This window comes from Ochlerotatus camptorhynchus, unplaced genomic scaffold (genome assembly GCF_037179485.1).
Source record: "Ochlerotatus camptorhynchus isolate MF236.1 unplaced genomic scaffold, CSIRO-AGI_Acam_v1.1 ptg000135l, whole genome shotgun sequence".
Taxonomy (NCBI): Eukaryota; Metazoa; Arthropoda; class Insecta; order Diptera; family Culicidae; genus Ochlerotatus; species Ochlerotatus camptorhynchus.
In genome coordinates, this window is record NW_027040625.1 from 1,521,123 (window position 1) to 1,665,301 (window position 144,179).

The 144,179-nt window shown below is 39.6% G+C and overlaps 1 protein-coding gene across 1 annotated transcript; it reads left to right on the top strand.

Moving 5' to 3' along the window:
* The first annotated feature begins 30,290 nt into the window (after positions 1 to 30,290).
* Positions 30,291 to 120,727, top strand: LOC135700381 (clavesin-2-like). Its single transcript, XM_065220872.1, has 4 exons — positions 30,291 to 31,057; positions 92,342 to 93,393; positions 93,471 to 94,201; positions 119,873 to 120,727. The coding sequence occupies exons 2-3, from the start codon at positions 92,713 to 92,715 to the stop codon at positions 93,924 to 93,926; spliced, it is 1,137 nt and encodes a 378-aa protein (XP_065076944.1). The 5' UTR covers positions 30,291 to 31,057; positions 92,342 to 92,712; the 3' UTR covers positions 93,927 to 94,201; positions 119,873 to 120,727.
* The last annotated feature ends 23,452 nt before the right edge of the window (positions 120,728 to 144,179 follow it).

Consider the following 144,179-nt stretch of genomic DNA (forward strand, 5'->3'; position numbering starts at 1 on the left):
CATGACAACACCACTACTACTAGCTTAGAGATGAACTAGCCTAAGGCTAAAAATCTCTTAAATAAAGCATTTAAAAAAAAAACCACTACTACTGGATTGTACCACATGGCTACACTGGATTGTACTAGCAATATCACCAAATGTATTAGAATGTTTTGGTTCTATCTCTTTCACTCTACTCAAAACTGAAATGCATAAAAAAATGACAAAACGATACACTCTTTGCACACTGTCAAAGAATCATTGTACACAAAATCAACTTTGTTCAAATCAAAACAAAAAAACTAACCCATCTGGTGGATGATGGCACAAGCTTCCAAGAAAATTCTATTACAGTTAACCACATTATTTTAATGGATTTCTTCGCCAGTTAGTCGTCTGTCACTTCGTTTGTGGTTGTGAGCATAAATTTTTGCCTTGAGACATAGGAAGCGGAACACTTTTTTACTTTTCCTGATAAATTGATTCATCTGAGATGCTGCAAAACTTAATCTACAGTTGAAAAATTTAAATCTGTAACGTTTTTGAAAAGATCCTGCTGGTGTTCAGCAATATTTTTGTTGAGAAAAATGGGTAATTAGAAAAATGCCTTACACACTAATCCAGGCTTCCGTCGTTCGGTAAATTTTGAACTACAGAACTGATCGGTAAAAGTTTAAAAATCAGTGAAAAATCCAATCATTAAAAAAATTATCCCGAACTTTTACAGAAGTTGTTCAGTTTACCGCATTTATTGATGAAAAATAAAATTTATAAATTTTCTTGATTTCTCACGTGTAACGGTCATTTGAAAATTTTACCGAGTTGTTCTGCTGTTCAAAAACCCGGTAAATTTCTACCGACTTCGGTGATCTGAATTAAGTGTGTAGTGGTTATGATCTTCCGGATTTCTTGTGTGTGAATAGTTAAGGTGCAAATCAGTTCAGACAAAAGACAATTACCGATGGAAATTGGCAAGATTTTGAATGAAAAATGCTGTTATTTGCGTTGTGGAAAATACTTATTCTGATGTAAACAAACGGTTTGGTTGACGTTTCTTCTCGAACTCGCGTGGCACACTCTACGTTGGTGGTGCATTAAAAAAGAGTATGAACACCGGGTCCATTTTTTTGCCTTCGGAATCCACCAATCCAAACACCATAACGCTACCCAACTAACAATTTTCACAACGTAAACGCTTTACTCATTTCATTTATACAGCCTCAAGCTGTATTCAAACGTTATACGATATGAAGAAACCTTTACTCAACCTCTATACAAGCAAATCTGGCGAACTTACTCGGCTACTTATGGCTGTTGGAACGGTCGGGAGAAGCTCTTATTGCATATCCATTAACGCTTCTATACAGCTGTTATCCTGCTGTTTACGTGAACTTGAAAGGCGCTTTTTCAACCTTTTCTCGGTTATCCAATAATCACTACACAGCTTTCTCTTGAAACCGGGTTAAATACTGTTTACGCTTTTTATGAAGAAATTTATTGAGTTTATTTTGCTGTGAATCAAATTAATCGAAATTAGTTACAAATCATCACCAAATTATTTACCCTGCACCGGAGGAACCTGGAATCGAACTCGAGATGACCTCGTTGGCAAACCTTGACACTACCAACTGTGCTACGCCAACACTTTGAACTTATGTAAACAAATCAACATTCCCTTCTACAACAAAATTACTGAGTAGAGGCTTTATAATAGTGCACATGAATCACTTTTCTCGACTAGTTATAAAAGAGCAGAGTAAAAGCTGTAAAACTGCACACGTCTAAAAATAAACCTAGTTGACTGTGAAAATGCTTCCGAAGTTGCTCTAACACAGTTTATAAGCTGAGTACAGGTTGTGTAGTTGTTGAAAAAGCACTTTTGATGTTTATGTTATTCAGTAAGAGTGGTTGGTTGTGTAGAAGCCATCAAATGAGTAACATATTCACTTTGTTAGCTTTGTTTTGCGCTACAAGTTGAAAGTTGATTAGTGTGTGTATAGAAGTGACACTAGCGTTTATTGGCTGATGTTATTCAGTGCGACTGACAAATTGAATAATGGTTGTGAGAAAGTTGAGTAAACGCTCTCCAAAACTATTTTGCTAGCTTTTGCTTGTAGCTGTATCTGCAGCTTCTTTTCAGCTACTTTACAGCACAATGCTGGAAAAGTTGGCTTACAAAGCTGAAAATGTTAGTTGGGTAGCAGGATGCTTGGTTCTTGTGCTCGTCGGCCACGTATTTAACCGGAAGAGAACTAATATACTGGTTGGTTCAGGAATTTGATACGGGATCGACGGTAAACATGCTCTCGTCGGTGAACAGGATTACCGGATTTTTTCGCTTAAGGAAGTTCAAGATTTTCTTGCATCGTTCGACTCGTAGCTCCCGGATGCGGTTAGTAATCATGTGAGTTTTTTCCGTGCCCTCGACTCTCGCCTCGACTATGCCCCGCAATCTTCCTTTACGATCTTCCGTGCCGTAAAGTCACTGATCCCGTGTTCCTTTGCCATTTTCCTTATTGAACGCACTGGATTCACCCGAATCTTCCTTTTGATAGCAGCGATAACCATCGGAACCCGAGCTGACCTCGGACGACCTGTGGCCACCTTCGAGGATAGTTGTCCTTTCTTTTCTTGGTCTAAAACTCTTTTGACGGTCTACCGGGACACTCCCACGGCGATTGAAATGTCTTTTTGCGACATTTGCGCGTGGGACAAATCACGAATACGCTACCACTTCGTCATGGTGCAACTGTCAAACTAAGTAAATCATTTTATTTTATACACAGCCTACTACCATAGAGGTAACTGTAAGACCAGAAGGTCCCGAAGAAACGAGCTCAATTTTTTTGGCTCAGCTCTGGTACTATCTTCGGTCCCAAGCTAATCGATTCATAGGAACATAGGAAAATCCACGAACCCCTCATTTTAACTGTCAAACTTTCATAGCGAATCAATACAAACATAGTGTAGTACTGGAATTTATACTAGAATGGGATACGTTAATCGATTGCTTGGGACCAATAGGCTAGTCAAGTAGTGAGCCAATTTAAAATCGTTAGTTTCGAATTGATTGTTGCTACTACGGTATGAGCTATAGGTTACGTGCATGCAAAGATAACCAAGGCATTGTATGCACAGGTGAAACGGGAACCTTATTTGTACGATGGTGCAAACATTATCACGCATACGGTAAGTTTACTAAAACATGCAAATCCGAAGTTCAAACCAATAGCTTCGATGAGTGGATGGTTTTAATGGTGAATAAATATCAAAAACTGAATCAATCAAACTAAAATGACCTTTTTTGGAACTTAAACGTTCCAATTACAAAGGAAAAAAAAATTGAATTAAACACAAACGGGGAGATGGCAGCATTGCATGTAGCCTGTTATTGGCTTTCCCGCTCAGGGGTGTAAACAAAATGTCATACAGCGTAGTCTGGCAGTGTGAATGTTTTGTCTAGGACATTCTTATGCACGTGCATGTGTGACGTCACATTTGCCGGCGCCGGTGGTGTAGTGGTAAGCGTGACTGCTTTCTAACACCCCAATGGGTCTGGGTTCAATCTCAGCCGAGGTCGGTGGGATTTTTCTGAGGCATAAAAATCTCTGGTCACGTCTTCCTTCGGAAGGGAAGTAAAGCCGTTGGTCCCATGTGTGTTGTGAATGGGTGCGATATCCTACGCAGGTGTGGAAGCTGCCTTCCTGCACATTCGGTTGCCGTCAATGGATGGCAATCGATGTCCGTCGGTGATTGGCACTAGATTGCGAAACAGAGACCGACCTTTTATTTAAAGAAGAAGAAGACGTCACATTTGCTGGTAGATTTTGCTCACCATACCAGTTGATATTTATGATTCATTGACTGTTTTGGCACGGCGACGCACGCTACCAATCAATTTTACCAATACTTCTAAGCTGGGTTTAGACAGGGCAAGTCAATTGATTAACTCAGTTGAATTCAAATGACTTGAACGCGAATTGAACGTGTAAACCATGCCATTCAACTGACTTGATCAACTCATGAGCAAATTTTCATTATGTCGTAAGTAACATTCGCACCGATCCGAGAAAAATAAGGTTTTGTTTTGATGACCGAAAAGTTATTCCTATTTCCAATTAAACACATATAATCTCATAGTGATAGCAATGTTTAATATATTTAGCCGGGTTTTAATCATACAAATGCAAATCGCTAGCTTTCATGCTAAGAAATACTGGTTTTTTGAGTCAAAAGTTATTATACGTCGTTTGGTGGCCCCTATTGTTACTTAAGTCAAAGTGTATTTACCAGGATATTCGGGAGAATTATCAATTACGTCTCCTTAGGTGCAGCCCATTCATCATTTTAGGACCACCGAAATCATCTTAGCAACAAACAGTTCGATTTATTCACTTTAATAATGAGAAAGCGAAACGACGAAAGTACGCTTTTCACGGGTTTCTCAGTGCTGTTACTTAAGGCAAACGGTATCTCCATAGAAATCGGGTGACTTAAGTAACATCGAAAACTATTTTGATCGGAAGGTGATTACGTCAAAAAGCAATTCGACTGGTAAATAAATTTAAAAATGGGATGTGATCCTATATTCGGACAGTATATAGTGTAATAGCAGGAGCATCGATTGACACTGATAGCTCGACTTTGTTTACCTTTGTTACATTCGACGTAATGAAAATTTGCTCACTTGAATTGACAAAAGTTAAACCAGGCTCAACTTTTCAAGCGAATTGAATTCAACTGAGTTGATCATTTGACTTGCCTAGTCTAAACCCAGCTTTAGAAAGTGATGATTTAGGAATACAAGAAGAATAAGGTAAAGCAAATCGAGTGATGGTTAGTTGCATTAAAGATAAATCGTCCAGCTCAAACCTTTGAAGGGGTAAGCGGTGGGACCATCATCATCATCATCATTAATCCACTCATAAAACTATAATTCTGAAAACAATTTAACTCTGGTCTTTCTTCAACTGTCGAATAAATCTTTCGCCTTTTACTAAAGAAAACAATTTATATAGCGAAATATTTCGAAGCAACTTTGCTGCTTACTTCTCAATTCAAAATTTCACTTTTATCCATTTTGCCAGGCATGCTTAATTTGATTGATTGCATTTCTCGTTGTATCACTACTGCCACATGCTAATCATGCCGCCACGATCCAGGCCTTATATCGATGGACATATTTTTTGCAGCGAATCCTTCCACCCTTTGATCACTGACTCCAATTTACATGCTGATTACCGACGACCGCAACGCAACGCGGAAAGCCTTTTTTATGGATATCAAATTGTATGTTTCCACAATCGCTGGTCGCTTCTTCCTTCTTCCATCGATAATTCGCAAATATTTATCATAAAACGACAAATTTACTTGTACAATCTTTCCTATACAGAAGAAGCCTCTTCAGCGAAGCTGAAATTAAAATTTCAAGATCATGGGTCAGTGACTTCAATGACAGGTACACCAAAAAAAAAATGGAACACCGTGCCCCGAAGGATCGCGTTCGGTTTGGTCGAATAGACTCAAATTAAAGAAGACCATCATGCATGTGCGTGTGCGTGTGTGGTTCAACGAAAAAGCGATCATCGAACGAACGAGGAGCGATCTCTCGGACTCAATTTGTGCTGAGAGGTGATATCGCCCTCGAGCGGAGCAGAACGCTCGTTTCAAAGTGCACAAACTTGTTTTATCGCGGCGGTACTCCTCGTGCAGTCCAGATGTTGGTCCACTTTTCATTTTATGCCCAAATTTGATCCTAAAAGTGGTTCGAAAATGGAAAGGCGAAATCATTTTTGCGTAAAATTGTCGAGTTTATGAGAATTTGATGACTGTAAATAATGACTTTCGTAATAAACTTACTGTGGAGGATGCAATTATAAGGTTTAGTTAGCCCATGAATGTATGAACTTTTCGAGAAAAAAAAATCGGGCCGCATTTCCAAAGATCATGAGGCCATTCGAGACCGGACCGGGAAATGAATTCTCACAAGGACAATAGTCAAGACTAGATGGCGGCGACACTTGACATTCCGTAAATGCAAGCAAAGAGATGCACTTGTACCGAGACAAGGCGAATGAACATAAATAAACAAATAGGTATTGGAATAATCTGAAGAACAGAGACAGGTTTGCATTGAGATGCTGGAAAGCGGTCAGCGGTCGATATTTGCTGCCGACTGGGGTGGGATTTGCGGTCGTGATGGATGGATAATGACGACAATAATGGGCTCACAAGCAGACAGTTTACGATCTTGTTTTAAAATATGCAAATACAAAGTAGAAATTTCTCGTGAAGATCTACCCCATTGTTATTGTTTGCAGAGAGACTTTTACGAATTACTGAATAAATAATGGCCAAATGATTATTTGACCAATTGTTTATTAATGCAGAAAACTTGGAGCAAAATTTCTACAAAAATATTGGTCGATGATAGTCAAACAAACTATTATTTCACCTTTTCGCGGTAAACATCATAATCGTAATTCAATTCCAGTATCGTTCGCCCCTGCGAGAGACAAACATCACTCAACCAGAACGGGCAGCAGCCAGCAGCATCCGGAGTGCAATCTGCGGAAAACCTGATAATTAGTCCAACCATCAGCGTAAAAGCAACTGTTCTTAAATCGTTACCCAATTATCGTGATGAAATGGCAGACAGCGGCCGCAGCCAACCAAGTCCAGAGGGGCACATTTATCAGTCTTCGAATCGCGTGTTTGCTTCAATCGCAACTGTAACCAACTACCTACTACGGGTACGGCTAAAGGCTCAAAGTGTCGGGAACGAGCGGCGAGGAGATAAACGATATCATCGTAAAATTAATCGGAAGTGAGCGAGAGAATCGGCACCGCCACCACCGAAAACGGTAGTTTCTTTTTCTGATGAAAACTCACTGACCTAAAATGGTCATGCAATTGTGATAGGTTTCTTCTTGCCACTTGTTGAAGCCAAGCAGCTTGTATGAACTTATGATTTCAGGATCGATAACATTCACGACCCACCCGGTAGCTAAGTACAATTGGAAGGGTTGATTGACAATCGGAAAGTGGCTGTCCGTCGATTTCGAATACAAATCGTTTTGCTGGCCATATTTGGAACAACAGTGTAAATTGCAAACACATGCTTCGGTTTGTCTTCGACGTTCACGGCTGACGGGCACCTCGGATCAATTAAAATTGGTCACGCTGTCATTAGAAATATGTTTGGAAAGATTAACGATTCGTTATTGGATTGTGAACTGCGGCTCAGCCGGTGGCCAAGTGGTGAACAATTTAAGTATCGGTTTTGAAATTGTTGTACAACCGAAAATAAAACATAATATTTCGAGTTAGAAATACAAAACAGATGAATGCGTCTTCATTGGTTATAACGTGGCAACTGGAGCTTTGCAAGTGCGAACAACTAAGGCTCTGAACCATTTGGCGAATTATTTTAACTTTTGGTTAAAATTTGACAGATGGAAAGTTATCGATTAACCCTGCTATCCGAGCGTGGTTACTTCTGACAGACAAGAAGTTAAAATTTGACAATTGTGGCTCGAAAACCTGTCGCTCGACAGCACGGGGATTTTCGAACATAGAAAATAACTTTCGAAATGTCACTTTTAACCACGAGTTAAATTTAACTCGGCAAATGGTTCACAGCCTAAGTGTTCTACAAGCGAATCCCTATTTGTTAATTATGAGCCTTCATGACCGTGTGCAAACATTTAGAAAAAAAAAAAATGTTTTTCGACATTTTTTGTCAATTTTAAAGTTATCAAATGTTCAGAAAAATTAGCTTTTTGATAAGCTTTAAGGTAAATATAAGTTTATAATTATTAAAAATGCGCTTTTTTGCAATTTGGTTTTTTATCCAAAATTCCAATATTAAAAAAAAAACATCTACTTTCTTACAACGTTGTTTCAATCATCATTCCGTTTGGAAGTGGCGTTTACGAGTTATGATTTATTGAAAAATATCCAAAACTAAATTTTGAAGTTTTTTTTCGAGATTCAAAATGGCCGAATTTTAGCAAAAATGTGAATGGTTGACCACAGACAAACAGACATAACTCTCGCAAGTTGTTCATCGAACACGCATTGAATAGTAAATTTAAATGTTTTTTAGCTTATAGTACCATAGAGGTAACTCTAAGACCAGCAGGTCCCGAAGAAACGTGCTCAACTTTTTGGCTCAGCTCTAGTACTATATTCGGTCCCAAGTTAATCGATGCACCGCTCGAAACATAGGAAAATCCACGAACCCCTCATTTTATCTGTCAAAATTTCATAGCGAATCAAAACAAACATAGTGTAGTACTAGACCAATTGGGACCAATAGGCTAGTCAAGTAGTGAGCCAATTTAAAATCGTTAGTTTCGTATTGATTGTTGATAGTACCATATAGTACCGTGACCTGTGGCAATTCCCTTGCGTTTGACGTTTATACACTACCCAACTAATATTTTCAGCTTTATAAGCTAACTGTTCCAGCGTTGTGCTGTAAAGTAGCTGAAACAAAGCTGCAGATACACGTACAATCAGAAGCTAGCAAAATAGTTTTGGAGAGCGTTTACTCAACCTTTTCACAACCATTATTCAATTTGTCAGTCACACTGAATAACAGCAGCCAATAATCGATAATTACACTTCATGCAAATATTAATCAACTTTCAACTTTTAACAGCAAAACAAAGATGATAAAGCGAATATATTACTCATTTGATGGCTTCTACACAACCAACCACTCTTGCTGAATAACATAAACATCAAAAGTGATTTTTCAACAACTAAACAACCTGTACTCAACTAATAAACTGTGTTGGCGCTACTTCGGAAGCTATTTTAGAGTTAACTAGGTTTATTTTTAGACGTGTGCAGTTTTACAGCTTTTACTCTGCATCTTTACAAAGCTGAATTAACTAGTCGAGAAAAGTGATTCACGTGCACTGCTATAAAGCCTCTACTAAGCGATCTTGTTTGCAGAAGGGCATGTATTTATGTTTACGTCAGTTCAAAGTGTTGGCGTAGCGAAGTTGATAGTATCAAGGTTCGGCAATGCGGTCATCTCGAGTTCGATTCCAGGTTCTGGTGCAGGGTAAATAATTTGGTGGTGTGCTTATAACTAATTCCGAATAATTTGATTGGCAGTAAAATAACAACATTTAACCTGGCGTCAAGAGAAAACCGAGGAAAACTGTGTAGTGATTATTGGATAATCGGGTAAAGGTTGAGTAAGACACACACAACCTGCTTTTTAGATAACGGCTGTATATAAGCGTAAATAGATATGTAATAAGAGCTTGTCCCTACCATCACAACAGCCATAAGTAGCTGACTTAGTTCGCCAGATTTGCTCGTATAGAGGTTGAGTAAAGATTTCCTCATATCGTATAACATTTGAAAACAGCTTAAGCTCAGAGAACAGACGTTGAGACTCAAACAACATTTCAGTAAAAACTAGTGTAAAGATTCCTATTCAACTTAAGCTAACTAATGGTGACTTCCCCAATTAAAAACCCTCTTTTACAACCTAATGGCGCTGGCGTTGCAGAACTTAAACTAGACACTTAGTGCCGGTAGCGCCGCGTGGTAATTTTCAACAGAAAATGCATCGATACTAGCGCCAAATTGGTCGAAAATGGAAAATTTATAGAGAAAATCAGGAGAAGCTAGCGCCACGTAACGGCAAATGTTCCCACTTATCTTTACACTAGTTTCTGGTGGAAGTTGGACGTCTGTTCTCTGTGGCTTAAGGCTGTATAAATGAAATCAGTAAAGCGTTTACATTAAGAAAATTGTTAGTTGGGTAGCGTACTACCAACAATCAATACGAAACTAACGATTTTAAATCGGCTCACTACTTGACTAGCCTATTGGTCCCAAGCAAATCGACTAACGTACCCCATTATAGTATAAATTCCAGTACTACACTATGTTTGTTTTGATTCGCTATGAAAGTTTGACAGATAAAATGAGCCACCCACATTAGATCCGATTGCGTTGCGTTGACGTAAATTTGACAGTTGGACAATAAATTTAGCTGTCACTTCAGCGTTGCCAGATATACCGATTTATCGGTATTTATACCGATTTTCAAACTAGATACCGATGTACAGATAAAGTTCCTAGAAAACAGATTTTTAAGACTTTATACCGATTTATACCGTTTTTTTAATAATAAAAATTATTATTGCCTGACCGCGCTCGAATTTCGGAGAAATTTTTTGTGAGGGCCTTGAGTTTTTTTTTTAATACCTCATATTTTTTGAGCCTTCAAAATTCTAAACAAACATCTCTAAAGATGCCTTATGCTTGATACTCTTTCGACTAATGTTTGCATTTCCTCACTGTTTTTGGCTACCCATCAATCGAGAAATAGTCGATGGCTCTTTCCGGTAATTCCTGTGGAATCGAAAAATATTTTTTAAACATTATTTTACTTTCGGAAGTCTTTATTCATTTTTTAACTTCCTGAAGTTTCATCCAACTTTCCCTGGAATTTTATTCTACCTTACCTCAGGGAAATTGCGTAGTCTTCAGGGATGTTTTATGAATATCAGGAAAATTTTCTGGATCATTAGAACATCCCCCAGGAATCTCTTTCTTCCGGAATTATGTCCTTGTTTCTAGCGACTGTTTCCGACTTTCTTCAGGTGTTACTTCCAATCTACCTTAGGAAGTTTCTGCCAGCGTCTCCAGGAAGTTTCTTTTGTCTTCTCCAGGAAGTTCAATTAATTCTCCCAGAAATTTTTTTCATCTTATTTTGGAAGTTGTTCGACTTCTAATGGAAGATTTTTCCGAGATTCTTCTGGCTTTCCCTGGAAATGGCTACTTCTGAAAATTTACTTCCGGTTTCCGAAACTTTTCTGGCGTCCATTAGATGTGACATCCGATTTTTTTTCTCAATTCGTGTCTTGGAAGTTTCCTGGATGTTTTTCCACCTTTTCTTAGAACTTCCTTCGAACTTTATCCAGGAGAGCTTCTTTCGTCATTCTCTGGATGTTTTTTCGGCTTCGTTCAGAAGCTAATTCAAATATTCCCCAGAGTTTTCTTCCGGAATTTTCCGATCATTGTACGAAAGCTAAAATTTTGCTTTGATGATTATCGGCTTTCTCAGTCTTAAAACACTGCAACGACTACGATGTATTCTGCTCGTTATTTCGTCCATGGGTTATGGCAGACCCCCTTCACAGCGCCAATAGGTCCTTGGCGATACAACGTTGAACTGCAGCGTTGGAAGAAAACACGCACACCATTATCTATACATGTACGAACCCACACCACTGAGCGGAAGGTACAGCGCAAATCAAAACACGAAGTGGTGTCATTACTCATCGTCATCACTCAGCTTTAGTTTACGATTTAATTCGCCGTCATTGAAAAATACTTTCTTTATAAAATAGAAAAGTAATCATTATTCCAACGTAATTTTTGAATAACCAATAGCGTGCAGCGTTGGCCAAGGAAGACGGCATATTTTATTACGTTTGTTTAGCAATGATTTCGATACGTTGCGTTTTTTCCATGTATACTTCTATGCAACTTCTATTATGTTGAGCAACAGCTTCATAAATCATCAATTCTCGATTACTTTGTCGAAGGGACGTATCTGCATTTATTATTGTTTTCTCAAGGTCTTCTGATGCGTATAACGTGGTAATGATTGAAAATGGATGCAATCATAACGAAGTGAGAATCTTGCTATCGCAATATAATGATGATGACATCGATCATCCTCTTCCCTCGGCTGATCATCAACGTCCACGCTGGCATATGTCATACTGACACCTGTCATTTATTGAGCCCAGGCTGGGACGGGACTTGACAATCGGGTAGCGATTTCGAGCCAATTTGCTGTCAAATCCGAGCCAGTTGCTGATTGGTCGATTTGACAGTAGCAATCGTGGAATAAAAAGAACATAGGGATCACATCAATCTGTCTGGCAGTGATGCCGGAATCATTGTTGACGTCAATGGCGTTGTTAATTGTTTATATTTGCGAAAGGAAAGTTGGAAAATAGGGTCCAGGGCGTGCTTTAAGAGATGGACATGCTTCTTTGTTTATGGTTGTCTTTATTGTGTTAAATAAAAATGATGTACAAGGTGCTAAGCTGCGGTAGAAACTCCGAATCAAATTAAAATTAAAATAGAAAAATCATTTTTCAATCCTGGTATCATTGATCAACTCCGTCAAACACCATGCACTAATTTTCGACGGGCATTCACTAGGGCATTCATCAAAAACATTAAGAAGAGTGAGAAGCTGGATTGTCAAGTCCCGTCCCGGAGCCCAGGTGGTAAAGTTGGCGGGGGACTCCCAACAGTTTCAATGTGCACTCACGAGATAGCACTGCGATCACATAAGGGTGGTGTATCCATTGCCTTGTTCGAGTAATTGATTTGTGGGATATCTTGTTAATGAAATATCTTTGGTTATGGTCTTTTTCAAGTGAAAATATTGTTTGTCGTTATTGTCAATAGTTTAGTCGTTGTTGTGGCTGGTTTTCCATTTTTTGGTTTCATTTAATAGTATTTAATTGATAAAATTACTTTCTCACAATTTTTATCACCACTTGAGGTTAACGATAATTTTAAAATTAAATTAAAAAAAAATTAAAGACTGTTTTAAGATTGACAGAGCCGTTAAATAAAGCAATTCCCCTCAAGTCCCACTGTTAAAATATTCGCTTTAAAAAACGGCAAAAATATAAAATTAATTTAATAGTAAATACCGATAACTACCGATTTTTTAATACCTTTGATACCGTTAAGCTTTAAAACAATCTGGCAACGCTGTAGTCACTTTGCCGCAACGCGTCCGATCCGGATCTAATGTGCGTGGGCCTTAAGAGCAGAACTGCTAACATTGAAAGCCAAACGCGAACAGCTCCCAAAATTTGAGCTCATCTGGTTGCAAACTCCTTACCCTTACTCTCTTACTCTCTTACCTTTACCCTTACTCCAAACCCCTTTGAATTTTATATGGAAATTACTATGGGAGAAGTTAGCTTTCTGTACTTATCACCTAAAGAAGACTTCTTTTTTTTTAGGAATTTTGAAACTGAAGAAAAATTCCTGAACTTCATTGAATTTCCTAGAGTTTCTACAAGATTCTCGAAATTTCTCCAAAGTTCGCTAAATTTCTATTAAATTTTCTGAAGTTCAAAAAACATTTTTTTTATTTGATTTCCGTCGATTTTGTTTTCCATACTGAGAGTACTGTAGTGACAAGGTACACTCGGTAAAATGGATAATCCCGCTGTTAGGGCTCTCAAAGCCGAACTGAACCTGAGTGTCACATGAGTGGAGCAAGGCATGAGCTATGTATCGATTAGAGAAAATATATTGTCTATTTACTTTGACCGTAAACCAATGAAGTCGTGTTTATTACTCTCTGAAGTAAATGCCTTTTTACCCGTACAACAAGTACCAATGCTACCGACCCCAGGGAGGCAGCTCCCACACCTGGACCCTACCTATCAACCCCTCAACTCGTGGACCGGGGACTTTACTAGGCGTAATCAAAAATGCTTGACAAAATCCCAACGACGCCAACTGTGATTGAACACAGGCCTCTTGGAGTGAGAGGCAGTCTCGCTTACCTTTAACAAACTTCTCTGCACTTCTACAAAGTTCACTGAAGTTGTACGAAGTTCACTGAGCTTTCTAAAAGTTAACTGAACTCATATTTGTAGCACTTCTAAAAAAATACCATAATTTCAACGTAGTTCCCTAAACATCCACGAAGTTGTCTAATGTTCTACGAAGTATCCTGAAAATCTATGAAGTTCCTTGACAGTCCCTGAATTTTTACAGAGTTCCCCGAAGCTCTATAAAGTTCTCTAAAATGAATGGCTCTTGACTTCTAACATCATAGTTCCCTGGTGTGATGATGACTGCCAATTTTCACAATAGTCTATGAAGATTATGATGATTATGGTGGATGGTTTCTCTCACGAATATATTTGTAAAAACTATGTTGCCGTGCTCTAGGATTACATAGATTGGATATTAGACTGATGTAAAATTTTAAACTTTTGCTCCACAATGCTCAAACGGTTCCAAATTGGGCCCTGATTAGCCTCCCAAAATTTTAACTCATTTAGTGAAGTTTATATGGGAATTACTATGGAGAAACCATAATTTCGGTTCATATCTATCTTAAAATTCACCAGTTCACTCTACTTTAGAAAATGATAACTGTGCTAGTTGAAAATTTTGTTGAAGACCACTTTTCGATCAAATGTAAGGAACAAAAATAATTAATGATTCAAGTCACTGATGTCTTATGATTATGCTCAATCAACTGTTAAGGCCCAAACGCAATGTGGACGGAAGCGGAACGGAAACGGAAAGTCTGACAGTTGTCACAAATGACATCAAGATGCCTAACCGAAGTCTATATGGTTTCAACAAGTTTTCAATCCGACAAGTTGGCTTACTCAGATCGGGCTTTTCCGCTGCCGTTGCCGTTCCGCTTCCGCTGTCATTGCGCTTGGGCTTTTAAGCAGGCAACATTAGTGTTTGTGGCGCGTAGAATAGAGGACAAAATCAAGGCTACTATGTCACACTGCAGAATACAGTGTTGCCCACAGTATTGTTGCTTAATCTTGCCATAAGATTATCTATCTCTTAAACAATTAATAACTTTTAAATTTGGCTGAAAAACGATTTTCTGCAAAGTTGTAGCCTGATGAAAATTCCCATAAGAGTAGCAATAGAACTTGTTAACAGTACAATATGGAAAAAAAGGCTAGAAGACCATGAACAAAAAGTTTGGTTTTCCCATAGTAATTTTCATATAAACTTCAAATGGTTTGTGTCAAGTTTGAACACTGTGGAGCGAAAATTTCAAATTTTGCATCAGTCTATTGGATATGCTAATGGGTAAGGGGTATGGGTAGGATGTAATCAAAGACTTCATATCATATCATTGATTTGTTGTCTTCGATATAATAGAGAGGGAGAGCTATGAAAGCCATGATGGAAGTCGACGACAGATAGAAGTTCCTCCAGAAGGAGTAGACATTTTACAAGATTCCGCCAACTTATCCAAGGAAAGACTCTAACAGCTGCAAATGCTAAGTCTTTTCATCACTCGAGACTAGCTTAATAAAGTACTTCTAACCGTCTGAACAATGCATTTCAATGGTTTGTCGATCAATGATGGATATACCATCTAGATACGCGATTCTAAAATTTGATCAAAATGTTCACGGTTTACTTAGGTCGTTTTACTGTTAGGTCGTATATTTCATGAGTGCTTCTGGTAAAGGGTGAGTCGATCATTATTGCGACACTTTAGATTGATTGGTCAATTGGCTATAGTTATCGATATGAAACCAAATTGTTACAGTAGTTCAGTATATGCAATTATTTCAGCTAATATACGTCGGTTAAATTTTAGGATGAGTTTGAGTAATATGTTCGACATTTGCGATTGACGCCCTCCATCAGAGCCTGTACAGTCGTTTCCGGTACGTTTTCCTCATTTTTTTTCCACTTCCTCATCATTTCCTTTTCGTCCTTCGCCTCTCCTTTGGTCTTCCGAAGTTCGCGCTTCATCATGGCCCAATTGGTTTCGATCGGACAGTTTGGTGGGTTCATGTCTTTCGGCACAAAAACTACAGAATTAGCCGCCGCATACCACTCCTGCACGGTTTTGGAGTAGTGGCATGAAGCCAAATCGGGCCAAAACAACGGTTTTTGATAGTGCTGTTTCAAAAACGGAAAAAGCCATTTTTGGAGGCACTCAGTTTTGTAAATCTCATCGTTTATGGTGCCTTTGGTCACGAAAGGTGCACTCCGTTTGTCACAAGTGCATATGGCCAGCCAAATCAGATACTTCGAAGCGAATTTATACAGCTTCTTCCGTTTGAAACAGTCATCCACAGCAAACTCGTCCTTGCCGTGAAATATTCCAGACGGGCAAATGATGTATATTCATCAGTTTTCCCAAAGCGCGATACGACAACCCAGGATTTTGCATGTGGGCAAACAAAATCCTTTTGCGAACGGTTTGCTGATTTTCTTTCATCTCGACCGGAATCTCACTGATAACTGCGCAACTGAGCAGATGTAAACAAAGCACGCTAAAGAGAAACGGGGCAAAATTTGGTTAATTTCGGTCAAGTATGAAAAAAGTTACGCAAGTTGGAAAGTGTCGCAATAATTATCGACTCACCCTTTACAACGATTGTGTTGTCGGGGAAATGGCTCTAATGTTGGCCTATGGATCTAAGATTGGGCCCATCGCTAAAAATCTGCTATTTATCAATTGTACCTAGATGAACGCGTCATTGGGACGGTACTAATGGATATTTTTGGTTGCTATTGAAAATTTAGTCGATTGCTGATTTTATGTATGGGCCCAAATTAGGGACACTTAGGCCGACATTACATGCATTTCCCCTCTATGTGCAATACTTTCATTAAATTATTATAAATGCGAAACGAAGGGAAGAGATTTATTTCATAGGACGTGAAATTTCCGGATTCAAATTCTACTACAGATATTCTAAGAAAAATTTAAAGAAGAAAAATGTCTCAAATTAATAATCCCGGAATTTATAAATTGATATACCCGGGATTCGGGAATCCCAGGAAATGTAAAAATCCCGGGACGACCGACGTAACTGGATATCCTCCCTAACGCAATGGTCACTTCAATATCGAGTAAGTTTATCGAAAAGCACATATAATTGAAAGCCACTATCCAACACTCACAAACACGTAAGAAATCGTATTCCAGTAGTCTTGCCACCCACCCAAGCGGTGCGTGATAAAATGCAAGCAATGTTGACACACATTTTAAGCGATTTGAAATTAAAGCAGCAAAGAATAAGTTGCGTTCGTTACCCTCCAGGTCCCGGTACGATGAGTAAACGGACGTGTCTTGCTCACCGCCTGGCTGACTGCGCAAACAACTGACTTGGCAATGAACAATATCTCACTGTGTAGAACAACGGACAGCAGGAGGCTCTTGAATGGGGAATGATGCTTTGGATAAATATATTAATGATTCACCTTGCGGCATAACTTTGCGTAGCCTTGAAACGGAGCGTATTTATGTCATCACTATACGGAGAAAGTTTCCTCTGGGGTTGCTTAAGCCAATTGAGGAAAGCCTATCTACTGTTGTGGGTATTTATTTCTGCTGATTCTCGATTGTTCAACGTGCAATCAGGAGTGGTGTGCCTTTTGTGGCAATATTTTTCAAAACGGGGTAAACCGTAATATGAATAAGAAGGCTCAAAACAAGAAAACTTCTTCCTCCTTCAGTAAACAACAACCCCATAATGTTCTCTCGTAAGGGAAAGCCACTGGATCAGAACATTCATGAGTGAAATTAAAAAAAATGCATGAATTATTAAAGCACCCATCCGCATCGACGACGCCTGCCAGGCCAGTCAGTCAGTCCACAGCCATCCGGTGCAAACAACCGTGCCTATCGTCCCGCGATCACCAGCAGAGCAGAGCCTTAAAAAACGTGAAACGAGTAACATGTGAGCTACCTGGACGCTGGTTCTGAACTCGATGCCCGTTGATGGTGAACGGTTGTGTGACGGACAGCGTGTGTTGCGTCTGTAAAAGTCCAGCTGGCTGCTTCCTGTAGGGTACGTTCCTTTTCTCAAACGCATGTGGCAAACAGAACTATAATTGAGTACCCCCTCCTTTCCCCCGAAACCAGCCCATTGATTGATGGTCTTCATCTCGTTAGAACGGTCGATAACAACGCGCTCATATCGTACGTAGGTACGAAGCCACTAACAGGCACGGCGTGAGGCGAATCGGTAATTAAGCCTTCGGTAGCGTGCGTAGACAGTCGTTGTTCAAGAGGAATTCTGTTCTTGCAGCGAATAGTTAAGTTCTTCTCCAACAAACCGGAACCAAGCGGCGTGAGAGGAAAAAAAAATAACACCCATATGGTTTTCAGCGGAAAAAGAAAAGCTACTGGTAATGGCGGTCCATACCCAGAGTTGGAATTCTTATGGGCTTGGGACATGACAGTCGGTTATGCAGTGTGATTTCCGATGTTTTTGTTTCTCTACCTTCAACAACGGCTCAGACCGGTTGTTTATATGTTTCTTCTTTTTCAAATAGAAATGGGCAATCCCCGGAAATGAACAGTATTAGGAAAAGAAAAATACTTACTTTGATGAATGGACAACGAGCTGCGATAATTTTGTGTTGTTGAATCGTGTCGCCTTAAGCTTTGCATGGAGACGAAAATATAATGAAGCATCAAACGGTGCTATGCAAAATAAATTGGACTTAACCCTTTGCACCTTGGAGCCACTTTGACAAGCTAGAACTTGATTTATTTGTTTATGAATTGTGTATAGTTCTTTTATGGCTAGTTACTTTAACACATTTTAGGTCATTTGTAATTTGTCCGGAGATGGTATGAACTCATGACCTTTGTGGCATTTAATGAAACTAGTTGGTAAATTGAAATTGAATATTTGAGCATGAGCATGAGCATGATTGACCGCCCGAGGATGCAACTCAGTTATTGCCATGTCAGCTGTAATTACACAGGGAACTAATAGACGTTGCTTGGGACTAGCAACCATCCTCAATGTGTAAATACTGGTGATCTAAATCTAGGCAATATCAGCGCCGGCCACGTCCGAATGCTGGCCAAGAAATGAATTGGTAGGAATATGTTGACGTAATACTCGCTTTAATGAAAGCCGAAAACACCTATGCACTTTCACGAGAAATCACTGGAATTTTGGATATAAGGGTAGGGATTACAGCAGCATTCGTTTTGGTAAACTAAATGCTGAATTGATGTCCTAACAATTCAATATCGCGAAGGAGCTTGGGTTTGAACCCACGGTCTTCTGTTTAGTAAGCAAAATCGGGCACCACTAGGACACCGAGCTTCTTATATCACAAAACAATTACGATCAAGTTACCGTTCAACTGGTTGTTACTAGGTTTCCATCCCGGCGGTGACCTCATCGACGACGGCAACAACTGCTCTTGAGAAGGATTTGACATGGATTTCCGATCAACACTATTTACTTTCCTGACCCGATCGTAATTTTCCTTTGTTTAGGCAAATCTCTCGTTCGAAACTAGGTAACTTTATCGTTTTGCTTGACACGATCGGAGTTTTCCGTCACTTAGGTTTTAAAACCTTTCTTTTGAATGAGTTCCCAACTTTCGTAATAGTTGATGGCTCTTTTATTTTTTTGCTCACTTATCAACTTACTGTCCGGGTTTTCTAATGGTTTACGTCAGATGTAAAGTCTGTTCCATTTAGAATTTGGTCGCACAAAATGGGTTGCACCTACAAAAACGTTAAGGGTATCATTTAGTAGGTTTTTTTTAAATTTACTTTTAATTCCAGAAAGGGAGATCGACGGTGGATGCAATTCAAACAGTGGTCTAGAGAGCTGAGAAGGCGTCCAAACAAAAGCGGAGAGACGATCGATATTGCGCCGCGATAAAGATCGACGTCAAGAATGCGTTCAACAGCGCCAGCTGGGAGGCCATCGCCGAAGCGCTGCATAGAATGAGGCTCCCTGACTACCTGTGCAGGATCCTGAGGAGTTATTTCCAGAACCGGGTTCTGGTCTACGAAACAGACATGGGACAAGGAGCGAAGCTGCAGATAGCCCACCACAAACCGGGAGTGCTATTGGTCAGTAACTGTAAAGCGGTACAGCGGATAGAAATCACCGTCGGGGAGTACGCCATATCCTCGAAGCGTGTGTTGAAATACCTGGGAGTAATGATCGATGACCGGCTAAACTTCAACAGCCACGTCAAATATGCGTGTGAGAAGGCTTCGAAGGCCATCAAACGCGATAGCTAGAATCATGCCGAACAACGCTGGTCCCAGCAGTAGCAAGAGGCGTCTTCTGGCCAGTGCGTCGTCATCGATACTGAGGTATGGAGGTCCAGCCTGGGTTGCAGCACTGAAAATGAAGCAGAACTTTAATTGACATGTTAACAAAACCAAAGGAAACTGAGCAGTACGTTCCGGCTCATGGCCATGCGAGTCGTAAGTGCGTACAGAACCATCTCGTCGGAAGCAGTGTGCGTTATCGCCGGAAGGATCCCTATCGGCATCACCTTGGCGGAGGACACCGAGTGCTACAGACGGAGAGAAGCCGGAAGAGTACGAAAAGTTGTGAGAGTTGAGTCATTGGCATATAGTCTATACATAGACTAATACCGATTCTTGCGACCTGGGTGAAGAGAAAACACGGAGAAGTCAACTTCCACCTAACGCAGTTCCTGTCTGGCCACGGCTGCTTCAGGAAATATCTGCATCGGTTCGGACACGCAGCGTAACCCCTCTGTCCGGAGTGTGGCAACGTCGATGAAACACCGGAGCATATGGTCTTCGACTGTCCAAGGTTCGAGGCAGTGCGAAGGGAGATGCCCGTTCTTAACGTGGAGAATGTCGTCGTTGAAATGTGTCGAGAGGAGGGCACTTGGAATGCCGTCAGAAGGGATCACGCAGATCATGTCGGAGCTGCAGCGTAAATGGAGAGAAGAGCAGCTAGCGCTGAGAGTATGACAACGCCAGCTAGCGCTGAGAGTATGACAAGCATGAGCACAGCCACCCCCCGAAGTAGTCGCTTCACAGTGGTCCCGGGGGGATCCAGGCAGAGGAGAGAGTAAGGAATGGGTTTTAGTGGAGCTGCACTAGGCAACTAGTGGATACCACACCGTACCAACTTCACTACAGGCCAGGCTTCTTGAAGCTTTCCTAAACCTTACTTAAAAAAAAAACTAGACACAGTCAGTGGCACTGTTTGGCAACACTTAACTTTTTCTGCGCCTGCGCAGTGTGCTTGTGTCAAAATATATATATTTTTTCAAAACACAATCGTGAATCTCCCAAGTCTCGTCATTGGCGTTGATGGCGACTCTGTAGCTCTTTACTCCTATGAAAAAATCCATAAGCAAACGTCAGACTGTACGTGAAACTATCCTTTCACTCCACCGAAAATTCCCAAGAAACTGTCTATAAAGGGTGATACGGTCAAAATTTGGTCAAGGGAAAACGCGTGTAAATCGGTGAAATCGTTTATTTAAAAAATCAAATTAAATTTCTTTTTCAAGTTCAATTAGTATAAAATTCAGGAAAAATATTCAGTTAGGCTTCCGCTTTTCCAAATCCGAATTACCGGGCCTTACGCTTGACCCCTGCCATCAGATTTTGTACAGCCACCTTGTCCACCTTCTTCGCCGCAGAAAGCCAGTTTGCCTTGAACTGCTGCTCGCCCTTAGCAGTTTTTTTGGTCTTCTTTAGGTTCCGCTTGACAATAGCCCAGTATTTCTCAATTGGGCGGAGCTCTGGCGTGTTGGGAGGGTTCTTGTCCTTGGGAACCACCTGCACGTTGTTGGCGGCGTACCACTCCATGGCCTTTTTACCGTAATGGCAAGATGCCAAATCCGGCCAAAACAGTACGGAACAACCGTGTTTCTTCAGGAAAGGCAGCAGACGTTTATTCAAACACTCTTTCACGTAAATTTCTTGGTTGACAGTCCCGGAAGCTATGAAAATGCTGCTTTTCAAGCCACAGGTACAGATGGCTTGCCAAACCAGATATTTCTTTGCGAACTTTGACAGTTTCATGTGCTTGAAAACATCTGCTACCTTTCCCCTTCCTTTTGTCGTATAAAACTCCTGTCCCGGAAGCTGCTTGTAGTCGGCTTTGACGTAGGTTTCGTCGTCCATTACCACGCAGTCAAACTTCGTCAGCATCGTCGTGTACAGCCTCCGGGATCGCGCTTTGGCCGTCGTATTTTGTTTATCATCGCGATTTGGAGTCACTACCTTCTTGTAAGTCGATAGTCCGGCTCGTTTTTTGGCTCGATGCACGGTTGTAGACGATACACCCAGCTTATTTGCGGCATCTCGGAGAGAGAGGTTAGGGTTTCGCTTGAAACTACCGGCAACTCTCTTTGTCGTCTCAGCGGCTTCCGGTTTTCGATTTCCCCCCGATCCAGACTTCCTGGCTGTCGACAAACGTTCCCCAAACACTTTAATTACATTTGTAACGGTTGATTTGGCAACTTTTAGCGATTTTGCCAACTTTGCGTGCGAATAGCTCGGATTTTCGCGATGCGCGAGCAAAATTTTGATACGCTGCTCTTCTTGCTTGGACGGCATTTTGACAACTGAAGAGTGAATTCCAAAATCAAAATAGGAGCAACATTCTACACACACACACCTTCAAAATGAGGGGTGTTCAGGTTTTTTAAATGCAAAATTGAAAGAAATACGTCAAGTTGATATTGACCAAATTTTGACCGTATCACCCTTTATTAGCTGGAAGAGCAAATTGTTCGACGGTGCCGTCAACACCAATTGCTTTTGGTTTCCTTCTTCCACCGAACGCTGCTGCCACGGGGGAGGCTGTCGCGGCCGCTGCCAACATTGGGTTGCCAGATGCCGGTGCCATGCCCATGTCCATGTTTTCGATGTTCTCGTTGCTCTACGCACCGTTCATCGTGTTGGACGAGGAGAAGCACAGCTTTATAATAAACGGGAATTTTGTGCCTTTGTGATCGATCGCGCTGTGGTTGCATTTCATGATGGCGTTCACCGCCAGGGCTACGCTCGGGAACTCGACCAATCCGGAGGAGGAACGTTCTGACTTCAGCGGGAACATTCGCACTTGCGACGGGTGGCAGTCCTTGGTGGTGAATGCAGTCAGCAGCAGATCCTCGGACATACCGGGTGGGCTATTGAAGAAGTGGAGAATCTTGCTCCGGAAAGGAAGCGATTGTTCTTGAAGGTACTGTAGTCCTTGAAGCTGATTTAATTGTCCGGTAGGATGTAGGGGTTGGTGGACTCTGACAAGTAGTTCTGCTTGGAAAATGCAATATGAATTTTACTACAATCAATTCCGATTGGAATGTTGCTCAAGTGGACCATGGTGGTACCCACTTTGGTCTTCAGGAACTTTATCCTGACAACATTTCCGATCAGCCAGAACAGATTGAACAGCTTTTCGGTGTTGGCTGTGTTGTTATCGAGCCCGTAGACTATCATAACTGCGCCCTGTTGCTACCATAGAGGTAACTTTAAGACCAGAAGTACCCGAAGAAACGTGCTCAACATTTTGATTCAGCTCTGGTACTATCTTCGGTCCCAAGCTAATCGATGCACCCCTCGAAACATAGGAAAATCCACGAACCCCTCATTTTATCTGTCAAACTTTCCTAGCGAATCAAAACAAACATAGTGTAGTACTAGAATTTTGACTAGAATGGGGTACGCTTATAGATACCAATAGACTAGTCAAGTAGTGAGCCAAATTAAAATTGTAGTTTCCACCGGTTGGAAACTACAATTTTAATTTGGCTCACTACTTGACTAGCCTATTGGTCCCAAGCAAATCGATTAACGTATCCCATTCTAGTTGAAATTCTAGTACACGGCTAGAAAAAAGTACCCAAAATTAAGTTCTTTTCACTCATCTCGGCACTATAGTGCAGGAGCCCAAAAGTAGGTAAAGCGGGTCAAAGTAATTTTCATTTACTTATGTGCAGTTCGTATGGAATTTTCCACTGGCTTTTTAACCAAAAGTATGTTAGTTGTACCCAACAGTAGGTAAATATGATTATACTCAACGTTGGGTTCCCACACTTTACTACCCCGTTGGGTGGTTTTGCTCCTCCGTTTTTGACAACATTAGAAGGAGAAAAGGAAACAAACTAGTCAAAAATAGGTAAAAGGAAACTTTCCGTTGGGTACTTTTTTCTTACCGTGTACTACACTATGTTTGTTTTGATTCGCTATGAAAGCTTGACAGATAAAATGAGGGGTTCGTGGATTTTCCTATGTTTCGAGGGGTGCATCGATTAGTTTGGGAAAAAGTTGAGCACGTTTCTTCGGGACCTTCTTGTCTTAGAGTTACCTCTATGCATAAAGACATACTTGGGACCAATAGGCTAGTCAAGTAGTGAGCCAAATTAAAATCGTTAGTTTCCACCGGTTGGTAGTACTGTCATCCTTATCTGCCATCTTTTTCGACCACTTCTCCAAATCAGATGGTGTTTTGATTGTTTTGCCACATTTCTTCAATTTGCGCTTGATAATTGCTCAAAATTTTTCGACGGTACGACAATCTGGACAATTCTGGACAATTTGGTGGATTGATACTTTTTTCAATAAAATCGACATTAATCTATTTATACCATTCAATGACCTGCTGTAATGGCAGCAGGCTAAGTCGGGCAAGTACTTTACGGGACCTTCGTGTGACTGAATGAATGGCAAAATTAACTTGTCATAGTTCATAGTCACTCTAGTGATGAAAATCTTTCTTTTCTTTCCACAACTGCAGATGCCTTGCCAAATCATCAACTTGCGAACGAATTTATCTGCAAAGACAGATTTAAACCTACCCGGAGCATCACCCTTACGTTTGGTAAGTGTGTGGTATACAGTCATGAGCTTAGGAAAGTGTGAAATGAGCTGTATTAATGATTCGGTAGAAATGTATACGGAACTAAAGTCGACGTACACTCTATGTCGATTTGATCAAAGTAGGCTATGCTTCGTATATTTGAAAACCCAGAACTCGTGGCCTTTCATATTCCCAGGAGCTCCAAGAGGTAAGTAACAATTGAGCTGCAAGCTACAGCGTTGGGGGATTCCTCTTTGAACCAGGTGGAAATTCACAGTAAGGTACATTTTTTGACCCGGAATTTGTCCAAAGTCCATTTCTACGTAAGCTTCATCGTAAATTTGCAACGTGAGTGTGCAGATTTTTTCACGTTTATCGCGTTCCATCTTCGATATCTTTTAAACGTGTTTATGAATCCTGAATAAACAAAACGCTGTCAACAGTTTTTTGCTACGACAACTATAGAGACGCTACAGTAATTAAAAAGAAGGTGCCGAATATTAACTGGAACAGACTTTAGTATTCAATTAAACAAGTTGGTAAATTATAACTGAATATTTATCAATAAACTCGGATCGTTACTTTAGAAACGCTGTTCTGTGCAACTTCCATATACGCAAGGCCTGCTTAGCTGTTGGTTCAGCATTCACCACAACCTTTATCGTTAGAGACATGGATCCTGACCACTAAGCCGGGTTTGCCCTCTATTCGTAATTTGCATTGAAATGGGGTCGATCTTCAAAATGTCATCAATTTTGACGCACTGAAACTATCTTAAACAAGCTTAAATCTGCCTTGCTATATCGTTGAAAAATGTATCCCAGAAAATAAAACATCCCTGCGCAGCAATCTATCCATGGAACTTGATGTGTTAATAGGTACGCTGAAAAGGCATTCAAATCTCTCCACGGGGCAAAAGTTAACCCATCAAATCGAAATCAACAACATCTCCGGTAGCTTACTATTTGTCACGACAAGATCGTATCGACCTGACGATTCCGTGAGTGCACGGTTATTAAAAACAGCCAGAGTCCATATCATCAAAACAGCTGTTTAATGGCTATGTAAAAGCGTCACGCGCGGTCGTCAATCACATTGCAACTCTGCAGTCGGCAGCAGCGCATCAACATCGCTGCCACCGAAGAAAGCGCTTCTCAGAGGAGTTTGTTCAGAAACCAAGCCGATATGGTGGCGTGGGATTGAAAAAACCGGTCGGCTTGTGATGTGTGCTACTAAAACACTATCGTATTGCCTGCTACCCGCTTTATTGCGACTTTCTTCCCTACATCATCGCATCGTTTCAAAGTCCATAAACCCGTCGAAGAAGCATTAGAATACATAGAGTCATATCTACCAGACCACGCTACAGTAACTAAACTGTGGTGGAGGCCTAGCTCAGAGCGCCCACTATTTGTCTGTTTGTCTGTCTGAAGAAAATAGAATCGACGAAAAGGAACCGCTTTGCAAATAAATAAAGCACTGTAAAACGCATTTGACACGGCTCAGATGATACAGCTACACTTTGCGATATCAATCGAAGAAGCAGCAGCGTGGTTGTCCAAAACAAGCTCCCTCGACTACTTAGGCAGTGGCGGCGGGCGGGGTCTTGTTGTAGCACACGTGCTACACACAAGCCCGACATGCGAGCCGAGATTGGTGAGGACGTAATAAAACATGAAAACCTCGTGATTCAGCTAAAATAAAAACATGAAAGGTAGCTTCATTTGAAAAGCTGAACATTGGAGCCAGTATAGAAGACAAACCCGAACATGATAAGTCGGAAAGTTTGCACACAAACTATAAAGCTAGTGGGAAGAGCTGTCGTGTGTTTGTGAATGTTTTATTCGTTGTCTGTATGCCTCACAGAAACATTGAATGAGGATGAGACTTCTGGTTGTTTTTAGGGTGGGTGTTTGTTTTATTCGGATGCTGAATTCATGTCTACTTGCGCTACATACTTCAACGTGACCTGTTACGTTTGATTCATTTGTAATGGCTTGTTTTGCTAGTTTTTTTTTTATTTAGACCTGTCTTTTCATCTTAACAATTATTTATGTACCTCCGGACATATGTTCTCAGTTTATGCATTAGATAATAGGCAAAACCTCCCGTTCGAAAACACACCAACGAGCATTGTCATAACCGTAGAGGACACTATCGGTCTAGTCAGTGTTTGGTAGATAGTCAACTTCGTACGGTGGAAATTTTATGCGACCGTTCCTTCGGAGTTCAATGTAAGCATGATTCCCTGCCACGATTCGTCTTTGAATTTATCTGCTGGTGTCATTATCGGCGGTCACCAGTGAGCACAAATGCACGGACTCGTCGACCATCTCGATTTAATCGCCGTCAATCCGAACTCGTGATTAAAGGCTAACATTCTCCTCCCTTGAGCCTCTCTTCCTCTTAGGTATTTCGCCTACGATGCATTGTTATGTCCAGTTCGCTGGACATCTTAGGACTACAAACGTAAAAACGACAAAACATAGAATGGGAGTAAAACTCACCGTGGGGAGAACACCGTCTACAAGACAAATAGTATCGAAGCCGCTTAAAGCGGGGTGGTTCTGGCATGTGATCTTCATCTTACTTCTGCTGTTCGAGAATTTCCTTTAGCGATCGAATCGAGTCAGTTGCACATACTGAACACATAATAACACTAGACAACGGACAACTCAGAATACGGCGGATAAGACCCAGAAGTAAGGAAATTCTTTTTTATGAAAAGTTTCACCAGTTGGACCGGAAATCAAACCCTTACTTCATGGCACACACAATACGCGTGAACGGCGGTTAAAGCCCCAAGTCAGTTACAAAAATATTATTATAAATCATTGGTTTTATTATCTTATCTTCACCCTAAATTTCCCTATTTTAGCTTTATAAATCTTACTTAAAAGTTATAGGTTCATTAAAGTTATTGAAATTGATATGCTCCAAAATTACAACACATATTCGAGGCTATTCACTCTATGAAGCTGGTGGACTCACTTGCTTAGGTGGGCGCTATGGAAGGCGATATTTACGATCGACAAATCGTCTACGATGAATTTTTCTTCATTTATCGTCAACAGTCACTCGTCAGCTGGCAGAATAAATGGAACGAGGGGAGTTTGGGACGATGGCTATATCCCTAAGGTGTTGAAGAGTCCTTGGTTCAAGGGGTTGGATGCGGGTCGAGACTTCATTCGTATGATGTCTCGTCTCATGTTCAATCACACTACTCGTGAAACGCTCACTTGTTTCGTGTTGCACACTAAGATTTTTTTACAGGAGTCAGTATTTTTTTATTGGGTTTTTGAATTGCTGAAAAAGTCGGTAAAAATTCAAATGACCGTTATCCGTAAGGAATCAATGAAATCAACCAATTGTATTTTCTATCATTAAATGGGGTTAACATAACCAAGTATATACAAGTTCAGAACAAATTTTTTAATTAATAAATTTTCTACAGATTTTTAAACTTTTACCGAACAGTTCCGCAATTCAAAAACTCAGTAAAACCGTACTGACTCGATTAGTGTGTGGGCTGGAGGACAGCAATCTCTGTGCATGTGGACAAGGTTACCAGGACGCAGATCACATTATTTCGTCTTGTGCTGAGCATCGCGGAGTCAGATTTAAGCTGTACGATTCCCTTCGGGCGTAGACAACCTAATGTTCCAGTTTGGGATATTTTGGGCAGAGGCGATCTGGAGTTTATGAAACTTATATATGTTTTCTTTAAGAATATTAACCTTAGATTGTAAGTTTGACTAACCTTGTGTTTAGTTTTTGTTTTATTCGTGTGGGGCTTTAATGTTTGTTTCTGTAATAATTGTATAATTACACTGCGGATACCAAGTGGATACCAGGAATAAGTTCATATTTTAGGAATAATGAAATATTTTTATCGTAAATCATAACTCAAACCTACTTCTCCCGCTCCCCATCCATAAAACTGTAAATCTCTACTAAACTCGAGACGACCGCCAGTAGTCGGTTCAATTCCTTTAACTCTAGATTTAAGACATTAATTATGTATAACGCAAATGATAACTTGGCTCTGTAAAGTTTATTCGATTGAGCCTGTACAAATGAATTAATACAAAAAACAAATACAACACATTTTCTGAGCCCACAAAATTTGGATAAGTTCAAGATCTTGAAAGCTATCGAATGTCATAAAACTTTAGAAATTTTCTGAGTTACAGAATCATGAAAATCATTCGAAGTCCGTTAGGCTGAACGACGCTATTTGGCAAGTGAGCGATTGTACATAGGTTTTATGTTTAATCTTGAAACAAACAAAAGTTAGGCCAGGAGAAGGCTAAAGAGACTAAATAGAAATATTGAAGTTGTTGGTGTTTGCTAAATATTCACGATCCCATATTTGGACATTTTAAATGACCATTCCAAGAAAACCCTTACTAGAATTTCAAAGGAATTCTAACATAAAGTTCAAGTGTGATAAGAGCAGGAACATGCTTGGGAAATGCTGAAGTTTTTTTTTTTTTATAAAATGGTAGAACCAGTGCTGCAAAATCACGACAACACACGGTGATATTGACAATTCTGCTTTGGTCACTCATTTGAGTTAATAGTCATAGTCAAGGCAAACCATGTCAATTGTCAATGATAAAGCTGTAAGTGACGAACATGTGTAGATTTTTATATTAACTAAATTTGTAACGAAATTAAATGACTTGAGCTGAACAATTACATGGAGCCGTTGATATGAACAAGCATCTACGACCTGAACTACTTGGATAACAATAATGTACGAAATTACACTTTTTGTTATCAGGTGAATCTTTGTCATTGACGAAAAAATGAATGAGATTTTGACGAAGGCTTTTTTGAGGATCAAGTCTGTCAGTGACTATGTGACGAACAATTTTGTCAATATCGCGCGAAAGTCTGTCAATGACAATGAAAAATCTCAGCACTGGGTAGAACATAGTAGTTTTATTAGCAAAACACGCAAAACAAATTTCTCTGGCTTCCAATGCAAGACTGGATTTATTACATCCTTTGCAGCATACAAGCAAGTTCCTTCAGATTACATATTTGTGTATAAAACCTTTACGAGATGATTTTCTAAATGCAATGCAATTAGGGAAAAAGCCAGTATTCGATAAATAAGCTAACATAAAAATTACAACATTATTTTAAAAACCTTCCGGTGATCACATTACAGAATCTGTTCATGTAACGAAACTTTGCAAATTCTGCGTACTTTCATGCAATTCTGTAATAGAATCTTATATTTTCCGGTTGGGTGTGACTAAGACGAAATTTCGAGAAAAAATCCATTCAAATTTTGAGCAGAATTCAAAATAATACAGCTCTCTAGCTTAGCCATGAACAGTTCATACAAGAAAGGAGATAGAGAGTTACCCAGGGTTGGCAGTTGTTTGAGCTATTGATAAAGTCTTTGAACTTTTATTAAAAGCAAGCGAAATGCTAGTTTTGTTTATTCATGCTCTAAGAGCAACCCTATCCCCTAAGCAGATGCAATGCAAATCAAACTGCATGGACATCGAGAACTGAGCTGTGGTGAGGTGAGTCGCCGTCGCCGATGTTCGTCGGTTGTTTTGTTGGCCCACTATTCTACTGCGAAACATTACCCGCCAAAGCAACATACCACCACAAGCATCCACCGCCATATCGTGTGTCGTGACTGCTGATGCTGATGCTAATGTTCTTCTGCACACAAAGAAAGCTTTCCACGAGCCGGTTTTCCACACACTACCACCACCAACCGGCACTCGACTCTTGCACGCGCACACATTCACAGGCGGAAAAGAGCACTGCTGCAGCCTGCTGTGCTTTCCACAGTTAGGTGGTGGTAGTGGGTGATGGGCGAGATAGGTATCCAAAAAAGCTTCACCGCCCTGTCGATTAGTCATTCAAGAGCACTCGGTCCGTTCGGTTCGGGTTTTAAACGTGTATTTTTTTTTATCGAGGCGAGCGATTTGTTTCGATATCTAGTTGTGTTGTTGAAGCAGCAGCAGCTTGTTGTCACCGTCCGTCGTAGATAGGCGTGTGTTTGCATTTCATGCTGTTTAGTAGTGCTGCGTTCTGATCATCATTATAGATATCCACGCGAAGGGCGAACCATTTGGATAGAACGTTCTAAGTGCGATGATGACGACGTTCTGAGGAAGTGCTTCTAGCTCGTGGAGCCACATATGGACTTTGTTTGCGTGTTTGGAGTCAGGTGGAAAAAAAGGTGAATACAGTTGAGAGGCTTATTTGTCGTTTGAACGGATCTAATTGTTTGTTGTTGAATCGCGCGCCGCCGGAAGGAGAAGAATCTGTAATGTTTTTCATGTGAAATGAATATTTGTCAATCGTATCAATAACCGAAAGGAAGAAGTGTGATTCGAAAGTTGTAAGTTGCTTCACATGTGGAAGATAATGAATTTTGCCGGAAACCGGTTACGACAGTGCTGCTGATGATAAACCTCCGCGACCAGCCGAAAAGAGTGGATGTGGATGCGATTCAATAGTGTGTACAAGTTGCGACGTTAAGTGCATCGAAAGGTGGAAGAAGTGGACAATAAAAAATACTATTGCTAAAACATCGTTGGTTGGGTGACAAGGGAAAATATTGTTACACAGCTTACTGCCGTTGCGCGAAGTGCAGTGTAGTATTTGCCACAGCACTAAAAGACAACCATAAGGCAGGTGTGACGGAGTGTTTACACAACAAAACAGCGAATGTAAGTTTTGTCACAGTTTTTCTCCGAGAACAATTGCATTATAGTAGTAATGACGGTCTGTGTTTACGCTGCTTTGAACTGATTTCTCCTACATATAGATATCTATATTAAATTGAGGGGTGGAAGGGAACGTGGGGTGGTATAATATTGCGTCGCCTTCAACAGTACGTTCAGTGGTTTGTACGATGTGATGTTACAAGGTGAAACAAATTCAATTGGCAGCACGGAGGGAAATTTCTGAGACCGGTTCAAAATGCCCCATGATTTTGCAAATAATTCACACGAATCATTTCATTTACTCCTTCGGGCTGATTGAAAACTGTTTAATGAAACTGTTATTTAATCGCGGTTATTTTTGGCAGACAAGTTTATTTTTTCTGTTCGGGACATAAAACCACTGCGACCAGTAATTTGATCTATTGTATTACTATTGAGACATTATGAAGTATTTGGTTTTAGAACACCATTCAGCCCCTTAGTCAGTCAAAATCGGATTCCTTATTGTGATATTTACATCTGTGCTGATTTGCTAGCGCTAGTGTACTAGAAATGTAGTAGTAGGTAGCCAGCATAATGTAAATAGAGCGTCAGCATCAACCAGCATGAGATTTCAGGAACAACTGAAATTTGTGCTAGTTAGTTGTGCTGGTTGAGTTTGTGAACTAGCATTTGTGTAAATAGCCCATATGGTATTCACTAGCTCAGCCAGCTCAACTAACTATCACGAATTTCAATCGCTCCTGAAAGCTAATGCTGGTAGATGCTAATTGACATTATGCTGACTACTTTTTAGTACAGTTCTAGTACACTAGCGCTAGCACACCAGCACAGATGTAAACATCCCATTAGCCAAAAAATCAAGAAATGATACCTATATTGACCATGAATCAGCACGCTAGCCTCAACCACTTCAAACTAGAGAACAACGAATAGAAGATTAGGAATCACATAGATGAAGACTAACGTAGGGGAAAACATCCCAAAATACACCTCGTGGCAAAACACCCGATGCAATTTTGCATAGCATTCCTGTTTTTAATTCATAATTTGACATGCCACAGCACATTATTTTATTTGGTGACAACAGTGCCACGTTAGACAAATTTTTATGTATTATACAAATCCTGGATCTTGGATCGTTCTTTTTGTTCAATAGCTCGAAATAAATTATTTGTTGGAATCAGCTTGATACCCTTATCTTTACAGGATTTGTTCAGTATTTTCTGTAGAATTTGCTTGAATCATCTCAGAATCAGAGCGTAAAATTATTGACTGCTTGAGCAGAGTGTGAAGGCACTGCTCTAAGCAATTCATTGCTCTATCCAGACCTTACGTACCAAACTGTAAAGGACTAGGCAGTAAAAGAGCCAACAAAAACATTCAGAGTTGGTTGGAAATGCTATCTAACATGAAGCTTTAGTGTGATAATTTATAAATTTATAATAATTGTTAGCTAGAGGATAGTCTGAAGAGGGTAGGTAGATAGTTCCGCCACAGACAAACAGACATAACACATTGAATATTTCTCAATGTAAAACATCGTCGCTAAAACATTACCGCCATCTGTTGAGTACACTGTGGTGGGTAGTACGCTGAACAGATGGCGGTAGTGTGAAAACGTCAAACGCAAGGGAATTGACTATGCGCGCCACAGGTGGTGGTACTACCAACTATGATACTTTTGAATTGACCGTTAAATGCTTGTTCGATGAACAACTTGCGAGTGTTATGTCTGTTTGTCTGTGGTTCCGCTATAGTACGGCTGTAAGAAAATTTAATAGAAGTTGAAAATGAGCGAAGGGCCATTAATATGACAGTACTACCCAAGTAACAATTTTGGTTTTATGAGGGTTCTGTATGTGGACCTGCACGCACCAACAGAGTCGCACGGAATCACCGGGAAACGAACAAAGGGAACACCAGAGAGCAGACAAAAGAAACCGCGGATACTTTCGGGGAGAAAAACTAGAAACGCGTGTGTGAAAGTAACTGATTTATTATGGAATGATACAAAACGTCAAAAGGATCAAATACAGTGTAGCCAGTAATCAAATTGGTTTTCTCTTATGCCAAGGTGGCTATATATCAAGGTGCTCATCCATTCCCAACACTCCTCCTGGATGAGTACCGCCCTAATCACTTCTTCAGTCCTAGCTTCGTCAAGAACATATCCAGTTTGGCCGGACCGACTGGTTTAGTAAGAGCGTCGGCGGCCATCTCTTCACTTGGGCAATACACTAAATTTACGGTCTTCTGTTCGCACAACTCACGGATAAAATGTCTCTTCGTTCTCTGCTGTATATCCGAGCTCCATTGGTGTCTTCACCGCATGAGAGTTCTCCATCTTGAACTTCCGGAGTACGCTCTCTATATACGGCGTCAGCCGCAAGGAGTAACAACCACCTTCTCTTCCGATCTCATACCCGAGAAAATGACGAAGCTGACCAAGGGATGTCACTTCGAACTTGTCACGAAGATTCCTGTATACCTCATCAATCTCTTTCTCATCAACACTGCCAATAATCAGGTCGTCAACGTACACAACGAGATAGACGACACTCCGACCACGGCGAACGTAGAGGCACGGGTCAGATTCACAAGCCTTGAACTTCAGGTCCAGCAGCACTGCATGTAATGTCTTATTCCAACATCTGGCCGACTGACGCAAGCCATAGATGCTCTTACGCAATCTGCAAACCATTTCCTCCTTCCCTTCGGCGCAGAATCCGGGCGGCTGAGACATATACAATTCCTCATCAACGGTTCCGTTAAGGTACGCTGTCTTGAAATCATATTGCTTCAGCAGTAAGCCTTCCTTACTAGCCACCGCCAGCAGCACACGTAGCGTCGCCTGTCGAGTAACCGGAGCGTATACTTCGGTGAAATCAATCCCAAACAGCTGAGTATATCCCTTAGCGACAATACGGGCCTTATGCTTGACTATGGTCCCCGTTTCATCCCGCTTTAGCTTAAAGACCCACTTCACTCCAATCACTTTCTTCCCATGGGGTAGCTGCACCAACTCCCATGTCTTATTCGCATTGTGTGCCGCAATTTCCGCGTCCATGGCACTTTTCCAAGCAGGCACTAGTACTGCTTCTCTATAATCTTCGGGCTCTTCATCTACAGTCACTTGCCCCACTACAAAGTCATCGTAACGTCCTGGCAAAACTCCCCGATTGCGCCGATTCGCTCTGTTCAACACTGGTTGTTCTTCTGGAACCTCCGGTTCGAAGCCCAGGAAATCACTATCGTTCATTTCACTAGCATCATCGTACTCAGACTGTTCCTGTTCGTCACGCACTTCTGGACGTCGTCCACGATCCTCGATTATCACTTCTTCTTCACAATCACTCACACTATCACCACTCTGCTCAACAGGAATCTCCGAAGGAACTGGCTCCTCCTCCGGCTGTTCTGAGCCATTTCCCAGCTCCAGAAAGCGCGCGTCACGGCTTATAGTGATGCGATTCGTTGTGAGGTCAAGAAAGCGATAGCCTTTGTGCTGACTTGAGTAGCCGACAAATACTAGCTTCTTAGCTTTCGGGTCGAATTTCTTTCGTTTTTGGTCGGGCACGTGCACATAGGCTTCGCACCCAAACACTTTAAGTTCAGCCAAATCCGGTACTTTTCCTGTCCAAAGCTCGTAAGGCGTTTTATCCACAACTCGCGATGGCAACCGATTCTGGACGAAGTTCGCCGTAAGCACGGCCTCACCCCAATAACATTTGGGCAGCCCTGCATCCAACAGCATACAGTTGGCCATCTCCTGCAGTGCGCGGTTCTTCCGTTCCGCTACACCATTCTGCTGTGGTGTATACGGAGTGGTATACTGCGAAACGATGCCCTCGGCTTTGTAAAACTGCTGTAAAGCCTCGCCGATATACTCGCCTCCTCCATCGGACCTAATCACCTTAGGTTTCCGCCCGAACACGTTTTCGGTCCACCGAACGTATTCCCGAATCTTGTGCTCTGCCTCGCTCTTCGACGTAAGGAGAAACACCGCGCAGAAACGACTGTAGTCGTCGATCAGGGTAATAAAATATTTATTCCCACCCGGTGTCGCATTTTCCATTGGTCCGCACAAATCTGTGTGTATCAGATCCAATGGCTGCGTCGACCTGCGCTCACCTAACGAAGGAAAAGGTTTTCGTGCTAACTTACCTTTGATGCAGCACTCACAGACTATACGCTCTCCGCAGTCCTTGACCTCGAATCCGCTGGCCAGTCCTTTCAAGGTGATGACATTCACCACGTTCACTTCGCGGTGACCAAATCGGCGGTGCCACGTATGTTGGCACAGATCCGTATGACAACCTTTCACAGCCATACACTGCTCACCAATCTTCAGCTTGTATTGGCAGCCAACCAGTTCACCCACTGCGACAACCTTATCGTCAGAGTCTTGGATTTCACAACCATTCACATTGAACACAACCGTGAATCCCTTTTCGGCCAATTTCCGCACCGAAACCAGTCCTCCCTCCAAATTGGGGACATAGAGCACTCGCTCCAACGTAATCACAACGCGCTGGCCATTAGCGTTCACACCGATAACGTTTCCACTACCGATACCGCTTGACTTCGTTTTTGTACCGTCAGCCAAAGTAACATCAACAACAACACCGCTCTTGAATTCAACGAAAAACCCGCGATCATTTGTCATATGACAAGTACATCCGCTGTCGATTGTCCATGCTCCCGGAATAGCACCACCCGCAACAAAACACACGGCACCACAGAACGAATCTTCTGCTACCACTGGTTTCGATTGCTGTGCATTTTCCGCTTGCACCTTTTTAGCCTGCTGACCGGAACTCGACTTCTTGCTCGATTCATCCGAACTGTCCTTGTTCTTCAATGCGGCCAACTTGCGACAATTTCTCTTGTAATGGCCAGGTTGTTTACAAAAAAAACACTTCACGTTGTCACTGTTCACCACGTTAGCATCCGCTTTGTGGACTTTTTCTTCCTTAACACTGATTCCACTGGGACCCGCTCTTGGGCTCGTCCGCTTGTTACACTCATCGCGCAATCGAGCCACCACTAAGTCCATTGTTAAATCTTCGTGTGGCCGATTTTCCAGCGACGTAACAAAACTCGAGAAAGACGGAGGCAAACTGCGCAGCACCATTATCACCCGCAACTGCTCACTGATCTCAACACCGCTACTGTCAAGCCGATCAAACAAGTTTTCGATTTCTTCCAGGTGCTTTTCAACTTCGCCACCCTCACCGAGATTAATCGAACACAACTGCTGCAGGAGCATTGCCTGGGTGCCTATCGTTGCTTTCTCATGATAGGTTTTTAGGTTATTCCACATATCACGCGCGGTTTCGGCTTTCTTGATAAAACGCAGCTGGTTGTCATCAATAAACAACGAAATCGTCGCGCGAGCTTTCACATCGTTCTTCTTCCACTGCGCATAATGTTCATCCACTTCCTCCGGTTTCGCTGTACCAATCACGTCCCACAACTCTTCACGTTCAAGTAACGACTTCATCCGGAATTTCCAGGAAACATAATTTCCGCTACTCAGCTTCGCAAACGACACTCGCATGCCGTCCGCCATTTTGACTCTTCTCCGCACTAAAACTTTTCTCGGAAGACCAAACACTGCCTTCCGGTAAACCAGCTCTCGGCAAGAATCGCACAAATACTTCCTTGTTCACTTCCGGCAGCTGGGTCCATAACCTGTGGACCTGGACGCACCAACAGAGTCGCACGGAATCACCGGGAAACGAACAAAGGGAACACCAGAGAGCAGACAAAAGAAACCGCGGATACTTTCGGGGAGAAAAACTAGAAACGCGTGTGTGAAAGTAACTGATTTATTATGGAATGATACAAAACGTCAAAAGGATCAAATACAGTGTAGCCAGTAATCAAATTGGTTTTCTCTTATGCCAAGGTGGCTATATATCAAGGTGCTCATCCATTCCCAACACTGTAGACCATGATTTAGACTTGTAGGATGCTATAAAACCACCATAAAACCTGCAATGTTACTTGGGTAGTCAAACGCACACTTCCTTACCTAACATATACATTAATGTATGAGTATTTCTTCAAATCTACAGGCAAAAAAGTGCGCGTTTAACTTGCTCATATACTGTCTGCGGCTTTGGAATAGTTCTAGCAACGTTTTACCACTACCTAAAGCTAAAGCCCCATGTTGCCAAAAGCATTTCCAGTCGATGGTGTATTATAATGGAACTCTTCTTTACCCAACTATTGTGTTGCTCCTCTCGTCATGACCAGCTTAGTCATCTAAGAGAGAAAGGATTAGGGTGGTTGTTGCGTGCTGTACCATCATCAGCATTGTTGACGGTTACTTCTACCTTGTCAGCCACACACACTGCTTGCCTTCGCTCACTCAGCATGTAATTGAATCATTTTTTTTCCATAGAAAATGTACACTCAGTCATTCAAAACAAAGATTGGGAACCATCACGGAAGAATAAACGTGCTGAATGAGCTACTGACTAAGTGCTCTGCCGTCAGTGACTCGTTTACTTCCCAATCATTCAGGCTCTCACGAGGCAGTGAACGATGAGGCGGATGGCTGTTTATATTCATATTAAAATGACTCATTGAAACTGACTGTTTTGCGCACTGCTCAGAATACTCTCAGAGTTCATCTTAGACCTCTTTGTATTTTCTTATAATTTTTTCCATAATACCATTGAAAATTAATATCAATAATTGATGCAGTATGTATTACCTAGAAATTTCCTGGAAATATCTCCGGTAAATTCATTTGGAGTTCTCCTCAGTATTGTCCAGAAATTCCTATGGATTTTTTTTTATTGAATTCTTTTTTAGTTTTGTTCAGGATTCCTCACAATTCCATTGGAACTCTCTTTTGCATTCTCTAAAAATTATCACCGAAACATGTTTGCAATTCCCCTGAAATATTCCTTGAAATTTAGTTGTAATGATCCTTAGAATTCTATTCCCATGGAATTTTCCTAGGATTACCTTGAAATGCTCATCAGTAACAAATCCCTTGGAATTAATCTCAGAATTTTCAATGAATTAATTTTAGAGTGCCGATTGAATTTTACTCCTTCCCTTGGAATTCTACTCACTTTGAAAATTTCCCAAGAATTCGTCTGCAGTGAAGTAACAAATTCCATGGCCTCCTGGAATCATTTTCCGAGTTCCTTTGCAGTTTTCCTGGAATTACTTTCAGATTTTATTGTAATCCTTCGTTTAGCATACGTAGAAGTATTCTCCAAAAATTCTCATGGAATTATGCTCTGGATTCTTGTTCTCCCTGAAACTGATTGACATTATCCTCAGAATTCCTTTGGAATCCATCTTCTAATTTACTTGGAGTCCTCTTCAGAATTCCTTAGGAATTAACTTCAGAAATTCGTATTCAATTTCATTTAAATTTCTTTCGAATCCCATTCATAGTTTACTTGGGATTCTACTCAGAACTACCTTGGTATTCAGGTTTCACATAGAATCTGGAGTTCTTCAGTACTAGGTACATTGAAAGCAGGTTGTCTCTACCACCAATTTCATGAGCCTCAGAAATTATGCAAGGTCCTTAACCTAGATGTTTTTCAAATCTGTGATCTTGGACAATACATAGAAAATAGGCTCTTAAAAATTTATCCAGTTATCATTATTTTCAAGTACAGAATTAAAAAAAAAATGTTCTGATTTCAAATTTGTAAAAATATCCATATTCCAGAACTGAAAAAAAAAACAATTCGGGCCTCTGATTTTTTTAATTTTTTTTTATTACCGAAGATAAATCTGCTCAGGATCTATTTAGTTTAATGAGGGAAATAAAATAACGAGGAAAACTGAATATTTGCATAATAAAATGTATGATATTTTATAAAAAAAATCCTTCGTAAGAGAATTTGAATTTATGTTACTTCATACGAGAAGTTAGTGATATTCAGAGTTGGTTGGAAATGCTAATATAAGATAGTGTGTGATAGTTTATTAGCTAGAGAATGATCTTTAGAAGAGGGTAGGTGGATGAAAACGATGAAAACGTCGCTAGAACTATTCCACAGCCGCAGTCAGTTTATGAGCAAAAGAAGGATGCACATTTTTCGCCTGTAGACTTGGAGACATACTTCAAGTCTCCGCGTACATCGTAAAGGTTTGGCAAAAGATGTGCGTCTAACTTTAAAAACTGTCGCATTAATGGCCCTTCGCTCATTTTCAACTTCTATTCAATTTTCATACTGCCGTATTCTAACGGAACTATCCAGCTACGTTCTTCTTAAAATCATTCTCTAGCTAATAAATTATCACACTAAAGCTTCATGTTATCATTTCCAACCAAATGGTGTATTTAAAATTTAATTTCATTACTAAATGACCTTGTTATAAGCGTTCAAAACCTGACACTATTTCGTCGCATATTTTATTTTGATTTGAACCCCAATATAGTCCGCAAAGACGTAGTCCTACGGCGTAGTATCCGGCGTTAGCATCCATACTTCTCACGTCAAAGTCACGAGTTTATATCTCACCCCCGGATAAGTCACGAATGACCAAAGTGCGTTAAAACGACTATGATAAAAAAAAAACTAAAATGGCCTAGTTCTTGTAAAAATGTAAATATTGCCAATCGGAAAAGGTCGAGTTTTTCGATTCGTCATTTGGCGTGGAACTGTTCGCATGGTTAGCAAACGACGCGACCCTATCAACTCACTAATGTAAAATAGCTTTTCAAACCGGAACAAGCGTACGTCTTATTTTTATAAATATGCTACTTTCACCATACCTTACAACGCGAGTTCTATCTATTTTCTACATTAGAGGCCTGGTATAGATCGTAACACCTTCTCCCAGCAGGACTCAACTATGTGTTGCACTCGGGTTGAGAATACGTCATATTTTATCGATAATATCGCTTTTTTATTTCTCACCTCTCCAAACGGGTTCTTGCACGGATAAAAGCGATTTTGTTCTATATATAATACAATAACAAAATAATAAACCATCAAAATAAACCTTGATACTCCTAGAACATAGCATAGTGTGGCATAAGACCTGTACTCGAAAAAAATGCACCAGACAAAAGTGTTCGCCAAAAACTTATTTTAAGTCGGATTTTCTTGAAACTTTCAGGGAATGAACTTATACATATGGATTATATTTCGGCATAATTACTTTATTCAAATTCCTTTCCATCACTAAAAGCCCGCACCTTTCCCTTAAGACCCCTCATTACATTTTGTGCAATGGTGGAGCCGACCTTTTTTGTCCATTCTTTCTTCAACTCCAGCTCGTTCTTAAACACCTTGGACGATTTTCGAACATTGGCCTTCATTATGGCCCAAAATCTTTCCACTGGACGAATCTCTGGTGAATTTGGGGGGTTGGCGGTTTTTGGTACAAAAACAACGTTATTGTCTCTGTACCAATCTAACGTCGATCGCGCGTAATGGCATGATGCCAGGTCCGGCCAAAATAATGTCTCACCTCCGTGGGACCGCAGGAAGGGCAACAGACGCTTCTGGAGGCACTCGGTGCGGTAAATTTCGCTGTTGATGGTACCTATTGTGATGTACGGTTTACTCAGTTTACCGCATTGGCATATGGCCTGCCACAGCAAGTATTTTTTGGCGAATTTGTCCACTTTCTTCTTCCTTATGTCTTCCGGAACACCAAAATGTGATTTGGCAACGTATAACTCCAGCCCCGGTATCTGCTTTGCGTCTGCCTTGATGTAGGTTTTGTCATCCATAACCACACACATCGGTTTCGCTAACCACTCTCGATACAGCTTCCTTGCGCGGGATTTGGCCGCCGTGTTTTGTTGATCACGCCGGTTCGGTGCCTTCCGGACCTTGAATACACGAAGCCCAGCTCATTTCATGGTTTGCTGAACGAACCAGGCGGAACACTTTGCCTTCAGAGCCACGTCGCGAAACGAAAGGTTAGGATTACTCCTGAAATAATCCAACATCTTCCGGGTATTGTATGGGTGATTCCCAGTTGTCTTCCGATCCATCTCATGGTCGCAGTCGGATTTCAGAAATAGTGAGCGGCTTTTCCAATTACAACGAAACTAGTCACGTGCTAAGCCCGAATGATCTATTTTTTAAAGAGCATGAACAATTTACATGCACATACTCTGGCGTGGAATATCTCGTTGCAATTGAACAAAATAATGATTTTGTTTTTTTTTTTCAATTGTGTCTCAAGTCTAATGATGTGGATTTAAACACATGATTCGTTGTTTTTGAATCCGCACCATTAGACTATACAAATATTTTCTCTCTTCACACGCTTTCCGTAATTCCGAATTATGTTAAAAAATGAGCAAAAGTAACCATACCACACGCAGAAACCGAACAACAGATCACGCACGATCGAGATTATCTCGCCGGTCAACAAACGGAAAACACGAACAATGATAATAATTGTTTAAGAATGTTTTTCAACTGGAACAATCTCACAAAATTTCTCCATGATCGATGTCCAACGGTGCGGATTCGTACATTATGAATTCAAATTGCACTTGATACAGAAAAGGCAGAAAACGACCCGTCCAATATATATATAAAATGTAAAAATTCTGGATAAGGCAGGCAGGTCCGAATCATTCTCCACGATAACCACACAATAACTAGATATGATTACGTATTCTCGTCAATCTAAGCTGCAACCGCACTTCTATTAGCATTTTCTCAGCGTAATGTCGTGTATACACTTGTATGACCAACTATAAATTATGAGCATATCCATGGTAACACTTGTATAGCTTTTGGTTTTGCTCATATTGTATTATACAAATAATGCTCATGTTCATAGATTGTCATGCAAGTGTATCCGCGGCATAACGTACCGATATGACGTGTTCGCTTGTTTACATTTATCTGCTGCTTGCTTCTCTATCCAGCCCAATCGACAGAATTGTCCGAAACCGTATGCAAACGTTTTTACAACACTCCAAACATGTGAGGTGAGTGTGACTATTGGCAACCTTTCCATTTGAACTGCGTGTTAACCAGCTAAGTACAGTAAGTACAGTTAAATTTACGATTAGATTTTGGTTGCCGAAAACAGTCAATGGGTGCCGAAGCCGACACTACCCTAATTTTCTTCCATATCATTCTCAATTTCGCTTGGTCATTTACTCCGCTCTGACAAAGGCCAAGCACTGCATTTTCAGTTATTTTAATTATATTTCAGCATTTCTCATAACACAAATTAAATTTTAACCTTTCTGATTATAACATCTGCATCCAGAAGAGACGTTTTGTGGCATTTACATCCCTGTAGGGGATTTCTCTTTTTCAATAGATAGGTCTACGAGAAAGCTACAAAAGCTATAAGGCATAACTAATATTGTAATTTTACATAAGCAAAATCATCACTTGGCTCCAATCCGGAAGTCAACTTGCCACAGCCTATGCAATCCTCATTCGATTCGTTTAACATATTAAAACTTTTAACGCCTGTGGCCACATGCTTCCTCCTTCTGACCTATCGGAAGTAGACATCAACCGGCAACCGATCCACCAAGTTGGTGCAAGCCCATACATCAATATGAATCATCAATCGTCGATGATGACTGATGGATGGTGATCGATTCGCACCGATTAGGTAGACAATGTCATCCGGCCTGCCAAATACGATTCCACCGCGCTTAGCACTCGGCTCAGCAATTTCTTGGCTAATTCCGAATTCAAATCCAATCGTATAATTGAGTTCAATTTGGGCTCCCGCGCGGCTTCGCCATTGAACGCAAATTAGTTAGCCACCACCGGGCCACATGTGAGGCCGGCTCGTCGCGACGTCAGTTCGATTCGATGCCCATCTATTTCGGAGGATAAACGAGCGAGTTTCAACCGCACGGCCAATGAGATCAACCAAATTTAAATTAAGGTTACTCATAATCATCAAAAATGCAGAAACTCAGCGATGAGTTAATTTGCCTCATATTTTCCTGTAGATACCCTACAACATCTGCCGGAAAATGAGGAAAATTGACGAAAATTTTACTGAGTCTACGAGCAGTACCCATAGAGTGAGAGAATTCAATCTTTACTTTTCTCACATTCGGGATTTTTTTCTGGAAAACATGAGGTAAATTTACTCATCGCTGAGTTCCAGCACTTTTTGTGATTTATGAGTAAACTAAACTCAAATTTGGGATGATCTCATTGGCCGTGCGTCTAAGAAAGGAAAACAGATCTCCCTTGTACCTACATACACCTCAGCAGCAGCAGCAAAAGTCTGAGTGGTTTTATTATTAGTGTTTATGGTTTGACCCCGAATCTTTCTCACATGTGATTTAGTTAGCCCCACAAATTACAATGGAAAGTCAGCTATGCCTGTACGAAGGCCTATGTACATTCAAATTATAATGGGAAGAATGGGGTACAATTAAATTTTGGTTTCGGTCACACACATCGCACGGCCGGTGGGGGCGCTTCGGGGAGTAATTCAAAGAAACAAAACAAAAGCTAATTGTGAATCGGTTTTTTGGAGACACACAGTATACATAGAGCACATAGAGAGCGTCGGTCGATCGATAGGCATCTAGGTTAGAAAAAATGTGTCAAAGTCCGATGGAATTATCCACTCCCGAGCCGAGAAAATGGGACCCAATTTGAATCCAAAACAAGTTCAAATCGTTTTCCATACTGCCAGACGGGATGAATATTTTACTGAAAATGAACCCGTTGCTTATGTTTGACAGTTTTGTGGAATCGGACAGCTGCTGCTTCCATAGTGGGGATCCCTTTTGTTAGTTAATAACTACTGTCTTGGGCTACCTTTTTTTTAATAAACAACGGTCAACCAGCACCACCGACGCCACATGGTGTCCCACGCGTCGTGCCGAGAATGACGCCTGTGGGTTGTTTTCTGGCGCCCTTCGCTAAACGAAGGGTGGACGTTGAATTTATGAACGGTCTGCACCGGTTTCCTTTCGGATCCAAAGTGTGCTTATGCGCTACCTTGTATGTCGTGGAGACCATTTGGCGCCTACACAACTTTTTCCCCCTCGTGCCCGAAAGCAATTGGCAGTTTTCAACTCTTGCATCGGATGTGATTATACCGGACCGGTTATAACTAGTCCGGTATATGTAAGAACCTACCCCCTACCACCCAACCCTATGCAAGTACATACGTGAGAGGATGAAGCCAGACGAATGAACTTGAGCTAAATGGGTGACCGCAGAGTTGGAATGATTCCAACCATGAATCGAGCAAACTTCCAGCACCATTTGGTGTCGGTACGTGATTTTGACGCAAAACACCGGATAAGTGAGAAACAAATTTTTAAAATTGAATATCCTACTCCTCGAATTGTAGGTGTTATTCCTCAAAATAATGATGCATGCACAGATAAAATCGTATAAAATTGAAAAAAAAAATAGTAAACACACTTATTTTGTTTGCCCAGATATCGACTTATCTTAGTATCGAAAAATGTTTCGCTGAATCTCATCAAGCAAACGATATTTTTTGTTGAGATCTCAGTAAAACTTATTTCCGGACATTGGGCGGTGCAAATCTCGGCAAAAATTTCACGAGATGCTAAACTTAGTGTGTGATTTAGCAAGGGTGTGCAATTTTGTAAATTTCAAGGTTCATGCTAAATTAACGGTAGTAAATTAAGCTTGGTATGCTAATAGAGCAAAACTATTCAATGTATTATGTTGAAGTGAAACAAAATTCGCAAGATACAAATTGGCGAAACGAAGCGGTTTGGTTTTAAATGATTTTATTTACGGTGAAATAAAGCTCTGCAGTGGCGGAACAAAGGCTATCTAATTTGGAGGTGTTTTTTAGCTTTCATAAGGCCTCCCATCACTGATCAGGATTTTATATCTAGAAAAGATATGAACCCCATCAACTTTTTGAAATAATCTATCGATTTTGAACATTTCCAGAATCTGGAGTATTCTCAATATGAAATTTTCACTAATTGAGGGATCTTGAACATTTTTTTAGCGCAGAAATATCGATTTTATTTAAATAAAAATTTTAACAACTAGGGTGGGTGAGCCAGTAGTGGAGGTACTAAGCCAATTCATCAATTAAAAAATAAATATACGATGTACACACAACTGTTATACGTCAATATAATGCACGGGCTTCCTTGAAAAAGTTTTGCAAACTGCGAACTGACGTGTCGAGAAAGAAATACATACGCATTAACAACAAGCAGCTCAACAATCAACTCTACCTAGAACACCAGCGTCAACTACAAAATAAGCTCAACACTAATCCTAAAAGCTTCTGGAATCACGTGAAAGATCAACGAAAGGAATCGAGTTTGCCCTCTACGATGTTCAGCGGGGATCGAGAAATGTCTAATGTGGATGGTATCGCGGATCTATTCAGATCACATTTCTGCAGTGTTTTCGTCAACGAGGTGCTCTCTGACGAACACGTTTCAGATGCAGCAAGTGAGGCTCCCATACGTTCAGTATTGGCCCGGATGGAATTCTATCTGTGGTGATTAAAAACTGTATAGGAGCCTTGAGCGCACCACTAGCATTTATATTCAACCTCTCGTCGAATTCTGGAATCTTCCCTGATGGCTGGAAGAATTCTTTTGTTTTTCCTGTCGTCAAGAAAGGCGATAAACAGTTAGTAATCAACTATCGAGGCATTGCGGCTCGGTGCGCAGTTTCAAAACTTTTTGAGCTGATAGTTTTGGATTATTTTAAACACACTTGCTCCAGTTACGTTGCCTCCGAACAACATGGATTTATGCAGAAGAGATCCACTGCATCAAATCTCGTGCAATACACATCTTTTATAATTCGCGAGCTTGAAAAAGGCGAACAAGTTGATGCTATCTACCCGGATCTCTCTGCTGCGTTTGATAAAATGAACCACAAGATTGCTGTTGCCAAATTAGAGCGATTAGGCTTCCATGATCCCCTTCTTAATTGGCTTCGTTCTTACCTCACCGGTCGTCAAATGTCAGTGAAAATAGGTGACCGTATTTCTCAGTCGTTTCCGGTTTCTTCTGGTGTACCCCAAGGTAGTCATATTGGGCCGTTCGTATTTCTGCTGTATTTCAACGACATTCACTATTCAATCAGGTGTCCGAAGCTATCTTATGCAGATGATTTTAAACTGTATTTTGTCGTAAAGGATCGTAGTGATTCAGTTTTCCTTCAACAACCGCTGGACGTTTTTGCTACTTGGTGTCACAAAAATAGGATGGTATTGAATGCTTCCAAATGTTCCATCATTACTTTCTGCAGAAAAAAATCACCCACCTGCTTTACGTACAGCCTTCATGGTCAGACACTGAATCGGGAGACTACAGTCAAAGACTTAGGAGTCATGTTAGATTGTCACCTAACCTTCAAGGAGCATGTGTCATATGTCGCCAGTAAAGCATCTTCTCAGCTTGGCTTTATTTTTCGCTTTGCTAAAGATTTCAGGGTTCAATCCCAGTCGGCGCCGCCGGGATGTTCTGAGGCATAACATCTCTGATCACGCCTTCCTTCGGATGGGAAGTAAAGCCGTTGGTCCCCGGTTCATGAGTTGATGGGTCGATAGGTAGGATCCAGGTGTGGGAGCTGCCTTCCTGGCACGTCGGTAGCATTGGTGCTCAGCACGGAAAACAAGATCGACGGAAAAAACAAACCAAAGGAAAAAAAAAAAAAAAAAAAGATTTCAGAGACACTTCGTGCTTGAAAACGCTTTATTGTTCACTAGTCCGTTCGACACTGGAATACTGTTCAGTAGTTTGGGCGCCGTTTTACAACAATGCCACGAATCGACTTGAGTCTATTCAGAGGAGATTTGTTCGCTATGATCTTCGTTGGCTACCCTGGAGAGACCCTGTAAACCTCCCTAATTATGAAAGTCGTTGTAACTTGCTGAGCCTACAACTTCTCAGTGCTCGCCGTGACGTCGCTAAGGCTGTCTTCATCGCCGATATCCTGCGTTCGGACATTGACTGTTGTCCACTTTTGCAACAGCTTAACATTAATATAAGACGAGTCAATTTGCGAACCCACTCTTTCTTTACGATCCCGACTTCTCGCACAAACTATGGTGCAAACGAACCAATTACTAGCATGTGTAAAATTTTCAATAAATGTTATAACTTTTTTGACTTCAATGCTTCCCGTGCTAGCCTTAAGTATTTATTTTATAATGTTTTATCATCCTGATTAAGAAAAGATAAATGTTTCCTGATTAAGTTTGAGTATATATGTATCTGTAGGATTTTATGTTATCTGTTGATACGAAAAGAAGAGGTTTTCCGCCCACTTGAGAAGGGGCAAGTTTGGTCCTTCTGAAGTGGGCTTTTCCCTCTCAAATAAATAAATAAATAAACACTACCGCAACTATTTATAGGTGCAAAGGAGTGAAAATCTTAAGGAAAATTAATTATTTTCGTCACTTTTGGGCTAATTTTAAGTTTGAAATATGCAAATATGCGTTATTTTAGGAGAGCTACCGATGAAAAATAATCTTATTCGGATCCTCATCTCTATTCCGGCACAACTTCCATACCGCAACTATAGGTACACCACTATTACTGGAACACCTACGCTAGTTTATTTAAAAAAACACCATTCTACTAGCTACTTACCTTACCAATCAGGCTAAGGCCTTGTTGTCCTCTGCGGTTCGAAGAAGTCGTCTCCACTCTACTCGATCCATGGCCACACGTCCCCAGCCTCGTAGTCTGCGAAGGGTTCACAGGTCGCCTTCAACTTGGCCGATCCACCTTGCCCGCCGGGCGCTTCTTCTTCTTCTTGTTCCTGTTGAGTCCCTTTCTAGAACCATTTTAACTGGGTCGTTGTCCGGCATTCTTACGACGTTCCTAGCCCACCGTAATCACCCAAGTTTTGCAATGTCTACGATGAATGGTTATCCCAGCAGCTGGTGCAATTCGTGGTTCATTCGCCTCATACACGTTCCGTCATGCATCTGCACTCCGCCGTAGATGGTATGCAACACCTTCCGTTTGAAAACTCCTCCACGAGCATATTCCACGTGTCGTGGCCGTAGAGGACCACCGCCCAGACAACCAGAAGTCGTATAACAATGTGCAGACAGTATCGTAAATTGCTACAGTTTAAGTCAAAATCGCATATAAGAATGGCATGCATCGCATTATATTTATGTTAAATCGTATAGAATGCAAATTTCCGACCTATTTGCGATGACTCATTTGTACGGTATCACGAATCAAATCGGATTACATCGTAAGACTTTTCAAAGTGAATTTGTTATTACAGATTAAATCGTATATGATACTTTGACTATACGTTTAGTATTACTTCTACGTGAAGTCAACGATTTACATAGTTGAAGATGCTAATTTCAAATAACAGACTGTAGTGGTAATTTTTATACGATAGATGGAGTTGATAGTTCCGTTAGAGTACGGCAGTGTGAAGATTGTATATAGGTAGATATTAGAATAGCGAGCTAGGACAACTTTTAAGGAAGGTACAAATCGGTTTTTTCATCTCTCTTTACCAAACTCCGGAGATGAATTTCCTGACGATTAAAACGTGATCGATTTGGTTTTCTGTGTGTCTCCAGGTGGCTTTGTGGATATCCTTGTCTGGGAAAAGGACTTCGGACTACCATACCACGGGAGGCTGCAAAGATCACGTATCGTTGGCCGTTGTTGTTCGATACGACATGCGGGCTGTTTGACTCGATTGACGGTCTGTACATTGCCTCCCGTCCTACCTGAGCGTTCATGTCGCTGATAACGATTTTGATGACCCGGTGCGAACTGCCGTCGTACACCTGCTCCAGCTGCGCATAGAACGCTTCTTTCTCGTCGTCGGGTCTTCCTTCGTGTGGGCAGTGCACGTTGATGATGCTGTAGTTGAAGAAACGGCCCTTAATTCTCAGCTTGTACATCCACACGTTGATAAGCTGCCAACCAATCACGCATTGGCGCATCTTACCCAAGTAACTAACAAGCCCTAGCTAATTCGCCTTTTTGCAATATAAGGCTGATACACGGCTAACATAGGGCATGCTAAGGTTTATGTTAGCCGCATATTACCCTTATATTGCAAAAAGGCGAATTAGCGGGCTTGTTGGTTAATTGGGTACCCAACACTACAAAGCCGGTTCCCAGCTCGTTGGTGGTGTCACAGCTCTGGTAGAAAGTAGCCGCGTGATGCCCGCTTTTCCATACCTTTTGTTCCGTCCAGCAAAGTTCCTGCTGTCCAAAGTTGAAGTTCGTCATAGATTAATTTATCGCAGTTCCGAGTTTTTAATCGTAGTCCTTATTTCGTCGCGTAGGTCGGTGCCGATTGTTCCGATCCGTATTTCTTTTTTCGGTATTTGCATCTTAATTTTTTCCAAGGCCGGCTTGTTGGGCCTGCCCCAACCCCATGTGCACAACTCTGTTTAGAGTCCCACGCTGGCACTAGGATCAACAATCAATTCGAAGCTAACGGTTTTTAATTGGCTCACTACTTGACTAGCCTATTGGTCCCAAGCAAATCGATTAACGAACCCCATTGTAGTCAAAATTCTAGTACTGCACTATGTTTGTTTTGATTCACTATGAAAGTTTGACAGATAAAATGAGGGGTTAGTGGATTTTCCTATGTTTCGAGGGGTGAATCGATTAGCTTGGGACCGAAGATAGTACCAGAGCTGAGCCAAAAAGTTAAGCACGTTTATTTGGGACATTCTGGTCTTAGAGTTACCTCTATGCTAGGATGGTGATCATCCGCTCCAAATATGGAGAACAGATGCCGTTTTGAGCCGCACCTCCATGGTGAATAGACGCTCGGGTTTGGTGAAGCATTTCCTCTATCACTGTACGATGGTTACCGCGCCAGTGTTCGTGTCGCACATCTTCAACTTTCTATTGCCAAACTGGCAACATTTCCCACGCTACGCCACCCAACCATTGAGGTAACTCTAAGACCACTGGGAAAATCATTATTATTTTTGGCTCACTCAGTACCAGAACAACGGTTCCAAGCAGTTCCAAGCTATTTCACTCACCCCTGCATGTTCTGCATGAATCCACACACCCCTGATGTTATCTGTCAAACTTTCATGGCGAATCAAAACAAACATAGTGTAGTAATAGAATTTCAACTAGAATAGGGTACGTTAATCGTTTGCTTGGGACCAATAGGCTACTAAAGTGGTGAGCCAATTTAAAATGGTTAGTTTCGTATTGATTGTTGACCCAACTGTGTCCATGATTCAGCTGGTAGACTTTTTTATCATATGACTTGGGGAGGCGTGAGGTAGGAACTTGTGAGGACCAGAGCTAGGTTTTCCGCTCCTTCCAGGTAGTCAACTCACCATTTTGTAGCCCATTCTACTAGTGCCTTATAAAATCTCGATTGGAATTATATAATGGAATTATGGAATTATATATCATCCATGACAGATATTGGTCATTATTCCAAGAGGTTTTATAACACTGCCCGAATTCAACTAGTGCTTGAGTGCCACTAGCCTAAAAATAATAATGTTAGGATATTTTTCCATCTTTAAAACATAAGCAATTCTTTTTGTGTTGTACTGTACTGCGAATGAAGTGTTAATTTGTGATTTAAAAATGAACTTTGGGAAAATGTTTGAGTTCTAGGAATTTAAAGTCAGTCAGTCAGAGCCTAATATTTTAAAGAAGATTCTTCCTTTTTCAGAGCAGTTCTGTTGAGAACTTTTAAATATTTATGAATTCTAGTGTTTGATTGTATAATTAGAAATCTACAAAGTTACTAATACGGGACTCCAAATCAGACTATTTTCAAACCATTCGGGCTAGTGTTACATTCGGGGCTAAATTAAGCAATGCGTGAATTGTGAGTCAAGCAAGTGAATATTTCCTTTCCGTTTCCCATAATATTTCTGTAACTAACTTTTCCATTCTGGTGCAAATCCAAATCGTAACCAAATCCGTTCCAATTTCGCACATTTGTTGGAGAATCGAAAGAGCAGTGGGTTGCATAGTTGATCTACCCTGTTTTTCATGGATTGCTTAATAGCTTTTATCTATTAAACAACTGCTCTTGTCAAAGAAGGAGTCACCTCCAAGGACTTTACAGTATTTAAGAGGGATTGATTTAATTATATATAAGCTTCTGTGTTCATATTCAGTGTTGGCAAAATCACGCGTGCTATTGGAACAAAATATCATGCTTGATATTGATTTTACAAGCTCCTTTGATATTGCGAGACTATTCACAACGTGCAAAAATCAAGCTAATGTCGTTTTCGTTTTTGCGGTGTAGCTACACCGGTGCTACACTGCCGTACACCGAAATATTTTAGGGTGTAGATATAGGATGCACCTTTGTTTACAAACAAATGATGTTGAGCTGTCAAAGACTCGCGCTTATTCCTGCTTACACTACACCGGTGCTACACCGCAAAAACGAAAACGACATAAGAGTTGACTCGACACAAAAATGATTCCATTGCACATATTTTTCTTAGAAAGAGAAAGCATAGTTTGCTATCTCTTTTTTATCTTCACCGATGGCAGGCGCGAAGGGACTGCTGTAAGCCGTTATGGAAGTTTCGGTTGCATTCGGGTGTAAAGCAAAAATCATTAAAGTTAATCTCACCACAGTTTGGTGAGATTTGCAGTTGGTGAGTTTTGTTAGCTTGATATTCCAAGCTGCGATATCACAGCTTGCAAAATCAACCGCAGTTGTTTGCTTGTTGATTTTTGTCTACGAAAATCAAGCGTGATCTTGGGCGTTGGTGAGCTTTGATTTTTTGATATTTTCCCAACACTGTTCATATTAACTAATTTCGGATGTCATCCAATCAGTCGGGTTGGTGGCATTCGAGATTTCGAGCTTATGTCCAGTGAAGGTAAATATCATTAGAAAACAGGTCCTCTCAGTGCAGTGTCACTATCACGAGATTATAGATAGATGACGAGATTCACCATACTGTCATGTTCTGTCATGACAAAAAATCTGGTGAGATTTTGAAGAAAATCTCTATCATGTTTTCTCATCCGATGATAGTGACAGAAGTATTTCTGTAAATATCGCGTTAAATCTTTCATTGAAAACGACATTTGCCAACTCTGTTTATGTCATTCGGATTAATTGATTATTCTGGATAATATCATTAATAATACAGTAAGGTCTTATGTACCGTGTACCAAATCATAAAAAAAAACTTGCCAAGCTTGAGTATTTCCACCACCATCATGACACGTAGTTTTAGCGTGCTATTGTCAATTTACAGATTTTGGCGTAGACTACGTCTTACGGGAAGGTACTGGGGGTAAATCGAAAATCTAAAATTGCGACCGTCACGAAAATGTGTAAAATTTTGAACGCTTATAACTTTGTCATTTATAGATGAAATTAAAACCCAAATACATCAATCGATAAGAAATAACTCTCAATATTTGCCACAATAAATGTTTTTCCAATTTTCCATAGTAAAACAGTTGAAAAATTTACAAATAAAAAGTGATAATTTTATCACTATTTTCATGAAATAAACGTTCTCCCCAAACCCAGTCGTCATAATCGAGTACCACTTGGTTGCACATTGTTCTGATTGAACCTGAAAAGTTATTAAACCACGCTGCTGTCGTAGCTCAACTCATTTTCGCTTCGGACGGCGTGGAAGAAGATAGCAGTAGCAGCAGCTGCAGCAGTAGTATGAAGACAGCGGTTCCTATCAACCGCAGAGTTCACCAGTTTGAACCCTGAACCTTCCGCGACGGGAACGACGAGATCCCTGATTGCTGGCAGCGAGCCCTGTCGCCTCGATGGCGCAAGCACTCCGAAGTGGATCAACCTTGCCTGAGTGATGTGATAATGATCCTGCGTTCTACAAATACTTGGGCTGTGTCCCAGTTGCCGAGTTAAATTTAACTTGTGGTTAAAAGTGACATTTCGAAAGTTATTTTCAATTTTCAAAAAAAAAAAAACCCAGTGATTTCGCTCGATCGGTTTTCAAACAGAATTCAGTCACGGTTGCCAAAATTTAACTTCTAGTCGGTCAGAAATATCCACGCTTGGATAGCAGAGTTATTCGATAACTTTCCAGATGTCACTTTTAACCACAAGTTAACTAACCAATTGAGACACAGACTGGGAAGTAAAATAAGAGACAATTCTTAAATAGCGTAGCATTTTTTAGACCATTCAACCACACCATGATAACAACCTAAAGAAATCATTCATGAACTTTGCCGAATACTTTTTTCCAGGAAGTTAGTGCAACAAGCTAAAATTAAATGCAAAAGAGAGCCACAAAAAATTAAAGTTATGAGAGAAAATTCTATCTCGAGCTCAACCTCTCAACATGGCATGTATTTTGATGACACTCGATTTGTGATTTCCCTCTCACATATTACAAAATAGAGTACTTCACACTACTAAACATGTCTGGTACCGCTATATATGCATTTTAATTACCACCCATATACATATTTTGCACTATAGATACTTTCTGCCCCGCCCCATTCATTAAAACGGTGGGAAATCCTTTTAGGGGCTAGGCTTATAAAGTATTTTTTGAGCAACATATGTTAAAAAGGAGGGACTTCAGACGTTAATCTAAATGCAAATTAAGAGATACCAGACATGTTTTGCATTACACTGCCCACTATGAACAATTAACGGAAAACAGATTATGCGTAGCTTCCTATAGATGTCACCGCAAACAGCAGCAGTGACATCTGATGGAAAATGAATGAGTGAATGAAACAAACCTTATTTCTGATCAATCTCATTATCACATAAAAATTTCAAGAGCACAAATATCAGCTCTCACAAAACATATAATAATGAAACTGGAACTTCACGTTTGCTGTAGTGCAGTACTCAGGGAATTCAAATGTCATGAATGATGTCACAACAGCGTCTAAGATTTGTACTCTAGAAATCTTGAAGTATTAGGGAATATCAGCCATCATGACGGCCATTGTTGGATGCTTCAAGGAATCTCCTGAAGAAAGCCCTGCCTTCATCTTCATATGCTTCATATTTGATTGTAATTTAGGAACCAAAAGGAATTGAATTTGTACAGGAAATCCAAAATATCTAAATACGACCGAAATCATAGGTTACTGCTACTGTACTTAAAATCAATATCTAGATAAATGCACGAGAATTTCACTAAACATCTCAACGTAGTCTACGTCAACCATGCGGTAGTGTCTTGTACACAACCCCACCAATTTTTTTTTTAATTTATGGACTTACACAAAACTTTTGAATTCTTGTGTCGTTTTTGAGAAATTGTTAAAAACGTTCCGTGTAAATTGTGACTTAGCGGTACCAACCGTATGCAAAAGTCATGTAAAAAACCGTGTAAAAAAAAGACCTGAGTGTAATTAAATTCGGGGTAATGTTCCAAAACCATAAATTTTATGCATCATGATATTTTTACTCAAGTAAATCAAATGTATGCATGGAATGTTTTCATCCTCTGAATATGTTTCTCACACTAAATCTAGATCAATTTTTGAATAGGTTCTATGTCAATTGTCGATCAAAAAATAGATCAACTTTATTCGCTTTCTACCGTGCGCTGGTCAGGAGGTATTTGCGAAATAATGATATGTACACTCATTAATTTGATCTTTGAACTTTTGATTTTCTGCATCATGCATCATGCAAATGTAGAAAGTAAATCATGCTATTTTATTTTTTTATCGTCAAAACTACATAGGACCTATTCAAAAATTGATCTAGAAATCTTAAGCGAAAAGTGAGAAATGTTAGAGATTTGAAAAAGAAAATCAAAGGCTCGATAACTAAACTATTTTTACCGATTACCAAAAGTATATATGTATATGTAATTTTGAAATACTCTAATACTGCGAATGATACTTGTGCAAGGTTAAGTGGGTTGTTTCTTTTTTTTATTGAAATGTCCGCCTATTTGCTTCCTTATGCTTCTGCACAGTTTTAATGAGCATCCAAAACTGTGCCTCTTCTTTTTTTATTGTTTCAATCCATCCATTTCCAGGAAGCTTCTGACTTCTGACCAAATCTTCCGCTACCAATGAATGGACGGATGCACTAGACTTATCCGGAGAGTCCATAAATGTTGATTGTTCTCATCATTATTTATTCGGTTCATTTTTTTAGCATATATGCTCGCTTATGAAATCAAAGTTTGCCCGAAGTGTGGCAAATACAATGTTGGCATAAGAAAGAAGACTAGGCAATTAAGTGGTGCTTGTAAAGTTACCTCACCCACTCTCGAGTGGATGAGCATACGGTTATATCTCTTTATAAGTACTTATAGATACAAAGTAAGTTCGGTTAACGAGGTGTTTGGCTCACTTTCGCTTTTCTTGCTCCAATCTACACTTGAGTCCAAATGAGCCGCCCTTTGATATCGGAGCGACTCTTCGTCTTGGTGGCGGATGCAAACAAACTGCACATGTTGGAAGAAAATGAAAACCCCGATAATGGCGAGGGTGTGCACGCTCTTTCGTTCGGCTGTCCGTCGTGAGTTAATCTAATTTCGTTTTCCAGCTCACCATTCATTTTGTTGTGCTTATTGCAGTGTTTTTGTGTGTTAAACTTCTTTGGTTCGGTTTCGATTGTAATTTCAATTTATATGTGGTTTTGATTGGGGAGGTGTGTTGCTAGGAGGTGATGCAGAAGGAATGATGAAAAAACTGATTGAATAAGACAATAGAAGGAAAACAGATCATAATGTTAAGACAATCTACCTACCTGCGGCTTCAGATGAATCGAGCGGACCCATAGCATCAGAGCGGAGCGGTTGTAGCTCATGGCCGTGCACGGTCGTTGTCGATAGCGAGGGTAGCAATGTAGTTCAATATTTAATTGATTTTGAGCTGGCTTGCATAATTTCCGCCGTGGAAGACCTACTTGTGCTTGATTGCACTGAACAACTTCTTATTAGTAAGTTAGTCGCAGCATAAGAGTGCAGAGCGAGCAGTGCATTTGTGTGCGTTTCTGAAAGGGTAAATGATACAAAATACATGAGGCAATATGCCACTTCTAGATATTATGTAAACCACCATCGTTAAGATATTTTTTTTGCGTTCTGATGTTTCAGTGTTTGTTAAATTTAACATGTCCATTTAAAATTCGCATCATTTCCAACGATTCCAACGATTGGAAAAAATATCATTCAACATTAAGAAGGGCCCCCACACTTACACCACAAACAATTATAGTTCATAGGTTCACTGGGACACAGTAGCTTCATCAGGGTCACGAAGACCTACTTTTACCGAATTATACAGACAGGCTGTGGTCCCCACAGAGCTCTTCACCCTCCCATGAAGACATATGGATGCGTGCCAAACGAACAGACATGACTGAGCTTCACCGCAGTCCAGTTGTTTGTGCTCTCACATTTCACCCATCAAATTGTGCTGAACTGGCCACAAAACCTTTTAAATACACCCCAGCCAAGGGCTGAAGAAAAAGCCGGCAAAATATTTACATTTGCCATTATTAGATGGAAAAGTCAGCAAAAAGCATACATCGGCTGCTCTATAAATAAATATTCAACGTATGTTGTTGGTAAGCTTCGTTAGTATAGATAGCATGGAAAAGATATGGTAGTGCCAGGCCCAGCTGCTTTTGTGCGGTCGACGGTTCATCCAACCATGTAGCCAAATCAACAACGAAACATCTCTCAGTGTATCTAGTAACGTTCAGTAGAACCGTAGAACTCGACTATCATCAACAGTGGCCACATACCGGTAAGTTTCCCCCCGACCGGCGTTCAAAAGCGCACCACCGCACCGGCACCAGTCGGGGTTGAAAGAAAGAAGAATGCTCTGAATCGTTGCTGGTTGTTGGTACAGAGCAAAATGAAATTCCTAAAATGCTTTCCGCTTCGAATGTTCTGTTAGCTTTCTGACTCATGCCAGCACTCCTGCAACAAACAATCAGTTCTTTCTAACTCGATATTGAAGGGACCAACACATTATCGAGGGTATTGAGTTGCGAAAATGAATGTAAGAAATCAGTGTTGGGAAAGTAATCCAAGAAGCCTGGATTTCCATCGAGTTAGAGAAAATTGCGAGTAAGAGAGAAAGAGAGTTGACTGTATAGTAGGTATCGAGTTATCTATGCTCAGAACGATAGGAATAAGAAATCAAAGCTTATCTTTTTCAATGTTACTGATTATAAATTTGTGTGGGATTTTCGATTGAAATATAGTGTAGAGAACTACTTCGGCCTAATCGCCCATGTTGGGCCTATCGAGCAGAAAACTTCAAATAGATCCATGATTTCAGAGTTTACAAGTCAATTATGCGTTTGGTACAATACTTTAGTTAATAAGCTACCGAACGAAGTCAATGAGAACGCGTGATATGAAGGTTTGCACCCATTATTCCCAAAAACAAAAGAAGCGCTCCGACCGAATCAATTTGTATCTTCATCCGATAGGCCGAAGTGATTTCATTGCCGTTTCAATGCGTTAGGCCGAGTTTAGAATCCGTAGGCCAAGTTTGGCGTCAAGAAGCAGTGTTAGACTTTTGACAATATCTCAACGATTGGTTTCTCTTTATCAAATCTTACGGTACGTACGGAAAGGTAAATAAGTTTGGAAGCCATCAGTAATAATAATGTTCCGTTTGGTGCAAAACTGCGCTAGATTAAGAAAGACTAAGTGCGTTTTGTGCTTAATAGGCCGGAAATGGGGTAGTTAACCCTACATACATAACCTGCATATAAGGGAAATGACTGGGGGCAAGGCAGCTTTTGATCATGAGTAATATCTGAGTTAATTTTGAGTTGCTCCACACGTGATCCATGGCAACCTTTTTGAGTTTATTCCACAACTGTCAAAGAAAGATGTTCAACGGCGATAAATATTTCTAAATTCTGCTGCTTCCCATTATCAAATGGTGAATCCTGGTCAATGTGGGCGTCTTAGTGGACTACCTGTATAAGTAAAGAGAGAAAAAGGGGGTTACCATCCATAGATCCAATGACCTTCCTACTTCTTCGTGCCAATCCTTTGTAAGCCGTTTTCATCCGAGTCTAGTGCAGCCTGTTATCGGTCGACGTTGACCATAGCATTTGCAGATTCAAAATATGAGCAATATGCTGAAGTACAAATCATGAAATCAAAAAACTTGCCATCTCATGAAATCATAACAAAGATTCATGATTTCGTTATGGAAATTCATGATTTCATAACTCAGCGGAATCATCACCGCTTCAAGCGTTACCTGGAACACCGTGTTCACCGCACTACATAGGTATCTCTTATACGCCTTTTGCCTTCCACTTTATACAAGTACTGATAGTCTACACGGGAAAAAAAGAGTTCCCATATTCGTGAACCACAGCCGTGAACCATAGTTCACGGTGTATATTTGAGATAATTTTGTTCTGGATAGCTGGCCGTGATTTTTAGTTCACGGTCCGTTCCCGTTTTCGGGAACGGATTTTTTTCCGAGTAGTCAAAGTATGGGTTTAATGATCGTAAGGTTCTTGGTTCGTATCCAGTCTGTTGCTTTATTTTATTTATTTTTTATATGTTTTGGTTTAAAAACTAAAAGTTAAACTGATGAATTTAGGTCATGATTTTAACTCGGATGATTCATGATTTCGGGAATCTTGGGTGCGTTACGCCAACATAGCTCATGATCAAGGAATCAAAAATATCTTCAAATGACAAAATGACAAGCGATCAACGAACCGAATGATATCGCTATGTCAGAAGTGGAAAGCAATAATGATATAATCTTCTTCCTTTTTTCATGACAAGCAGCCCGTTAACACAGCTCACTCGGGCGGTAGAAGGAAATGAGCAAATTGTTGGCAAGCTGCTTCACAAAGTAAAGCCGAAGACGATACACGTGGGTTAATGGGAATTTTTTGGTTATTTCTTTTCTCGATTCAGATCAAGCTATGTCCTCAACCATGTATATTGCAACAAAGCAGGCAATCTATATATCACTATTCTTCTACCACTCTGATCGAGCTATGTTACAGAGCGAGTTTGTCATGGTAGTCGTAGCAACCGTTTTGCCTTTATCGTTGGTTGCTTTATGTGTTTGGATTCGCTGCTCATGATATCATTAATAATATTCATGGTATATTTTCATAACATGAAATTATGAGTCATTTTTCTAATTTCGGATTTTTGATTTGTTCCTGTGTACTTTGTAACAGTATTCTTTGACTTTTGTCTGAATGCCCAAGAATTAAACAGAACTTTGAGGCAGCAACCTCATAGTTCTGCACGAATACTTAGAAATTTAGAGAAGTCTAGAGAAATAATCATTGTATTCATTTGATTGCTGGTTGGATTTGCAGAAAAAATAACTATAAGCAATTCTATTTGCCTCTTAGTTCAACCCGAGATTAATAGAAAAGCAATACATTGTCATCATATAGCCATTTTTAAAAATATTTATTTCGATCAGACCCAACCAAGCTCCCATCCATCTTGAATTCTCAACTTATTAATTCTTATTTGAGATTGTTTGTCGATTTTTTTTTCGAAATTATGAAATCTTTAGGCGTTAAAATTATAATAAGTTCTTGTAAGTTACCAAAAGAGGTTGTAAAGTATGGGTTTAACTCATAAAACCAGTCAATATTACTTTCAGAGAGTCACAATTACCAATTTTACGATTCGTGAGCGCTCACTTTAAATGAATGCTCACTTATCAAAAAATCCCTTATTGTGACGCTCTGAAAGCGAAATTGACAGACTTAATGAGTCAAACTAGTACTTTGCAATCCCTTCTTGTAACATACAAGTACAACATATCATTATAACGTCTAATGATTTCATAATTCCGAAAACCAGTTTATTATAGCAAGTGAGTGCCTGCCTGCCCTTAACTTTGAGTACAGCTGGCTTGCCTTAGGGAAATTACGGCTTCGGCACGTCTTTACCAATTATCGTTCGAGGGTAAATGAAGTCTTGGAGTGTTCATTTTTTTTGCAAAACGACGTTCTGGAACATGATGCTCCTTCATGCAAAAATCAGCGCTTAAGGATTTCATTTACCCCCTGACGATAATAGGTAAAGAAGTGCTAAAGCGGTGTTTTCCTCTATACATCTTAATTCAGTTTCTTACAAAATATGATATAGTATGATATGATGTACCAATATAATCACCCGTGCTACCATTAAATTCACCCCACTTGCCACTTATAAAAAATACTCCTCAAATGTCCCAGAAAGCTTACAATATTAGAGAGAAGTCGGCCTGTAATAAGCGTTAATTTATGTCGCTACATGTATTAAATAGTTAAGAGCTGCACGCTATGTTTGAAGGCACTTATTATGCAAGTTGCATGTACCTCCATTTTTTTCACAGGAAGTTAATATGAATGATAACAATCAAATCTGTGAAAGACTTAAACTATTTCATCTTGGGTTTTTTTTGAGATAAAGTGTTTTGAAGTCAGGCATGGAAAATCATTTACATTAATTTCGTACATTCATTTACATTTATTTGCCAATTACTTTTGTCACAAACCGAATTTTGTTAAATAATGTATGAGATAGGTCTTAATATTGGCTACAACTTTTGTGATCATCTCAAGTCTGTATCTCTTACGCACGACGAACTAGAGAGAGCAGTGTTTTTCGTAGAATGTAAATTATTTACTGAAAACAACATTGGGTTCTGCTCGCTCTAGTTCATCATGCATAAGATGTACATACTTGGGATATTGACAAAAGTTTAAGCCACTACCAAGACGTATAAAAACATAATAAATCATTTTACGAAATTCTTTTGATACAAAAAGTTAAGAGCAAATTAATGTTAATAAATGCACGAAATGAATGTAAATTATTTTCTGTGCCTTCAGCCTTCGATGGAGGTGTATAACGAATATTAACGATACAAAACTATTCTCTGACGAAACCAATCAATTTTAAATTGTTTGAAAAGTTGATTAAAGTATTCAAAAGTCTAAGTATTACCGGTAAAATAAGGTTTCATGACTTTCCCATAGTTTTATTATGCATTTATAAGTATTATATTAAAACAGTTATTTTTTTCTCTAAATGTATATTTTTTAATAATTCCCATCACTTCTTATCAGCATCACTTAAAAGCAAATATGATGCAACAAAGAAAACGAAGATTACTTTAAATGAGCACTGTTATACGAAACCATAGATTTCAACAGGTTCTCTTCATATTTCACGTGATTCTCCGATTCATCCGATTGGATGAAATCATGATGCACTGCTTCTGATGCTTATTCCGTAATCCTGATTAAGCCTTTTCTTGTACTCTTACAAAAATCGCTGATGTGATATTTGACAATATGGAATTTAGGGGGTTACTGGAAGGTTTGCGGTAAGCCAACTTTCCCAAAAAAGATCTATGGGTTTTTTACAATCATCGTTGAAGCAATGGCTTAGCATTGCATGCATATTGTCCAAAACCTATAACTGACGATCTAGATTTTCTCATATCAAAACTGTACCTTTATCCAGCAACGATCTACAATGACGCCCAGCGAATCCAAATTGCGCATGCCGAGTTGCATTTGTGGCAGGCGCCCAGTTTGAAGCGTAATTGGGCTCATCTTCGGCCACGTTGTTGTACACTTGTGTTCATGAGGCCTAAAAAGAGGTGTGGAGTAGGTGGTGGACAAATATCCAGAATCTTTGTATTCTCATCACTTGAACGGTTGATTTAGACAGTTGAAAAAGTTTTTGGCATCTTTGTCGATTTCTCCAGATTCTTACAACTGTTCGCAAAAGTCCTGATGGTACCAAGTGTCCGTGCAAGGCCATAACATGTCCCCAAATCACTATTGCGTGCTGTGCAAAATGCGCAAGGAAAGATTACACCATTTGACATTATTCCAGTCAAAATGTTGATTACCTTGAGATCGCCTGAAAAAAAAAGTTAAATAATGATAATGGGACAAAATATATCTTAATCTCACCAGTCACAATTGCTTTTATTTTATGCAATCCAAGCCTTAACCAATACAGGGAAATGTTGTTGTAGTTCTCTTGAATTCCTGGAGCCAAGGCAAGACTGAATCACCTGCGAACATCTGAGTCTTTTAGTGCTCATTCCTTCTTCGATGGTCATGATGATTTTAAGTGATCCTTGACCGCCATCGATACCGATCTTATAAATGATCTCAGATCGATTTATCATGAATTCATGTCGCACTTCATCACGGAACAGAAATCTTCGAGATCGGACAACATGCTGTTTATAGCTGATTTGACCGTTCTGTCTCAGCAATACATTTTTCTTGCACATTTTAATTGCACAACTCGACAGAGGTCATCGTCAATATGGTTTGAACTTCTTGTACGACTCTTCACTTTTCTATACGTGTGAACCTAAATTTTCTTGAACGACTCACCTTTCTTACACCGGTAAACGGCAATGCAGCATGCGTGACACAAAACTTTCGGATAACTTTCGTCTTCTACATTGAACTCCGGTAAAAATCTTCCTACGATTTTTTCTAATAAAGTGACGTGAATTTTTATGGATGGAATCGCTTTTCCGAAGCACACAAAATTTGCGGTACGATAATTACAAGACACGTGGCAAAAATCAATGCTTACTTAGATTACATGGCTGTTTTGACTGTCATACCCATTGCTATCTCTTTTACACTTATGAGGGATGGAAAGTGCGAATAATTGTTGATCTAGGAGTCTCTCTGCACACTGTGCCGAAACACAGCACGGCACACTTTTAGGCACGTTGGGCAAACGTTGACAAGTATGACACAAACAATATTATATAAAACGGCAGCACTGTTGAGTTTTGCCAACTGTACTCATTACTATGGTTACTGCTTTGTTTACTTCAGATAATGAAAACAAAATTGAAAAAAATATATGGACAGTTGACTTTCGATCCCACCTCTGGCTAACCATTTTCCAGCCCAAATCATCTTGGAGTCCTCTGCAGGAGATCGTCTAACGTTACCTATAACACTGCCGGTTCTATTGCAGGGAAAATACAGCATAATATTCAAGACGTTTGGCGGACGGACACGGATTGGGGCAACATGATTCCTATTGAGATGGCTACGCGCTGGATGGATTGTACTGTGCCACGAATAAATTCGAATTCTCCCGTTTCTTCCCCGCCGGATCTTCTCGTATAGCATCACAGATGCTTCCTTTGTTTCTTCATTGTGCGCTGCTCGAAATTGCCGAATTCGGGCACCACATACGGGACGCTACGTATTCACCACTATTCTTGTTTTAGTTCGAGCCGTATTTCCATACAAAAAAATAAACTATTGTTTAGTATGGAAAGTACGTGATTATGGGTGATTATGTTGTATACTTATGGGAGCAATTGTTCCCATATTGCGTGAGATAATCGGAGATTTTGGGAGTTCCCCAGATCAGACTCAACTAAACCAGAAGGACGATGAAACCGAAGCAATTATGTTCAATGTTCGACAATTCCAAATAATTATATAGTAGCGCTAGAAGGCCGAACACTTGTCCGTATCGGCGTGGAACATATCCACCGGTTTGATTTCCCGTTGAACAAACGCCTTCACGTCCTTCTCAAGTCCCTTTTCAGCTGCTTTGCGCACTTCCTCTACGCGTTTCGCTTCACAATTCCTACGCAACGCTTTTCGGTTCATTAGCTTCAAGACAGACGCATTGCCTTCGCGTTGGAGAGAATGGTATGTCATTTGGAAGACCTTGCAAAACCGGAGTTAAACAAAAAAAAAATGTTTTAATTGACTTTGTAGTTCTAAAGGAAAATAGTATTTACATCAGCATTAAATAAATTAAAATAATTGGAGTTTTGCCTATAAAGGCAGGCGAGTTCAAACCGTAGTTTTTTAACTGCCGAAAGTTTCGGTTGTTTTTGGCTCTTCCTCGGGCGAAATTAGTTCTACCGTAATTAAATTTCTTCTGAGGAAGGCTGTCAAAAATTTCTAAGTATTTTTCCACCGAGAAACCGTTGTGAACATAAACAAGCCCAAAAGTCATTAAAAATTCAGGGTTGCCAAACTCATGGGATATTGACGCCTTGATTGACAGATTTAGGCTCATTCGGAAAAGCGTAGGCACAGCTTTTGGCACAGCTCAATCATTGGGCACAGGTTAAGGTGTGCAGAGTTGAATACCCCCTGGATCTTACGCAAAGTGGTCAGAATCAAGATGGTTGTTACTTGAGAGCCAAAGAGAACTCTTAAACGGCAGATTGACTACTTTAATCCACTTTTGAAACAATTTCAAATTAATATTTGTTATACACCTCCATCGGAGGCTGAAGGCATGGAAAATAATTTACATTCATTTCGTGCATTTATTTACATTCATTTGCTTTTAACTTTTTGTATCAACAGAATTTCGTAAAATGATGTATTATGTTTTTAAACGTAATGATAGTGGCTAAAACTTTTGTCAATATCCCAAGTCTGTATTTCTCATGCATTATGAACTAGAGCGAGCAGAACCCAATGCAGTTTTCAGTCAATAATTTACATTCTACGAAAAACACTGTTCTCTCTAGTTCGTCGTGCGTAAGAGATACAGTCTTGAGATGATCACAAAAGTTGTAGCCAATATTAAGACCTATCTCATACATTATTTAACAAAATTTGGTTTGTGAAAAAGTTATTGGAAAAGAAATGTAAATGAATGCACGAAATTAATGTAAATGATTTTCCATGCCTGATGTCAACTTCGATACACTTTTTCTCAAAAAACCCAAGATGAAGTATTTTAAGTCTTTCACAGATTTGATTGTTATCATCGAGGGGGGCGACACATCTAAATCTCAATTCTAGATGCTCAACAAATCTCACACTAGCGAATCAATCTTCGAAAAAAATTCTTTCATTTCTCGCATCTACTTGCATCGCGCTTTATTTTTTTGTGAGAAATCTTCAGAATCGTCCCCAATCTTCTTTCTATCTACTCAGCGTGCGTGCGTAGATAGAGTTGCCCCCCTCGGTTGTCATCAATATTAACTTCCTGTGAAAAACGGAGGTACATGCACCTTGCATAATAAGTGTCTTTAGACAGCGTGAGCTGAAGCTTCTCATTTGAACCAAAAGTTTCTGAGAATGATTTTCCGGAGTTTGAAAAAAGTTACTTTAAATTTTGTTCATATAAATATTCCAAAGGGTATGTAGGTAGGGTAAAAAATTCTTTAAAACTCTTCAAAATTTGAGAAGCTTGCGGTTTTTTTTCAGATGGATAGATTTAAAATCTGTTCAGAAATGACGGAGCTATGATAGTTTTAAAATTTTTTAATATCATGCATTGGGAGGTTTGGGAGTTAAAAATCCATGACTCTGTAATTCAGTTAATTTTGAGACATTAAAATAAAGGATTTTTCAAAGTATCTCGAAAATAACATTCCACCAATTTAGTATAAAATCACTCCACAGTTAAGGATTACTTCCAGATAACTAACATGCTGGACTTACTTTTTCATTATTATTATTGGTGGACCCATAATTAATCAAAAATTTATCGTAATAATGGTTTCCTTTCTCTATTTTTTCTACGGAATATAATTTTCTCACTTCTTCTAAAATTTTCACTTGCTCACGTTTTTAAAACATGTAGGGTAGATGTACTAGTCATGGCTATACGTTCCTGTTATGGTGTGCTCCAATTATGGCTTATGGAATTCCAATAGGCCATAATTGGAACACATTATAATTGGATAGTATAGCCATGACTGGTACAACTACCCTCATGATTGAACAGTTTGTTTTTTTGCTGAGCATTAACAACCGGGAAATTTTTAAGTAAATTTTAAATAAAAATTCACTGCAATTTGCTTGCCACACAATACAGAAATGCAGGCATTAGTTGGAATACCATTGCCTCAATGAATAGCTATGGCCATGTTTTAAAGAACCCTACGTTGAAAGCAGACAAAACACTCTCATAAGTGTTAAACCAAGAAGAAGGAGACGGCCAAATTTATGGGATCCTTACTCTACTTTGTTATGTATAATGAAGCTTAAAATGTATCCATGGTGGGTCGTGAGATCACAAAGCGCTCCAGACAGCGGTTTCTGATGTAAATTTCTTTGCAAACCATTATCCGGTGATTGAAAATGTAAGTAAAAGCTTACTGGGCATTGCGTTGTGTACATTCGTCTGTAAAAAGCATTTGATCAAATATTGTTCTTATATCAATATTAATCCTACTATTTAACACTCATTTGCCAATCGAGTTATGTTTTAAATTCGTGATTCTATGTTTGGCCAACTATTTTGCTAGTTCTATTTGTAGCTGTTTTGCTTTGGTAGAAAACACATCTTCAATAAATGGAAAGGAGCAAAGCTGATTTATCGCTCTTCGAAGTCTATGAAAGTGTAAATTTATATTGGTAACAGGAATCTTTCAATGCAAATTCGCTCATTTTGAAAGTAACAGAATTTTCAAAGCTCGATCGTTTCTAGACGAACTTTTCAAAAGGTTCAATGCCAGGCTGAAAATAGTCACCGTTACTGCATAAGTTTGAGCTACTATGACGACCATTGCAACATCGTCATCAAACGTCATTAAAAGCATGTTGCTAGTCATCTCACTAATGATCGTCAAGACAAGAAATATCATTTTATATTAGTGGTTTGTTACAACAAGTACAACCGTCTGGTTTGGAATCAACCCGAACAATGCATAAGGACCTAATAACATTAATCGATTCTCTTAGGCTTTGTTACATTTGGTGAGTTTCCTCTTAAATTTGACGCTTCGAAAAGAAATTAAAATCTCTCTGTTGTTGATCAGCCGATTTCCGATTGTCAAAATTGATTCCTTATCCATCAGAAAAATATCACGTGAAGTAATGTAATTAGGTTGCTAGCGGAATGCTGATATAAAACAGCAAAAAAGGTTGTCTTCCATTTAATTCCACTTGATTAATTTTGGTATCTATGACAGATACGTATTTTGACTGCAATGTGCAGTGGGAATGACACTGATGAAGACTGCACATTGCAGTCGAAATACGTATCTGTCATAGATACCAAAATTAATTAAGTTGAATTAAATGGAAGATAACCTTTTTTTTGCTGTTTTAATTTAAAATAGCAGGTTTATTTGAATAAAAATCATCTGTCAAATTTAAGTGAAAAATCACCAAATGAAACACAGCCTTAATGATCTTCTCTTTGGATCGCCACGGCCATGTAAAATCGTTTCGGGCTATTTTCGACAAACAATTCAATGAAAGAAGCTATTATCTAGCAACTAATACGACAAACACAGCCAGACGCGTATTTTAGCCGAGTTATTAACGAAAGGGAAAGTCGATGAAGATAATCGATCAATGTAGACAGGCCCATATGCATTGATCGGATTGAAATCAGGCTTCCAGTGCGCGCGCCACCGTATGCGAGACGCAATACGAATAGTCTCATAATCATAGCAGTCTCATGCGCAAGAGATTTGTAGCACTCTGTTTCTCTCGCTTCAGTTTTGTCGCATCTCACATTCTCATAATGTCTGTGTGTCGCACTGTTTTGTAAGCACAGCACATTTCCAGATGTATGCGTTTCATGAGAACGAGTATCATGCGACGTCGCGTGAGCCGAAGCTCATGCGCTTTTCGCAATGAGACGTCGCTAAGCGACGTTTCAATGCGACATCGAAATAACAAACTCAACTGGAAGACCAACTCGTGTTCTTGATGTGGGGAAAGTGTTGTTTTGTTTTGAAAACGATGGAAAGCGACCTAGCTACTACACACTTATCGAACATGGAGAAGAGGTGTCGGATGGTTATGACCAACAAAGTTTTCCTAGCGGCAATTTTCGTTGATTAAAGGATTAACTTGAAAAATAGCCCATTCATAACGAACGAAGTAAGAGATGTGGCTTTGGTAAGAGAAATGTACAATCAAGTTGTGGTTTATTTGCTCGTTAATATGCTTTTTTTTTAATTTCACCGAGGGTCCACGGTACTAACACTAGGACTATTTAGAAATCTGTCGTCGCAAATTGATTGTTTCAATTCAGCATCATGATGGCTGATATGAACTATCCTGTGAGCGCTAACACATCTGAAGAATTCAGTTGCTGCCGTAATAAGTTTTGTTGATTGACAGGTATTCAATACAATTCCTGAAGCAAGAAGCTTAGCAACAATCCGTAATACAGATATGACACAAATTGTTCCTAAATTTATTACTTTAACCTTAATCCAGCATTTCGTACCTACGTACACTGTGGTGCAAAGTTGATCGGACAAAGGTCGTTTTCATACAAACTAGCCAAGTTTAACATGTTATAAATGTGTTCTGTTATGATCAATTGGGCTGCAATTTTGACGCAAAACTACAAATATGTTGAATTTCACGTGTAAGAAATACCAAATTTTTTGAAGCAGCTGCTGGAAGGTGACAATAAAAATAAAATTTGTGCATAGCTGATCGGACAAAGGTCAATGGAAAAGCAAGTTTTGTGTCAAAAATTTCAACTCGATTGATCTGACAGAACACATTTAGAACATGTTAAACTTGGTTAATTTTTAAGTGCAGACTTGTGTGTATGCAATGATAAGTCACCACCAACGTTTTTGCAGCAAAGTACACTTCTGCGTTGAAAATAATCCCTTAAAATAGTGTTCACTCAAGCCAGACAAATAAAAATATTAATCTTCAGAGTTCTATCATTACTAGCGTGTTGATATGATCGGTCAAGTCAGATCGAAATGTGAATTTTTTATTTGATTTTGAGAAAACGAAAATAAAGTTGGCTGTTCAATATTGTGTCTTATGTAATGGGAAAAAACCCTTTGGCCGTTTTCTCGTGCTACTCTAATTTTTCAAATCTGGCTGAAGAAGTGAAATGTAGCTGAGGGAATTCTTGATCTTATGATATCATTAACTCATTTTTTGTTTTTATTTTGCTACTTAGTCCCTTCTGACTTAAGGCCGACCATATGATCTTGTATAGTATAGTGCTGTTTTACATTCAAAAACGTCCATTTATATTTTTACTGGTCTGAGTAAAAGTATTCTGAGGGATTCTGAGTTTAATTTGGTGCAAATTCGCAATAACTTGTTTATTTTTCCACCAAATGGGCTGAAAGCTTCAGAGGCTTCCAAAAAATGTATTTTAGAAGATTTCCGCATAAGGACTTGTTGAAGGACACATAGTTCCACAGATATTCCGGTATTATTTGGGTGCTAACATGCTAACGGTATCCCAACTACCGTAAGGTTACCATCCACCGCTCACGTAGCCTTCCTTTACCTTCCTTTAGCATCCTTTCGACAAGCAATTGCGTCTTCCTAGGATCATTAGTGGTGATCTTACGGTGATTTCAGCATATCTCTGGAACCATGAGTTGAGTCTGCTTGAATCTATACTAGAAGATATTTCTGGAACCTTCTAAAAACTTTACCCCATTTCAAAATCCACATGTGGCCCTTTGCACAAGTCTTCTGTGAACAAACCCTTGCAGTCCCTTATCTCGTCACCCGACAACATCACTTATGATGGGACCGCGAGAGTCAAAGCATGCGAAACAGCGCACGGCGATGGCGCCCTGAGAGAGCGCATTGAGATGTTTCAATGAAACAGTCGCATGTGATTGAATACATGCGTCGCATTGAGAGAGCAATGCGATGAGACAAACAAAAATTGAAACGCTCGAATTTGTTGAGAGCGTGTAGCTTGTCGCGTGCATCGTTCTGGTCTCTCTTTTGTACAATAATGTAGCACACCATGGATTTGAGAGTCATGCGACGCTCCGTCTCACAGCTCGCTGTCGCATTTGTGTACGCGTGAGATTTCCGGAAGCCTGAATGTTGTTATTGAAATCAGAAAACAAAAATACAACAAGTGGGAACACTTCGTGGAGCACAACAAAAAAGCGAGTACAAGCGCTTTTCGATATGTAATTGATCTAAATGGTTTTCTATAGACCATCTTGATACTTAAACTATTATTTTTAGGTGAAATGTATTTTAATAGGAGATGTCTTTGTTGCCTGAAGCCACCACCCTGGCACCCGATTACCAATGGCTATTAATCACCAAATGGCAATCGGAACGAACATAACATGACAATATTTGTCAAGTGCTTGCTTTGACGTAGTAAATGCTAGTCTTTAGATCGTTATGTTGGGACTTCAAGCTGAAAATTGCATCAGGTCCTAAGTAACATTGATCGATTCTCTTCGTCGACTTTCTCTTTCGTTGATAACTTGAGCACATAACCGTTTCTTGTCGTGTTTGTCGTATTATATGCTAGATAAAAGCATCTTTTATCAATCTGTGTGCTGAAAATACCTGGGAATGTCTTTTCATGGCCGTGGGAATACAAAGAGAAAGTCGACGAATAGAATCTATCAATGTTACTTAGGACCTAATGCAATGTTCAGCTTGACTTTTGAATGTTATCAATTTATTTTTTTGGAATGAAGGTCTTGTTTTTAGAATATTCCTCGTTGAGCTCATACTGAGCATTGATTCCGAGAACGTGGCATTCATGCCGTGATGCATAAACTAGCAAGGATACCGGATTGTGTTTCACCTCGACTGCGATTATTGCTCAGTTACTTGTTACTCTCAAAATGTGAATTTTCAATCTGAAAATTTCGATATTCGTAGCATTCGTACGCTCACATTCACAGCAGTTCAACGGAGGGTTGTAGTGCGTGACACGTTTAATGAATCGTAATGCTTAGTAATGAATCGCGACTTTTTGGCAGCCCTTTACCTCCGTTAGCAGTTGATTGTTTCGTCCGGAAGCGTTGCATCAAATTCTTAGAATCTGGAAATTTGCACAACCACTGTCGGGATCAATGACACAAAAATATTGATAGCCGGTGATCCTGCAGCACTTCTGCGCTATGTCCGCAAAACTTTTCAGCCTCTTCTTTTGCCGAAGAAGGATACCCGGAACCACTGTTTTCGTCGTTCAGTCCGCATCGTGCTCTCTTGCCGTGCGGATCTATTTGCTTTTTGCTGAAGGAAGTGTTACTACTACCTAAAGCTACAACAAATTTAAACAGCACTTTTCAGTGCTCAACCTGTAAAAATTTTCTACCTTGTTCAACTCTTATTCCTCTTCGATCCTTGTTTGGACCCTACCCGAGGTAATCCTTCTTGGATATCGATTTGGAAAATTCCTCTTCGATCCTTCAGATTCTTATAGTAATCTGCTTGGAAGTCGATTTGGATAAAAATTTACTGCCGCCATGGCGCCTAAACGCAAAAGAAAGGGGCAAACTCTTGACCCCCCTTCTGATGAAATTAATTTGAGTAATCAATTTGATTTGCTCACGGATGATGAGAATGATCCATCATCCAAGAAAAATTCTAGTAAACTTTCCCGGCTTAATGCCAAGAAGGAAAAGATTCCCCCTATTGTGATAACCACTACCGATTTCCATGCTCTTCGCATGGAACTTTTGAATTTCGTGAAAGTTAAGTTTTCACTACAAATTGGACGTCGGGGTGAATGCCGTGTATTGGCTGAAACCTTGGACGGATTTAAATGTCTTCTCAAGTATCTTACTGAGAAGAAGCACAAATTTTTTACCTACGACACCAAAACTGAACGTGTGTTCAAGGTTGTCATGAAAGGACTGCCCAGTGGTGAATCCCTGGATCAGATCAAAGATGAACTGGCAAAATTACTTGGAGTTGTGCCACTCCAAGTAATCAAAATGAAAATGAAATCCCGTCCTGGCGATTCACGCAACGGGATTTCTAATGATTTTTATTTAGTTCACTTCAAGTCTAGTGAACTAAACAACCTTAAGGCCTTAGAAAAAGCTAACCTTATGCTCCATGTCCGAGTGAAGTGGGAACACTTCAGGAAGACTGGAGGAAATTTCCAAAACCTCACCCAGTGCCGTAAGTGCCAGGGATGGGGTCACGGAACTAAAAATTGCTACATGCCAGCTAAATGCATGAATTGTGGTGATTCCTCTCACGCAAAGGACGACTGTCCTGTGAAGGAAGATCCTAAGAAATTTAAATGTTCAAATTGTGGTGAAAACCACAAATCCAATTTTTGGGAATGTAAGACTCGCAAAGCGATCCTACAATCTCGTTCTAACCGTCAGGTAGGAAACGCTCCACGTTTCCGACCAGGTACACATTCCTCTGCTGTTAACAACGGTCAGCGAGGAACAAATTCTACATTCGTACCCGTAGGTACAAATATCTCCCCTGCTTCAAATGTTTCATCTGTACCTACTCCCCTCGCTGCTAACAATGTTCAGCGAGTTAATGGAGCTACCTATGCTGCTATTGCAGCGGGTAGAAATCAAAATACTAACCAACGTTCTAACGGAAATTTTGACAATTTTGACTTAGGAAGCATTACTGCCCCCAAAATGGAATTTTTACAGAATTCATTAATTGACATGATTTCTGATATGCTTAAATCTAACTCCATGTTTGATGCTATTCAAACTGGAGTAAAATTTGCAAATAATATTGTCATGACTTTAAAATTCAGTAATGGATTTTAAAGCATTAAATATTGTAAATTGGAATGCTCGATCTCTTAAAGATAATGAAGACGAGCTATTTAACTTTTTAAGAGTTCATAACGTGCATATTGCCGTTATAACTGAAACGTTCCTTAAACCTGCCCATAAGGTTAAGAAGGACGCAAATTACTTGATTTATAGAAATGATCGTCTTGATGGACCCTGTGGTGGCGTTGCCATCATTATTCATAGACGAATCAAACATAAAATTCTTTCTTCATTTGAAACCAAAGTTTTTGAAACTTTGGGGGTTTCTGTTGAAACAAAATTTGGACAACTTACGTTTATAGCTGCCTATTTGCCATTCCAATGCGTAGGCCAGCAAAAGAATTTTCTCAAGGGTGACCTCCAGAAACTTACCCGTCATAGGTCTAAATTCTTCATTATTGGTGATTTTAATGCAAAACACCGCTCATGGAATAATGCTCAAAGCAATTCCAATGGTAATATTCTGTTTGATGATTGTTCTGCAGGTTATTACACTATTCAATATCCAAACAGCCCAACATGCTTTTCTTCTGCAAGAAATCCCTCCACTATTGATTTGGTCTTAACTGATTCATGTCAACTTTGTAGCCAATTGGTTACCCATGCTGACTTCGGTTCTGATCACCTTCCAGTAACTTTTGAAATATCCCAAGAAATAATTTGTAATCTCAACAGCTCTACTTTCAATTACCATAGAGCTGATTGGGAGCAGTATCGAACATTTATGGAATATAACTTCGATCCAAACATTCCTTTGCAAACCAAAGATGAAATTAATTATGCTCTTGAATCTCTGACTACTTCTATAGTTGAAGCAAGAGCTGCCTCAGTACCAAAATGCGAGGTTAAATTCGATTCAATTATAATAGACGATGATCTTCAGCTCTTGATCCGTCTTAAAAATGTCCGTAGGAGACAATATCAAAGAACACGCGATCCTGCCATGAAAGTTATCTGGCGGGATTTGCAAAAACAAATTAAAAAGGGATTCTCTGCCCTGAGGAACAAAACTTTTGAAAATAATATTTCTAAATTAGACCCGAGTACCAAACCCTTTTGGAAACTCACAAAAATTTTGAAAAAACCTCAAAAGCCTATTCCAGCGCTTAAAGAAGGTGGTAAAATTTTGATCACAAATTTGGAAAAAGCTCAGAAACTTGCTAAGCAATTCGAGAGTTCCCATAATTTCAGTTTGGGTCTTACTAGTCCTATTGAGAATCAGGTTGCTCGGGATTTTCTGAATATTTTCTCTCGGGAAAATATTTTTGATGATTCCTGGGGGACTGATTTGGACGAAGTAAGGTCTATAACTAAAAATTTTCAAAATATGAAAGCTCCAGGTGATGATGGAATTTTCTATATCCTCATCAAAAAACTCCCAGAGAGTACCTTGTCTTTCTTGGTAAAATTATTTAACAGATGTTTCCATTTGGCATACTTTCCTGATAAATGGAAAAATGCAAAAGTTGTTCCAATTTTGAAGCCGGATAAAAATCCAGCTGAAGCTTCTAGCTACCGTCCAATAAGTTTGCTTTCTTCAATAAGTAAACTTTTTGAAAAGATAATTTTGAATAGAATGATGCTTCACATCAATACGAACTCAATTTTTGCAGATGAGCAGTTTGGATTTCGCCATGGGCATTCAACTATTCATCAACTCTTAAGAGTTAACAATTTAATTCGTTCAAACAAATCTGAAGGCCACTCAACTGGAGTTGCTCTTCTAGACATAGAAAAAGCATTCGACAGTGTTTGGCATGAAGGTTTGATTGCTAAATTGAAAAAGTTTAATTTTCCACTTTACATTATGAAATTAGTTCAAAATTATTTAACTGACAGAACTCTTCAAGTAAATTATCAAAATTCCAAATCTAATCGACTACCTGTTAGAGCAGGAGTTCCTCAGGGTAGCATTCTTGGGCCTATATTGTATAACATTTTCACTTCGGACCTCCCTGATTTGCCTCAGGGTTGCCACAAATCTTTGTTCGCTGATGACACAGGCATTTCCGCTAAAGGAAGAAGTCTTCGTGTTATTTGCAGCAGACTTCAGAAAAGTTTAGATATTTTCTCTTCTTATTTACAAAAATGGAAGATTTCTCCCAACGCTTCCAAAACTCAACTTATAATATTTCCACATAAGCCTAGAGCTTCGTTTTTGAAACCTAGTAGTAGTCACATAGTCACTATGAACGGAGTTCCAATTTCCTGGTCAAACCAAGTGAAATATCTTGGATTAATACTTGACCAAAAATTAACTTTTAAAGATCACATTGAGGGCATTCAAGCCAAATGTAACAAATATATTAAATGTTTGTATCCTCTTATAAACAGGAAATCCAAACTTTGCCTGACGAATAAACTTCTAATATTTAAACAAGTTTTTAGACCGGCCATGCTTTACGCTGTACCAATATGGTCTCGTTGCTGCACTACCAGGAAAAAAGCACTTCAAAGGATTCAGAACAAAATTCTGAAAATGATTTTGAAGTTGCCTCCCTGGTACAGTACAACCGAAGTACATAGAATTTCGAATGTTGAGACTTTAGCACAAATGTCCAACAAAATAATGAATAATTTCAGGCAAAAATCGTTGCAATCCTCAATTGCAACGATTAATTCCCTTTATACTTGAATAAGATTTAGTTTTAGTTTTTAGTTTTAAGATATCAATTGTTATACTGACATGCAGGTTAAAAAACCTGTTTAAAATACTGAATTGCCAAGACATGAACAATGTAAAAACACTTAGATATATATCATAACAATTAAGGCTGGTACGTTACTGCAGTAACTGGAGCACCTAGGTTAAAATGAAATGTAATTTATTTTGAATTTGGAACAAATAAAGAGTTAAAAAAAAAAAAAAAAAACTGTTTTCGTCGTTAGATATAGTATTTATTCCACTAAGCACAACAAAACGACAACCGTGACGATAAGGAAAAATATGTTGCTCAATGTAGAAAAATAACAGTCTGTGACAATCTCAGCCTGTAACAAACAATTTACCGGACTACTTTGTCTATCAAAGTGTATTGACGAACGCACGCAACACGCAACGCAACGCAACTCAAAGTGTATTGACGAAGTTGTCGGTCAGCATTTCAATATGGTTTTCGTCAATGAGAATCGAGAAATGTTGCACATCAGTTGCCACGTGATATTGATGAAATAATGCAAAACTGGTTCAATCTGCATTAATCGATTATCTCTTTCGTTAATGACTCGGCTTCAAACATATTTTCCAAGGTTGTTTCCACTCACTTCGCTATAAAAAATGTATTTCAGAATTATAAAATCACTTGGTGTTGTAATGATATTTTGTAGCTCTAAACTTCAAAAAGAGACTACACTACTAGTAAGGTATTTGACATATAAAACCTATTAATTTTGTTTTCAACACTTGTGGTTTTATTATTATAACTATCGGTAAACATCGTTTACCTAAAATTAAATATTTTCAGTGTAAAGTGATTTTTATCGAAAATAAAGGGTGGAACGGTCAAAAATTTGGCGATTTTTTTTTATTGTGCAATTAAAAAACTTGAACACCCCTCATTTTGTAGGTCTGTGCGTACGGAACGTTGCCTCTATTATGTGTTTGCCATTTTCGGGCCCAGCGGTGCCAGATATACAGATATGTCTGTATTTATACAGATATTTGAAGTTTCGTACAGACCCAATACAGACTTCAGACATTATACAGATATTTGAAACTTAATACCGATTTTGTACAGATTTTTACCAATTGGTTCCTGACATTTAACATAAAATAAACAAAATTATTTTCGACAGTTGAACAGCTTCAAGCAATTATGGACTTGAAACTATTGAAAATGCTCCACCGGGCTGCCACACGGTAGTTGTCATTAGAGCAGGTGGTGAAACGGATGCTAGAAAGACTTCCAGCTCTCAGAGTATACTTAAATTATACTAATTCTAATGTGAACTTGATGCCGAGAAGATGAAAGAAATCAGCGGTATCTTGGAGATCCCCATGACGGAGCTTTGCTTGAGGTTTTTGGAATTTGTTCTACCAAAAGTTAACAAACTAAACCGCTAGTTCCAATCGGAAGCGCCTTAAAATTCCGGCTCAATTCTGAGCTAGTTCGTTTGCTCAAGGAAATCCTCGCTTAAATGAGATCAGACTACATTGCGATGCTTGAAGACCTGGGTTTCTTTAATTTTGCAACCCAAAAACTACTGTGGAATAGGTTTATATGGGTACTGGCGTACAAAAACATTTGGATGATTTTTTGTCATCCAATAGCATCAAGCTTGAGGATGTTCATCACTTCAGAATAATGGCAATGAACTTCTACATAACGCTTGTAAATCAAATCGGGAAACGAATCAATATGGATAATATGATTCTCGTACACCATTGCCAGGTTTTTGTACCAAAAAATCTCAAAAATAAAACGCATGCAGGGAATCCTAGCGTCCAAGGAATATGGAAAAGCCATCAAAATAAAAAAAAAGAAATCACTGAAATCATAAAAACAGCTTTTCGACTATTTTCAAGCAACATGTATGATAAAACTAAATAATAAAATCTGTTCGGTAAGTTCTGATCTTTTCTCATTTATTTTTCTTTGAAATAATAGATTTTCCCTTCTTCTAGCCTTACGCACATGCCTATGTTCCTTTTTTTACGTTGTCACTTAATTCCGATGGTTTGGTACATGGACCTTGAACGGGATTTTTATTTTTTTTTTAATCTCGTGATTTTAAACAGCAAAATGCTTTAAAAATGCTTATTTGTTTAGTTTAGTGTGTGGCGAGTAATTTTATAGCCAAACTTAATGTGGGAAATACGAAATCTGCAAAGCGGTGATTTTTCTAGAATACAGACAAATACAGACATATTTTGTGACACTCATACAGACTTTTGAAAAAAATCATCTGGCATAACTGCATTTTCCATCCAGTTGTCAAGATGCCGTCATAGCAAGAGGAACAGCGTATCAAAATTTTACTCGCGCTTAAGTATCCATAGTATTCCCACGCAGATTCATTGCGTCAGAAATATGATTGCGTTATAATGAATTCACCTGTGGGCTGAAAAGCGAAATTTTCGAGACAACTGGCATTGTCAACCATCATATGAAAAAATAAAATGTGTTGCCTTTTTTGAAGAAACACAGTTGCTCCGTGCTGTTTGGGTCAGACCTTACTTCCTGTCACTACGGGAAAATGGCTCAGGAACGGTATACTGCCAACAACGTGCAAGTCATACCCAAGGACAAAAACCCTCCAAACCCGCTGGAGCTGCAACCAATTGAAAAATATTGGGCAATCGTTAAGCGGAACCTCAAGAAAACAGTTGGAAATGAGGAACAGTTCAAAGCAAATTGACGTTCAGCATCAAATAAGGTTTATACAACAGCGGTACAACATTTTATGGGAGGTGTGAAACGAAAAGCCCGACAGTTCGCATTTGGTAAATCGAATGCCTATGCAAAGAATTTTCCTGTATTTCGTAGTCATTGAACTTTAAAAAGAAATAAAGTTTGATAATTTATACAATAACATAATCAGTGTGCACTTAATCATGATTGACCAATTTTTGACCGTTTCACCCTTTAGCGATGACTGTGCTTCTACCTCGCTTGTCAGTTCAGATTAGCAAATGACGTTCGATAGAATTATTTACATCATCGTTTTGGATGATTTGCGTTATGGGGCTGAACCAATACCATATGCATTTCAATTTGGGATGACAATCATTCTACAGAGAGCATTACGTATTTCAATTGAGGTCCGCTCGTTTCTCGTACAAATGTTCATCCTGTATTCGGGGGGAGCATCATTGTTGTTCTAAATTGTTCTTCCAGTCTTTTTCATAAACCTACATAATAAAAACTAATAAATTTTTGAAAACTAATTAAAGAACCATCTTCATTCTTCAGACAACACCAAACATTTCTAGATCAATCGTTAATCAATGATCATACTATAAATAATATAAGGTGTCTTGTTTTACCTCACCCGTCTCGGCACATTCACGCTTATTACATTTTAATACAAAGTTAAAAATCTTTGATGGCATATTTATTCCAATTTCAGATTTTTTGTAGCGAACAATGGATTTGACATCCTATAGGATAATAATCCGATTTTTCATAATTTGCGAAATGCCAGCCACTCTTAGAGTATACTTCCGTTAATTTCAGCTTAAACACAAACGAATTATTTTGAATTTAAATATACCGTGAAACAATTTTTGCATAACAATCACCGGGCATCACTCAGAGCAGAGCCCAAGCGCTATGAAGATGGAAGATCGTTTTTTTAACACAGTGAATTATCCATATAAATCTCCAGCATCAATACACCCATGCCTACGAATAACGTATAACGTATAACAGACAAAGCAGAGATTTTCAACCATCCAGTTCAATCAAATCATTCAACCCATGGGAACCGTCAGTCGCTTCCCACCTGTCCAGCACAACTACCATATTACGTTTGCTTCGCTCAGATTAATCAGATACCTATCCGCCGCGCGATACACGGAAAGCAAGCATCATTCACCCATACAACATCTCGCTAATAATTGATCCCGCTTGGGTGAGCTTTTTTCACACACATGATAAAAAGCGAACCTCTTTGCCGCTCACTCCCCTACCCCTACCCCTACCCCTGATCCCTGAAAGAGCCGGCTCATTATTCTAATGTGCTGAAAATGTGTAATTCTACACACATGTGTTGTGGATCGCACAGTTCGGCGGATTTCATTTCATATCGAAGAGGTGAGTTCGATCCGCCAAGGTCGATCACTTTTCGCCGATCCTGTTGTTCCTCCGGTGCTGCCCATTCACGCAAACATAACGCATCGATAACCGAAACTGGAGAAATTCCACGAACTGCGCGCCGCCGCCAACACAGACACAACAACAGTTCGAAATGGCAGCTGCTACGCGCTGATAAAAGCACCGCCGCCATCCCTTGGGGCTTTTTTTGAACTTTAAATTTTTATGTTCCAACCGTTTTCGATGGTGGTGACGTGAGAGATGATTTACATTTTGTTTTTTTTTTTTTATCAAAGGTTGCCCAAAACAGTAAAGTAAGTTGGGTTTTGAGCTATGTTATCGTCACTTCTGTAGGTAGTTCGCTTCGTTCAGGAGCAGGAGGGCGCGGGGTTGTAGCAAAGGTAGCAAACGTCAACTGTCGATTGAAAGTGGCCGGGTAACTTTCGAAATCGTGAAAAATAAGTAAGGGTTTGCAACAACACGGTTCGATTCGGAACATCTGTCATGGTATAATGTGGTGCGGAGTTTTTCGGAAGAAAAAAAAAAGCCCGGCGACCCAAACAACCATTTAGCGTGGCTTCGTTATATGATAGTGTGGCGAATGAAATAAATATGGAAAAGCAGCAGCTGAGTGGGTGAAACCCCTTCTTTTGGCACCGGCAACGAAAACAACTTCGGTAACAACAGTATGGACTGTGACGAGAAAAGTGGAAGCAAGGAGAAATTAGAAACAAGTCGATACGTAGGTAACTACACGACGTGTGTGAATCAATGACACACAAAACAAATGAATGAGTCGGCATTTTGTCTGGAACTGCACTCCGAGAAATGTGTTTTTTTTTTAACCTTTAAAAAACTTCAAAGATAATTTTGCAACTTTTGATTATTATTTTTTACCTGGATATTTCAATATCGGTCGAAAACAACCTGAATATCCAAGTAACATTGCAAGTTTTATCGAGGTTTTAAAGCATTCAACAATTGTAAATCATGGTCTACAGAATCCTAATAACACCAAAATTGTTACTTGGGTAGTCACTACAAATCATTTAATACCATTTGGGTTATTATTCTAGCTAATCGTGTAGTTAGTATCAAGTAATATTCTGCCAGAAATAGACTTCTTCTTCTTATTCGCATTTCAAGCTTATTGCTCAGTGCATATTAGCTTATTGCGTGCTCTCAACTTAGTGTTCTACTAAATGCACTCCCACAGTTATTAATTGAGAGCTTTCTATGCCAATACCAATGCATGAATTTGTAAGCACAATGATACTCTATGCCCAGGGAAGTCGAGAAAATTTCCAACTCGAAAGATTCCCTCGACCGGACCGGGAATCGAACCCGCCGCCTCCGGTTTGGTAATACCGTGCCTTCACTGACTAAGCTATGAGGCCAGAAATAGACCCCATGTTGAAAATTCGGCTACCACAATCCACAGCTTTACCAATGAACATCTGATTAATAGGAGTACCGTTCACACTGTTTTCAGAATACACACAGGTCTTTTTATACACGGGGGATATGTACCGTGAAAAAAAACACTGTAAAAAACCTACCAGGATTTTGACGTGTGAAATGCTAAAACATTTTAAAAAAAATTGGATTATGATGCTATTCGTTATTATAGCATGCTATGGTCCACATATTCTTATTTTTAAAAAATCTGTGTTTACACCAAAATTGTGTTTTTTTTTTTAAGTATGCCACCACGTTCCTCTGACCGTTATTATCAAAAACAAAATACCATAAAATCTATGAAGGCCAGTTGGTTCATATGGCCATTCTACGCCTCTGGGTGGATTCTCAAAAAAAAAAAAACGCCTGACAAATTTTGGATTTACGCCCTTTTAAAGTTAAAAGGTCCGATAGATATAAACTATACGAAAAAAACATCTGAAAAAATCAATTAAAATAATCCAAAACACTTTTAACCAACTGCCGGCGCCGGTGGTGTAGTGGTAAGCGTGACTGCTTTCTAATACCCCAATGGGTCTGGGTTCAATCCCAGCCGAGGTCGGTGGGATTTTTCTGAGGCATAAAAATCTCTGGTCACGTCTTCCTTCGGAAGGGAAGCAAAGCCGTTGGTCCCGGCCCATGTGTGTTGTGAATGGGTGCGATATCCTACGCAGGTGTGGAAGCTGCCTTCCTGCACATTCGATTGTCGTCAATGGATGGCAATCGATGTCCTTCGGTGATTGGCACTAGATTGCGGAACAGAGACCGACGTTAAATAAAAAAAAGGAAAGACTTTTAACCAAGGTTGTGGAGTCGAGCAGGATTCGGGTCGGAGTCGGAGGAATTTTTGGTATCATATGGGCTCGAAATCAGAGTCAATGGTATTTAGTAAAAATATCACTGATTTGGCAGCAGATGTTTCAAAATTGCCTCCGACTCCGACCTGACTGCTGTTCAACTCCGCAGCCCTGTTTTTAAAATAAACGAAAATCATAGTAGGCATAGATTTTTACAACATTGACAACATTGTGCATTTTCTATGTAATCGGTAGGGTTTTACTTCACAAGCGTTAGCATGAGCATGATTTATGATCGAAGTAACATTGCAAGTTTTATAGTGGTTTTAAAGCATGCTACAAGTCTAAATCATGGTCTACAGAACCCTCATAAAAAACAAAATTGTTACTTGGGTTATCTATAGAATTTCATTGATTTATGTAAAGTAAATGCTTCAATACTTATTTTAATTTTCTCATTGTTATTTATTGAATTCATTAAACTAACACATTTACTGATGTTGCATTAGCGATGAACTTTTTCTTCACTTTGATTAATATAATTTTGTGATTCTGCATTCTGCCTATTTCTGGCCGCTTCGGAAGATGGAACAGTTCCATGAACATGAACAGCAAGTTGCAAGCATTGGCCCGGATCATGCAACGTCAACAAATTAATGATTATGAATTTCTGTCAAAAATTTTGTCATTATTTTTCAGCATTTCTTTTGCAACAGCAGTTTACTTACATTTTTTTTTGGGGGAAACTATCTAAAATTGTTTTTGAGGCCAGGTTTGTTTGTTGGATGAACTGCTGAAATGGGTATTCTGGCTTCGGTGGTTTCGACTTCCGTTTTTAATTTCCATTTTTTTATATACTGGGTACTTTTTACCTTCTTTGGACAACTTACTCTTCGCGTCATTCTTGACTTCTAGTTGTTTCCGGGCTTGGTAGGCGGCGGTCTTTCCGGAACTTTCTCTTTGGCAGCGTTCGATCGCCGAGTGTTGCTAACCAGAGGTTATTTGGGTTTTTCTTGGGAACCTTCGGAGAATCCGGGTCCGATTTGATGATGATAATCTTCGGCATCCGAAACCCGATGGAGCCTTGAGGGAGATCTTTCAAACGCAGGATGATCACGGCGAAGGCGGTGAAAAGCTGGTGCTAGGGCAGGTGATGCTGGTGGAGTTTCAGCTTAATTACCTTCAGACAGATGATGGCGTGGAAGGTTTCACCGGAAGTTTCACTTTCACTGCTTGACTGAGTAAGTTCTCGTGGACTCGCGTGAACACTGTTTTCCTTCTTTTTATGCTACGGAGCGGCTGAGGTGGCTGTTTGTCTGGAGTAAATTAACTCAGAGTACGGAGTACTTCCAAATTGTTTTTGTTGGAAGGTTGGAAGAGCTTTGGAATATGATCCGTCGTTATGGCCTGTAACTCGAAAAATTCAATTCTGTTAAACAAATAATACAAATTATACCACATTATTTATACAATAAAATTACTTTTTACCGTTCAAAATCTTCTATAAATAACTAGCTAACTGTAAATCAGCAAACACCACTTGCAGTATGTACTGCACAGTGGCCATGTTTCTTATTTTTTCATACGTGTAAAACACGCAGCATGTACGTGAAAGTCTAGCTGTCAAAAGAATGTCTTCAACGTACGTGATTTTCACGTAAGTGTTATGGGATAAAAAAGTGTATATGAAATGTGTTCCTTATGAACATCAAGTCCTGATAACTAAATTCTACTTGCGTCAGGTAAGCTCACAAAAAAAACTTATTGAGATCTACGTGATTTTTCATGTAGCATTAACGTGTAGAATTTTTTGAGTGTATTTTAAAAAATTTGTATTTACACCAAAATTGTGTTTTTTTAAGTATGTCACCATGGTGTTCCTCTGACCGTTATTATTAAAAAAAATATACCATAAAAACTATGAAGGCCAGTTGGTTCATATGGCCATTCTTAACCTCTAGGCGGATTCTCAAAAAAAAAAAAAAAACGCTTGACAAATTTTGGATTTACGCCCTTTTAAAGTTTAAAGGTCCGATAGATATAAATTATACAAAAAAAAACATCTGAAAAAATATATTAAAAGAATCCAAGACACTTTTAACCAAGGTTGTGGAGTCGGGCAGAAGTCGAGTCGGAGTCGGAGGAATTTTTGGTATCATAAGGGCTCGAAATCAGAGTCAATGGTGTTTAGTAAAAATATCACTAATTTGGCTCCAGATGTTTCAAAAATGCATCCAACTCCTACCCGACTGCTGTTCAATTCCGCAGCCCTGCTTTTAACATAAACGGAAAACGTAGTGGGCATTGATTTTTACAAAATTGACAACATTGTGCATTTTCTATGTAATCGGTAGGGTATTATTTCATAAGCATGCGCATGATTGACCGCCTACGGTTGCTACTCTGTTATTGCCAGATCAACTGTAATAACACAGGGAACACATAGACGATGCTTGGGGCTAGCAATCATCCTCAATGTGTAAAAACTGGTGATCTTAAAATGGGTAATACCAGCGCCGGACGTGCCCGAACGTAGGTCAAGAAAGGAATGGGTAGTAATGTGTTGACGTGACACTCGCTTTGATGGAAGCCGAGAACACCTCTGTAGTTCCACAAGAAATCACTGGGATAGTGGGTAAGAGGTTTTGGTAAACAATAAGCTGAATTGATGTCCTAACGATCATATAACGCGAAGGAGCTTGGGATTGAACCCACGATATTCTGCTCCGTTAGCAAAAACGTCTGCCACTAGGCAAACGAGCTCCTTTTATTACAACACACCAATAATCGATTTGATCTTATTACAATGTATTAACATCAACAAATAAAGCGATTAACGAATCTTGAATGTGGAGCGGCTACTCAGTAAGCAAAAATGGTCGCTCTAAGGCCACCAAGCCCCTCATATCACATAATATAAGCTACGATCGCGTTGTTATTGCAACCATTCAAACCCGGCGCCGACCGTGACGTTGATGACTATGTTAAGTTTCACAAAAAACACGGTAATCAAACGATGTTACTAAAAGTCACATTAATATGATAGAACCTGGGATTTATTCCAACTCAAACTAGACGGTGGTGCCCTTTACACAAGAATAAGTCTCTACGACCGATGATCTTTTAAACCTGAAGACAAAAAAGCTACGAAAAAGCGCTTATGCCTTCATTAAATTCTACTTTTAAGCGACGTTCGTTGATTCGATTTGGTCCTTACGTAAGACGTGAACAGAATCCATAAAACTTTCAAATTTTGATTTTTTTTTTGCGCTACCCTTACTTCTCAAAGTAAACTACACCGAAATAATTTTCATGTAGCTTTCATTGGAAAAGCACATGATTTTCATCCATAATCTAAATTAATGGTATTCATCTGAATGCGATCACATGAATTTTATATGATTTTTCATATGAATTTCATCGGCCTTATAATATTCATGTGATTTTGTAGTGGGATTTGCAACTATGTGATCACAAGAAAGCTATGTGAAATTCACATGGATTTCATCCATTAGACATGTGACCAATTTTTTGAGTGTACGACTGAAGCAACGATTTTTCCAGCGTACAAATATTGCACATCTTTTAAGCAATCTCGACCGAACTCTATCACGTTTTAAGACGACTGTTATCTCCTTCATATTTCACCGGACCGCCGCGATTATTCGTCAAACTACCGCATCAAATCCACCAAACCACATAATCAAACACGACCGGCCGTGACTACCGTCAGTCTTCATCCACGGCCCTCGTGATCGTGTTAACGACAAATCAGCCATGTTCGATCGCGACATTTATTTTCTTAACAAATCATGCTTCAACATGAAAAAAAAAATCATAATGCATAATGCATAATGCACCTAACCGTAAAAACCGAGGAACATGCCTCACGCGATCGAGGTCATCCCTCTGGCATATGGGAAACGATGAAAATAAATCTCGATAGCTCACTCGAAGGGACGCATCCGCTCCCACGAACAATGCATCCGACCCCAATCCAGCGCAACCGGCATCCCGCACATGCATGCCAACATCACCATCAGACAGGGGAAAATATCCCTTAACTGATAGCGGCGCCAGCACCCGCGGGTGAGCCCCCAGCCACACCAAACCGACCATCAAACGCACTGCCCACACGTCCCCTCGAAAATGCAATCGAGAAATGTATAAGAACAATCTTCAACTGGAACTTACTCACCAAATCAAGGTATATCCGGAAGCGCATTCCCGAAGCGTCCACGCATATTTTCCTCTAGTCAGTTTTAAACAATTCCTCCTCCAGCGATTCCAACCACATAATAACTAGATAGGGGAAATAGATGTATTGTCGGCCTAAATGCCCCTAATTTGGGCCCATACATAAATTCAGCAATCGACTAAATTTTCAATAGAGACCAAAATATCCATTAAACGGCGCCGGTGGTGTAGTGGTAAGTGTGATTACCTCTCACCCCAGCAGGCCTGGGTTCAATCCCGGTTGGCGCCGCCGGGATGTTCTGAGGCATAACATCTCTGATCACACCTTCCTTCGGAAGGGAAGTAAAGCCGTTGGTCCCCGGTTCATGAGTTGATGGGTCGATAGGTAGGGTCCAGGTGTGAGAGCTGCCTTTCTGGTGCATCGGTAGCATTGGTGCTCAGCACGGAAAACAAGATTGATGGAAAACAAACCAAAGGAAAAAAATATCCATTAGTACCGTCCCAATGACGCATTTAACTAGATAAAATTGATAAATAGCAGAAATTAGCGATGGGCCCAATCTTATAGTACGTTCAGACTACCGAGTTATAACATGTTATAGCGCTATCTTGATGGTGGTTTCTGTGTTGCAATTATTTGACAACCGTTATAACATGTTATAACTCTTCAGTCTGGCCAGCGTTTTAGATCCATAGGCCAACATTAGAGCCATTTCCCCTGTCACTTTTCTTTTTCAAATCACTCTGTGCACAAAAACAATGCACATCGCAAAAGCCTAACAATAGATCAGCGCGGTCGAGTCACTCCGACAACAAAGGAAAGCGAGAGCACACCAAGCACCTAAGCAAAAGGGGAAAAAAATCAGTACAAACCCGAGGGGGACGACTCTATCTACGATGCAGAAAAGATTGTGTTTTGCTGTGGCTCGTTCTCGAACGATTCTCAAAGCGAACTCCGTAATCGGTACGGTTTTATTTCAGTAGATTAACATAGATAATCACGGACATAATAGAAAAAATATTTGTATTATATGCCTCTCAATCAACAACAACGTAAGACCAATTTCCAGTGCAGTGAAAAAGTTACCCGTGAACAATATTTTAATGATATCAACACCGTCTTTAAACGCTGGAATATGCTTTTGAGTTTTTTTTCGAAATTTGTGTGAGCTTCCAAAAGGGACCTAGGGTCTACCTTTGAAACATTATTTTCAAAATTTTTGTTCCTCAGGGCAGAGAATCGATTTTTAATTTGTTTTTGCAAATCCCGCCAGATAACTTTCATGGCAGGATCGCGTGTTTTTTGATATTGCCGCTTACGGATATTTTTCGGACGGATCAAGAGCTGAAGATTGTCATCTATTATAATTGAATCGAATTTAACCTCGCATTTTGGTACTGAAACAGCTCTTGCTCCATATTTGGATCAAAGTTATATTCCATAAATGTTCGATATTGCTCCCAATCAGCTCCATGGTAATTTAAAGTAAAGCTGTTGGCGTTAGGGGCCTCCCTTAGCTCAGTTGGTAAAGGCGCAGCTACAAAGCAAGACCATGCTGGAGGTGGCTGGGTTCAATTCCCGGTCCGGTCTAGGAATTTTTCGGGTTGGAAAATTTCTCGACTTCCCTGGGCATAGAAGTATGATTGGACTTGCCACACAATTATACCAATGCAAAAATGGTACAGGCATCGAAAGCTCTCAATTAATAACTGTGGAAGTGCATCTAGAACACTAAGTTGAGAGCACGCAATAAGCTAATATGCGATATGCAATAAGCTTGAAAATGCGAAGAAGAAGAAAGAAGAAGATGTTGGCGTTATAATATATTTCTTGAGATATTCTAATATTGACATGAATCAATTCAAGAACAAATCAATAGCTGAGGGATTTCTCACTGATGAAAAGCATGTTGGGCTGTTTGGATATTGAATAGTGTAATAACCTGCAGAACAATCACCAAACAAAATATTACCATTGGAATTGCTTTGAGTATTATTCCTTGAGCGGTGTTTTTCATCAATAATGAAAATTTAGACCTATGACGGATAAATTTCTGAAGGTCATCCTTGAGAAAATTCTTTTGCTGGCCTACATATTGGAATGGCAAATATGCAGCTATAAACGTAAGTTGTCCAAATTTTGTTTCAATAGAAGCTCTCAAAGTTTCAAAACTTTGGTTTCAAATGAAGAGTGAATTTGATGTTTGATATGCTTAGGAACAATGATGATGGTCATTTCGATAAATGTTATAATTTGCGTCCCATTTAACCTTATGCTCAGGTTTTAGGAGGAACAAGTCTTCCTTATCAATATTTTTTATGTATCCTCCTTTTTTAATCCTTGCATTTTTCTAGTAACATATTCATAAAATAGTTTTCAAAGAGCGTTTTATGCAGAGCATGTTTGTTTAATTATGTCGCAACCTCATATTAACTAGCAAATACCATTCGATAGTGGGACCAGGAGTATACTACAGCTGTCAACCTCCCTACGTTTAGACTCTGATACATTTGGTGAATTTTCACTTAAATTTGACTGATGGAAAAGTTTTCAAATAAACATCTTATTCTATAAGACTTATTTCTGACCGACCAGGAATCAATTTTGACAAGCAATTTCTCGAAAATCGGACGATCAACAACAGATGGATTTTCGAAAATTATAATTTATTTTCGAAGTGTCAAATTTAAGTGAGAATTCACCAAATTGAACACAACCATAGATTGAATCCAACATATGTTCGATTTTGACGTTCTGATTCTATGGGATTTTAGTCCTATGCTGAACCAATGGTAAAATTATTAGGTAGCTAAGATGTTTCTTTTTCGTGTTGATTTCAATCAGCGATGATCATACTGGCGACAACGCTCTGATGAGACAACGAAAATCCACCCCTAAGCTCCTCTCCTTATCCTATCCTTCGACTATGTACCCTTCTAACCTCGAGTAAGCCGCGAGTATTGGGCCCAACTTCCACTAGACATAGAATTAAGTGAATTTTGTTATAAACAAAAAACAATGAAATATCGGCTCCGTAAAGCTAACGCGATTGAGCCTTCTAAATAAACGACTGAAAAAAATCAGAGATGACATGTATCATGATTTTTGTACATAATAAAAGGTGGCATGGTATGGTTGAGGCTGTAAAGCTGTAGGTTTCATGTAAAACAGCTAGGCTAGATAATTTCCAAGTATCAAAAATGAATTATGAAGGCTAGGTTGATGCATTTTTCAGAAGTATGACGGGAAAATAAATTGAATTGATAATGACTACAAGTTATGAACAATCTTAATTGAACCTTTGAAAATCATGAATTTTTAGAAAAGGAAACATTGTCCTTCTTTATCTCCAAACCTCAAATGAAATGTCCTCCTTTTCAAGTTTTTGAAATGGTAGCCCTATGCTTAAGGATCGTTTCAGCCTGTTTCAGCTATAAAGTTGAACTCTCTAAAAGTTAAATAGCACGTCTTGATTAGCTTTTAGAGATCGAGCAGTCCAATTCAAAATATTTAATAATTTAAAATCCAATACTGAATTTCGAAGTCATGACGATATTGTTCGCAAATTTTACTCCAGTTTGAATAGCAATAATGTTGATTAATGATTGTTGTAAAAATTCCATTTTAGGAGCAGTAATGCTTCTAAGTCAAAATCATCAAACTTTCCGTTAATATTATGTTGGGTAGAATTTTGAATTCGATTTCTACCAGCTGCATAGGTACCACCATTTACTTGCTGAACATTATTGGCAGCAGGTGTAGATGAAGAATTTAAAGCAGGGGTGATATTAGTATCTACGGGTACGAATGTAGAATTTGTTCCTCGCTGACCGTTGTTAACAGCAGAGGAATTTGTACCTGTTCGGAAACGTGGAGCGTTTCTTACCTGTCGGTTAGAACGAGATTGTAGGATCGCTTTGCGAGTCTTACATTCCCAAAAATTGGATTTGTGGTTTTCACCACAATTTGAACATTTAAATTTCTTATGATCTTCCTTCACAGGGCTAAAATAGTACGATGCATTTAGCATGTATGTAGCAATTTTTTGTTCCGTAACCCCATCCCTAGCACTTGCGGCACTGGGTAAGGCTTTGGAAATTTCCTCCTGTCTTCCTGAAGTGTTCTCACTTCACTTGGACATGGAGCATAAGGCTAGCTTTTTCCAAGGCCTTAAGGTTGTTTAGTTCACTAGACTTGAAGTGAACTCAATAGAAATCATTAGAAATCCCGTTGCGCGAATCGCCAGGACGGGATTTCATTTTCATTTGGATTACTTGGACTGGCTCAACTCCAAGTAATTTTGTCAATTCATCTTTGAACTGATCCAGGGATTCACGATTGGGCAGACCTGGCATGACAACCTTGAACAGACGTGCAGTTTTAGCGTCATAAGTGTACGTCTGTACCCGTCCAAGGTATCAGCCAATACACGGCATTCATCCGGACAATTTGAAGTGAAAACTTTAATTTAATGAAGTTCAAACGTTCCGAGCAAAGAGCATGGAAATCGGAACTGGTTATCACAATAGGGGGACCTTTTCGTTCTTGGCATTAAGCCGGGAAAGTTTATTGATTTTTTTCCTGGATGATGGATCACTCTCATCAACTGTAAGCAAATCAAATTGATTGCTCAAATAAATTTCATCAGAAGGGGGATCAAGAGATTGCCCTATTCTTATGCGTTTAGGTGCCATGACGGCAGAAGAATGTTTCTCCAAATCGACTTCCAAGCAGATTACTATAAAAATCCTAAGGATCGAAGAGGAATTATGCAAATCGATATCCAAGCAGGATTACCTCGTGTAGGGTCCAAACAATTATCGAAGAGGAATAAGAATCGAACAAGGTACATAGAACATTTACAGGTAATATTTAGGACTGCAAAGTGCTGTTTAAATTTGTTGTAGCTTTAGGTATCAGTAACACTTCCTTCAGCAAAAAAGCAAATAGATCCGCAATCCGTGATAAGGATTAAAAGCTTACAACTGATTTTCCGATTCAGATTCTCTCAACTCTATTCGCAACGTGGAGATATCTCCGTTGATTTGAGATCGTCAGACCATTTCTACTGGTGCATACACATCACAAATAAGAAAATCAAGCTGCATCTAGTCCGATCGGAAAGCTTCAACATAGGCGAATTTGTAGGTATGTTTGGGAGGAAATGAGAATGTATGGTTTCAACCACGGAACACAATGATGACTGTTTGTGGGGCCTATTTTTAAGCCCCGCGGCTTTAATTTGATTTTCGTGTTCGGTTTCACTAATGTGAGGCCTTAATTAGGTGGACCCACTTCCGTGAAATGACATGTTATTGGGGTGTCCGCTAATGACCTTCATAACTGTCACAATATTGGACACTTTGGAAAGTAGAGCGATTCCGGTGCGACCAGCGGACGTCGGTCCGTAAGTGAATGCGATAAATTTTCTAAGCTGGGCTGAAAATCTCAATGTGATATCATCACCGCTCAAGAAGCCTTACTAATCGCGGCAACTGCACTCTGCTGGTTGACTGTGGTTGATAAACAACCGACATTCCCCGCTTGCATCGTTCGAGAAGCCCACGTTCTTGTCAGGCTGCGCGATCAACTGTCGCCGTCATCATCGTCTTCGTCATTCGCGCAGGCGTTCTCGTACAAGAAGTCGTAGTCGTGTGACAACATGTTAGTTTGTTGCAGAAAAAAAAAACCTGACAGCGAGGTATAAAATTATCTAGATTACTCCCGAGTGCTGGACCATTTGATTGGGCTCCGGTACGGCGGCGGCGGTGGCACCCTGCGTCGGGCGGATGCTGAGAGCTGGATTAAAATAATTACCTCTTGGACGTGATCTTCGCGTGAGCGCAAGTGGTATCTCTGTCAATACCGATGTGGCCGGCCAAAGTACGACGTACCTTAATGAACGAGATCGCGATCGGGTTTCGTGTTGTTCGAGATCGAGTAAACGACCGGTCAGGGACAGAAAGGTAGGAACGGACACAGGCCACGGAGCGTGCGATGATGGTGGTGAGATCGGTTAAAAGATTGGTATTATAAACCTACTTAAAGCCACTTCAGGCACTGTTCTGTACCACCAATAAAAACGCGTTCTTCTCGATGATGGGTGAGTCAAGGACGAACGGAACAAGAAACCGCGAAACAAGAGAATTGCCCACGCTGATAAATTTTCGCGGTTCTGGTGGCTGCTGCATGCGGTGGGAAGAATCTCTGTTTTGAAAGTTGTTCTGCAACTTATTGGCAGTTCACTACGGCGGGGAGAGAGGATTGGGCTGCCACTAATCATCGACAGAATGTTCTGATTGCGATACAAAACCAATCTATATTGCTCCGTACACGAGTGCTAAAACTACTCTCGATAATTGAGATAATTGTTTCGAATTCTTCGATGATAATTATGGGGCCGGACTGCCAGCTGGAATTGAGGTTAACATATTCATGTACAGCCAGAAATTGCGATAGACCTCTATATTAAACCATACACCCAAACAACCTTTAGCGTTGCTTATGAAAGTACCTAGTTAGAGAACCTAGACCCTTATTCTTCTTCTTCTTTGCATTTCAAGCTTTTTGCTTATCGCATATTAGTTTATTGCGTGCTCTCAACTTAGTGTTCTAGCTGCACTTCCACGATTATTAAAAACGACATCGACTAATCTTAATAATTTAATGATTCGTCGCATATCTAAATCTACTTGTTTTGTTTATTTCATCCATTTCCAGGTATTTCATAACTCTTCAACCGTCATCCACCTGAACCAGACGACGGCTAATGCTTCCGACGAAAAAAAAGTGTCTCGTGAGCAAGATTCTGATCAATCGTGGATTACTACCTTTTAACACTTCGACGGCAGCCTAAAACCGGCGTCAGATAAGCAGAGGAAAAGAAAACAGCACGAAGAAATCATAAGCCTCAGTAAACCCAAAATGGCATCATGGACTTGAGCTGCGGGGCACGTTGAGAGGCGACAGAAAGTGGTGACCGTCCTTTTTCGGGTGTTTTCGTTTCGTAGATAAATAGCAACAGATAATGATCGATGGTGAAGTGAGATAGCGTGCACGCGGTTGGAATTAAATTACAGGATTAGTGATTGATGATAAGGGAAGACAAAAATCTCCACCAGTGTGACGAGTGTAGTGACGCGATTGGGTTTCGCAGTGAAAATAAAGGCACAATCATGTCCGACATCTGTGATTTCGAGTGGTCCAACAACCGCTTCCGGCACAATCTGACCATATCGGATCTGAAGGGTTACAACAAAAATGAGCCCACGGATCGGAGTCGGGCTCTGATAGCGCTGAAGGAGCTGATCGGAGCTAGCATGGATTATGCCTTAAAAGATAAGTCCTGCTTTCAGGACGATGAGTTTTTGCTTCGATTTCTGTATGCGCGGAAGTTTAATGTGAACGACGCGTTTCAATTAGTGATTAATTATCATGCATATCGACAACGAAATGGATCGCTGTTGCAGAGGTTATCAGTGTTGGATGAAAATATACAGCTGGCACTGAGGGATGGATTTCCGGGAGTGCTACCGAATAGGGATCGACGAGGCAGGAAAGTGTTGATATTCCTTGCTGGGAATTGGGATTATTCATCTTACTCGCTAGTCACGGTGTACAGAGCGATGTTGCTATCGCTGGAAAAGCTGCTGGAGGATAAACAGAATCAGGCGAACGGGTTCATTGCGATTGTGGATTGGACCAACTTCACATTCCGACAGTCGTCCAATTTGAATCCTAAGGTGTTGAAACTGATGATCGAAGGCCTACAGGTAAGCCGATCCACCAAGCCCTGCCGATCGCCTGCGATCGCTGATATTCTATTCTATTTTCTTCTCAAATTCCACAGGACTGTTTCCCGGTACGCTTCAAAGCGATTCACTTCATCGGTCAACCGTGGTACGTCGAGGCGGCGCTAGCCGTAATCAGGCCCTTCCTCAAGGAGAAAACCCGCGAACGGATAAAGCTGCACGGCGGAAACCTCTCCACGCTGCATGACTGCGTCGCCCGTGACATTCTCCCCACGGAGCTAGGAGGCGAAGGGCCCACCTTCAATCCGCTCAACTGGTACCACGAACTACTAGAATCGAGCCAAATCGCAACCAAACCTGCGCCATCGTACATTCTAAGTCAACCCCAGTACTACACCAAATCCCCGCCGCCGTTGACAACGACGACCACGATCACGACGGGTTCGGATTTCCTGAAAAGTACCAAAGCAGCGGCGGTGAAGATCGGTGTGCTCACTACCAAAGCGAACGATCCGGCCGCGAACACCCTGCTCGGCGTGGGGAGCGACACGTGACGGTCGTTTGCCGGCTCGGAACAGCACCCGGCGGCGATGGTGTCTGACGGTTCGATATCTCGATGATGCAAGGTCCTGATCTCAAATTTCTACATTTGTTTATTCATTCATCCATTTCGTGTGTTTGCCGCCGACAACCGCACGTTTCTGCATCAACGGCCGGATATGTTGATACACCCATGTGCGCTTAGAGTAATGTTAAGATCGGAGAAGTTTGGCCTGTGGAGGACTGTTTTGGTACGAGCTTCGAGGGAGGATGATGTTTTCAATCGAATGTGAGTACTTTGATTTTTATTTAGTGAATCAATCCAATTGAGTTCCGAATCCGAAAGCTGTAAATGCTATCATTGAATGATTTCACCAACAATTTAATTAAATTTGAATGCATTATACAACATTTTCAAGTCTATGATAGATTCATCATATTTTAACATTATTAAGTTTTAGATCTTATTATCAGCTATTAAAATTAATCAATTTATAGCAATTCAATACCAAATCTTCGTCAAATTTTGTTTTCGTGAAAATACGCATTTTTTATTCTTCATCAACGCCAAGTTATTGTTTTTATAGGAAAAGAGAGAAAGATTAGTAATTTCCATTTAATTCCACTACCCTAACTGCTTATCCTTGACAGATACACCTATTTTGTTTACAATGTGAAGGGTTCCTCTGTATCTTGGAGTTTTTTCCAACCTCTCCAACAAGTTCCCATCAGCTTCAATTGGAAATTTCTTTTAATTTATTGATAATACACAGCGTAACATTTCCGGAAGAGATATAAAGGGTGTCCCAAAAAGTATGAGCACAGTTTATTATTGTTGATGAACTCAAATTTTTATTTTATATATATGTTCTCTATAGTATTGTCTTTCAAATAATCCGCAGTTCCTTTAATCGTACGCCAAGGATCGAACTTTTGATTTGACGCTGCCCATGAGCTTCAGCAGAGATTCCTTGGCGATAATTTTGCCCACTTTTGTCCAGTCTTTTTCAAATTCTTCGATTGAAAGGGAAAGGGACCAAAAAGTTTAAGCTGACCGGGCCTCCGGACAATTCAGACGATTGTTCTTTTTTGGCACATTTTTTTTACACTTTGTTTACTTTGTACCAAGTTACAGTAACTAAAAAATAGTACTGGGCCATCTTGTTTGCGGACCATGGACCGCAGACGCCAATTCAAACACGCCCCCAAACGCAAATTTCAGTGTTCTCGTCTCCTTCGTCACAAATGGCTTTGACAACTTGCCATACTCACATATCGCTTTCCAAACCATGGCCTTCTTACCGGTAAAAATTTTCCTATCGGCATCGTCAACTTCCTGACTAGAGAGGAGCGCACTGGCTGGTTTTGAGCCAAACGAACTGTCAAAGCCAGAGCCAATCGAGCAGTGCCTATCTTGCAGCGTTGCAAGAAACTACCTAGGCTTAGGATGCCAAGGCAGTTAATTTTGAATCCGGTCCTCTCTTATACTAGACCCTCTCTATTCCTGACCATCACGGACTGTGTAGTATTGTTCTCCCGGAAGCGGCTTGTGGTCAAATTTGACGTATGTTCATGATAACACACGCCAATTTTTTACACACCAGGCTATGATATAGCTTCCGAGCCCTCTGTTTGACGAATGCGGCATTTTGCGTTTTTGACTCCGTTTTGGCTTCTTCTGCTTCTTGATATTTTTCAGTCCGTTTCTTGTCTTGGACGTTACCCAAGTAACCAAAAGTTCTGATAAAAGGCTATTTGTGGCTCAAGCAGCTTGGTTGGAGGTGGTCTATAGAATTCTAAGCAGCCTCGTTTTTAAGTCGTTATAAGATCTTTAAAGTTCCGGTATCATAGTTGAAGAACATTCTAAGCAGCTTCTGGCGGAACTTGAACGGAACATTTAGAAAATAAATTATAACAGGTTTTTGTCCTCTACACCAATTCTATATTTTGCTCGCACTTTTAAGAAAGTTATTTCTAAAGGCAGCTATTATTGTGTATTGATTTATCAGCATTAGTAGTAGAATTGGAGCTGATTGAAGAATTAAACCCAGTCCTTCTGCGTGAGAGCCCCAGCACGAACCGCTGCGTCATCTGAGATCTAATAAAGTGAGCTGTTGTCCCGCCTACTGTTGGAGTTTTCAGTGCCAGTTGACTGACTTGAATACGAAACACAACACCTTGATGAATTTTAATTTGGTTTTGCCCGAATGGTATTCCAACACACTTGTTGCTCAGTCGTTAGCGTTCGTAGATCGCATGCTGAATACACGGGTTCGAATCCAGAAATTACTTTTTAATTTTTTTTATGCATGTTGATGCACTGCATAAATATAAGAATTATGATTTATTCGGGCCACTGATCATTTCATATTTACGAACATTAAATTTTGTTACTAATAAAGATTTGTGCGGATTGCTTCATGTGGCTTGAAAGTTCTGTCGGAACTTTATTTGAACTTTATGGAGCTTGAAAGTTCTGTCGGAACTTTATCTGAACTTTATGGAACTTGAAAGTTCTGTCGGAACTCTATTTGAACTTTATGGAACTTGAAGGTTCGGTCGGAACTTTATTTGAACTTTACGGAACTTGGAAGTGATTTTAATCGTTGAATGCGGAACTTTTGGTTACTTGAGTACTTTTGGATGTTCTCAGTTTTTTTGGCCAAATCTCGAACAGAGGCACTTTTCTTATTAAAGAAAGATTGACGATCTTCTGGTCCACTGGTCCCAGTTTACGGCCAAATTTCAATGTGTCCTCGAAAGTAACTTCTTCATCAAACTTCCGGTATAGACTGATCCGATACTTACTTCCTCCATGTTCGCCAACTTCCTTACTGATAGGTTGGGAAAAGTGCACTATTTGTGCACGGACTGTTTGCACTTTTCCGGGGAAATGCCTCGCATTTTGATGATGTTGTAAGAAAAATGCACTTTGCGCACACAAACTTGTTGAGCAATAAGTAAACAACAACACACATCGATGATCAGTTGATAAACATCATCGGTGTTGAAAATTTCGGCGGCGAGTTGAAAGTGTGCTTATACTTTCTGGGACACCCAATATTTAGCATTTTTCTAGGAAAATTGAGACTGTTTTTAGTTCAAAATACTGTTTTAAAAAGTTGGTTTTAGATACAATATTTAAGAAAATAGCTTAAAACGTAAGATTGTTTTATTGTTTTAATATGATACTGGTTGATTTATGAGAGTCATTCAGAATTAACGTAAACTTTATAATTGCTCAAATTGAACTAATAAGCAATAACCATTGATTATAAAAATTACTTAAATTACCGGTTTTTAGAAGGTTAAAAACCGGTATTTTGGTGTTGCATACTGGCACTGTATTACCGGTAAAACCGATTAAACAACCATAATTTGAAGTCGGACTTATTTTTGAGCATAAGGATTCAAAGTCGGGGTCGAAAGAAAAGTAGCGACTCCGCTGTTTTGACGAATAATTTCAAATTTAAACGTTATTCAAGCTGGTCCACGGGTGAGGTTTGACGTAGGGCTACGTCTGTGATTTCTAAATGGAAGTACACTTTGTGAGAACCGGAAATGGAACATGTAACGAAATTATGATAGATTTTGAACGTTAATAACTCAGCTGCCCCTGGACCAATTTCAATAGTTTTATCACCAATCGATCAGAAATATTTCAACCCAACAATGCTTTTGACTGTTGATTTTTAACAAGAAACTATTGAAAAAAGTGGTAAATGCCAAGCATTGTCCAAAAGCTTCGAAATAAATAACAAATCCATCAATCACGTACAATCATATGCTGCTTCCCCAGCACAGTCATCAGAGAATCGTTTCTAGAAGAAACATGTCGATGTAGCATTGCTGCTTCCCCAGCACAGTCATCAGAGAGTCGTTAGTAGACGAAACAAGTCGAAGATGCATTCGCCTCCGATCTCCTGGCGTGTGCGAATAGAGAGGATGGAATTGCGTAACATTATGCACACGCATCGCCATATTCAGAACCACACGCTCCCAACGACCACACAAAATACTTTCCAGAGTTGTAATGGAAGCAGGTGTGCAAGTGATTTGGATCGATTCTCTTCATCGACTTTCTGTTTCGTTAATAACTCGACGGCAAACACATCTATTATACTTTTTTGTTCTGGATGATAGAAGAGCATAGAAGAAATAATGCGAAATAGGCTAGCGAAGCCATGGTCATCAAAAGAGGAAATCGATGAAGAGAATTGACTTTCACCCCTCTGCTTCAAAGCCCCTTAAATCAGTCGTCGTCATAGCAATGAAAACTAGCATCGCACCGCTTTTGGTTCTTGGGCTACACTTGCTGGTTGCAATTCTACTGTTCGAGATTTACGAATGGCCACCAAAAGACATGAATTTGCACTTTTTTCTAGGAATGCTTAAACGTCCAATTATTCGATAAACGATTATTCGTAAAGATTTTTTAAGCTATTCGATTAAATATTTACCAAATTTTTAGTTATTCGAGTGCGTAACCAAGAAAAACTGAAATGGAGACGAGCTTTATCTGGGTGGGCACTGATATTCTGCGGCCTTCCAACCTGTCGCAGACACCAGTTCAACCCCTGTCCAGCCGCAGACGGGCCGAGACTCTTGCGAGTGCCCAATCATTAAACCGAAGAATATGGGATTGTCCGGTCCGATTTGCTGATCCAGCTGCCTACACGTCATCACCATCTTCCAAAAGCTTTAAACCTGTACCACCATCGGCTCTTTTCAGGGTCACCAAGATTTTCCAAAAGAGTAAAATTTCTGCACATGTCCCAACTAAAATTCATATCAAAGGGTTCTTTTCAGGGCCATCATAACCATACTAAAGAGTATAAACAGAGATAACCCTGCTCAAATTCCTATTCCTACACAAAACACAAGCTCCTGCTGCAGTTAACAAATAATATTTATTATATAAGATCACTTAGTCGTACGTCACGATTGCTTTCAACCCCATAGGGCTGTCCCTTGTAGTTTTAGGTCTAAGGGAGCATGAATTAAGTACGTCACGTAAAATTGAGAGAATATCAATCGCCCTCTCCCCCCTTTTGTCACGTTGTACTTAAACCTTATGCATTGTTTGTCACACATTTGAAGCTGGCTTCGTAGTACGAATCTATTTCGTTGCAGAAAACAACGAATGGATTCGTAGAAAAAATAAGCGATTTCGTTGTATAAACAAAATTTTATTTTCAGTGTGCCTTGAATCGCTTAATAAACCGCCAAAATGAACGTTCACCTTTACAAAAAAAAAACAATCTATAATATAAGAAGCCTGAGATTAAACCCACGATATTCTACTCAGTACAAAAAAACGGTCGCCTCTAGGCCACTGAGCTCCTTACGAACAACAAACCATTCCGAAAAACGATTGTTCAAGCCCGGTAACATAAAGCTATTGAAATGAAATCGATATGATACATCCTGTGGTTGTTTTTTGATAAGCATTAATGTATAAATAAAAATTTAAAATATAAGATGTCAATAAATGCCTTTCACGCTAAAGGACACGAGTTCAAATCTCATCCATGTCCGGTATTTTCAGACGAATAAATTTTTTTGCATATAATTATGTTTTAGATGATGATTTTCGATCACGATCGAGCATTGTGGCAAAAAACTATTTTAATCACAATTCATCGGACCTCCAGGATCATGTGTTCAAGGAAAACTATTGATCATAGAACTCTCTATCATGTTTGTCAAGTTTATAGAGACTGTTCATTATGTAAAGTTATTATAAATGATTTAAATCTCACTAGTTATTTTCAACGAGAGTTTAGAGGATTTTGAAGCTTTTGAATCCCGGTTCTTCCCTGTACGGTACGTTTTGAAAGCCTGAATCGTTGGCCAGATACCTAAGTGGTAATGACAGAAATTTACGACACAACAGTGAACACGAACTATATGAACCTTACTTGGAACGATTAATATTCACCACTTCGCACTTAATGTTTATGACCCTACTGCCTCTTGGTTAGAGTTCACTTGAGTATTTATATGCTACAAAGGTCACTTTGGTAACTATATACCTTCGGCGTTTTGAAACGTAATTCCTCCAAATCGGGTAAGCTTTTTCGATAGGCTCGAATTTACGACTTGTTTATGTTTCTATAGACATAAAAACGAACGAACAAAGGGCAACATGTGCGTGATTCAAATATATAACTGACCGAAAACCGCAATCAATTGAATTAAAGCTTACTTTTCGGATCCATTACCTACCATTTGAAAACCGCAGAATCTTCCTCAAACTATTCGAACCGAACTAATTTTCCCTCGCCGCGCCAGTAACAGCACAGGAAATGCATAAAATTAATTTTACACAAAGATTCATTAAATAATATACCTCTCAATTGAAACCGCCAGCAGCGATGCATCAGTTTTGCATGGAAAGTCACTTTTCCAAATTGCGTCCGTCCGACGGACGTGGAAAGCATAGCTAGGTAGTAATCCCATTTAAATCGTAGATTTATTACCGATCCTCCGTCCGAGTCAGCCTCTTCCCTCTGTGGGCAGAACCGGGCCAGGGGGTTCCGATTTGAATGCAAGTCTACCGTGTGACGAAACTGGTTTCCATTTTTCTTTTTCTTTTTTATTGAACGCACTTTTTTATATTTATTTCGTTTGTGAATAACTGAAAAGCGACGCATCGCATGCTGCGATTAGCATTGAGGTTATGAAGATCAACGCTTGCTGAGCTGATCTGAGCTGAGCAGAGCAGAGCAGAGCCTGCGGTGGTGTTTGGTGTGCAGAGATCGTCGTCGGCCAATGAATCAGTGCTGCTGCTGGGCGCTGGCGGCCGATGATGTGGCGTTTTCCGGGGGAGTGAAAACGTTCGAAATGAAATACGTTGCATTGAGAGGGAAGAGAGGAAAAACAAAAAGGTACACATAAATTTCACTCACATTTGCCTTTGGCTGTCGGTTTCATTTGCCTATTTTTAACGAGACCAGTTTCCATCCCGGGATTTGGTAAGCCCAGCAAAGTCGGTAAACCGCAGAGTCAAGGCTTGAAGGCAGTGATGCCAACATTTCGGTTTATACTGGATTCTTCCAGTTTTTTTTTATTTATGGACGCTTCCAGTCTAATAGTTAGAGTTTGAAATCTGAGATGAACTATCCTACGGTTAAAGATCTTATTAATAAAGAAATTAAAAAAAAAACCGAGTTTGAAATAGCTTCAGTTTTTTGAGAATTCATCCAATTTTATCCAGTTTATCATTATTAAGAGCAAAATATTTTGAAGTATGATTACCAGTACAGAATCAAAGATGCTTACACTTTAAACTTTGATATTGCAATTGATATCTGGAAATGAAATATTTATTAACAGTCATAATATCATACCTGCAATGGCACCAGCTGAAATTCTATATAATAAAGATAATAATAATAATGCAAACTTCGGTGCGTTGATGCAAACAACCTCGCTTCACTGCAATGACAGTTAACACAATTTGATGTCAACGGTTAACCTAACTGATGTTAAGTACTTTTCAGAACGTTTCAGAACAATGGAACCATCTCAAAACTTGTTTTCAATATTAATTATGTATCTGTGTTGTTTTTATAGCAATATTATTTTATATTATCGTTAGTCTTCGTTATCTTCTCTTATGAATTTATGTACCGTACAACGGGGAGAAGTTGATGATAAACATGAATATTTTGCCAAACAAATATCTCTCTAACCTGTACTAGCAAATGTTTTTCTAATGTACGAATTTAGTTTTGAAATAGTATCCTTGGCTTATTTTTTTAGAAATAATTTTTAAGTTAAAATTAAATTAACAATGCGAATTATCAATTCTGCGGTGAAGTTGCTTATTTTAATAGTTTAAAATTCGCCTAAATGTAGGAATTTAACAACAGTTTTTCACATAAAATCAAATTTATTTTTACAAAATCTTATTTCAGGATGTTGAGGAACAGTTAAGAGTTACATATTTTATCACTTCCACAAAATTGAACATTTTGAGTGGTAGAATGTATCGGACACGTTTCAAAAGTACTATTTTAAACTACATATTTTATTGGTTTTTTCGCTGTATTTTTTTCTCGATAATTGACTGCTGATTTGGTAATGGCTTTGTATGTAATGTATGTATGATCCTTGACATATCAGTGTGGGAAAAATATCGAAAAATCAAATCTCACCGAAGCTCAAGATCACGCTTGATTTTTTGCGGTTGATATTGCAAGCTGTGATGTCGCAGCTCGGAATATCAAGCTAACAAAACTCACCAGCTGTAAATCTCTCCAAACTGTGGTAAGATTGAGTATCATGATTTTTTTCTTTGTACCCGAACGCAACCGAAACTTATATAACGGCTGGCAGCAGTCTCTTCGTGTCTGCCATCGGTGAAGATAAAAAAGATAGCATTATTATACCTTCTCTATCTAAGAAAACGAGGAGTCGATTCAACTCTCAGCTTCAATCGAGGCTTCAACTGTACACGTTGTGAATAGTCTCGCAATATCAAAGGAGCTTTTAAAATCAATATCAAGCATTACATTTTGCTCCAATATCACGCGTTATATTGAAAGCGTATGAGAGTGGAAAAATATCAATTTTCTAATGATCAAACCATCACTGTAAAGGAAACCACCACGTATGACTTGATCAAGTACCATACCGGGTTGTATTCAATTTACCAAAGAGTCGGAAGAAGAGCCCACCTGCAATTCACGAAATGTTAACAACAGGGAGTTCGCAATTCCACTCTCCCCATTCAAATCGCTTCAATCAGGCGCCGGGATGTTCCCATTCCTACCCAATGAATTTATATGACTATATGAAAATATGTAGAACATAAGAATATAATACTACCCATGATTTTCTGCTCAGTAATTAAAAACGATCCCTTCAGGGTAATCGAGCATCTCAAAACCACAACACTCCACGGCAAAATATGGTATGTAATGAACAACAGAGATACGCAATAATTCATGTAGTTTCTGCGGTTTATGGTTAATTTTAATATACGAATGATACTGCCAACGGCGACTACCATGACTACAACAGCGAACTTGGAACTTAGCATTTGTCTAAGATATAACACCTTTGCTTGGCACCTCCATTGGATCTTGATGTCCAGCAGCTGCCACTGTCTGCAAAAATATCTAATAGCAATAATCTGTGTTGTGATACTTCCTTAAACGAAAACAAATTTTCTGGTTGGTCAAGATCAAATTCCCAACAACTGCTGGAGCAACAACAGTAGATCAAGCACTTCAAGCAATCAAGCAAGCAGGAAGAATCAATTCAGACAAGCTCTACCAGAGCAGTGTTCACTCGGCTGTCGACAGAAGCAGACCACTCTCAATGTGTGTCACGCTATCGTCTATTTACTCGGCAGCAACCATTGTGTGGTCCTCCTCATTGTTCTTCATGAGCAGTTCTTTCAGTCGATGCGTCGTCGACTTCGCAAAGCAACCGTTTCGTGATGAATGTGTGAGTGCTGACCACGTTTTGCGTCCATTGCTACAATGGAAGCGCTTTGACCCTCGTTGGCGAATCTGCCATACAAGTAAACCACTGGAAGTGGCTCTCGTTCTGGCAGAGAAGGCTTATTGGATAGCGGAAGATAAAATGTTTATTGTGTTGTACCTTTTGACTATAGTTTTAAGATGTATTGTATAGTGAACAAGAATCCTCGGCTCTGTAAAGTTAATTCGGTTGAGCCTTATCAAATAAATTAATAATAATAATATAATAAGCTCTACCAGAGGACCATATCATATTCTGTGCGTCAAGCAATTGGGATCACTTATTGCACGTCACCAAGGCTATTTGGATTAAAGATCCTTGGTGGCTAGCTTTGTGGCTGCATCTTTTGCTTGCTGAGTAGAAGCTCATGGGTTTAGTCCCAAGCTGCTCCAAAACAAAACAATTACTATGGTTGCATCGCCTGTTTATCAAATGTTGACCCATCTCCTACCCAACTATCCAAATCCGTAGCATCTATGGGGGCGTCGGTGAGTCACTGGCCTCCCGTTAAGTAGGTAGATGTTACATCAACAATATCCTTCCTTTTGCCCGTAACGGAGAAGATGGGCGTGGCCGGCAATGGTAATTGTCTTGCTCTTCCTGTTCTGAACTTTAATTGGAGAGCTATTCGCTGCCGAATAGTTTTCCTTAAGCAATCAGAATATGAACGTTAAAGTAGATACATAACAGTTGCCAGTATGCAAGCTACGAAATACTCCGTTACAAACGCAACACAACTAAACAAATTATCTTACTACAGTATAATAAAAAGCGATTGTTGAGAAATGAAAATTGAACGATGGAGTGATCAACTTCACCTCAATGATCTACTTCACCCCGTTTTGAGGAAATTGGTAAGATTTTAGCTGTCTGCTCATTTTGCTAATTTAAATTCCCTGAATTTTCCACGATTTTCCAAAAAAAAATTCGGAAAATTTTCATGTTTATAAGGAAGCTGTTTATAGTTGCGCTAAAAATATGATCCCGATTTTTTTTATGGAAACATGGAATTCTCTTACAATTTGCTCTATAATACTTTATACGCCTTCTGTAGAAAACTCTCTGAATTCACTCTGCAATGTCCATAATATTATTAAAAATTCTTGCAGTGTATTGCCTAGCAATTCCCCGATCAGCGCTCCTGAAAAAAATCACTTGGAGTTCTCCTCAGCATTCACTTCGAAGTCTGCTGAAATTCCAATGGAATGACAGTAGAATTGTAACCAGCAAGTGTAACTCAAGAACCAAAAGCGGTGCGATGCTTGTTTTCATTGCTATGACGACGACTTAATTAAAGGGCTTAGAAGCAGCCCTAACCTATTTCGCACTATTTCTGCTATGCTCTTCTATCATACAGAACAACAAACGTATCAATGAGTGTGTTTGCCGTCGAGTTATTAACGAAACAGAAAGTCGGTGAAGAGAATCGATCAAAATCACTTGCACCCCTGCTTCCAAGTTTGGTTACAAGATTACAACTCTGGAGAGCATTTTGCATGGTCGTTGGGGGCGTGTGGTTCTCAATATGGCGATGAGTGTGCAAAATGCTACGCAATTCCATCCTCCATCCACGCCCGAAGATCGGAGGCGAATGCCACTTCGACTTGTTTCGTCTACTAACGACTCTCTGATGACAGTGTTGGGGAAGCAGCAATACTACATCGACATGTTTCTCTCGGTTTGTCTCGAGATTTCTCTAGAAACGATTCTCTGATGACTGTGCTGGGGAAGCAGCATATGATTGTACGTAATTGATGGATTTGTTAGTTATTTCGACGCTTTTGAACAATGCTTGGCATTTACCACTTTTTCAATAGTTTCTTGTTAAAATCAACAGTCGAAGGCGTTGTTATCGATGGGTAGAAATATTGCTGATCGATTGGTGATAAAATTATTGAAATTTGGCCAGGGGCAGCTGAGTTGTCAACGTTCGAAATCTTTCATAATTTCGTTACATGTTCCATTTCTGGTTTTAACAAAGTTTTCCCCAATATAGGAATCTTAGACGTAGCCCTACGTCAACAAGACGCAATTTCGAACATTTTACAAGTGGCAAAGTACAAATGGAAGAATTTTAGACCAAATGTGAATCATTGCCTAAAGCTTGTTCGTGACAAAATCTGGACACATAAGTTGTGGAATAAAACAATTTTGCTGTCAGTTTAATCCAGGCTATTTATTTTTTATTTTTTTATTTGTGTGTCATTAATCATTAAAAAAACAACTTATAATTACTCAAAAAATGACGAACTTTTGAAATTACTCTAGCCATGAGATTCAGTGCAGACCTTTCTGCAACCGATTTTACTAGCGGTGCGACACATCTAAATCTCAATTTTAGATGGCCGAAATATCTCACGCTAGCGAATCAATCTACGAAAAAAAAATTTTTATCTTTTGCATCTAAATCCTTTTACTCACATCGCTCTCCACCTTTTTGCAGGAAATCTTCAAAATCTTCATCAATCTTCTGTCTATCTATTAAGCATGCGTGCACCTCACAACAGTAAAGCAAAAACTATCCTGCATCTTAAATAGCGTCGCTACACTCGCGATTTTACTGCTTTTGCCCGAGATTTTCGAAGTATGCTTGTTGTTTGCATTGGGATAGCTCTCTCTTCACAAGAGCCGAATATCGCTCGATAGGACGTTATTCCGGGCGGGGTTACTTCCACTCACTTGCTATAAAAATTGTGTTTCCGAATTATGAAAACATTAGATGTTATAATGATAATTAGTACTTATAAGTTACAAGAAAAAGTCGTGAAGTATGTGTTTGACACATTAAACCTGTCAATATTGCTTTCAGTGCGTCACAATCAGCGATTTAACGATTCGTGAGCGCTCACTCAGAGTGAACGCTCGCGAATCATAAGATCGTCAATTGTGACGGTCTGAAAGCAAAATTGACAGGTTTTATGAGTCAAACACATCCTTTACACCCTTTTCTTGTTACTTTCAAGTACAACATATAATTATATCATCTAATGATTTCATAATTTTGAAAACCATTGTTTTACAGCAAGTGAGTGGAAGCAACCCTGATTCAGGGAACTTATGTGGATTTGCCTCCTTTGGTACAACATGGACTCCATTCGCTTCATTTAATGAAATTTTCAATTTCGTCAAATATTCGCAATACAACTTACGAGCACGTGCTTAGGCCGTCACATTCTGCTTATCATTGCGGTTCAGCAAAGTATTTACCTTTAATGACTTCATTCCTTGTCGATGCTTCAAAGTATGCACTAAAGCGGGTGACATTTTTATTTTACGAGCAACAGTAAAGCTTGAGTCATTTAATATCTGGACGCACTGTTCATTTTACTACAGTGCTCCTAGCGGTGGGATCTGGAATCTTTTGACAGCAGTTTGTTTTGAAATGTTTCCTCTTTCAGTGCTGAAAAGTTCGTCACGATTTGTTTTGTTTAAAAGAAGTTAATCTTGATGGAGCCGCGAACCGAAAATTAATTTTGGACACCCACTTGGAAAATCAGGCGTGGTCAGGTTCAAAAATCTCGTAGTCGTTGAAATTGGCTAAATCGACCATGTGCAGTGTTCTCAAACGTTTCCATGAGCGGCATACTATCGATCGGCAGGATCATAGCAAGCGTCGTAGTGGAACTAAGGATCGGAAGCTGCATGTGAAGGTGTTGAGAACGGTTAGGGCAAACCCCGTGCTGTCGGATTAAGATATCGCAAAGAAATTCAATGCCAGCCAAACCACCGTTACACGGATTTCGATCTTTTCGGGCCAGCGAGCAACCAAACAGGACACTGAGGCAGAAGCTAGTGGCCAAAATACGTGCCCGGAAATTGTACTATGAGGTTCTTACAAAGCTCATGGACGACGAAACGTACGTGAAGGTGGATTATGGGCAGCTTCCCGGAGAAAAGTTCTATAAAGCCACTGGTCAAGGTGATGTCCCTAGCAAGTTCAAATTTGTTTTTGCCGATAAATTTGCAAGCAAGCTTATGATCTGGCAAGGTATTTGCAGCTGCGTACAAAAACCCAGGTTTTCGTGACAAACAAGACTATGGATTCCAAAATGAACAAGCAGGAGTGCCTGAAAAAACGTATTCTTCCGTACATTACAAAGCTCACAATGGACCTGTAAAGTTTTGGCCTGATTTTCGCCTACAGCGGAGAAGTTCTACAGTGGTATCGAGACAACGGGGTATATTTCTTCGAAAACCGCATCTACGCAGCCATTGACAACAAAACCGCAGAATTTTCAGCAAATACCGCCGGAATCGACAGAATCTGTCTCCTCAGCGAGGAGGGCAGAGTTCTCCGTACAATCGCCAACGCAGAGCTCCCCCCAGTGGCCAAGATTCACTGGTACGGAGATAAGAGTTGGCAATCTCCCGCACCAAACATCGACAGCCGGATAAAGGAGAAGTTCAGAGCCGGGGACAATTCCGTAGCCCTTAGGAGATCGGTAGCAGAGCTGACCGGATTGTACCCAAACTACATGCATCGTTACTCGGACGGTCAAGATCTAGAGCTGGAGTCGGAATGGGAATCGCTGGTGACATTTCCCAAACGAGTAGAAGTATGCCAAAACAATGTTCGGTGTTCTCGGCAGAAGCAGCGTCTATTCTTTATGCCGTGACGGTTCCTGCGGATCGCCCAATCCTGATCCTGTCGGACTCCCACAGTGTTATTCAGGCCCTTTCGTCGGAGGTCCCGGTCCACCCATGGATCCAGGGCATCCTGAAGGTTACGCCACCAAACACTACCTAGCCGGGTCAGGCCCATCTGGTCCTCGGTACTCGCACAATGTGCCGTTGCAGGACGTGAAGAGATGGATCACTTGCACAGTGCGGACAGCGTGGGCAACGGAATGGTCCACTTCCGTTTATTAGAAAAATTAAAGGCGACATCGGAAAGTGGACGGTCCTTGCAAACCTGCGAGACCAGAGGATTTCTTCCAGATTCTGGACAGGATACTCCTTAATCTCACGGGATTTCAGCGGAGGACCCTTCAGGAAGACCTGTGAATTCTGCCATATTCCTTCGACGGTGGAGCACGTGCTATGCGTATGTCCACAATTCGAACACCTTAGTTGTCTCCACGGTCTGCCTGCCAGAATGATGTGCAACCAAGTGGTATTCGTTTATAATGACTGGGTTTGGGAAAACGTTTAGTTCATGAAAACAGTGATAAAAATAACATTAGCGCATTTTTCAAAAGTTTTTTGTTTAAAATTGGAAAAGAATTTATTTCAGCAGATTCTTCAAGTAATATCCTATCGATTGGCGTATCTGGAATTTAATTTCATCTATAAATGACAAAGTTACTACAATCGGAATCGGAACCTACCTAACTAATAATAACCAAAGATTTAAGTAAGCTAAAGGAAAATTTCCTTATTAGATTTGTTAGATTTTGATAAGTTCTTTAGTGGGAATGACACTGATGAAGACTGCACATTGTAGTCGAAATACGTATCTGTCATGGATACCAAAATTAATTAAGTGGAATTAAATGGAAGATAACCTTTTTTGCTGTTTTATTTAGCATTCCGCTAACAACCCAATTTCATTACTTCATTATGATGGCTACCAAGCCTTTGGGAATTTTCCTTATTAGAGAGTTGTATAGATTTTTCTCCTTTAGCTTACTTAAATCTTTGGTTTTTATTAGTTAGGTAGGTTCCGATTCAACACATTGTAGTTTCATTTTTATACCTATGATCTTGACTTTTTTACCTAGGGGATGAGTACTTAAGGGGGTTAGATTTTGATAAGTTCTTTAGTGGGAATGACACTGATGAAGACTGCACATTGTAGTCGAAATACGTATCTGTCATGGATACCAAAATTAATTAAGTGGAATTAAATGGAAGATAACCTTTTTTGCTGTTTTATTTAGCATTCCGCTAACAACCCAATTTCATTACTTCAAGCTTTTTGGCAAGTTTTCTGATCGAGAGACCGGAAGTTTCATTGCAGCCGCACACAATTGCTTTTCTGACTTACTCTTCTTTCAACGCCATTTTCGACTAAACTCTTAATGTAAACAAAGGTTATATTTTCAGAAAGAACAGACATACGTCCACCACTCGCGAAATATTCCACTCGTTGATGAGATATTTCAGGAGATGTATGTGTTTGAGGGTTTTCAGATCTTGTCCCATGCATGCTTTTTCCTTCATCAATAATCCCGAGGACTAAAATTATTAGTTTCAAATGTGCGATCGTACAAAATGCCTTCGTACATGCAAAGGTAACCAGAACGACAATACATTTGTTTGCACAGATTCTTTTTTTGAGTATCCGAATGTTTCGTAGTTTTTTTTTCTATCGACGCGAACATTTCTTATTTATTTTATAATCAGGAGCGAGTGTGTCATTTATAGCGAAACAAGCTTCAGAAAAGTACGAAACTATTTCATTGCAGATAACAAAGAATGGATTCGTGGATCGAACGAACGATTTTGTTGTATAAACTAAATTTTATTTTCAGTGTAGTCATCAAAGTTCTCAAATTACATTGTCGATTCTATTGGACATTTGTCAATTGTTATAGATCAGATAGATTCGAAATGGAGAATTTGGTGAACTTTACCCATTTAAAAATGGGATCTATAATTATTCACATCACAACTTCTTAGGTCAGTATTGATTTAAAGACTTTCGGCTCAGTAATAGAGACTTTCCAAATAAACAAATTGAACACAAATCCTTAAAAAAAATCATGTTTTTATGAGGATCAAAATTTCTTCCAATTTTTTTCTTTGTGTGTTTTGCCAGCTGTTTCTGAAAATCGATTGGCAACCCTGCATGAAGGTAAGATGTGACGCTTAACTTCAGACAGCCACAAACTGGTAATCAAGTTGTTACCAGTTTTTTTTTTATATGCACAAAAAAACGATTTCTTTATTGCTGCGCTCATTTCATCTTCTTGCCCAATTGCCACCTTCTTTATGGTTAGTTTGTAGCTCGGTTGGGTAGTAGGTAAATGGCTTAGTCAGTTTCTATTTTTAGTTGCTGGGCAAGGCTTTCAAGAAACTTTAAGAGAGTGACGCCAACTCAAATTGATTGCCATTAATGGGTCTTCAAACAAGACGCATTGAATGCTGGTAGCCCTATTGTTCCTTCGCCAAAAAAAAAAAGAAGAAGTAAATCGTGCAAATATTGGTCGATCTCTGTGGGGCGTCGCGTTCAGCTCAACCATTGCCGCAGTAGGCCTTGACCATGCAGACGCGGCTTTGACGTAGCATGCCGCGATTTAAACTAAAATCGTGGCGCTGAGGTTTGCAAAACCGAAAATAACGCCTCGGGATTAGTTTTTTCTCAGCTTTATTTTTTAACTTTCGATGCCTATATTAGGAACAATCAAAATGTGCGACTAATCCCGAAACAATGCGATTGAGTCAATGCAGCGTGCCGTAAGCTGTGCCAATGCTAGGTATAGACTGTGTGGCAACGTGACACGCGAACCACAATCTAAGGTCAAGTTGGTGACGGTGACGCGCCATCGACGGCGACGCCGGTTTGCGTGTTTCATGACCAAACATCATTGCATTGTTTGGAAGGTGATGAAGTGAGATTCCGGGGTCGAATTTGCGTTTTGGTCAGGAAACGGTTTGACGTTTTGTCACATTTATTTCGACTGTTTTGACGCGTTGAGAAGGTAGGGTCTATCAAACTCAGAATCCGAGGTTTTAATTTGAGTGCAGGAAATGGGGACCCAATTCACGCCATCATCACTGTAATTATAGTAGTATCTCTGACACATTCTCAAAGCAAAGTGGGGAGGAGGGTTGTTCAGAGCGAAGGATTTGGGTGACGATAATTGGGCTTGCGTGACTCGTCGGTTATAGCGTGGTGCGGTATCTTATTGCGGTGTAAGAAATACGCTCACTTGGCTCTAGTAGTGTGGATCAGGTTAAATCAATGCTTTTTGGAAGGAGGTAGAATGAGGTGAGGAAACTGCGTCGTTTCGGGGGAAAAATACACTATTTAGATTTAAACCGCATTTGCGTGACATGTGGCGGCAGCTGTTGTCATTAACTGCAGGTATATGCGGGTTTAAACTGGTGTGACACATGTGCTTTTGCAGCCAGTGTGGTACTTTGACAAGAGAGGGTTGTTCTTGAGTTTGAGAAATTAACCCTGTGTGCATGCTATGAAAACTTTAATTAATTCATACAATATCGTAGATTGAACGGGTTTATGTTACCGATTGTCACGCATAGGGGTTGTGTTGTAATGTACTTACTTATTCGTAGAGCTATAAACATGAAAAGGCATAATTACTGTGCACACAATTAAAAAACTAGGCGAAATCCAAACTTGTTGACGATGAGCGTGGTTTGGTCTCACTCACTCATGTTTCTTGCGCAGTGCTGCAAAATCTCGACCATATACGGTGATATAATTAAATCAGGGGCCACATTATGTAACCAAGACTAAACGACTTTTTCAACCAAGCGTTCATACGAAAAACGCTTCGTTTAGACTTCCCAATGAGGCCTCAACTAGCTTTGATGGAGATATTAACCTTTTTTAAGGCTGAATTGACCCGAATTAATATTACTAATTCTTCAAGATCTTTCAACGTCCTCGAAAGTCCAGACTTTTCTGGACTTGTTGGAACTTCTCTAAAGTTATTGAACCTGTCCTAAAGATCTCTGACCTTTAATGAAGTTCTATAGACTTCCTTGAATTTCTCACGATTTTAAAAAGTTCCCGCATATTTCCAGAAGTTAATTGAAATGCCTTGAAATTACTTTATCAATCCTGAAGCACCCGCAATTCATCTGAAGTTTACGATACTTCTTTGAAACTTGTGGAACTTACTTGGAACTTTTCTTACGTTCTAGCAATATTCTCGACATTCAAGAAACTTCTCGGAAAAACTTGCAATTTCCAGAAATTTTTAAAAAATTCCTCAATTCCTCAACGCTTCTTGAAAAATCCTGCAATTATTTAAAGGAACTGCTCTGATGTTCTCTGATAATCCTAGCAACATCCAGAAAAAAAAACTGCCTAAAAATCTTAAAACTTCTCTGAAGTTCCCTGGATTTCCTTGAAAATCTCGGAGCTAGGCTGAAGTTTTTGGAAATTCTGTAAAGCTTCAGCAATTTATTTTAAGTCCCCTGAGGCTATCTAATCTTCCATGATGATCTCGCAAAGCTACTCGGAAGTAGTCGCAATTCTCCTGAAGTTTTTGTTACTGCCCTGAAATAAATTGAACTGTCATCATCATCTTCTTCTTCTTCTTCTTCTTCTTCTTCTTCTTCTTCTTCCTCGCATTTCAAGCTTATTGCGTATGGCATATTAGCTTATTGCGTGCTCTCAACTTAGTGTTCAAGATGCACTTCCACAGTTATTAATTGAGAGCTTTCGATGCCTGTACTATTTTTGCATTAGTATAATTGTGTGGCAAGTACAATCATACTCTATGCCCAGGGAAGTCGAGAAATTTTCCAACCCGTAAAATTCCTAGACCGGACCGGAAATTGAACCCAGCCACCTTCAGCATGGTCTTGCTTTGTAGCTGTGCCTTTACCGACTGAGCTAAGGAAGGAAATCTTTTAACTCCCCTGAAAATCTCTGGACTTCTGTTCGAGAATATGTTTGAAGATTTCTTAACTTTTCAGGAGTTCTCTGGACGTCTAAAATATTCTCGGAACTTCTTAAATTATCCTGAAGCTCCTTGTGTAGTCGTGAATTTATTGAAACTAACCTTAACAGATGTCAAAAGTTCCTGTAGTTCCCCTGAAGCTGATGGGACCACCTTGAAATTCTAAAAGCTTCCCGGAAATGCCTGAAATATGACAGAAGTTCCCTTAGTATCCCTCAGTCTGTTAATAAAACTTACCCGAAATCCACAGTATTTCCGGAGTTGGTTGGAAATGCTATCTAACATGAAGTTTTAGTGTGATAATTTGGTAGCTAGAGAATGATCTTAGAAGAGGGTAAGTAGATAGTTCCGTTAGAGTACGGCAGTATGAAAATTGAAAAGAAGTTGAAAATGAGCGAACGACCATTAATGCGACAGTTCAAGTCAAACGCACACTCTTTGCCTAACCCCTACGATGTACGCGGAGATTTGAAAATTTCAAATCTACAGGCAAAAAGTGTGCGTCTGCCATTGCTCAAATACTGCGTGCGGCTGTGGAATAGGAATAGTGCTAACGACGTTTCATTAATACCTAAAGCTCCACTACCTTATGGCCCTTCGCTCATTTTCATCTTCTATTCAATTTTCATACTGCCGTACTCTAACGGAACTATCTACCTACCCTCTTCTAAGATCGTTCTCTAGCTAATAAATTACCACACTAAAGCTTCATGTTAGATAGCATTTCCAACCAACTCTGAAAATCGCAAACTTCGCGTATGAAGTAACATAAAAACAATTAGAATGCACAGTGTTTCTTTTAATACCTTGAAACTTCTTTCTACATCTAATCTTTCCTAAAGTTCATGCTACTCTTCTGATGATGTTCCTAGATTTTCCTGAAACGAATGAAACCTGCCGTTAAGATCACTAAGCTGCCACACCAGACCTTTCATGCACTTCAATTAATTTATCGCTACTTCTGGGAAGTTTCTTATTTTACTTTTAGACTATCTTTAATTTTTTAAACTTCTTGAATTTTCCTGATAATTGTGGAACTCATGAGTTCTCAGAACTGCCCGAAGTTACGTAGCTTCCCTTAAGATATTTTAACTCAACTGAAGTTTTAGAAACTTCCGTAAAGTTCCTGTATTTTTTAAGTTAATTAATTAATAATTAATAACTGCTATGGTAGACACGAAGCTTATGCTGACTGTAGTTTTGGGTCGCGTTCGGGTGTAAAGCAAGCATCATGAAACTCTAACTCACTACGGTTTGGTTAGAACTTCCAAAAACTTCATGATAGTTTCGAGAATTTTAAGAACGCCCAAAACTAGAGAGAAGTTCCAAGATCGTTTAGGGTAAGTTCCAATAATTTCAAGGCAGTTCCAAAAAGATTCAGGAAAATTTCTAGAAATTTAGTTGATATTCACTAAATTTCTAGAAATTTTCCTGAATCCTTTTGAAACTGCCTTGAAATTATTGGAACTTACCCTAAAAGATCTTGGTACTTCTCTCTAGTTTTAGGCGTTCTTAAAGTTCTCGAAACTACCGTGAAGTTTTTGGAAGTTCTAACCAAACCGTAATGAGTTAGAGTTTCATGATGCTTGCTTTACACCCGAACGCGACCCAAAACTACCGTCACTGTTGGCAGCAGTAGCCTCGTGTCTGCCATCGGTGAAGAGTGAAGAAAGATAGCAAACCATACTATCTCTTTCTAATAAAACGATGTGTAACGGAATCATTTTTGTGCCGAGTCAACTCTCAGCCTCGCTCTAAGCTTCACTTTTACATGTTGTGAATAGTCTCGTAAGGTCAAAGGAGCTTGTAAAATTAATATCAAGCATGATATTTTGTTCCAATCCCACGCGTGATATTGACAGCGCATGAGAGCGGAATATTATCATTCGATTAATGATTTTGCCAACACTGAAATGCGTCATCTTTTGGTTCAAAAAAGTATTGTACTGAAATTGTACTAAATTGCTGTTCAAAATGTAACTTTATGTCACACAACTATCTAAAGGTGTCTTGGACAAAGTTGTTTATTAGTTAATAATTAAATCTCGTCAGAAGACGTCAAAATCATAGCGGCCTTGGTTTTCAAGAGTTACTAATACTTCCGTAAAGTTCCTGTTTTTTTCTGAAGTTAATGGAACTGTTATTTGAACTTCTCTAAATTTCTAGAAATTTTCCTGAAACCTTTGGAAGTGCCCTGAAACGGATCCATCACTACGTAATGTTGATTAATATTTTCCTGTGGCTAACCTAAAAAGTGTATGAAATACACGGCCAATTAGATCAACACAAATTTGAGTTAGGTTCAGTGTCTGTTTTATCATTTACCATCACACGCAAGCAGTAGCGTTTCAACCCAGTGTAGATGAATTCAGACCAGTGACAAGGCCTATACCAACTGCAGCGTTTGACAGTAGGCAGCATGTACCGGACTCAAATCATTTATTTTGCTGTGCTGGGCCCGCTGTCACGGTATAACATGCTGCATACGCGCATGCCACTGGGCTGGATGAATTGATCATTTTGTCAAGCTTCTGCATTCATGTTCCATCAGATGTCACAGCTGTTGTTTGCGGTGACATCTATCGGAAACTAGACACAATATGTTTTCCTATAATTGTTCACAGAGGACACTGCAGTGCAAAACATATCTGGTACCTCTATATATGCATTTAGATTATTATTCGAAGTCCCTCCTTTTTTCACATTCTGCACACAAAATAGCTCACCCCTCACAGAATTTCCCGCCGAATTTTATGTATGGGGCGGGGCATAAAGTATCTTTTGCGCAGAATATGTAAAAAAGGAGGGACTTCAAATGTTAAAGCAAATTCATATATAGAGGTACCAGATATGTTTTGTAGTGTCAGGTACTCTATTTTGTAATATGTGAAAGGGAAATCACAAATCGAGTGTCAACAAAATACATGGCATGTTGAGAGATTGAGCTCGTGAGAGAGAATGTCTCTCTCAAATTTGAATTTTTTTGGTTTTCGAGGACTGGTAGTAAAGCAGGTAAAACTGTATGGGGAAAATCATTTTTAATTAATTTCTTTAGGTTTTCGTTCATTTTTTTTATCCTGAATATGCACCGGAAGCGAATTATTCCCAGTTCTCTTAATTTCTATATGGGGATTTTTATCACTTCCTACCAACGTAAAATGCCATCGTTGTGGAAATTTTCGAACAAAATGATTAACTGCGTTCGTTTTGAATATATTCGCTGTGAAGTACGTGCAAAACGAACAACCCACCTAACGCGAAATATAACGAAAATGGTTGAAAATTGTGTATAATCCGTACTAAGTTTAAACTGAAATGGTAGTTTAAGTTGACATGAACGTTTGTGTAGTAAAGTTGTAACGTTAGTAATTACGGTGTTTTGGAAGTGGACCGTACAAGTAGTGGAGGGAGGGAGGGAGGAAGGAAGGGAGAGAGAGAGAGAGAGAGAGAGAGAGAGAGAGAGAGAGAGAGAGAGAGAGAGAGAGAGAGAGAGAGAGAGAGAGAGAGAGAGAGAGAGAGAGAGAGAGAGAGAGAGAGAGAGAGAGAGAGTGAGATTAGTAATTTCCAATTAAATCCACTACCTTATTTGCTTATCCTTGACAGATACGCGTATTTCGTGTACAATGTGGATACTTCTTTAGTGTTTTGTAATAATACTCGACTCTGACACTGAAGAAGTCTGCACATTGTAGACGAAATACGCGTATCTGTCAAGGATAAGCAAATAAGGTAGCCAAATTTAATGGAAATTACTAATCTTTCTCTGTCTCTCTCTTTATACAGGTATTTATTCCACCCACATTCATCAGGATTCATTCACAAGAGTTGTTTTTTCCAAACATTTTCGTAAAGATATCTATATTAGAACCTTTTGACGTAGGATTACGTATTTTGGCAACATATTGGGGGAGCAATTTCAAAAAAACAAATTCGTCCGCGTTACGAAAAGTGGTCAGTTTTTGACCAATTATAACTCTGTCAATAGCGGATGGATTTTAATTCTAAACAAGCCAATAGGTTTGAAATTTTTCTACGAAGCTGCTAACATAAATACTTTGTTGAAGATGCTAATTTCAAATAACAGACTAAAGTGGTAATTTTTATACGATAGATGGAGGAGATGAAAGTATAGAGTTGATAGTTCCGTTAGAGTACGGCAGTGTGAAAATTGCATATAGATTAGATAGTAGATAGCGAGCTAGGACAACTTTTAAGGAAGGTACAAATTGGTTTTTTCATCTCTCTTTACCAAACTCCCCCTTTGGAGAGGGATGAGGAGGGGTGCCCCCCCCCCCCGCCACCACTGGCAAAAAGAGATAAACGCCGACCGCTCAAGTACCAACGATGTGTTTGAAACAGTTCTACCGATTTTTACCGCACTTCAGTTGTTATTTGAAGGAAGGCATCCAGTCGTAGGTTTGGAAATTGCAGCTATTGTTACCCCTACCACGGTATGTGCTGCTACTGTGCTCAGCTTACGGCACACTGCTATACCGATTGCCTGCAAAAAGAGGTTTCCCTAACACAGTCGCCAAATATTGATACCGAGCACGTAATCCTACGTTAAATCTGCGGTCGTGTCTTCGATGCAACCTCTTACTTTTTACTTGAGAACTATAAATGGTAATGGTTATGGTAGTTAGAAAGGTCCATGTGTGGCTTTGAATTATCGGTCAACTTTACGTGTAATGTATCGCGAATTGGTAATCTTTAATTTACAGGCAACCAATTCGCGATATATTCCACATAAAGTTGATCGATGAAACAAAACCATCCATGGACCTTACTGACTACCATAACCATTACCATTAAAGTTCTCAAACCATAAGTAAAAAGTAAGAGGTTGTATCGAAGACACGACCGCAGATTTAACGTAGGATTACGTGCTCGGTATCAATATTTGGCGACTGTGTTAGGGAAACCACTTTTTGCAGGCAATCGGTATAGCAGTGTGCCGTAGGCTGAGCCAGTAGCAGCACATACCGTGGTAGAGGTAACAATAGCTGCAATTTCCAAACCTACGACTGGATGCCTTCCTTCAAATAACAACTGAAGTGCGGTAAAAATCGGTAGGACTGTAAGTAAAAAATAAACGTTCATGTAAAGTTCCATCACCATTTCAGCTAAAGTTTAGCAGGGATTGTAAACAATTTTAACCTTTTTTGGTAAGGTCAAGTAACGGTTCCCATTTATGCAGGAAATGAGTTCATTGTACATCAACGTATTTGTTGATATTCACCACTGCTTAATTCTCTAAACCAAAATTGTCCAAATGAGAAACGATCCTCAATAGCAAAATAATCAAATTCAATTTGGGCAAAATTATTATGTTGAATATTGTCGACTACAGAGCCTAAAACCTTTATATTATCATCAATTCAGCTTGAGGCAGTAATTTTCTATCGATATGTTTATAAAAACCAACACAACACGTTCTACAGCGCTATATTTATGTAACATGAAAATAATCATTTCGCATTTGATCCTCAAAATCATCCCCACCTAGATAAAGATGAATATTAATATTGACAACAACACCGGCGATAATAAACATGCAGCCACGAATGAACAAAAACAAATGTTGACTTTGATACGCAGAGGTTGCCTTGACCAAGAGAATGAGTTTATGTCAAAAATTCAAATTCATGCAGGTAGTTGGTCTATCTGTTAAGGTTGTCTTCATTTTCAGCTAAGTTGAGTGTAGAAGGAATGATTTTTATAAGCACTGGTTAGGTTTACTCATAATCGCAAAAAAAAAAACCTCAAAAATCTGCCCGAAAATGAAGAAAATTGACAAAAATTGGAGTAGCAGCAATAGACTGAGAGAATCCAATCGCGTATCTGTCAAGGATAAGCAAATTAGGTAATGGAATTAAATGGAAATTACTAATCCTTCTCTCTCTCTCTCATTATAAATATTAATAGCTTATTCAGCTGTCAGATTTAAATTCGCACTTATATTCATGATACGAAAATATCATACCAATAACAAATTATGCTTTGATAGCAGAATAAGTATTTGATTTTTTACAGTGCACAGTTTTCCAATAACATAACAAGATAGTAAAATTTGATGCAAAACTTCTGCTTAAAAATATGGGTTTATAGGGCACCCTCGTATTTAAAATGTTCAAACGATTTAGTTTTACATTTGTTCTATATCGCGAAGTGATTTGGTATTGTCACTAGAGTGTTTCCAAGATAGAATGGTCACAAACATTAAAACCCTAATATCTCCGTTATAAGCAGGAATTAAGGTATAGTGTAGAACTGGGGCTTCCCTTAGCTCAGTCGGTAAAGGCGCAGCTACAAAGCAAGACCATGATGGAGGTGGCTGGGTTCGATTCCCGGTCCGGTCTAGGAATTTTTCGGGTTGGAAAATTTCTCGACTTCCCTGGGCATAGAAGTATGATTGGACTTGCCACACAATCATATCAATGCAAAAATGGTACAGGCATCGAAAGCTCTCAATTAATAACTGTGGAAGTGCATCTAGAACACTAAGTTGAGATCACGCAATAAGCTAATATGCTATATGCAATAAGCTTGAAATGCGAAGAAGAAGAAGAAGAAGAAGAAGAAGTAGAACTAATATCAGCATCAGTACCAATCAGCACCTCAAGTAGAGTGTTTCATCGCCCAACGCGAAAAACGTGGTACATATCATCAATATTCAAAGCGAGTGTCCATTTACGAATCAATTAGTTTGTCCATCAATGATGGTTTATATAAAAACAGCACCCACGAGTTAATGGCGATCGCAATAACGATTCCGAAAAGCAATGTATTTTAGCACAATAAGCCAGACTTGAATGGAGCAAACTTCTTACCATTACCATTATTTTCCTTTCTCGATCTACTTACAGGTTCAGCTTTGAATCCACCAGTGTGAGACGATAATTAACAACCAACAACGACTGTCTTCAACGTCACGCCACCGTCGCCGCCGCCACGTTGTCGTCATTCCAGTTATCTATCTTCACCACAGGCAGCGGATACGCTAATTATCATACAAACGGAATGAGCAATCCTCTATCCATTGGCAAAGTCTCGATATCTAACAACCTTCTGCTACGGATTATCCCACTGATTCGCAACGGGGAATTGATACTGGATTAACGTAGGAAAAACAGTCAAAGCACACATCCATTTAGTTATACCTTTGAAAACAGATCGAAATCAGAGAACCAATTGAGCTTATAAACTTCCATGAACTGAACAGTTATAGGAATAAGTATAAATGAGTGCATTAAAACAAAAAAGACAGTTTGATAAGAGGAAGATCAACAGAGCTTTACTAACGATACAATTAGTAAGTTTCATGTTGAATAAAAAACAGTAAATCAGCAGTGGTCTTAAAGCTTTTACGGCTAAATGTAATGATATTATATGCCGATCGGGCAACGTTCAGAGAGAAGTGTATAGCTTGTCCTTGTATTTATATGTAGTTTTGAAAGTTCGGTTGTACTCTAGACAAAGATGTAAGCATTTAACGTTCGAGCTGTTGTTGGTAGCAATAATATATAGGTTTTGACAAATCCGTCCATACGACAGTTACTTCTTGAAAGCTAGTTTCGAAACGTTATGAATATCGACAAACGGACAGTAATATTAATAAATACAAATCATTAAGTTATTACACACCCTTTCCTGCATTGCGTTTTACAAAGATTCTTAGCTTAAGAATTGCATAATTATAATAAATCATGATTGAAGCATAACCACTTTCCATATTTTGATTTCTACTGAAAGAAATCACCTTCGCCTCGCTATCAACGACGTCCTCTTCAATGTGCTTGGGCACGTGCTTCCGCTGTAATGCTTCCATTGTGTTGGCGCCCCGCACACGTTTGGATAAAGATTAAACCGAAATGAATAATAACTTACTCCGCGCGGTTAAGGTCGATATTTCCCATATTTCCTAATCAATTCGAAGCGATTTCCCAACTCATCGCGATTGCATGATCCAGCTCTCCACTCTGTACCGTATAGTGAGAATCGAGCGGCCTCTTTGAATAATTTTCTTCTCTCATTTGCGATACATTTCAGCTCATTTGAGCAATGTAAGTGTATACGATACCTACAACAGTTTAGCTGCGGCCCAGTGACCACCAAACGAAGGTAGAAGCAAACATGTGTAATGTGGATAGAAACATTTACATACGTACGGGTAGGTACAGTATCAGTCAATAGGTTCGCAACATTAGTGAATTAGCATCGTCTCTTCGAATATTGCTTCTTGCGGTGAGAAAATGTCTACATTTTATTTTTTTTAGAACGGGAGATGAACCACCCCTAGGCTGAAAGCCTTGCTAATAAAGAAAACCTTACCTATCCTATTATGGTGGCATTACGTTTGGGACCATGCACTGATTACGTAAAATAAAATAAAAACAAATCTTACGTTTTCTTACAAGGGAATATCTTGCGAAATCATAAAGAATAACAGTGTTCACTCGGCTGTCGACAAAAGCAGACCACTCTCGATGTGTGCTACGCGATCGTCTGTTTTCTCGGCAGCAACCATTATGTGGTCCTCCTCATTGTTCTTCATCAGCAGTTCTTTCGGTCGATGCGTCGTCGACTTTGGAAAGCAACCGTTTCGTGATGAGTGTGTGAGTGCTGACCACATTTTGCGTCCATTGCTGCAATGGACGCGCTCTGACCCTCCTTGGCGTACAACAATTTGCCATACAATGAAACTACTGGAAGCGGCTCCAGTTCTGATGGAGGAGGCTTTTTGGATAGCGGAAGATAAAGTGTTTATTGTGTTGTACCTTTTGACTATAGTTTTAAGATGTATTGTAAAGTGACCAAGAATCCTCGGCTCTGTAAAGTTAATTCGGTTGAGCCTTACCAAATAAATTAATAAACAAATAAAGAATAACATGAATAATACAGAACATGTTGCAAGGTTTGGCAAAATAAATAAGCTAGTATAATTTTTTTTTTGTCAAAATCAACATCACGGAGGGGACTGCCAACTGTGAGCAAAAAAAACTAGAGCTAGCAGGTTTCGGAATTGGTTATTTGCACTGTTATTGAATGTTCTCTACTGAAGATAAAACGTACAGTATTCCCGAGCAAAGGATTATTCCAAATTGATAACAAGTTCTGATACCCGCTTATCAAGATTTGATAACTGGACATGTTAACTTTATGGTTGAATAAACAGCCAACATAAGAAAAAATATAACAAAAGAATACTTCTGGGATATCGCAAAAATAACTGTTTTAGTTATCATTGAAAACAACACCTGTGATCCATGCCTATTTTTTCAACAAAATTCCAAATTATTTTATCGATTTGGTATTTAAGCCTTACGCTGATAACTGAAATATGATTGGCAGTGTTTTTTTTCCCTCACCATGTGGATAATATTTGATTTTTTTTTTAACTAACCTTGCATCAGTTCATATTCTTTCATGATATCAACTGATAACAAAATAAGTCGAGGTTGATAACTAAATTAGCTATGCGATAATAACTGAAAACAAATTGATATCTGGAATAACAAGACTTGTTTCCAAGATGATATCAGGTTATTATTTTACTTTGCTCGGGTTATCAACTGGTGGAAACTAACGATATTAAATTGGCTCATACTGGACTAGCATATCAGTCCCAAGTACATCGATGAACGTATCCCATTCTAGTCGAAATTCTGGTACTACACCATATTTATTTTAATTCACTTAAAGAGGTTGAATGTACAGTCAGGAATCCTTATTGCCGGATTCCTTATTGCCGGTATCTCTTATTGCCGGATCCTTATTGCCGGGCTATCCGCGAATAAGGATACCCACAGCTTATGGGATTTTCACTAATGGGGGCTGTAGTGGATTATCTCGTTTGTTTCAATACATAAAGCTATACTGTCTTGGACAAAGTTGCTGTACTGGGTTGGACCAACAAGCCTGTGCCATTGGATTCGGGTTAAATTGAGAACTACGCCGCTAGAGGCGCTTCACTTTTATGTTACTTATGACGGGCGCTATAATATATGGATCATATTTCCAACATAGAATATTTCGTGATCCTGACCATATAGAAAGTTACTGTTTTGAGCAAAGTTGTTCAGGTGAGCAAGTCCTTTCGGATGATGGTCATATTAGTTCAAAACACGCTCACTACGCGGCGCTAGTGAGCAAGTAAATTTCCTGTATAAGCTGTATCTCGAGAACCTGGCCATATAGAAGGTTACTGTCTTCAGCAAAGTTGTTCAGATGAATAAGTCCTTTCGGATGATCGTCATATTATTTCAGAACTCTCACACTACGCGGCGCTAGTGTACACATGAAATTCCTTAATATGTTATGTCTCCAAAGCTTGTCCATATAAGATGTTGCTGTGCAATGTGAGAACAGGAACCGGAAAAGGGATGACGTGTAGAGGCCGGAAATCGATGTCAGATGCCATTTTGGAATCCAATATGGCGGCCATCGGCTCAAGAAAAACTGTCAAATACCCTACAATATGGATATTTTTGGAAAGGGGACGACGTGTAGAGGCCGGAAATCGATGCCAGACGTCATTTTGGAATCCAAGATGGCGGCCATAGGGTCAAGAAAAACTGTCAAATACCCTATAATACGGGTATTTCCAGAGAGGGAACGACGTGTAGAGGCCAGAAATCGATGCCAGACGGCATTTTGGAATCAAAGATGGCGACCATCGGGTCAAGAAAAACTGTCAATACCCTACCATATGGGTATTTCCGGATAAGGAACGACGTGTAGAGACCGAAAATCGATGTCAGACGCCATTTTGGAATCCAAGATGGTTGCCATCGTTTCAAGAAAAACTGTAAAATACCCAACAACATGGGTATTTTCGGATAGGAGATGACGTGTTTGGACCGGAAATCGATGTCAGATGCCATTTTGTAATCCAAGATGGCGACCATAGGTTTAAGAAAAACTGTCAAATACCCTACAATATGGATATTTTTGGAAGGAGACGACGTGTAGAGGCCGGAAATAGATGCCAGACGACATTTTGGGATCCAAGATGGTGGCCATCAGTTTAAGAAAAACTGTCAAATACTCTACAATATGAGTATTTCCGGAAAGGAAACGACGTGTAGAGGCCGGAAATCGATGCAAGATGCCATTTTGGAATCCAAGATGGCGGCCATCAGTTTAAGAAAAACTGTCAAATACACTACAATGTTGGAATTTCCGAAAATGGACGACGTGTAGAGGCCAGATATAGATTCCAGACACTATTTTGGAATCCAATATGGCGGCAACATGTTTTCCATGGTCACCATAGCCGATCGAACTCCAGACGAAACTAGAACCGCACTACCGTTCATACTGGTGACAACGCTCTGATGAGACAACGAAACCTTACCCTCAAGCTCCTCCCCTGATCCTATCCTTCAACAATGTACCTCTCTTACCTCGAATAAGCCGCGAGTATTCGGCCCAACTCCTACTAGACATAGAATTAAGTGAATGTTACAAACAAAGAACAATGAACTATCGACTCCGTAAAGCTAACGTGATTGAGCCTTCCAAATAAACGAACTAGTTAAAAAAAATATGTTTTCCATATATAAGGCTTACCAAGAATATTGCACATAATTTATTGTGTATAGCGTATCACTGAGCAAGATCGCAACATAACGTAGAAAAATTCTTAAAAACAATAAAACGCTTTTAATTGTTTGTTTTTTTTTTTCTATCATAAACTACAGATTTATTCCTGGACCTCTCTACAGTGAATATGGTTGATATTTTCATCCACCACCTGGTGCGGCAGAAATCGAGTTAAAACTAAATCAACTCTCCGAGGTCGAAAGTTTCTGCACATTGGACAGCAATGTTGAACGGAGTGCAAAAATGCAAGATTTGCTAAGGGAAGTCGAGACCCATCTCACGGTGTGGAAGAACGAGAGTGACTAGAATGCATAAAACAGGACAGCGCTGGTTGGTTCTTTGTTATCGAAAGAGAAAATAAAATGTGGAATAAATCTGTAGCTTACGATAGAAAAAAAAAACAAAACAAATCAAAGCATTTTATTGTTTTGAGGAATTTTCCACGTTACGTTGCGATCTTGCTCAATGATACGCTATACACAATAAATTATACGCAATATGCTTGGTAAGCCTTATTTATGGAAAACATGTTGCCGCCATATTGGATTCCAAAATAGCGTCTGGAATATATATCTGACCTTTACACGTCGTCCCTTTTCGGAAATTCCTACATTGTAGGATATTTGACAGTTTTTCTTAAAACCGATGGCCGCCATCTTGGTTTTTAAAATGGCGTCTGGCATCGGTTTCCGGCCTCTACACGTCCGGAAATACCCATATTTTAGGGTATTTGACAGTTTTTATTGATCCAATGGCCGTCATCTTGAATTTCAAAATGGCATCTGGCATCGATTTTCGGCCTCTACACGTCGTTTTCTTTCCAGAAATACTCATATTGTAGAGTATTTGACAATTTTTCTTGACCCGATGGTCGCCATCTTGGGTTACAAAATGGCATCTGACATCGATTTCCGGTCTCTACATGTCATCTCCTATCCGAAAATACCCATGTTGTAGGGTATTTGACAGTTTTTCTTGAACCGATGGCAACCATCTTGGATTCCAAAATGGCATCTGACATCGATTTCCGGCCTCTACAGGGTCGGTCCCTATCCGGAAATACCCATATTGTAGGGTATTTGACAGTTTTTCTTGACGCGATGGTCGCCATCTTGGATTCCAAAATGGCGTCTGGCATCGATTTCCGGCCTCTACACGTCGTTCCCTTTCCGGAAATACCCGTATTATAGGGTATTTGACAGTTTTTCTTAACCCGATGGCCACCATCTTGGATTCCAAAATGACGTCTGGCAACGATTTCCGGCCTCTACACGTCGTCCCCTTTCCAAAAATATCCATATTGTAGGGTATTTGACAGTTTTTCTTGAGCCGATGGCCGCCATCTTGGATTCCAAAATGGCATCTGACATCGATTTCCGGCCTATACACGTCATCCCTTTTCCGGTTCCTGTTCTCACATTGCACAGCAACATCTTATATGGACAAGCTTTGGAGTCATAACATATTAAGAAAGTTCATGTGTACACTAGCGCCGCGTAGTGTGAGGGTTCTGAAATAATATGACCATCATCCGAAAGGACTTAGTGACCTGAACAACTTTTCTCAAGACAGTAACCTTCTATATGGCCAGGTTCTCGAGATACAGCTTATACAGGAAATTTACTTGCTCACTAGCACCGCGTAGTGAGCGTGTTTTGAACTAATATGAACATCATCCGAAAGGACTTGCTCATCTGCACAACTTTGCTGAAAACAGCAACTTTCTATATGGCCAGGCTCTCGAGATACAGTTTATATAAGAATTGCACATGCACACTAGCGCTGCGTAGTGAGAGAGTTCTGAACTAATATGGCCACCATCCAAAAGGACTTGGTCACCTGAACAACTTTGCTGAAGACAGTAACTTTCTATAGGGTCAGGATCACGAAATATTCTATGTTGGAAATATGATCCATATATTATAGCGCCCGTCATAAGTAACATAAAAGTGAAGCGCCTCTAGCGGCGTAGTTCTCAATTTAACCCGAATCCAATGGCACAGGCTTGTTGGTCCAACCTAGTACAGCAACTTTGTCGAAGACAGTATAGCTTTATGTATTGAAACAAATGAGATAATCCACTACAGCCCCCATTAGTGAAAATCCCATAAGCTGTGGGTATCCTTATTCGCGGTTCCTTATTCACGCCCCCGTTACCCCGGCAATAAGGATTCCTGACTGTATAAAGAGTCGACATGTCAAATTTGGAACATTCCATTAACTATAAAAATCATAGGAAAATTCGCCACTTGTATATATATAAATATTTTTTTTTACACTTCGACAACGCCGCGTGTGGGTCTCGCTGGCCATTTGTCCTTTATAGTATCGCGTCGAATATTTACAACATAAGCAGTTATGCCGTGCGGTGTAATTTCATGCAGCATCAATGACGACCGCTAACGGTGCCGGTGGTGTAGTGGTAAGCGTGATTACCTCTCACCCCAGCAGGCCTGGGTTCAATCCCAGTCGGCGCCGCCGGGATGTTCTGAGGCATAACATCTCTGATCACGCCTTCCTTCGGAAGGGGGAAGTAAAGCCGTTGGTCCCCGGTTCATGAGTTGATGGGTCGATAGGTAGGGTCCAGGTGTGGGAGCTGCCTCCCTGGCGTCGGTAGCATTGGTGCTCAGCACGGAAAACAAGATCGACGGAAAACAAATCAAGGAAAAAAAAAATAACTTTCGAACATCGTTCGTTCGAACGATGTTGTGCTATTCCCATTTTCGTACGAATGCGTTTTTTTGTCCGCTTGTCAAACGTCACTCCAAACTTGCGAATCGCGAGACAGTCAGGGGATAAAAACTTTGAAATTTTTTCCCTAATAAAAATGTTATGGTTAATTTGCTTAACGACGTGTTCGGGGTTGATTGATTGATTTATCTTTATTAAGGAGGCTTTCAGCCTGAGGCTGGTTCGCCTCCAACGTGTTCGGGGTATCATCCAAACTATTTGTGGAATAGTTCAATCATTTGGGTTATCGTTCGTGTATGGTATTTTTTTATTAGGGATGGCCTTAGCAACAATCAATACGAAACTAACGATTTTAAATTGGCTCACCACTTTAGTAGCCTATTGGTCCCAAGCAAACGATTAACGTACCCTCTTCTAGTTGAAATTCTATTACTACACTATGTTTGTTTTGATTCGCTATGAAAGTTTGACAGATAACATCAGGGGTGTGTGGATTCATGCAGAACATGCAGGGGTGAGTGAAATAGCTTGGGACTGCTTGGGACCGTTGTTCTGGTACTGAGTGAGCCAAAAATAATAATGATTTTCTTCGGGACCCAGTGGTCTTAGAGTTACCTCTATGGCCTTAGTGTACAAAAAAATCTACAACCAAATTTTTGGTGTTTGATTGTAATAATTATACTTAAAATTACGTGAAGTTGAAGATCTCATATGGAAATTGATTGAAAAATCATGCAATAAAAATATAATTTAGATTAAAAATTTTAAAACTCGAAGTCTGAGAAATATGAAGGATCGAAACAATTAGAAAACTTTGGACAAAGGCATTTCTGTAACAGCTTACATAACAAATATTTATGTATTTAATTATGACTCCAAAACATTGCCATAGCCATATACAGCAAGATTCCTATAGTGCGGATTCGTTCTTGCCGGATTCCTATAGTACTGATGCCACTGGATTCCTATAATACGGTCGATCCGGCATTAACGAATACACGTAGCATATGGGATTAGAGCTAATTGGGACCAAACACTGATTGTTCGGCAATTTGAAGAGATAACTTCCTGATGTCTTTTGAGAAGTTGTTAAGCAGAAAGTTGGCCACCTTTTGGGACGATTCAGTTTCCGGTAGGACACAAGTCTGATCCTGTCGAAGATCCGGAATATCCGTAAAAGTGGCCAATTCATGAAACTGATCCTACAGCTCCGCCAATTTTTCGAAACCACTCATAAACGTCTTATCAGAATGAATTCGGAGTTGTGACTGGAATATGGGCCCTGGGGAACACGGGATAGTTCACCGGAAGATCCGGAACATCCGTAAATGTGGTCAATTCACGAAACTGATCCTAGAACTCCGTGAATTTTCCGAAAACACTCATACACGTCTTATCAGAATGAATTCAGAGTTGTGACCTGAATATTGACTGTGGGGGACCACAGGATGGTTCAAAATAAGATCCGGAACATCCGTAAAAGTGGTCAATTCATGAAACTGATCCTAGAGCTGCATGTTTTTTTAAACCTTTCATAAACGTCTTATTGCAATTAATTCGGAGTTTAGACTAGAATTTGGACTCTGGGGACTACACGATGGTCCACCGAAAGATCCGGAACATCCGCAAAAGTTATCAATTCATGAGATTGATCCTAGAGCTCAATGAGCTTGCGAAACCACTCATAAACCCTGATGAATGTGGGCGTCTTAGTGGAATACCTGTATAATGAGAGAGAGAAGGATTAGTATTTTCCATTTAATTCCACTACTTTATTTGCTTATCCTTGACAGATACGCGTATTCCGTCTACAATGTGCAGACTTCTTCAGTAGTCGAGTATTAGTACAATACACTGAAGAAGTCTGCACATTGTAGACGAAATACGCGTATCTGTCAAGGATAAGCAAATAAAGTAGTGGAATTAAATGGAAAATACTAATCCTTCTCTCTCTCATCACTCATAAACGTTTTATCAGAATGAATTTGGAGTTGTGACCGGAATATGAACGCTTAGAGGGAAAATGGACCTTTGGGACCACGAGATGGTTCACCAGGAAGATCCTGAACATCCATAAAAGCCGTATTTATGAAGACAAAAATATAAGCACCAAAACCATCACTTTTAGGTATATGGTGTCTTGAGGAAAGCTTATTCGTATTTTTTAGCCGATTTGAAATTAGGATGGTCCTTAAAATTGGTGAATTGAAAATTCAACCTTTTTTTATTACTTGAGATAGACTAATGCAGTTTTTTAAAAAGTTGTAGAACAATCAATGTGAACCAACTTTGCTCATGGCATCAAATTTTTATCTCTTATGGTTCATCACTTATGGTTATTTTAAACAAGTAGGTTAGAGTGGCCCCTAGAAAATCTTTCTTAAAAATATTTTTATTGGTGATCAACGTATAAACAATATTTAAAGAAAGCCGATTTTCTAGGGGCCACCCTAACCTCTCGTAAAAACATTGTTCTAAATACTTTTAGAACTTTTTATGACGCATATTTTTGCAGAAGTCACTAATTTGAATCTCCTTTATTTAAAAGTTATGGCTAGTTTTTGAAAAAAAAATAAATATAAATTAAATACTTTAAACAAAAAACGCTCTCACAGTTTTTCCACAAATACTGAAAAAAACACGATCTTTTAAATGATATCGAAAGTTTGAAAATCAGTTTGCTCCATTTAGAGACATTGTCATTTTAATAGAACCATTTTTTCGAAGAAAATCTCCATTAATTTTCTAATAATAAAAAAAGATAGCAGCCTGGTTGCTTCAGCAAAAATATGCGTCATCATAAGTTCTTAATGTAACCAAAACAAGGTTTTTACGAGAAATGAACTTATGAAAATATATTAGAAGAAATCTTTTTTTATGGGCCATTCTAACCTGCTTGTTAAAAAAATCATAACTCATGAACCATAAGAGATAGAAATTTGGTGTCTTGAGCAAAATTGCTTCGAATTGATTGTTCTACAACTTTTAGAACATTGCACTGGTCTATCTCAAATAATTAAAAAACGAATGTATTTTCAAATCTCCAATTTTGTCGACCACCCTAATTTCACTAACATAAAAAGATCGGCCAAACAATATGAAGAAACTTTCCCGAAGACACTATATACCTAAAACTGACGGTTTGGGCGCAAACATTTTTGTCTTCCTAAATACGGCTTTGGGACCATTGTGCAGTGGATGGTCCTGCGTAAGATCCGAAACATCCGTAAAAAGGCACAATCCATGGAACTGATCCAAGAACTCCGTTTTTTTCCGTAAACTCTCATAGACGTCTTATAATTATGAATTCGGAGTTATGATCGGAAAACAGACCCTGGAGACCATGAACGCTCCTCTGGAAAATAATAGACAACTCATCGGAATGAACTCGGAGTTGTGACTGGAAAATGGACCCCAGGGTCCATTGGATGGTCCTTCGGAATATCCGGAACATCCATTAAAGTTAAAGGTCAAGAAAACTGATCTAAGCACTCTATGGTTTTTTAGAACTGCTCATAGACACATTTTTTAATTTACTATCATGGATGATTTCTAGGTGGTATTTAAGTAATTAATAACTTCTAGACACTTTTAACGGAATTTTTTAATATTATTCCTTTGATTTTATGGACTTATTTCCTTTGACTTCTTGGAGATGTTTCATTGGAGTTACAAGTTAACGAGGGACTAGCTTCAATGTTTATATTTTTAATTCATCACATCAAAATTTAATCAATAAGCCATTTGAAAACATTGTCTTATTGAGTTATTATTAATATTAACTTATGAGTAGTTTTGAAAAAAAAAATAAACCATGGAGCTCTAGGATCTGTTTCATGAATTAAACACTTGCAATGATCTTCCGGATATTTTAATGGACCATCCCGTGGTCCCCAGTATAAACTGTCTGGTCAAAACTCCGATTTTATTGTGATAAGATGTCTATGAGTGCTTTCTAAAAAATCGTGGAGCTCAAGGATCAATTTCATGAATTGAGCACTTGGTACCATGAATTGCTTAGCAATAGGTAGCATGTTAGCATTTTAGCAACAAGTGTATACCTATGAGGTGCATGAAAAAAGGTCGCATTGTTTTATTTTTTATTTAATATATTTGGTGCTTTTTTATTGTAAATTTGGTGTACTTTCATTATATAAAGTCAAAACAGTAATTGGACCAAGTTTTGGATATTTTTCCAAAAAATTAAATTTCCATGCACCTACTCGGCAACTCCGAAATCGAAATTTATTTGCCTTAAAACATCATCGCACAAATTATGCAAAATATGGGCCATTAAACCGCATGATGGCCTCTTACAATCAATACTGCGAAACCATTGACTTTACAATGTCTCAGCATAAACTAAAACAATATTTTTACTCCATAAGGCATTATAACTCAAAAAAATAGGAAAGCTGACACTGCTTAATTTTTATTAAAGACAAAATTATACTTTTAACCTTTTGTCCAAAGTTGACGAAATAAATAAATTAATTTAAGAAAACAAAGCTGTATTCGAATATGTACTAGTCTACGTTGGTTGACGAAATAAATAAATAAATAAATAAATAAAAGCCATTCCAATCTAGCTGAAGACCTGTCAAATGGATAATACATCGCCTCTTTATCCAATTCAGTCTCTTTAGATTCACTATGAAAGTTTGACAGATAAAATGAGGGGTTCGTGGATTTTCGAGGGGTGCATCGATTAGCTTGGGACCGAAGAGAGTACCAGAGCTGAGCCAAAAAGTTGAGCACGTTTCTCCGGGACCTTCTGGTCTTAGAGTTACCTCTATGGTATCATTGGGTTATCCGAGTAGTTGAAAGAAGTGTGTCTATATAGTTTTCAAAAAAAAATATTTTAATACATAAAAATACAGAGCCTAGACAAAATCTTTTATCATATCTTTAAACGAAGACAACATATCAAGAAGACGGGAAAACTCTTAAGCTTTCTTGTTCAAATACCAAGAGAAAGACGAGATTTAATCATCTATCGCTAATAGGTTAAAGTTCCGATCAAATTTGATACCTCCGCTGCCAACCTCAAAAGAAAGGTTTTAGTATTTGCTCATTTTTTTCCGGCGCTGATTTTATAGCATAAATTTTATGTTAACTGATTAAGTCTGACGTACACAATTATTTAGTTTCGTCCCGAAAGAGATATGTAACACATTTTCAAATTTGAAAAGAGAATTTTCGCTTCTTAACAGTTACTACAATGCTTCGACCGGCACTGTAGATGATCCGTGTGTAATTGAAATAATCACCTGCACTCATACCGGCATATTTCTAACTGCAGCTCGGCGATGGTGGTATGTATGTTGTTCAGTAGAATGGGAAATTGCCGGGTGCAATCCATGAATGATCTTCAACTTTTTGCACTTTCATGCATCAGCCAAAGCGAATAGAAAAAAAAAACCAGAAAAGCACGATTGCATCAGTCAGTGCTTGCGGTAGCCGCTATGAATTACTTTTTTCTTCTTCAACAGTTTGTTTTTCTATCCACATTTGCGTCTGTTTCTTGAGAGTAGCCGCAGTCTGCCAGCAATCAACAGCACAGTTCCTGATGGAGTTTGTCCCATTATGTAATCTCGTCGGTAGGCTCTTCACGAGTCGGTCCAAATACTTCTGATAAATGGAATGATAAGACTCGAACGAATGTCTCCATTCTGCTGCAGCAAAAAATGGCTTCGAGCATCAGATCAGGCAGTCAAATGAATAAATACCACCGACCAGTCGTCGTCGAGCGCACCAACATAATACAAAGAAGGAGGTTCGTCGCTTCCGGTCGTTGAAGTCACCGTCATTCGGTCGCCGTCGCCGTCGCAATCGTGTAAGCTGTCACACCTTAATGTGAGTGTGTTCAGATACATAATATTATTAATGCCTAAAAGCTAGCTTTTCTTCTTTCGATCGTCGTCATAAATTTCTGCCATTAATACGACGACCCGAATCGAAGGAGTTCACTTACCTTCCGTTCCGTTTGTTATTGTTTGTTCCAGTGCAATGCGCAATGTCCGCAAGACCTAAATCGCGGCTGTTTACAATTTATAATTCAATGATTTTCTTCAATTTCCGTCCCAGCCCAGTACGGACCAGACAAGACGTGGTGAGGTACTTCTTCTTACCTCTGTTGGCTTGTTTCTGAGTTGAATCTCATTAAACTACACACCGCTTGGCGGAGCAATAAAAATAGGAAAAAACTACATCGCTAGCGGGGCAGTGCCCGGTGTGTGATGGGTTCGTCGGTTTAAGTATGAGTCATCGACGAGGTGGAGTGAACCATAAAGTGCGCCTTCTTTCTCTTGTTGGGTCGCTGTTCAAAGTTCAAAAGTGTGTTTCCATCTGTGTCATCATTTTTGTGCACAACGAATGTCGCGCAATTTCACCATCGGCACGTGTGCTACAAGATCCCCACTGCTAACTGCGGAGCCAACTTGCCAGTGATCGTTCGGAAATTAAACGTTGATTGACATTTAATGCTACCAATCGCATTCGAATTGGAACAATTATTCTGTGAAGCTCTATGCTTTTTTTTACTTTGATGAAAAATTAAAAAAAGATCCAATTTTAAAGCCGGATAAAAATCCAGCTGAAGCTTTTAGTCACCATCCAATAAGTTTGCTTTCTGCAATCAAGGATAGCATCACACGACTATATAACAAACTGGACCTGAATATTTTGCAATGTTATTCTCTACACCTAAAATTGGCCAAAGAGTATCCAATTAAATTCCAGGAGTTTCTGTCCTGGGCAAAAGTAGCAGAGGAGTTTGAATCGGATAGGAAACGAAAACTGCACGATAGAAAGCTAAACAGACTACGACACGAGTCTCAACGGAGACAGACGACACACCAAACGGGTGAGCAGATCCCATCCACCGTCACCACGACGCCGAGGGTTAACTCCATTGATGGGTTGGTTGTAAACCGATCGACGACCGCATTCACGGAAGAACAATTGACAAACCTCAACAAGGGGCTAGGATACGCGGTTACAACCAAGCCAGACGTGGAGCAGATCATCATTGACGTAGAGACAGCGATTACCAAGACACTTCCAACATCATCACAAAATACGGTCAGGACTATCACATCGAACATAATCAAGGACGGACAAGAACAAAGTCGCTCCAACGAAAAGGAAATTCGGATTGTAAAGGAGCTGAAAAGTAAAGCAGTATACTATGTGAAAGCAGACAAGGGCGATTACGACAATCAAATGACAACGAAGATTAACAACGGACCGTATGGACAGCTTCGAGTAGACCCCTTGCAGAACATAGTGAAACGCGTGGAGAAAGCACTGAAGAAGTGTAAATCAATACTAGGAGATCGAGCAGGTCGCTTACGGGAATCCAATCCCATTCTACCAAGGATCAAAGGTCTCCCCAAAGTCCACAAACCGGGGAATGAAATGCGAGAGATCGTGTCTGCAGTTGGTTCCCCCGTCCACAAACTAGCGAAGTGGCTAGTCACAGAGTTCCAGAGTATACCGAATCAGTTCCAGAGTAAAGCAGTTAGTAACACCCAAGAGTTCGCCCAGCAACTACAATTTTCAGGAGACATCAACGAGGACGAAATTATGGTATCTTTCGACGTCACAGTTCTTTTTCCCAGCGTACCGGTCAAGGAAGCGATCAACCATTTGGAGGACTGGCTATTAACACAACGAGAGGATGTAGCATGGAGAAACAAGGTTCGGACGTACCTTAAGCTGACCCGCCTTTGTATGGGAGAGAACTACTTCTCTTTCCGAGGTAACTTCTGCAAGCAGACGAAAGGAGCCCCAATGGGGAACCCCTATCCCCCTTCCTGTGTGAACTTTTCATGGCCAACTTGGAGACAATCCTGAAGGAGAAAGGACTATTACCAAACCGTTGGTGGAGGTTTGTTGACGATATCTTCAGCGTAGTTAAAAGGGAAGCCCTTTCACAAATTTTAGATGAGATCAACAGAATTCACAAGGATATCACATTCACTCACGAAAAAGACGGGAAACTCGCATGTCTCGATCTTCTAGTCATCAGGGAATCGTCATCATCATCTTCGTTTGAATACAGGAAACCAACAAGCACCAACCATTCCTTTCAGCAGAAAATGGTCGCCTTCCACCACATGTTTCATCAGATGCAGACTCTTCCACTCAGCAATACAGGAAAGGTTAAGGAATTACAGTACATCTTCGAAACAGCGGAACTCAACGGATACAAGGAGACCACAATCCAGGCAATCATTGATAAAAAAGCAAGAATTCTACAAAGAAGATTATTTACAACCCTCACCGCAGCACCTGAACCCTTGAAACGAGTGTCAGTTGTGACTATGGCCTTACCAGACACTCCCGGGTAACTAACTCAGTAGCATGAGACCCCTGAACTGTGTCGCAGGGCCGGCATGCTACTGGGTATTCGGAGGGGCTACGCGGACAAAGTATGAAACACACAGGAATATTCACACTTTCTAAAACATTTATTGCCCTATTCTGTGGAGTGTGGGTGTGGGTTTTCACAAATATGTGGCGTGTATGCGAGGGTTTAAAATTTGCACTGTACTCACTGCTGCAGCGGGATCTGCTACGGCGTCACGACGCTGGCGTTGGCCCAAACGGCTGCTCCTGCACTACCGTGTGGCTGGAAACTTGCGGCGCGGGCTGCAGACAGTGTTGCAGCTTTGGGAGAATGGCGGATCTGGTGGCGTTCATCAGCCACATACGGCTCAGCAGGCGTTGCTGGATCGTTTGGCTGGCAGGCGTCTTCCGTCGGCTGACCGTGGCATGGTCACCTTGGTCGAGCCGAGACGGGACCCTCCTTGGTAATTAAGGCCACCGGCCTGAGGGAATCGTCCCTGACGGACGATCGAGGATCATTTACTATTAGGCTCGGAAGCCATCTTGACTTCAAAGCCGAGCCGTGTAAGACCGTTTTATTTACGGTACGAGGTCCTATTGTAGGGTAATATTTCCGTCAGGTTGGCTGATAACAATAACTTAAGCCTATTTACCTGAATGGAGGCAGTCCAACATTCCATAAACCCCACAAGGGTACACTAAATGGCACTGCACTTAAAAATACCGGTCTTTTGCACACGGACGCCTGTTTGTTTGTGGTCAATCTTCCACTGAAAGATGGCCTCTCAAATATATCCAATACACAAGTAACAATTTTGGTTTTATGAGGGTTCTGGAGACCATGATTTAGACTTGTAGCATGCTTTAAAACCACGATAAAACTTCCTTACTTGGTTAATTATCATTTTCCCTCTTTTGCACAACCATTTTTGTGTGATAGTTTTTTTTTCCTTCAGTAACGTTCTTGTTCTTTGCAGCGGCACAAACCCTCTCGCTTTTGTGTGTATCTACTGTTTTAGGTTTAACAAAACGTGAATTTTCCCAACCAACAATAACTCATACAGAAGAAAATCCACGGATTGTAACCAACTGGTTACACCGTTCCATTTGATCAAGATATTACTTGTAAGCTAAGACCACAGTTAAAACAATTCGGATTAGATTTAGTTTTCACCAGTAGACATAACCAGTTGAAATAATTGTTAGGATTCACTAAAGACCCAGTTGATGTTTTAGGTAAAGCAGGTGTATATAAATAAGCTGTAATCATTGTAACAAAGTATACGTAGGACAAACCAAGAGAACTTTCGCAACTAGATTTAAAGAACATATAGCGGAGGAAAAAGGCTTAACATATGATTTCAAATCAAATGTTGCAGAACACATCTTCACAGAGGACCATCAACTATCGACGGAGGACATCACGATTTTACGAACCGTATCTACACCATGGGAACTGGATGTTGCAGAGAGCCTCGAGATCATCAAACAACGGAAACCAACTTTACTCAATAGGGATCATGTTTTCGTGTCTGCTATTCAACATCGCGTTAGAAGGTGTGATCAGAAGAGCTGGAATAGACACGAGTGGCACGATCTTCAGGAAGTCTATCCAGCTTCTTGGCTTCGCCGATGACATTGACATCATGGCACGGAAGTTTGAGACGATGGCGGAAACGTACATCAGACTGAAGGCTGAAGCTAGGCGGATTGGACTTGCCATCAACGCATCAAAGACAAAATACATGAAAGGAAGAGGTTCTAGGGAAGACAATGTTAGCCTCCCACCCCGAGTTCAGATTGACGGTGTTGAAATCGAGGTGGTCGATGAGTTCGTGTATTTGGGCTCACTGGTGACCGCTGAAAATGATACCAGCAGAGAAATTCAAAGACGCATTATGACAGGGAATCGTGTCTACTTTGGACTCCGGAGGACACTCCGATCGAATAAAATTCGCCGCCGCACGAAGTTGACTGTCTACAAGACGGTGATTAGACCGGTGGTTCTCTACGGCCACGAGACCTGGACTATGCTTGTGGAGGTGTTTTCATCCATCTACGGTGAAGTGCAGATGGATGACAGAACGTAGAGGAGGCGAATGAACCACGAATTGCACCAGCTCACATAACATATGTAGAACTTCATGCAAAATAACTGGCTAAAAGTTGACCCCTTTTTTGTGTTGCCTCAGTGGTATAACTGGTATAGTTGACCATCAATCTGTCAAAACAAAATTTTCATGATATCGACACTGGGTCTGGGTTCAATCCCAGCCGAGGTCGGTGGGATTTTTCTGAGGCATAAAAATCTCTGGTCACGTCTTCCTTCGGAAGAGAAGTAAAGCCGTTGGTCTCGGCCCATGTGTGTTGTGAATGGGTGCGATATCCTACGCATGTGTGGAAGCTGCCTTCCTGCACATTCGGTTGCCGTCAATGGATGGCAATCGATGTCCGTCGGTGATTGGCACTAGATTGCGGAACAGAGACCGACGTTAAATAAAGGAAAGAAGGTGATATCGACACTGAGCGTTCACAAAGACCAATGTCGAAAACTTAAACAATGGCTTCTTCCGTAAATTTCTCGTCGCTCAAAGTCGATTCATGTAAGCCACCAATTCTATCGGATATGAGGACTCTCCCTCTACATAATCATGGTGGTGGTTTACTTGAGTGGTATTCCATTCTCGAGAAATTCGCGAAAAAAGTAATTGTTTACGTTGCAACATTGACTTTTATGAAATGCTATGGTTGCATACTCAGTAAGCATTGACGTTGACGACGACTCTGCAACTCTTTACTCCTATTGTAAAATCCCAAAAGCATTTGACAATCTGTGCATGATATCTAGGGAACTTTGTCTTGTCTCTTCACTCCACTATGGTATCAGTGAGGCACCGACTCTTCACGCAAAGTTTGACCAGGGGTTTGACATATAGCTGAATACACGTACTCAACATCAAAACAACAAAACATATCATGGTACCGCTGACAACGTTGCAGATGTTCAGTACGCAGCAAACTTAAGCGATATGACAGTCATATCCATCCCCTGAGTTTGACAGGATCTTATGAAATTTTCATAGGAGTGAAAGGGTAAGGAAATTTCCACCATGTTTCATGCACAGACAGACGTTTGCTGAGGGGGATTTACTATAGGAGTGAAGAGTATCCGAAAAGGCCATTTGCAAGTTTCAAGGTAATGCGGCTCTTCTTTTTTTTGACTAGCTCTACAGGGGGCTTATCAAAGGATTTTTAACTAGTATTTTCAAATCTGTCAGAAGCCAATCAAGAGCGTAATATTGTTCACTGTGCTTTTAGTAAGTCTACTTATGAATGTTATGATTTCAGCACGAACTATTCTGTTGATGGAAATTAACGTTTACCTCTCATAAAAACTTGATTTTTTTTCTAAAAAACGCTCGAAATAAAACTAGGGTAAGTATGCCAGTTTTAGGCCCCATTGGTCCTCGACTTGGCCCTATCTTAAATTTTGCCTTTTTACATTATTTTCAATTTGTTTCTATACAATGTTCGAACATATCTTTTGTCATAAATCTACGCAAATGCAAATAAAACCATGAAATTTTATTTCAAATTTGATTTAAGCCCTGGGGTCAAAAACTGTACCACTAGTGGCAAAACTGGTACACTTACCCTACGGAAAATAGATCTAAACAATTACTTTCGTTTGTAAATAGTGCTTACGTTGAAAAAATAGCTGTTTCTGGTAACTTTGAGTCAGCTAGCTGGGAGTCCCAGCCTGGGACCTTAGCCATAGTGGTCGAAAAAAGTTAGGATCATGTTTAGTAGAGTGATGCAACATTTGAAATTTTCGCTCCACAATACTTAAACGATTCCAAATCGGATCCTGACTAACCTCTCAAAATTTGAACCCATTTGGTGAAAAACTGAGATGGCACAAACCATTTGAAGTTTGTAAGGGAATTACTATGGTAAAACCAAGATTTTTGTTCATGTCTATCTAATAATTCACCATATCGGTCTGCTTCGAAAGCTTTCAACTTTACTTGTAGGAAATATTCCCAGCTACAACTTTGCTGAAGACCACTTTTTGATTAAATGCAAGGATCGAAAGTTATTAATGGTTCAATGCACTGATGTCTTATGATCATGCTCAATCAACTGCTCAGCAGGCAACATTGGTGTTTCTGGGGCGTTGAATAGGACACAAAAATTATGGCTACTATGTCACACTGCAAAATACAGTGTTGCCTACAGAACAGCTGCTTGATCATGTCATAAGTTTACCAATCTCTTAAATAATTAATAACTTTTTCCTGTCTCGTTTTACATAGAAACGTACTTCTGCAAAGTTGTAGCTGAGAAAATTTTCTATAAGAATGGCTATCGAACTGTTTCGCAGCTCAATATGGAAAAAGACTAGAAGGCAATGAACAAATAGTTGAGATTTCACATAGTAATTTACAGGTAAATTTCAAATGGCTTGTGCGAAGTCTGTTTCTAACCAAATGAGTTGTAACTTTGGGAGGCTAATCAGGACCCGATTTGAAACCATTTAAGCACTGTGGAGCGAAAAAGTCAAATTTTGCATCAGTCTACTGTATACATGAAATGAGTAAAGCGATTACATTGCGAAAATTGTTAGTTGGCCAGATTGGAACTTCTTATAAAAATGGTCGAAATATTTATATTTTTCTTCGAGGGCATCGTAGGGTCAGATCTCACAATAGGTGGATTAATTAAGGTTTTCATTATTTATGACCAGATTTATGACTGATCGCAACATTCACATTCACAACAAAACAGTACTGTTTTAATTCATTCATTCGGTGGCGCCCGTGCATCATGTTCACTCATATGGTATACGTACGAAACCGCACACGATGGACACGGTTGGCGTGCCCCCGAAAATATCGGTAACCACCGAACAGAAGATGACCATCGATGCGTAACATTCTCCGTCATGGCTTGGCCGCCCGCTCATTAACAACCTCCTTCGCTTCGAATAGCGGTTCAAAGTGCCTATATGTGCCGGAGGTTTCTTGCGTGTGGTGATAACAGTTTTCCACTCAACAGTTGTTTAGTGAAGCAAAGGTGGAGAAAAGAAAATCATCTTCATTTGTGTGGAATTTCCTGAGGTGGCGAAACCTCATTTACACCAGCATTTCAAGAGCACTTCACATGGCATCGAATAAAGGAACAATTGCAGATGTGGAGTACCAATGGCAAAAACAAATGACAACTTAATTGCTTCACTAGGAAGGAGTTGATTCATAAAGATTGCACAGATAGTTCACCAGCAGCAGCACCACCACCATCATCATCATCAGAGACAAAGAAAAGGTAATCTAGATGCAGCTAGGTACCTCCTATATCATCCGGACGTAAGGAAACAAGACGAAAAATCTACATTTAATGTGAGCAAACGAGCAAATATAAAATCAGTCTACAGCAAATAGAGGGAAAAAAATACACTTTCGTGAATCAACCAACCGCACACACCACAGTCAGTACGGCGGGGATTTAGTAACAATGCAAAGCCACCGCGAGTGGAATGCTGGATTGAATGAGATGTTTATTCATGCTTTACTCGCGGCTACCTTCAATCCATAGCGTACTTCCCGGCCTTGCCCTTTCGTTGCTTTGTGTGGATAGACGTGATATTTTTTAAGTTACTATGTATCTTTTTGTAGCTTACTGTAAGATAAGTGTGTCAGTTATCAGAAATGAACCCTGAGTTCTCAAACTCAGTCCAATATATGCTGTCATGCTATCATTTGCATAGATGCAAATACATATATTATATTAACAATATGATCCACACTTTCGCTTAGCTGGCAAATCGAATTTTTAGCTGTGAAAGGCTACCAATGTATTTGTTTACAAGGGGTAAACCAAATGAAAATTTGCATAATATTTTAAATATATGTATTCAGTATATTATTTTATTTGATGACAACAGTGACAAACCAGACACATTTTCATGTAAAATTCAAAATGTAATTAATGACACCAGTTAATCGCGCTCGTCGATTGTAATTCGATCATTTTTGCTGACCTTTTTCAAGCAATATTTTTCGGATCGCCATTGCGATTTATGGAAAAATCATGAATGGATCATATTTTTAATGTGATATATTTGGTAGATTTTATATTTCTACTCGCTATGAAAATTTTACATAATTTGATTCAGATTTAGAGTTGTATGTGCTTATACTTACGATCTTTATACAATGTGATTAGCACTTTTTTTTTTCTCTTCTTTTTTTAACTCTTTATTTGTTCCAAATTCAAAATAAATTACATTTCATTTTTAACCTAGGTGCTCCAGTTACTGCAGTAACGTACCAGCCTTAATTGTTATGATATATATCTAAGTGTTTTTACATTGTTCATGTCTTGGCAATTAAGTATTTTAAACAGGTTTTTTAACCTGCATGTCAGTATAACAATTGATATCTTAAAACTAAAAACTAAAACTAAATCTTATCTAAGTATAAAGGGAATTAATCGTTGCAATTGAGGATTGCAACGATTTTTGCCTGAAATTATTAATTATTTTGTTGGACATTTGTTCTAAAGTCTCAACATTCGAAATTCTATGTACCTCAGTAGTACTGTACCAGGGAGGCAACTTCAAAATCATCTTCAGAACTTTGTTCTGAATCCTTTGAAGTGCTTTTTTCCTGGTAGTGCAACAACAAGACCATATTGGCACAGCGTAAAGCATGGCCGGTCTAAAAACTTGTTTAAATATTAGAAGTTTATTCGTCAGGCAAAGTGTGGATTTCCTGTTTATAAGAGTGTGATTAGCACTGATTTATGCTGTAACTCCAGGTGTAACTCGAAAATGAAATTAATCAATTAAAAACACTAAGAAGGTGTCTTACGAATACTAAGTACAATACCTATGAAGAAAGAGAGAACGATTTACTATTGTCCATTTAATTCTTTTTAACATAGTGTTCTTTAAACACTTTCACAGTTATTAATTGATGAAAGCGGCCATTCTTTGCTGGAAAGAATGCAAGTAAAGTCGGTAGATAAGAGTCACATCAAGAGAAAACCAGTGAACCTCACATTATGGTTTTCAAAAAATTTCCATCCCTTCCACTTGGTGACAGAGAAATACACTGGAGTCGCTTTTTACGCGGGTGATACGTCCCGCGTAAAAAAAAACCGCGGAAATTCCGGAATCCGCGTAAAAAAAAACCGCGTAAAAAAAACCGTGTAAAGAAAACCGCGTAAAAAGCGACTCCAGTGTACTACACAACTTCAATGACATCTAGCGAGAAAACAAATTAGCGGCTATAGTGAAGCATTATAACGTCTGTATTCACAATAATCCAGACGCATCAAAACTTAAGTAAACACAAATTTTGCAATATAATTCAATTCTTTCTTTTTTCTTTTATTTAACGTCGGTCTCTGTTCCGCAATCTAGTGCCAATCACCGACGGACATCGATTGCCATCCATTTGACGGCAATCGAATGTGCAGGAAGGCAGCTTCCACACCTGCTTAGGATATCGCACCTATTCAACACACATGGGCCGGGACCAACGGCTTTACTTCCCTTCCGAAGGAAGACGTGACCAGAGATTTTTATGCCTCAGAAAAATCCCACTGACATCGGCTGGGATTGAATCCAGACCCATTGAGGTGTTAGAAAGCAGTCACGCTTACCACTACACCACCGGCGCCGGCATATATAACTCAATTGTAGTTGATTATTTCAGATTCATGGGATATGATTTAAAAATTCACGAAATCAAAACATAGTTATTCGGTATTTGCATAAAATTTTCAAACTTTACGCTTAACCCCATCCATTCGAGTTTGTACAGACTACCGTGGTGGCCGGCTTTGCCCAAATTTGTTAGAAGTGTTTGATATCTTTGATTCCTTGTTTCTTTCCAGAAAACTTCCGCTTAATCAGAGCCCAATATCTCTCGATTGGACGCAACTCTGGACAATTTGGCGAATTTGCGGTTTTTGGTACAATATTCACTTGTACCACTCCATATCAGATTTAGCATAATGGCATGATTTTGCTGTCAAATTCTGTTTGTCGTTGCGATTTTGAACTGTTTTTACTTTATACGACTTCAGCCTCAAACGCTGTTTTGATTTTTGGACAAAACCAGGTGACATTCCTATTTTACGAGCCACCGTTCGAACAGAGAGATTTGGGTTTTCCTTCAATATCCTCTTCAGCACGTTCAATGTTTTTATCACTTCTCGGTAGCGATTTCGAGCCAATTTGCTGTCAAATCCGAGCCAGTTGCTGATTGGTCGATTTGACAGTAGCAAGCATTCGCGAAATAAAAAGGACAGAGGGATCACAGCAATCTGAATGGCAGTGATGCCGGAATCAATGTTGACGTCAATGGTGTTGTTAATTGTTTATATTTGCGAAAAGAATGTTGGAAAATAGGGTTCACGGCGTGCTTTAATCGATGGATACTCTTGTTCGTTTATGGTTATTTTTATGTTAAGCAAAAACGATGCATAAGGTGCTAAACTACGGTAGAAACTCCGAAT

Excerpts from the sequence above, each read along its gene's own strand:
- LOC135700381 (XM_065220872.1), top strand. The coding sequence starts at position 92,713 with ATGATAAGGGAAGACAAAAATCTCCACCAGTGTGACGAGTGTAGTGAC. Across the intron at positions 93,394-93,470 it reads TGATGATCGAAGGCCTACAG|GACTGTTTCCCGGTACGCTT; the intron begins GTAAGCCGATCC and ends CAAATTCCACAG.